Here is a 144,179-nt window from a genome sequence, read left to right on the forward strand (position 1 = left end):
AGCTGCCTACTGAGAGACTGAAAGAACCTTACACATCCTTATTAGGATTCTCTGTACTTGAAGAATTGACAATACCCCATAAGTACTGGCTGTTCCCTAGTCCTTCATTAGGAAACTCTGTAGCCAGAAGATAGAATTTTTATTTTACACTGACTAGTGATTTGCAGAGATTCTATTTTTTTGAGCTAATCTGAGACAATTTAAGATGAATTAACCCAAAGAAGAATTATTTCTTTGACAGCAGTTTGAAGAAGCTCTCCAAACACTGAAACATAAATTTACTACTGGTCAACTCTGACAATTTAAAACAATATATTTTGTTTTGTTACTCAATTTAAATTATTCCACAGGGTACAATTTATCAACCTTAAAATTCTTTAAAGCAAAATCAGTATTATCACTGCAGCCCAGCAATGTATTTTATCTTCTGTGGTAGCCTCTTCAAAGAAGCAGCAGTCATTAGGTCAAAACTGAAGGAGGAGATAGTCCTTCCTGGAACACATTTTACACTTAATCCGAAGAGATGCACAAAACTGTCGATGTATTCATACTGAATTACTGTGCTGGCAACTAATGCATTCATATAGTTTATAGTTTGTTATTCTTCTTTTCATTTTTAAGCTTCTTTTTATCTTAAGCCTTCTATGTTGTCTTTAGCTCCTGTCATCTTCCTAGGCCCCTCCAGTTACACATTTGAGATTTAGCAAGTGTGTAGAAAAGCCTAAACCCCTTAACAAATGGCTTCCATGGCATTAATGCATTAGGCACACTAATTTCTTTCTATTGGTTTACTTCTGTACTGACAGAAAGAAAACTGTTCTTTGCTCTTTACAGAGGTTACTCTATGTTGTCACAGTAAGTATGGCAACCTACACTGGCACTTTTCTGCCAGTTCCAACATATTAACAGAGTTTGCTGGTTAGCTGCTATTTTTCACTGGCAGTTATTACTGTGTAGCTGTTATTACGTCAAATAAAATACAGCACAGCTGGATTTGAAATTGTCCTGTAGGTGTAGTTGTCCTGCTGTACACGCCATGCATTTTTCTTTACAGAACACATTGTTCAGCAAATGATCAACATTGGTCCTTATTTGAGAAGTGCACCATCATTAAGGAAAATGATGGTCTCACGGTGGCGAATATTAAGAGGAGGAAATAAGAGCAGACCACACGTACTTGGAACAAATATGTTATTGGGTAGATGTTTATTCCCAAGCCCAAACAACACAGAAGAAATGTTTTCAGATTTCATCAAGAAAAGTGGAATCAACTTCTACTAAAAACAGACAAGATATTCAAACATCTTGAGCAGTAGCACTAATAATTCATGAAGATGCAGCTTTCAGCAGTATCCCATGCCTGTGAAGATACAGCATTCTCACAAACTGTTCATATGTGGCTTCTAATGTTTATACAAACATTTTAGACAATAATTGTATGGATTCATCTAGTTATCGTGATTCCCCTGACACTGTAGTGTTAAAGGTCAAGGATGGTGTTTCTAAGCATTCAGATTTTGAAGCACACTAAGAAGAAATTAAAATTCAGGGAAGAAGCAGGGGTGCATGATCTTCCTTTGAACTCAGACATGTGGAATTCAGTGATTAGAACCAAGTTAATATACTGAAGAATAAATTAAACAAGTTTATTTGCAAGTAGTTCAAATGATGTACATCTCCATCTAAAAAAAAAAAAAAATTCAAAGTTATATTTGCAGACTTCTTTACATTAAAGGAAAAGTATAGTAAAAATAGAATGCCAAGCAAAAGCATTGCTACTTTGCCAAAACCCAGCATGCCTCCATGATAATGTCAAATTACTTTTTCCTGCAAATTCTTCTTTATCCCTATTCTTTTCCAACATGTACTTCTAGCTAAGATAGAACAGTGCATTATTTAAGGACTAGAGGATCAAGGAAATACTTCAAGTTGACTAGCTGTTGCTAAAATAGGAACAGTTATAATAGAAAATAATCTTTTTTTCAAGTGTTTCCAGTATAGCACCTGTATTCCAAAACACATGGTTCATATATAGATAAGTGTTTGATTGCTTGCCTTCATGTCCTTGCCAGGAAATACTGGAAATTTATCTTTGACATGATAGAAAAGTACAGCTTTGTTGATATTAGCAATTTTTATTTAGTCTTGTTAGAAGACATTCTTAACCTACTAGGAAAAATAAAATGCCTCGTCAAAACTCACTAATTAAATTACAAGCAAGGTAAGAGTACATTGCATGACTTTATTCTACAACATTTCCAAGTTATTAACACTGCAGCATTTCCACTCAGTGTCAAACATCTACTTATTTTTGAATGAGGTCTTAGGCAAAATTGCCTTCCCGTTGTTTTGTGGGGAAAGTTATGTTGTCCTTTAGAGACTGACTCTCCTCCTTCCAAACCTGGCATCCTCAAGTTTACAAACCACAACTACATCTCTTCTCAGCCAAGAGTTAGTAACAATCCCATTCTGTTAATACCATCTATTTAGAACATCCCTGCATGTTCATCAATGAATTCGTGGATACAGGCATTGACTAAAGTGCTAAGTGAGGGTAGGCAAGCCAGAAGATGAACTTCACTGATCTGACTGCTGATCGTGGCCTCTGGGCTGCTGTGCCAGAGTTTGCATCTCCGAAGTAGCACACTAATCTTTCATTTGTCAGGGCTTTGAAGCATCTCTGACTACCATAAAATCAGTAAGCCTCGGAGGAAGAGGGAGTTTAAATTGAACCCAAGGAAGCCTTCAAGTGAGTTTTTGAAGCAGTTTAGAATTTATCAATAGGAACTTTTCTCTAGGAGATGCACTGCATCACTCTGGTCAGGGAGGCAGTTCAGGAAGTCAGAGGAACGCAGGTACAGAGAATAATCTTTCCAATTTTACTTCCGTGTAGAAATGCTTCCCTTATTTGTCCAGTAAAGTCTAAAAGCATTAGTACCCATACTACCTATTTTGAATGCTGAGAATAGTTTCATTTATATTTTCAACTAATCCATTTTGAATGAAAGGTAATTTCCAGGTGAAAATCTAATTGCTCACCAAAGGATAAGGTATCTGCCTATCAGGGATTAAATAACATGCATGCACATCCCACATGCAGCATTTCAGCAGATAAATGGATAATAAGATGTGGTTCAACAAAAGTAGTGCTTAACTCTGAGAATTAACCTTACAAGGCTTTGAAGAGAAGGAAGCATCTTCCAACAATAAATGAAATCCTGGATCTCTCTTTCCCTATTGTCAGGGAAAAGACTTTGAGGTGTTTTGGTTGGGTTATTTCCAAAGGAGCTGATATCAGCGTCCTTTAAGGAAAAGACTACTGGGCTCATCTAGTTCAACTTACAGCAGTTTCTGCCTTCATACTGCTGGCTGCAACATGCCCAGTCAAACCTCTGACAAGAAAATGGAAATTGGGTTCAAGCAAATGGACAACACAGAGCTAATCCTCAGATCAGTCTCACACTGCCCAAGTATTAGGGTGTATCAAGGGGCAGCCACAAACTTCCAACATCACCCACTGCAACGCACTAAGTCAGGCCACTGGCATCCCATCAATTCATCCCCTGGATAAGGTTTAAGAAGCCAGTTAAAAAAAAAAAAACAATGTAGAAAAATTGAGGGTTACTTCCAGCCTCCACTGAAATAGATAAAACTCTTACACAAAATCCTTACTTGATCTACCTATAGGCACCGTCATAATTATTTATGTTTTATGGTTGATTAAAAGTTCAATAGAAGAAAATTACTCTTGTCCTTAGAAATAATGACCATTTGAAAAGAGTAGGAGAATTTGGAAGTTTAGTAGATACATTTTGTCATGACAACACTTCAGTAAACAATCTGTAACTTTAAAATTAAAGGCTTTCATTTTAAAAAAGGTACCAGTTTTCAAGTAGCAAGATGATTAATTAACAGAACAGACTGAAAGCTACCAAGGAGTTATCCATATTCAGTAACCAAGGCATATACCATGATTGAGTCAAACATGTTACTCTGATCAACCCACACACATTCTGCATCTGTACAGAAATTCAGAATATTAGAGATTATTCACTACAGATATAATTGATGAATTTATGCCTTCCTGGATTTAAGATTTAATATTTTACTAAAGATTATATAAGTGGCTTCACTGCAGATACAGAAGACAAGGATGATCCTGGTGGGTCCCTTTCAACTCTGCTTATTCTGTGATTCTGTGTGAAGGTTTGTTTCTCTGGCTGTCTCAGGAGTGCAGGTCACCACCCTGCTCGCTGAGGGACAAGGCTCTCTTAACAGTTATAGCTAAAACAGCAGGAATTATAGATATGTGTATATATATATATATATATATATATATATATATATATGCTACCACTTCACAGTTCACAGACTGTTCCTGTCACCATTAGTCAGTATTTTTACAGTCAGTGAAGCTACTGGTATAGCAGCCTTCATAATTATCCATCTTACAGTATTAGAAACATGCCCTTGTATACACTAGAAAATACTTAAGCCAAAAAGAAAGCGGGGAATAACCTTGTTCTAGGACAGCAGAAAGCCTAATGTCCTTCATTTATAGGATGTTTTTCCAAGATCCAGCCATGGTTGAGAGATGATTGAGAAATTTTTCAAATGAGAAACAGAGTGGGTGTTGTGCGTCAACATCAGACATAAAACAGTTCAACAGCACATGCTCTATTCTTTTTTTTGACCATGTTGATGGTCCTCAGAAAAAGTGCACAATCATCATGCACCAACTTCAAGTGGACTAAATCAGATGCCATCTGATAGAAGACTCAACTAGTCTGCCTTGCTTTTCTGCACTTTCTCTTCAGGTAATACGATTTCTGGTACCATTTGGGTAGTAACTCCATAATTAAACTTTTTGATTTTTAAAGGTAAGTTACCTGTCAACTGTCTTTTGCAGATAGATTAAATGGGCTCCTTTAACATGAATATACTTTGTTAGGCTACTATGAATAATACCACACTAAAAATTACAGCAGGATATAGTTACATCAGAATTCAAGAAAATAATAATAACTTCTAAAGGAACTGACTATGATTGCCAGTATTCAAATAGAATCACAGAATCACGGAATAGTCTGAGTTGGAAGGGACCCACAAGGATCACCAAGTCAATTCAAGTGAATGGCCCATACTGGGATTAAACCCACAACCTTTGTGTTATCATCACTGTGCTCTACCCAATGGAGCTTTTGCTCTTATCTACTAAATATATTCATCTTCCAGACTTGCAACGAAATCACAATGTTAATACATGGACTGGTAATTCTTCTGACTACACAACAGTACCTTAATCTTTTATCAGCATTTATGCTGTTACAATTATATTCAAAACGTATTTTTGCTCATGACTAATGTCTAAGAATACTCTAACGATCGGAAAATCATATCCTAAAAATATACCAGATCTCTTCTTTCATTTTGAAGTAATAGATCTCTATAATCTTTTCAGATAATAATTTAACTATTATGTAACAACATATTTGCAACACAGTTCACCTTTATGAAGCAAACTATTCAGATTTTATTTTTCTTAATTATGTTTCTCTGGATCAAGACACATTTTAGAGGTTAGTAAGATTTTGGTCAAGCAAGTGAACTTCCTTGAGATCATCCTGAATGTTTGAATTTCTTGCCCTAAAGGAAGACAAATTAATATAATTAGGATATGTACTCCTTATGTAAAATTATTTATGTGATTTTGTATGTTCTCTTTAGGAAGACTAGTAACACTATTAAAAGGTTTCTTTTAAAGCTTATTTTATCATCTTCTAATACACAAGATCTTTTTTTTAGATAAAATTGACCTGAGCAAGCAGTATTTGCACCAATTGTCATGAATTGATGCTTTTAACAGTTATAGACAGCTATGGCCTTTAGCTTCAACCCCTGCTGGTTTGCAGATTTGAATGATGTCCTTCAATATTTCTCTGCTCTACTTTGTGACAGTAAGAAACTTACCAAGTATTAAAAAGCATCTTCCCTAATGTGAACAACCAATGGCAATTGCATAATCATTTTGACATTTGGAGAGTTGTTAACATGCTCACATTCTCTTTAGCATCTTGAACATGCTAATTATAAATTTCATTACTGAAGGCAAAAAAACCAAACCAGTAAGCTCAATGCTTGAATTCTGCTGCATCTTCTTCTTACTGCATGATCACATTAGGATGATGAATTTGAGATAAAATAACATACTGGCTTATACCTCTTGAGAGCACTACCCCGTTTAGGAAACATGATTCTTACTAAAAGTTACGTGAGACAAAGTCGGTGATAGTCACATAGCAAATGGCATGACAGTTCCCTGGTGCCAAAGGTGATGTGCATCCTTTGTCAACTGCACACTGAAACTCGTGATGCCTCAAGAAAAGATTGGTGAGGACTCGTGCACACCCCACCCCTCCACTCACAAAGCCTCTGGGCAGAAGCACAGACCCGAGTCTGGAATTCCCAGTGCGCTATAGCTCTGCTGCCAAAGATAAATCTTCTGTCTGGAACAGTGTTGCATTTTACCATATTCTACCAGAAACTCCTTATATGGGGCCTATTTTTCCCCTGGGTATCTGCCCTAAAGATTCTGTAACTAAGTGACACATGATTAAATCATTAGTTCATAACTTACGATGTTTCTTTTTGCAAACTTGGCAAAGGGCACGTTATCAGAGATGAAACTGGCAACTTTACCACATGCTACTAAAATTACCTTCAGGACAGCCATTTATTAAAAGTTCCATGCCAAAACCACTTACCTCCTATGTATGCATATGAGCCATATATTTATATAAACCTGACTTCTGTTTTACCACATAAAAATTTGATGAAAATGTATCTTTTCTAGATTAAAACAATTTTAGAAAGCTATAATACAACCAAGCTTTTTAAGCAAGAGACAGACATGCACAGAAATGTGCTGTTCCCACTGAGTCATCATCAGCCAAGTGAGGTAGGGTGGAGAGAAAACTGTGCAGAATCAGCTAATGTAAATCAATAAACAAGCCTTTATGCACAGAAGCCCTTCTATGGGTCTGAAATGGAAAGATCCTGTTAAGAAAAAGCAATCAAGCTCATCTCCAGGAACAGGAGGTTGGTGTTATTGTTTCCACTCTAGGCCTGAAGAAAAGCTTGCACAGATCTGGTGCACATAACCCCCAAATTTCTCTCACTGAGAACAGTCTTCTGCAAGAACAGTCCTTTAAACCAATAATCAGTACTCTATTAGAACAATATGAGCTTTTTAAGCACCATATTGACAACAATTTCATAATAAGCTATGTGTCCCCTTTAGAGGGGAGGCATAAATAAATAGCCAGGGCCAAGACAACATCTTATACTGTATCAAGTACAGGTTTTGTCTGGGGTAGAGTTAATTTTCATCACAGCAGTTAGTCTGGGGCTATGTTTCGGGTTTGTGCTGAACACAGCACTAGTGATGCAGCGGTGTTTCTGTTACTGCTAAGTAGCACTTACACAGAGTCAAGGCCTTTTCCAGTCCTTATCCCACCAGTGAGTAAGCTGGAGCTGTCAAAGGAGTTTGTAGGGGACACAGCTGGGACAGCTGATCCCAGCTGAGCCAAGGAATGTTCCATATAATGACCCATATGGCACCACACTCAGCATATAAAGTCAGGGCACCATTATGTGTGATGAAGCCCTGCTTTCCTGGGTTGGCTGAGCCCCTGCCTGCCCCTAGGAAGTTGTTGGAATTGAAAAAGAGGCCCGGTGGCTCTGGCAGGGGGAGAAAGTGCAGTCCAAAACCAATGTGGTTGATAAGAGCAAACTCCCTTTATTAGCAATCCAGAGGCACTTATATAGTGTACCAGCTTGTCAACTCTTAAGTGGCTTAAAGCTTATCAAAGCGAATTTCTGCTTCTACCTAATTGGACTTACATTGGCAAGCTTCTACAGTTATGTTATGATTAAAAGAAGTCAGAGTTCACCTCCCTTCTCTCCCGGTTAGCACATTTTATCAGTACAGCTGCATCGTTTCAAAACTCCCTCTTTGTTTCCCAGGCCTTTTCTCACACAGGCCTTTTGCTTGCAGGCCCACTGCCTGCACAGTTCTTCCATCGATCCCATAACTCTATCAATGGTCCATGCCCCTGATCCCTCAATAATTCTGCAACAGGAAGTGGCAAATTTATTCCTTGTTTTGCTTTGCTTACACGCACAGCTTTTGCTTTACCTGTTAGGCTGTTTTCATCTCAACCCACAAGTTTTCTCACTTCTTCCTACTGGAGAAGAGTGGGCCAGCAGTAATGGGACTGAGTTACTGTTTGGGGCTAAACCACAACACTTCATTAAACTGTATCCTACAAATCAGCTTCTCTGTTGCTGCATTCCAACACAGAAGGACTGAATCATGAGCTGCAGGGGGAAATTTTGTGTTCCCTTTGGTTTTAAAATCCAGCTTTACTACATAACCAGTATATAGAGCTGATTGTTATTTCTTCTTATCTGCTAATTGCCACAGATTGTGATGATCTATTTATATCTTCAAAACTACTCCTAAAATGCACTGCAAAATACTTGCCTGAGGATTTTGAGGCCAAAAGTGATCAATCATTTGGCACATATTGTATTTTTCTGCACAACCAAATTATATTTCTGTTTCTCATTTTAAAAAATCACTACAGTTCACAGAGAGAAAAAAATAAAAAAGGAACTATATGAGGAAATCTTTGTTTTTAAATCTAATATAAAAGGGAACAGTAACCAGCCTGCAGATTTAGAGTTATTTCCTCTGGATGTGGCAGGTATGCCCATTTTACATTGGCAGACTCATCTTTGAAGGGGCTATAGATGCCATTCTGAAGCAGCGCATTTCAAGCCTGCAAAAGAATAAAGCGTTATGACTTTCAAGAGTGGATGTCTATATTTAGCTGTGACTACTCCAGCTATGTTTGGAAGGTGAGAGCCCACCAGTAACACAGACCTAAGAAGTGTTTGTCCCACTGAGCTGTCCCAACGAGCCTCCACAGTGACTGCCCAGGGAGAGCACTGAGTCTGCTCCCGCAAGCAGCTCCCCTACCACCAGCGGGCAGCTCTACCTCACCCCTCTCCTGTGCTCCTACAAACCAGTCACAGGTTGTTCTCTGTGAAGCATTCATGACAAGACCTCATTCCTTCTGCTACAACTCACCTTTATGACTAGAGACAATCAACAGCACGGGCAGGTGCCCTTTCCTCCTAACCCCTATCCTGGTCACTGTGAGAATGCTGAAGACAAGGAAAGGATTAGTTACACAAATGGGATCACTTCTTGGTTGCTGCACTGTGCAAGTCTGAGAGAGTTTATGGCTTATGAAACAGAAGCAAACAAAAAAAACTCCACCCCAAATTTGCCACTGTGACCATTTATTTGGGTTTTTTTTCTTCATTTCTCCTTTCTAAGAACCTGCTTGTTGTCTTAATGTTTCCATCACTTTTAACTGAGGCTTTCAAATTTCTGCACTCACAGAAATGGCAAACACTTGACTTTGATTAGGAACATGGGGTTTGTAATTGTAATAGCACAAGTATCTACTTAAGTGACAATAGCTGAATCTATTCAGCTATATTGACAGGAGAAGGTCTGGTACCCTGCTTTACATACTTTCCTTTTCCCTTTTTTGCAGATGTAAGGTTATAACAGGCATTTTTAGAGCTTTTCAATGAGAGAGAAAATGAGGCCTGCAAACAGGTCAGCAGTTCAAAATGCAAATTATCTTCATGTTTTGCTTTAGGTGATAGACTGACATTGTTTCTAAAGTGGTCTAGTTCTTACTCTGGAGAAAACAGGATGTGTAAAAGGCAATAAATCACAACTCAAATGAGAATGAAGAGAACTATTTTAAGGATGCAAAAGACGCAGAACAGTGATGCATTTTTATTACTGAAACATTAATTAAAACTCTACTCTCATACCACAGGGCTGAAGAATTACCTGATGACTTTACATTCTCAGAAACAGTCCTAGAAGCTTAACCGCAAACATGAAAAAAGTGGACATTGGAGTTTCAAGCAATCTTTGTCCTAACTTCATAATATAAATGCTATCACAAAATATGTCTCTCTACTAATAGCTCTTCAAAACTTTAGGGTGATTAATGGTGTTACATTTCATGTTATTGTTGTCAAGATGTTACTGTACAGATTCTGAAAAAAAAAGATATCTAAAATGTCTGTATTATTTATTCTGAAAGCCAAGAGACTTTGCAAATGACAGGAGGAGATCTTTTCCCAGGAGCTGGTTTTGATAGCAGAAATCAGAGTCCTCCTCACTTCTTGTTCTGCACTCATTAGCACTGTCAAAAATTGTTGTAGATGAAAAGCCATATTATTCTGTTCCTCCTTCTTTGGGAGGCCAACGAATCTTAATATTTAGTGACATGATCCATCCTTCAAATCTAGTCAATTTTCTTGTGCTTCATAAAATTGGGGGGGAGGCGGGAATGGAGTGGGGTCTTACAACTTTATCATGCCCACTGCACTGTAATCTTATTCACCTCTCCTCCACAATTCAGCACTTTCTAGCATGCTTTGTCTACATAGGAGGAAAAAGTGCTTTGTTAAATCTATACAAGATTTGTTTATCTATAATTAACTTGGACAGAGTTTTCTATCTATACTGGATCTGGCTGGAACAGAATTAACTTTCTTCACAAAAGCCCATATGGTGCTGTGTTTTGAGTTTGTGGCTAAGACTGCATTGAGGACACAACGTTGTTGTGTCGGTTTCTGAACAATGAAGTGGACACAACAAAGCTGGGGGAAAAAAGGCATTTTATGAAGCACCAAGGATTTCTCTATTTCATACTCTCTTCACCTCCTTTCCCCAACAAGTAGGTTGGGAGTAAGAAAGAAGCTGAGTGAGGACACAGACAGGACAGGTGAGTCGAGTTGACCAGAGGGATGTTCCATCACATCCAGTGCTCAGAGCTCACTGCCCTCTCCCAGTGCTCCCAGCTTGAAACCAGGAAGAGCAAGAGCAAAAGTGTTCATGGATCAAGACCAAAACTTTTTAAGAACTGAAGGAAAATGGTAGGTTGGAGTGGAAAACAGTCAAATCACTCAGCCAACCTTGGAAGCCAAACTCCTTCACCTTCCTTCTTCTACCTCAAGTTTTTTTGGGTCATTTGTTTTGATTTGTTGTTCGGTTTTTTGGTTTTTTTTTCCTCCTTTAGTGTTCATCCATTTGCATTGCTAATAGAAGCAATTAACTGACAAAAATCAAGAATGCAAAATTGTCTCCAGTCAAAACTGAGATGACTGAGAATTATGCAGGTTATCATTTCTCTGTGGCACAGATTCTGCTTTTGCATACGTGTGCTTACTATTTACCAAGCTGTAGTTTTTACATAGTACAAGGTTTGTGAAGGACACTACATTACATCTTACCACACTAAGGATTTTTAAAGGATAAGGTATGAGGGAAAAAGCATTTGATTCAGAAAGAAAGAAGTTTGAATATTCTTGTCTGTGTGATGAGATGGCAGAGTCAGTCATCATCGTCAGGCTCTTCATAACAACACCAAGGTCATTCAGAAGGAAACAGTGCCATTTGAATCTGATCTGAACAATCCCAAATACAGTTAGAAACCATCTTAAAACTGCATTGAGACCAATAGCAAAGCTACTAACAGTGTGGAAAAGCTGGTTCACAGCCATCTGCCTAGTGTGTAGTTCGATAGATTCTTGGGGATAGTTAAGGAGAAAACTCCCTAGGTACTACAGAATCGATATATTAAACTCTAAACCAACTTACAGAATTTCTCAAAAATTGAATTGGAAGTCCACACAATGTATCAATTCATTCAATTCATCCAACCAAGCAAACTAATTCTGCCCTCCATTCACATGGGTTTTTTTCTTTATGACCTCAAGCAAACGACAATAATTTGTCTGAAAAAATTATTTATTCAATTCAACTTAAAAACATTATCTCCCTCATTCTCATTTGGGCTTTCTCACATCTGACTGCTGCCAGATGTTACAGATAGAAGCAGACAGAACATGCCATCTGCACTGCTGAATGTCTCAGACACGTCCTAACAAGCTGTTGGCTTCGTCTGAACATTAATGGCTGATGGCAGCATAGCAGGTGCAGTGGAGGACCAGTGGGAAATGTATTGAGAAGCCCAGAATGGGCTCAGAATTTAAGTGCTAGATGAAAGTTGGGAGTTACAAAAAACTCCAGACTATTCAGTACAGATTACAAGACATTAAGAACACAGCTTCAATTGTGACTTTCATTTCCAAATAATCCTACATGATGTTAAATTTTTAAACCAGAAAACCTTTGCCTATTGTATTTCGCAGAAGTAGGAAATTAGAAACATCATTACCAGGATATTTATAAACTGAAGTGCATGTTAATAGCTTGCTTGACATGCTGAAAAAAGGTCCAACAGCATCAATTGTGAGATAACAGGAGACAAATATGACTATATACACACTTGTGCAAGGATAGACATTCCTTAGCTGGTTTTAAAATACAAAGCTACTACAGATAAAGGGCATTCATTACACTTCTGTGCTATTTCTAAGCAAACTGTTCAGGTACAAGTTCACAAGACCCTACCCAATGTAAAACAAACAGCATTAACAGCATAAAATCAAAACTTGGGGGGGTTTTAATCACAGTGTATAAACAACTTTCTTCTATGAGGTTGTATCTAAAGTCGATAAGCATGGAAAGAACAACTCACCTTATTCTTGATGCATCAATGTTATTTTTTATTATTGCTATCCTTCAATCCCTCTGTAACTACTATCACTTGTTACTTTGGTTTTTAATAATTAACCTCCTCCCCAGGATTTGCACTGAATTGTTTCACCACAATACGTCAGAGAAAGAGATGAAAATTTCAGTTCCTCTAAAAAATCATCAAATATATTCCATAGCTCTCTGGAGAAATACATAGCTGCAGACTTTGCTCTGGGAGTTTTTTAGTGTAAGAAGTCCAATACGTACAGCAAATCATATCTGAACTCTGCTGACATATCACCAAAGCCTCTTTATGCCAGCATACCTGTATCTACGGTGAATGAAATGTCTTTAGAGAATGAGTAAATGAATAAAACCAATCCCTCTTATTACTCTTACATGTCTGAGATTAACTGAGACTGAGACTGACATATCTGAGACTATGAACTATGTGGGAAAATCCCAACTGTGTCATCTTATATGCAATGTTTTCATTTCTTTACCAGCAATTGAACCAAGACCTACTCATTTCACACAGAGAAAACTGTTTGTTTCTAAAGATCAATGCAAATAGTTTCCTTAAAAGGCTGAAGTCGCCATAACTCACTGTTCCCTGACCTTAGCAATTACCCAGCACAGCTATAAGAAAATAAGTTCACATCAGAGCCATAATTCTAAAGGTCTTTGTATGCCTACAAATCTTAATCAGAGAATGGGAAAGACATAGGTATAAAAAAAAGACAACACGCAAATGTGATGAACAAAGTGATGTGCCTGATCATTTTTGCTCATTAAAAATTTAATGACTCTACCATTGCCTCTCAGTCCCTAAATTAAGTCCAAGTTTCTCTCAACACACCAGATAAATTCTAATGCAGACTACAAACTTTGTGCTGCTCTCCTGAAAAAAACCAAAGTGCCAGTGATAGAGCACCCACAGAATCCCCCACTGCCACCACACAGGGCCAGGGGTCAGCAGCCAGCAACCAATGCCACCCCTGGGCACACTGCCAGCAGGGTCTCACATGATGAACAGTTGTACATGCATGCACACACTTCAGCTGCTACCACCAGCAACTTCAGACCAATCACTGAGATGTGTCACTGGTGGACTAATGAAATTACCTGGTTTGCTTGGCTGAAGGGAAGGTGACGATCACACCCAGCTCCATCTGTCCGAGTGCTTCATCAACCAACACGGCACCAAAATGCTGGGGGGGGTCTCTATTGAGTCAAACCCAGCGTTTTGAACAAGGGGGAAATAGATAATAAAACTCCATCACAACAGCTAAAAGGTTTGGAAGCCTTTCCTTGCTTTCCTCATTTTCGTATTTATTTTATTAAACCTTGACCGATACCTTAAATTCTATTCTATACTTCCTTGAATATCAAAAGTAATTAAGGACTTCCATTAAACAAACAAGTAGGATTAATTTTCCTGTCACAGAACATCCCAGATGTTCTCCAACTGGAACAGAGCAAACTTGTGGTGATGCCATGAAGATTTTTGCCTTTTCTTTTATACCCCTGTTATACCTTTTTACAACTTCTGTATTCCTAGTGCTTTTTGCCTACATTCTTGGACTTGTTTGTCAAGCTAAGAGACTAAACATTTTAGAAGCTTCGTAGTTAGGGATCAGTGTGCCTCAGACCCCAAGGTCCTCTCCAAAACACATCCTGTAAACCAAGATAGAACCATCCAGGAGAAGGTTCCTTGGGGAGGGGGGCTCACTCGAGCCTCTCATTGGGGAATCTTTGATAGATATGCTAATTAGTAAAACCTATAATGTTATACCCAATGTTGGGGGGGAAGAGGAGAGACATGGACACAGAGATAGACTCGGTGGGGTACATCTCGATGCATATGACCTGGACGTGTATACCTAAGGATCCTTAAATACCAAGGTAAAATCCCTTTTCCCCTTCTAGCCGTGTATGACTCCTGATTTTAAGACCAAGAAAAGGCATCAGTGGTTTGGGGTTTTTTGGTGTTTTTTCATTGGCTGGCGTTTTTTTTAAGTTTAAACTCCCTAAAGCTTTCAACTACTTTAAAATATCTCATTCAGTAACCTAAAGCTTTGGCTGCCTATATGCTTATCCATTTCTCAACATTTAATTGAACAGCACACACATTGAGAGGACAGATTGCTAATTCTTTAAATCACAGATAGATTTACTAATGCCAATAGCTCCATTAGAGTCAATGAAAGCATTTCTTTGAGGGAAGTTCATGGGTTTTGTTTACTTTTCTTTTAGGCAATTAAGGGCGAAACAAAGAGATTCATTAACTTCAAAATAGCTCCACTGAGTGTCAGGGATATGAAGTTGATCCATTGTTTAACATTACATTTTCTGACTCTTGCCTTTATTATCCTCTGAATAATTAAAACCCTTGAAAGTCTGTTCCATTAAACAACTAACTTTCACATCATTAGTTGCTTGGATAAGTGAAAGGCCAAATGTAATATGAGCTACAGGTAGTTTTGAAAAAATGTTCATTTCTTTATATTGACACTCACAAACTCTGTCAACAGAGATCTATACAGCTTATATTATTGAAATCCAGCATAAATAGTAGATCAGCAGCAAAACACCACTGCTATTAATTGTAACCTGATACTGAATTAAGGGATATTAAGCTCTTAAATTTTAAGATTTTTATGTAAATAACATTTGCTGTATTTCTTTCTGCATGCTCAAGTTATAGGATACTTTTAATTTAGCAGAAGTACAGATAATATTTTCCTCCAATGGAATCAATATTAAGGCAAGTATCAGTTATCATCTTTAGAAAAAGCTTGAGCCCAAATGAGCAAAGACAAAACAGGACCTGATTCCTACCAAGGAACAGGATCAAACAGGAACAGTATTATTCCTTCTTTCTTCCTTAGAAAATCTTACAGTCTATATATCATCATTAGTGAAGTGGAAAAAAAAAGGGTACCAAAATATCATCCCACACTTTCTTTAATCATATAAAAAAGTCATCACATAAGCATTATTCATTCAAAAACTGTCTCATTTTTAACAGCCTGGGGCTAAAGGGAGATACAGATGGAAGAAAGTTAACAGAACAATCTACAGAGAGGAACTTGTCATGAAAAGTACTGTTTCAAAGGAACTAAAAGATATGGGAAAAGCATTCTGCACTTGATCCACTGTTAAATATAGGCTGGAAGATAGCCATTTAAATGCATTTATTCCTATTTATATGCACATATATGCCTATTACTTCTGTAAATTTGTTTCCAAATCAAGCAGCTTTGTAGGACCATAGTTGCACTAAAAATGTGAGAAGGTTAAAGAAGTTTCCAGTGTGGCATTTTCCTCCCCCTGATTTACTTAAACAGTCCAAGTTATTGGATCTCTTTTTGCATGTTAGTTATGAACATTCTTCAACATAATTATCTTTATGGCTTTAAGAACTGTTGCAACATCTTTGAATATTTAACCAGTAGCAAAGATCTGGCTGTTGAGAACACAGCTGTGTGACATCTCCACTGTCATAGCAGCAATATGTATAGTACCAAATCACATCATCCTTCCAAGTTCCATGTGTCCAAATACAGCCAAGGAAAAACCTAAACTGAAGGAACCAATGTTCAAAAGAAATGTTGCTGAGTAAAATATTTCATATGTAATATACATTTCACTATTAGAAGTGAGATATAAATCCCCTACTGCTGTCAAAGACTATCACAAAATCACTGCCAATCCATGACAATGCTTATTGAAATCTCTGCTGTGCTACCAGCTCAGAGCTGAACATCTCATATCCTCTTTCATATCAAAAGTGACATTGTTGGAATAAAATCCTGATACTTCAGAGCGAGGTCAATCTACAAACCTCAACTATATACAGGTAGCATAATCTGCAATTATCTAGCCAGTGTCAAAATTCAGCCCTTTTGTTTAGAGACAAGATACTGGTCTGACTGGAAAGAACGATGTTTCAGGCAGTACAATTACGTATCCTAAAAACCGAAGTTAAAGAAGACCCCGTTAATGAGGAACACTTCACAGTATAATGTGCACTGGTTAAGAACAAGCATAAGCACAGAATGAGTTCCCTTCCCAGCTACTACCGACAGTTTCCTAAAAAGCTACACCCAAAAATACAAGCTGTGATCCTTCTGGGGAGATCCTGCTTCAGAAATCCTGATCCAAATCAGACACGAACTCATCAGTTGTCATTCTTCTTGGGTTTTGACCTCAAATTGCTGGCTGCTCTCTGAGAGCTCTTCTAAATGTCATTTCACTGACTCTAATAACTAGTTAGATAGACTACAATATATGCTCTGAAATAACAGTAAAACAAACTTATGGTGTTCATTGTTAGGTGCACAGGAGAAAAACTAAGCCTCTTTTCTGGCTTTTTTACTACTACACTGCATATCATAGCAGGATTGCTGGCATTAAAGGCCTGCTGATAATACCTGAAGCCTACAACAGCTTTTAATGTGCTCAACGCTGTTGAGTAAACCTATAGCAAAAAGATTCCTCACAGAGTTTTCTTCTTTTTTTGACCCCATAAATTAGCTGTGGTGTCACTTTTCTAACACCTGTCTGTTCTTACCACCTCGTACGTTATAAATAATCTCTCTCAGGCCAAACTGTTTCATGAGTGTATCTTTTTAAGTATGACTGCCTGATTTGAATGCAAATTTGAAACGCAAGCATGCACTTCAAAAGTCCATACTTTGACACAGAGAGCATCCCCCCCCAGACACTTTTCTTGCCATCCTAACTAACCCTTCCAGCTGCATGGAAGGAGCTGAATTGAACAGTGCATGTTAGAGCCAAGCAAAGAGCTGCTCAGCATGGTCTGCCTGAGCTGCACCCCAGACTATGTGAGCTGCACCCCAGACTATGCCAGTTGGAAAAATCAGAAACTTGCTGCCATCTGAATTTTAAGATTATATCTTGCTACTAAGCTCCCCTTGATAGACCAGGGCAGCTACAGTATACAGAGTGCCTTGAGGGCAGAATTCTCTCAAAAACATAAAATTCTTTTTACCCTTTTTTCTTTTTTTTTCCCCTTTTTTTTTTTTTTTTTTGCCAATGCACAATATGGCAGCTTCAAGCATATCACCCATTTGAATATTACACCACTGAGCAACACAAGATAGCATTCCCTTGCTGTGGCACTAAAATAAATTTGCTGAAGAAGGAAATAGCGGGAGATGAAATGCATGCTCCAGTTTCCAAGGAAAGCATGTTATTACCTAATACATGGTGAGGGGAGGAATAGTAAGGAAAATAAGGAAAAAAAGTACCCATTAGAAAGATCTTGTTCAAGTGGTGTCAGGGGAAGATCAGCAGGACTTGTAGTGATCTGCTGAGAAAATGCAGGTCATGCGAACTAAAACTGCCAAAGAGCAGCTTTCAGTGACATATCCAATTTCAGCGTTTACAATGCATGAACTATTAAATTCAACCAATATGACTCTTTGTGGCAGCCTTTTTCAGAGCTATATGCTGACTAACACTTTAATACAGAAGAGTATTTTGTTTACTTTGTGGTGTATATTTCTGAAGGAAAAGCACTAGCCTGTAGTACAGGCTGATTGAGACAGCGAGAAAATATCCAAACCCAAACTCTGTTTGTATCAAGATTCCTATTCACCAGCTATCTGCCCACCAACATGACTCCTCTTTGTGGTATTTTCTTTGACACACAGGGACATAGAGGGTATAATTTAAAACTAGTAAATTAAGATTGGCAGGAATTTTTGTCTCAACCAGATAGACAGTGCCATTAATAAGGGACCAAGTTTAGGGTTAAACATTTGTCTCAATAAATATTTACTTCTAGATTTAATGTATGCTGCTAATAATACAATGTTGTAATTATTTAAATATACCCCTTGTAGTGGTACAGGTTTGTCACAGGCTAAAGGGCTGGCCAAAAGCACTGCTCAAGTAAATGAGATTTTGACCATATCTGCCTGGCTCCAAGTGACCAGGTTAAGCCATTACGAACTGGAAAAACAAAAAGAGGAATAAACATCATGATTGGTAACTGCTGTCAGCATCACATTTCTGTAACATAGTTGGGGTGGGAATCCAGATGGGAAAAGAAACCCCAGAACAGTCACTAAGTGCCCTTACACACAGAAGCAGTCATCAGAGGGATCAGCTTGAGGGCCCTGCAGTCATTAAGGCCACTGACAATTTACACCAGCAATATAATCTTGAAAACCATTAGTTAAAACAACAGCTCCTCTGGGCTAACACCACAGACTGACTTCTGACACCCTGTAGAGAGCAGGGCCCTAGGTGAAACTGCTATGCAGTGGCCACAGCCATCAGCAAGGACTCATACATTAAGCTGTCAGGGTGAGCATCCTGTTCCCCTGGGTCTGTGGTGTCAGTCTAAACTGGACTGAAGAGAAATCACTACCCATCCACTGTCCCTGTCTCACTCAGTAAATATTTTTTCATGTTTTACAACCACCAAGTGGTGTAGGTCTGGTCTCCCAGCCCCTAAAACCAATCTCCTGTGACAAGTTCTCTTCAAAAAGCCATTAAAAGTTACTTTTAAGCGATATTTTGTCCTTAACTTCTTACTAGCAAGCTGCATTTAGATGGTAGACAGGAAAGAAACGGCAAAGAAGGGCTTGGAGCAGCAACAAACTACGATATTTTGTCCTAGTTCTTTTGTTTCCTGGTGTACCATTTGATGTGTCAGCAAGAATTGCAAGATGCTATTACAGTTGCACATTGTCACATCTGTCAAACCAGGTTACAGACCCACCAGCATTTACCACACTTGTGTCAACCATACAAAGTTAATTCCTGTGAAAACAATGGCATAAACACAACAGATTTCACCAACGTCCAGGTTTCTCTCTTGGAAGAAATGAGGTGCATGAGCAGAAGCCAAGAATCTGTAAGTAATTAGTAGTTCTAGATTTGCTGGGTTTGGGTTGGTTTTTAAGCAGCAATAGTTTTATTATTCACTTACTGGTTAACACATTAAGTGTGGTTTACTCAGAGGGTCAAATTGGTTTAAGTTTGGGTTCTGAGGGACAGTCTGCCTACCCACTTTTTTGGATGGAATTTTTTTCAATGACATCAGTACCTTATCTAAATCACCAGGCAATTATACAAACATTTGGGGCACCTTAGGAATGCAAGTGTGGGAAAGCACAGTTTTGAGTAGCACTTCATGAGAAAGAGTCCCTTCCAGATTTTAATGACATTTCTAATATTCTCATTATCCAAAATTTTATTTCAATGTTGGGTGCATGTATTTAAGTCCAAAAATGGACTAGAAAGGTCATTGTCATTGAGTCTGTTCAACTGTGGTGCTGAGAACTCCAAAATGCCCATAAAAAGTCACAGAGTTATCCCCGTCTTGTTCAGACAGCACATTTGTGAAACTGGCCCTTTATTTGGCACTCTGCACAAAGAAATAGAAATGCTTAACAAAACACAACTTTTTCAATGGACTGTTCAGTGACTCGTGTCAGGCTAAATTAGGTTTTAATTTTTAGGAGGAGGAAAACTAACTGCCATGAGATACGGATTGGGAAGAGCTACCAGGATCAGTACAAAACCGCCTCTCCACCATGCTACTCTTCAGGCTAATGGAATGCCATGCACCTCTTCCTAATCTTTGCTTCAGGAAATTCAGCAATTCTCCCATTGTGAGGCCAAGTGTCTGCCCCAAGCATCTTGCACCATGCTATTTTGTACTTGTCAATACTGAAACAACTCTTTTTACATCTTCTACTGGCCTAAATAAAACATCATGGTGCAGGGAATGCCCCAGGTCCTTTCAGTATATATTTGGTAGGTTTCCCACCTCTACTTCCTCTCTTCAGTGGGGTCTGGTTATTACCAGCAAGATGTTTTTTCCTCACTTCACAGTATGTGTCCTGTTGAACAAAGAGTTGTTGAACAATATAATTTTACCAAAACACCGGCTATGACACTAAGACTGACAGAACACCTAGAGTCTATCATTATCTAATCTAGCAGACTGATTTCCTTCTACTTCTACTTATCTTACTCTGGTAACCTTTAACTTTAACTTAAATACTTTAGAAGTTTCTTTTTCTTCCCAATTAGTGTATAAAAAATTCGTATTTTACATAATCATGTGTTTACTCTTATTGTCCCTCAGCTTGAATAAATAGTCAAGTGAATTCTTTTATTTTTTAGGATAAGACCAGAGTTATTTTTTTTAATCTCTTCAGAGTCCGAATGCAGAATAAATTTGTATGAGTTCTATTAAATACAAGCAGCAACTGTCAGTCTTCCCCATGGGGACAGACTAGAATTGAACATTCAACCTATGGCCAAAAGGATGGCAAGAAAAAAAGCAGCAACAGGTTATTAAGAAAGACTTATTCCATCAGGTTGGTCAATCTCCAGCCAAGCAAACCAGCCAAACTTGATCAAGAACTTAAACAGCAGTGGGAGGACCTCCAAAGCTGAGAGGGACAGAATCAGGTGCTTCAATGCAAACGAATGTTACCAAAGTTCCAAAGAAATCTGAGGCCAGTCTCTAAAAAAAGAGCTTACTTGGCAGACTGCTGGATTCCTGCTTCACACTGGAAACGTTGCATGTTCTCTCCAATTCTGCGAGAGTAGAAAAGACCAGAAAGTCCATCCTGTCCCGGGGTGACGTTCCGAAGCCGCTTTACTCCCGAGCCGCCGCTCGCTGCCCAAGGGCGCTGGGCCTTTGAGGCGGGCCCGGGGCCGGGCCGAGCGCGGGGCAGTTCAGCGGCCGGGCCCAGCGGCCCGGGGGCTCTGGGGCTGGCGAGGGAGCGCGCCGGGAGCGCTGGGCTGCTCCTTGGGTTTCTTTGTGTTCCGGATAGCTGGGAAAAGCTCCTGGTGCGTTCTTCTTGTTCTTTTTGCCTTTCCCTCCCCCTTGCCCCACTGCCTCCCTTCCCTCCTCGCCGGTCCGGGGAGCTTGCGGGGGTGGCCCCGGCTGGTCCGAGCCCGGGTGTCTGTTCCCTCCCCGGGAACTTTTTGTATTTTGAGGGGGGGTGGGGGGGTGGGTTTGTGGGTTTTTTTTGGTTTTTTGTTTTGTTTTGGTTTTTTTGGGTTTTTTTTCCTGTTCTACCCTGTTTTGTTTGTGTGTTAATAAACTGTTTTTTCCACATTCACTTGCTGTGACCCACTTGTCTCATTGGTGGAGGAAAAGGGGAGGCCCTTTTCCCTTCGGAGGGGACACTCATTCCGGAGTGTTTCCTCCTGAAGTGTTGTCTCCAAAACTGAGACAGATAAAAAGTTAGGAGAAGTGAGTAAAATAACTATAATTCATCCAAGAAACTGTTCTATGCCACCTGTTCTCTGCTATGCAAGCAGAGCAACACCAGCCCTTACTTGAAAGAGTATTTTTGGTACATGCTGAGCCCAGTGGAGTAACAACGTTAATACACGGTTACCATATTTAAAGCAGTCCATTTCAGACCCATTCACTTCAGACCCATTCATAAACACAAGGCAATTATATCGCCAGCTGCAATTTCCCCAAGGAACACAGGAGATCACCAAAATGGAATGCCTGGAGAAACTGACACTCATGCAAGTAAGACAACCTAATACATTAAAATATAGTTAATATCATTCATACCGTACAAAAAAACTATTTGAACAAAGCACCTAGATAATGGCATAACACATAAGTAGCATGCACAAGTTTTTCTCTTCCACCCCAGCCTGTTAGGCACACAAGCTACACACAATAAAAACAGCAAATAATAAGAAGTTGGGCTGGCTCTACTAAGATCTTCACTCTTAAAAACTTCCAGGAAGTGTTAGCAGCCAGCAAGCCCTGTCAAACCTGCTGACACTGAGCAAAGTGACATCAGTTTGTACAACAGCAATTTAAAATCTCATAAAGAGTCTTGTATGACAAAGTAGAATGCTCTAGCACTTTTGGCATTTGTCTACATAGACTGAAATATTCATGCAGATGGTCTTGACAAAGAAAGAGCACGCTGAACTATCTTGGAGATACTTGGACATTGATGCATTGATCGGGCAACACATAAAGTTAAATAACACCTCAGCGTTAAAATAATGCTGCTTCATCTAATGGCGCAGATGGAGATTCACGCTATTGCCACTTTAGGTGGGTGTGCAGTCACCCTAATGCAAGAACACACAAATCATTCACAGCCTATAATGCCTCTTGCTCAGCACAGCAGTGCTTGACACTCCCCGCTTTATGGGTACACAATAATCACATTTTGTACAGAACTGCTGGTGGTGTTGCTAACGAGGCTGCCTGTACTTAGCTTACAACTATTAGATTTAGAGCACAGAATTGAGAACAGCACCCACAAAAGCAGAACATGGAATTCACCCCACATTTTTATATTAAATCCATGCATGCAATTAGCTGAATATGCTAAAACCAAAAGAGCCTGGGGGCAGCAAAATATTTGCGTTTTTCCAAGTAAATTTGGTAATAAAAATTGTTGTTTCATTACACAAACGTTTTCTCTGCAACTGGAATGCATGGGCTTGAAAAAACTTAACCACAAAGTCTATGCTTTTTAGTGCACTTACAATTGAACTGCAAAAACAAACCAAACTTTACCCACTTCTGAAAGGTGTTACTAATTTCTCCTATGGGCTGCACATTGGCCTGTCCTCTGCTTGTACAATGAAACAATAGGATACTTCCTCTGTCCTATTAAGAAATGCTGTTTCTGATCATACTGCTGATGAAATAGGAGAATGCAAATTCCAGTGTGACCACATTTATGCTGTCTGCATAAATTCAGAAGACCCTAAAGCTGATTGTAATTGCAGAAGAAGAAAGAGCTGGTTTTTTCCCCTGCTTTTTAAAAGAAATATGTCTTGGGTTCAGAGATGAGGGGGTGGAGTTTTCAGTGTTATCTATTCAATTCTTAATTTACTTCAAATATACATTCACTTAGGACAGCTACAGGACATGCCTACAAATGAAAAAAATTCTTTACTGTATGTGAAAAGTAAACTTTGTCTTTGATTCACACCAACAATGAGAACTACCATGAAATTTCATTATAAGTGAAACTGACTTGTTTGTAAGAGCTAGAACACACATGAAAAAATGCCTTCTCAGTGGAAACTAAATATCAGCTGTATAAGTCTTAGAAGGAACTTGAAAGAACCATGATTTTGAAAACTCAGCTCCAAACTAAATCAAATCAAAATGCCAACCCACAAACAGAAAAAAAATTCTTTTTTTTTCTCCCCCCACACCAACACATATTTCTCAAAATACTTTTAACAGGCATATCCCTCCTCTAAATTATTTACCCATGCCTTTAAGCATTAGTAATAGAAAAGACTTGTATTGTTTCTTGAGGTTTCTCTGCTACGTATTTAGCATATTTTGGCAGAATCTTCTTTTTTTGTGTATACCCACTTGTCTTTAATTTAAAAAGTACACACACATTTTGTGTATTATTTCCCCTAAAACAGTCTCAGCCAGTCTGGATCCAGCCCTGCTACTGCTGATTCAGAAGCACAGCTATTCATGCCAAAGGCTAAAACAATTAGATATGAACCAGATGAAATATCAGCGCTTTCCATTTCCTAAACGATGTTGAAGTGTTTTCATATCTTTGTGTGTTTATAGCTGCAGGTGCCCTATGCCTTAGCTGTAATGTTCCCCTCTGCCACTCTGACTTGTAACCATGAACACAAGGAACAGATTATAACCTTGATAGTCTGATTATCTCTGTCGTGTTTCTCTGTGCTACTCTATAATTTTACCAGTGACATCTTAATGCTGACAATGGGATGCATTTCAGCTAAACTGTCTAAACATTAGTTGTTCCAGAGAGGAAAGAGTTCCCAAGCATCAGAGTGTGAGGAAGACAAATTATCAGATACTTACCAACACCAGGCACCAGGCAATGAAGGAACATCATGCACAGAGACCATGCAAAATAAACATTATTTTCACAGCCATAAGTTAGTTGAATTTCCTCAGTAAATGGAGATGTTCTTTCCAACTTTGAGCACAGCTGAAAAAATGGCCCCAATTTCTATTCATGCAAAATTCAGTGATGAGGCAAAAAATACGCCAAGTTTGCAAAAATTACAACAGAACAAAAAGAAAATAATCTCTGATGACAACAAAAGGCAAACTGAGGATGCTGTGTTTAGAAGTAGAGGAAGTCTTAGCAAGGTCAGTTAGTTTCCATCACAAATGCATGGAAGGGATTTTAGTTTCCTGAAAGCCCGGGTAAGGGAGGTGGATGTGCTCATGTCAAAAGAATTAAGCATGAGAAGTTAAGTCTCTCTTCAGACCCAGAAATTTGATTTTCACTTGCTAATCTATTATTTTCTGAGCATACCAAGTACTTTACTTCTTCAATGTCATTTGTAAAGCAAGGTTGCTGAGGAGACAAACACATGGAGCAGGTGTAAGGCTGAGCACATACCATGGATCCTTCAGCTTTATCTTTGGAAATTATTTCCGTATCCATTTCTCCCTGGAAATGATTTACTCATCCATTTCTGCCCTGGAAGCAGTGGATTTTATTTTCTAGTCAGCTAGCAGGGGATTGTGTGGTGGGTTTTCTGGTGCATGAATTACAGACTTGAAAAGGAAAATATTAATACTGCCAAGGAACACGTCAATATCAAGTAGCATCCAAGAAAATAAAAAGCTTTAGGAACTTAATGAATTTAGCATTGTTCCTTTTCTTGTCTGTAGCTGTTACAAAGAGGTGACATGAAGGAAACAGATTTTGAGAAACAAATTCTTTATAATTAAATTAAATATGAAGACATCAATGAAGGGGCATATAAAGATATTCAGAATTCTATTCTAATCATTACATCAATTGTTTTAAGTATTTTGGAAATGGTATGTCTACAGAAGGAAATTAAAAGCTACAGAATGCATACCTGGTGGGCATCCTTGCTGGAAAAACAGGGATATTTTCCTAGAGCTTCTTAGGAGCAACTCTTATATGCACTTCAATTAGAAGACTAAAAGACACCAGCATAAGACCAAAGGCAAAAAAATGGTGTCCAGTCTGCCGAAATAAGAAAAGTAGAAATGAGGTTGCCAGAGGAAGCTTATGTTAATATATGGAGGTATCACACAAACCTGCAGAGACAACAGAATTTGGAAACCCTTATTTTGACTTTTTTTTCAAACGGGAAAAAAATTTCTTTTATTCTTATCCCAAGAGAGAAACAGACCAGGAAAAAGATGAAATCAAGTAGTTGAGCACTGGGTATAAAGGTAAAAAATGAGTATTACTAAGTCTAAGTGAATGTTTAGTAAAACTAAAATGAGTTTTACTAAGTCTGAATTCATTAAGAAAATAAGTCTTTCCTAGAAGCATTCCATAATATTTCCAGATGTTAAGTGGCAAAAAAAATTCACTGCATCAGTCCAAGTTTGAAATAATATATGTTTGGCACTGTTGGTGAGGTAAATCATATGGCAACACTGTTGAATCACTTGATAATAGTTATTTGGAGAAGGACTGAGGGAACAAAGGGAAATGAGGAGTGGAATAGGTGCTTTGTGAAGCTCAACCTTAAAGAAAGTAGAACTTGATTTTGGATCACTGATCACTCAGGAAAAGGAGATAAAATAAAAACATCTATAGATCAAGATATTTTAAATCTAGTGGCATGTTTTGAGAAATGATCATTAAATCTCAAGTAGGAGATATGATTTATGTTATTTATATATATGATTTTTATATTCTAAAAGATTCTGAGGAAGCTATTATATAAGATGAATTTCATTGTTTACAAGGAAAATTTGCAACTGTACTAGAAATAAGATGCACTAGGATAGATTCGAAAAAAGGATTTTGGCATCATTTAGCCCACGTCACATCTGTTATAGATAGGTAATAAAACCGAAGCTCAGTCCCAGAAAGTAAGAGTCAGCAACATTTCTAATATCAGTATCAGCAAGTTCTAGGCTGCAGAAAGAAACCATACTGCAAGACATTCAGACATCAGCAGAAGAAAACCTTACCAAGAGGAAGCGGGATTCTCTAAGTCAATGAGGCTCAAACCTCTTCCAAGGGCTAGTTTTGTGTTTTTCCCAACAATTCTTTAATAAAAACATGCATGTGAAATGAAAGTGACTTTTTGATTTGCTTTCCTGGAAACAAAGAATCATGGCTTTTTAAACAGCAAAATAAATCAAAGCATGAATTTGAATATGAAAATTTGCATATGAAAAACTGATATTAAAGAAAAATACAATAATTAATCTTCCCTTTGTCACATAATGAATGAAAGAAGTAGGGGCTTTAGAATCAGGTCAGCAGTATGCTATTTATATAGCAACAGGAGGACACAAGGATGCAACATTGGTGGGCAAACAGAACAAGTGAAAACAAATCCAAGTTCTCTTCTGAACTCCTCATGAAACTCTTGTAGGTGTCCACCATGCTCTGAAGAACAGCAAAAATCAGAATGTCTGAAGGAGGAAGAAGCTTCCTCTTAGAAACCTTAGGAAAAAAAAATTCTTTTATGCAGCCTTTTATCTTAAGCTCAGACACCAAAGAAGGAAGCAAGAAATTAAAGAAATCCCACATTTTCTAGCTCTTCCTACAAAACAATCTCTTTCCAAAGGCAGAGTGACAAACTGAGATGTTAATTCAAGAAGACAATCTTCCAAGTACCTGAATCACCAGTGTAATACAAGAGTAATTCATCTGAGTTTGGTCACTCTTCAGTCTCTTGGAAGAGCAAACCAGCACTTCACTCAGAACATGTTTGACTGGCAGAAAAAGGTCTTGTGCAACAAGAACATTAAAATGCTATTAAAACATTCAAGACATGAATTTTACATGAGACATGTAAAAACCAGGAGCTTATAGAAGTGATTTATTTACAAAAATATCAAACCCCCCTTACTGTGAAAAGTTCTAACTTCATCTGAACTAAGGCAACTTTCTTATGTAGCACCACCTTGATCAACTACCCACATGGAAGAATTACAGTCCCAAGAGAGATTGTCAGGGTTGATTGCATTCAGTTCTCTGAGAAACTGAAGCAAACATGTAAAAGATATGCTAATTCTGAAGTATTAAATTTTTTCAGAAATAACCTATTCCTACACTTCTGGAGCCTCCATACCACTTTCTAATGCCCCCCCTGCTTCTGTGCTTTAGTATTTTCCTTACAGCCACTAATTAACACACCAAAGTGTAGCAAAATTGACAGGTAAATTATCCTTTAAGAGCATTTAAAATATTTTCCAGATAAACAGTTATATGAAAGTACGTTTAAGTGATGATTTTTTCTTTAGTAAGAAATACAAAAAGTGTTTCTAAACATCTACATTGCAAATTTGCATCCCATCTTGAGTTATCATTTTTAAAATTTCTTTCACGTAATGTACCTTTTAGAGTAACAGAAAGCTTCCTTTCCTCCTTCCTCATACGCTGCCTTCTAAAACCAGCAGGACCCAATATACCAACCCCTGCTTGCACCTGACAGGAACAGCTGAACCTCTATCAGCTCATTCTCTATCATCTTCTTTTTGGTGATTATTCATTCCTCTCTCCTCGTCATCTGGCACCAAAGGAAAACATGCAAGGTGTGCTAAGATCCTTCTTTACATAGTCAGGCTTTCACCTCTGTCAAACTAGTTTGTGTTTGTGCTAAAAGCATACACATAGAGCACGTACACCTATTTTTGTTTTGAAACCAAGATAAAAATAATAAATGCATATTTTTATGTTGTTAGATCTCCCAAGCTAACAACCGTCATGTTTCTGCAAGAAGGTAGTAACAGCAGACCAGTTTTTCTTTTAAACCTCTAAAATATGACAACAGCACAGAGCTGTTTCCCAATACTAAACTATTTGAAGTATAGCATGTGCAAAGCCTGTTTTGTTATTTGTATATTGCATACACCTCAAAAAGGCAAATAAGGCCAAGTTTTACCAAGATCTAAACAAAGCATGCTGGTTAGAAGAATTACTGAATAAAGTTGCAGTTAAAATTGAGGGAGCAATATCAAGTGCCTTTGACTTCAGCCATCCAATTTAAAATTAAATCTGAAAAGAAATAGAAAAATAAGGTAACTCCCACACATCATGGGCCCCTATATTCCCTCAAAACAGGACAGAAAAAATGCTAGTATCTAAAAACCAGAAGAACATCACTAAGCCATAGCCTCAGAGGCACTCTGTTACTCTTTGTAGCTGGAACTGCTATGTCAGACAGACATAAAATTGTAATAAACATCCATTTACCCATTGAGACACATTCATGAACCCTATTGGACAATAACACACTTCACACAGCCTTGCCAAGCACATCTCAAGGGAATTCTATTAACCAAACATCTGTTCAAGATCATGTCTTTCCAGTATTACTTTGTATGCTGCCTCTGATCTGCCCACAAAAGAGCACACAAACAAGTCAGTAGAAAGCCTGCAACACAGTAAGAGGTCTTTTTTTGTTTTGCTGCACCACGTGGAATGCAGTTTTAATTAAAAAGATTTGTTAAAGTGGTGTAATTAATTATAGGACCATTACATAGAACAGTTAGTTATTGATAGTAAAAGATTGCTACGTGTACCTAGCTGTGAGCCAAGCCACATGTCAAGGAGAAAATACCAAATTTAAGTCTCAAACTTTCCTTTTGAAGCTTCTTCCCTTTCTAAATATTGAAACAGAGAATAATGTGGAAAAAAGAAAGGACTTCCTAGTTAACAAAGCCCACAGACTAAAGCATCTCACTCTAAAAAGTGCTTTAGGATGTGTCCAATAATATTCCAGGAGAAGCCTCCAACCATTCTCATCTCTGCCATCTCAAAGGAATACAGATTTCATTTGGAGCACAATAGCTCCAGAGCATGAGCCTCACAGCAGTCACAGGCAAAATTCTCCTGAGAGGTGGTGGTTTGACTAGCCTCAGGTGAAGAGAACTGAGCCCAGCATTGCCACAGCTCCCGTCCATGCCTGAGCAAACCAGTTACTGAGTAAAAAAATACTGCAGTTATGACTCCAGGCTCCTACAGCTATATCCTATGATGTTCAAAAAGTTATTAAAAATTTCAATTCTTCCCCTTCAAGAGTTTATTTGCATGGGAGTATTTCCCCACAGCATTGCTGCCTTGCAGTCTAGAGGACTGGGTTGCATTGCAAACCATTGGCTGGGGTAAAAAGCCTTCACCAAGCTTCTCCACCAGAACAGAAGCAAACACGCAGGTGCCTCACTCAGAGGCACTGAGAAATCCCAGTTATTTAAACACATGGTTGTGTTTAAAGCAAGGCAATATACTGTGTCACAATATCCGTGTCACCCTCTCAAGATCTGATTCTTGACATTTACACTGAGTCCCATCTTCTTTGGGAAAGAATTTAGTATACACAAGGATTAATCATTTCTGTTCTCAAATCCCTCTCTGTGATCCAATACACACAACAGCTTTGCTACTCTGGCATGAGTAACTCAGAGTAACTAAAAACCCTCTAGCTCATGAATACACTGGACAACTGACCAAAACCTGTTCCCAGCTCCCTTCTTTCTCAGTTTCTTCCACACAATCACAGTTACAAGTTATACACAAAATTGCTCTATATAGGGCCCCTGACAGGACAGCAGCATTTTGCAATTCAGGCTGCAGCAATTCATAGCATTTGGCCTGCCTCTCAGCAAGGTGTAAAATATCTTACAAGCTACCTCTTTGGTTTCAACATGCTTTAGCCTAGCTCTCTTAATAGAAGAGGAAACAAACCAGCCCCCAAAAAATTACCCAAAGCATTGACATGAATTTCACTCCCCTGGGAAGCATGCCATACATCAAACTGCAGTCCTGCTCTGTACAGAAGTAGTTTCCATTGTTATGTTGCCTTTGTTCAAGAGTTGTTACTCTTTAAAATCTTGTTCAATTATTAAAATCTCAACTGCAAATATAGAGTAATCAGTGTGGGCACTTACCTTGGTAAAGCAGTAATAAAGGATATAAGATATGCCATGCAGATCTGCTCACAAAATTATTTCTAGCATAAGCAAACACCCAGTGATTAATTGTATACAGATTTTAGGTTTAATCAACATTGTGTTTTTGTCTTTCAGAGGCTGAAATGGTCTCAAATGGATAAGATTATGGCTCTGAATGATGCACAGCAAAGCTGGAGAAGATATTGCCAAAAACAGTCTACCTTGCAATATTCTTTATACCTCACCATGCCTTCCATCATCAGAAGACATAACTTCTAAGTTATGTCTAAGGGTTAGAAAAGAAAGTAACATACAATAACAAGGTATCCCAAATTTGAAAAACCTTATTTAATAAATGAACCAATGGTCTTTTCCCTCGTAGCTTTTGAGACTATAAAAAAACACCGAGAGTATTATAAAAACACAAGAAATTCCCAATTTGAAAATGTTTGAATTATGCTGCTTTAGAACTACAAAGATACTTTAAAATAAATCTTTAGAAAATTCTGAATATGAAGAGGAGTGCTCTTTTATACCACCCAAACAAGCTTTCTGGAAGACCAGAGAGCACATACAGTTACTGCTTCATTTTTTGACATTCTGCATTCGTTGTATATTACAGATCAAACATCGACTAGCTCCATAGTGCAGGGAATTAATCATTTGCATTTGTTTCTTAGATATTTTACTCACATCACTGTTTGGAGAGCCATAAAATAAAACAAGCTTCAAAATAAGCTGTTAGCAAGACAATCAGAAATTTTTCTTTTCCTCCTGCACACATGCCAGGTGATGTGGGGGTGTGTATGTCAGGAACTGTTATCAGCTCCCCAAAACCCTGACTGTATCCAGCATCCATTCATGCTTAGATAAAAGTTTGGATGAGATGCGAGTTTAGATATATTTAAGCCCTTAATGACCGATAAGAACCCTGCCTCAGCTATTTAATTTTTTTCAGATAAATTGCATAGATAATGGATAACATCTTGCAAGATTGTAACAACTGGTATAAAAACAACACACAGCCTCCCCAGCTACTGATCCAGCCAGGAGGGCACTGCTGTACCCCACATCTTGGTAGAAATGTAACTTGTTTTTATTCAGAAACAAAACTTCACCCACAACCACCTCATTTTTCCTGAGAAATGGAAAGGGGGGATATTAATCACTGTCATAGGTAATACACAGAGAAGCTAGGTGAGATAAAAGCTTTTGCCCACACACTTGTCCAGTTCTGACCACTGAGCGTTTGAGGTCATATTTCTAATTGTGCTATGAGTGTGGAAAAAACCCACACACTAACTGGGCTTTTCACGTGCTTTGTATGAGCTGTGTTTGGGACTCTGCAAAATTGTTTGATATGGAAATTAACTCAGAAGGTTTTGGTAAATCCTAACATAGCTTTTAAACAGACAACAACTTTAACATCTGTATGACACTTACAGCCATCGTAGTGAAGTTCTTACATCAAATTGTAAGAACTTTTACATGCAGCAGTGCACAATCACATAAAACCCCCAAGGTTTTGAGTTCTTGCCACACGAGTGCTTTGTGCCCAAGCCTGAACTTCATTCCTTCAGGTAATCTTACACAAGAGCTCACAGCACACGAGTTTGCTGATTATTGGCCCAGCAGTTCAGGTGAACAAGCCTGCCGTGTGCCAACGTGTTCAGCAGTCATCCCATAACACAGCACGGTGCTCAGAGGCAGACTCTGGTAAATCTTACTCCTGTAGCTTACAGTTGCCAAACCTGAATTCCCACACACTCCCTTGCTGCCTATCTACCAGAGAAGAGAACAAATGAAACTCATCACTCCAGACTGCCGCTTCCTCACATGAAGCCAGCTTAATTGATAATTTAAATAAACCTCCATACTTTGTAATGAAATACATGCATTTCTCCATTATGCCTTGAAGAGTAATTGACAACAGGAATCAAGTAGGAAGGCAAATGTTAACCACTCAATCAGGATTCTCCAGGGCTCACCAGTTAGCAACCATAGCCAGAATTACTCAAAAAAAGAAAAATATTATTGTAGTTAATGGGGGATTTTAATAGTCAAGCTGGATTTTCTTTTCATTTAAAATAAAAACAAAACCAATAATAGGGTTGTGCATACAAAAAAGTAAGCCACATCTTCAGAGACCTGAGTGCAGATAAGCACTCCTATAAAGGAGACACGGGAAAGGCTTTGGTAAGGATACTTCCCACCCAACCTGGTAAAATCATATCCCTTCTCTTGACACCCTTCAATTAAGCAAGGGATATTTTCTCTACCCTTCTCAGATCATGACAAACCAAATCAGGATTTGAAGGATTAAGGAAAACTATAAAAATTTACAGTATCAACATTCAATCCTGCTTATTGCTGGAAGAACCTGAAGTGCAAAAAGTCAGTCCCTTCTTTGATCCAAGTGTTTTATGCAGTAAAATTCTAAGTCAGTTGCATATGGCTTCTTTTCCCCACAGATTCAAGATATCTGGGTCTTCTATTTGCCCCAAAGAAATTTGCCTGGGAAACATGGTATCCAAGCCCTCACAAATTTTACCTACAGCAGAGCCAAACCTGTGCAATCTCAGACTTAACCACTAGACATAGCCCAGACATGGGCCCTAGGAATTCAAGTGCAGTGTCGTGCTACAGTGATGTATCCTGTTGCCTTATAAGATGATCTTAGAGATAAAGAAAAAGCTAACAAGATTTTACCAAAGACTTTTCTAGCTCCTTCATGGACTGCCCATTCCAAAACCAAAGAATTAAACTTTCAGAAGCGCTGGGATTGGCTTTAGATGTGTAATGTGTAAAGTACAATTTAGGAGGGAATGTGTCTGACCTCGGATTATCTTTTTGCGACTCAGACTTTCATTTAATGTCTGCTAAAACACGTTACATGTCTACCTTGTTGCATCTGCAACACTTCATAGGAGGTAAGGGAGTGTTTGAAGGCATGAGAAGTGTGACAATAAGTTACTGGCAGCTGCTCTTGTTCAAGGATGAAAACTATGCAGTCACTGACAAAACTCAAGGTACAGGAGTTAGCCCCCAGTGTGTGTGTCCACCTTTGGGTTTGTGGGTACACTTGGGTTAGGGATTTTTTTGAAAAATTGTAACATGTTTGCAAAGTCTGAATGGCTGCCTACATCTTTAGAACTGGTCTTGATTGTTACAGTTATAATTAACCACCAAATCACTCTTATAATTTCTAAATAATTTCTGCTATCTCAGGAAGAGGTGCCTGCCAGCTGATCTGTAGTATCCTACTGTTAAATGCATCAGGTCCCTTTCCCATTTGACACCCCCACTTCAAGTTCAAAGCAAGCTTCAAGTGTCAGAATCTCATTCCTGCAGAGAGATCCTCACAGGCACCCGGATCCAGCAATGGAGGCTGACAAAGTTATTTATGCACTTGCTCTTCCATGGAGCTCTTGCCAGTCATCACAGCTGTGCACATCAGGACTTGGCAGGCTTTAGGCCTACAATATCTTCAGGTAGGAACAGCAGTCAGAATCTAAAGTGCAGTCTCTTACCAAGACCCTATGCAAGGGAGAATTTTAAATTAAGTTTTGCTTATGCAAATCACTTACATCTTTCACAGACAGAATCTGACAATGAGCAAACACCGTAGGATGTAATGGCATTGAGTGAAGTACTTCATGGGGAGACTTGAATCAGGAGCCAGATAATGAAACAACTTCTGTCATAAGGCAGCTGATGATCTCTTTTGCAGTATTCCATGTACCTCTCAGCATGTAGAAAAATGCTTGAGGCTGCTTATCCTTGTAGCAATAAGTTAAAACATTTAGGGAATCTTGTTTCCAAGCAATTTCAATAAACAGTGACGTCTTTGATAGAAGTCAGTTTAACCTAAGTCCCACTTGCTATTTTGCAAATAGTGACAATTCAGAAGTTAAGCTTAGTAATAGATTTGATGGCCTTGATTAAAAAATAATTTTACTCAAACTAAGTTTCATGAAAACAACTATTCCTTGCTCCTGTCCAGTCCAGCTCTGAGAGACTGGAGGAGATTGATGGCTCAAAACATTTTGGGTACCTGTGTGGGGAAAAGGGGCAGGTCAGGCCTTGCCTTTGGTGAGCGGATACCCTGCTCCATACACACCACCCCACCAGAGCCCATATCCCAGCCCTGCAGTGGCTGCCAATCCCTGACACAGCAGAGGCAATGCTCCACACTCACCTCTGGAGCCCCTAACCCAGCTCCTGAGTGGCCAGATGACCAGAAATCCCACCTGGGGGAAGGGCCCAGGAAGGCCAAAGGGTACTTAAAGCAAAGCGTGAGGCAAGCACATATCTTGACCCTTCCTCCTCTTGGAATTTCTATCAGCTGAACACTGCTGGAACCAGGAGTGGTCACTATATTTGTTATTTTTTATTTATTTTCTGTCTTTCTTCTAATTCCCTCTTCTCAGAGTTTTGGATAGGCTTGGAGTTTGCTAAATTGAATGGGCTGAAGTTAATGCTTTCTGAAGTGTTTTATGTTGATTGAATGCCACTCTAAAACTTTGCTGAAGTTCTCTGATTTTCTCAAGTTTGCCAGTAAAGCTTTTGTTGTTTTTTTTTTGGTTGGTATTTCTCTCATGTGTCTAACTCAGAGGACATGAAAAGCTATAAGCCCTTTTAAGAGTCTCTTCAAGTGAGTTTTTGGGGTCCTTACACCAACATAATTAATGTAATTTCCAACAAATGTAATAAGAACTGTTTCAATTACCCTACTTTTCCATTATTCTCCATAATATCTTCTCTTTTTGAAAGACTAGACTGTCTTTTATTAATAAAGTGTTAAACTGGTAATGATGATGTGAAAAGTTAGGGGAAGAGGGGAGGAGCTGTCTACACAGGAAAAATTGTATCATACATTATTTACCCTTTTTCACTCAAACTCCAAAGAAAAGGGAAAGACAGAATTACTGACTTAATGTGAATTTCTAGATTGGACATGCAGATGAGTTATAAGGATTAAGGTCAAAGGATAGATAAAGGGCATAAATCTGCTCAATATTCATTAAGATGCAGATGTTTTATTTAAAGACACTCCTAATTCAGATCAACATTAATAGAAAAAAATCTGTTAAGACCAGCACTGTCAGATATCTACTGAAACAAGTTATTTCTGAATCTTTGCATGTGACTTAAGCTAGTGACACAAAAATGCAATTAGATAAGTAGATAGATTTCTTTTTGATGAAGTGCTTAAGTCCCATTTCAAGGTACTATGGAGGTGTGGAAAACATTCCATACTACTACAAGTACTATGTCAGTCCTTTATAGTCAAAGTTGCTTTTTTCCAAGAAAACCTCCTTACCTGACATAACCTATCAGCTAACAGGTAAATGTCCACATCCACCTATCCAGTTAAAGGTCTATGGGTACACTGCACCAGCAGCAGCACAAGCATATACTGTTCTGAGGTTAAAGTGTGTCTGGAAAACAACAGCAACACATGGAACTCAACCACTTGTTCCAGTGCTGTCCTGGTTATGCCAGGAGGCCTTTTTGACCATCAGGTATTAGAAGGCTTTTTTTTTTAATATTAAAGGAAAAACTTTGCTTGCATTTCTGCTATTTAAAGTGCTGCATGTATCTCTCTCCAAGCCATGAAGTACAGAGTATTTTATGCTATAAAATCTTCTCGCATATTGACTTATACAGGGTTTTAACATGCAGTGATCAGCATGCATTCCTTTGGAGGTTTTTTGTTCCATTTATTTAATGTAATCTTCTACATCAGTACTTTATTATGCACCCCATTTGTTTTTATTGCCATTCCAGAAAAAGTCACCATCAACTTTACTTACATAACTTTTTGTTCTGGACTTCTAGTTACAAAGAGGTCAATCCCATTTTATGGGCTAGGCATGTTTAGCAATGTTTTATTTTTACTGTGTCATCAAATAAATACAGATAATACAGAACACAGAATTGAGAAGGCATAAAGACCTCTAAAGGTAGGAACTGGGATAAAACTGTGAGAGATATTTTCACATCCTATTCTTGTTCAAACAAGAAATACTTAAAGATAAAACAATATGTGTGAGTGGCACCTCAAAAATATGCTATAGATTTAAATGTCTGTTCATATTTCTATAGTAAATCCTGCTTTGTGCAACTAAAGAGTTATCAAAGTTAATTTCCATCAATATGAAGTCTGGCACAACAGTCCGCAATTTAAGTGCATCTCCTCTTTTCTAATTTTGAAGAAGAGTTGATGCAAATTGTTCCAGACCTTTGCATTATTATGAGAAACTCATAAGCTTATTGCTTTTCTAACCAAAGAAAAAAAGCCAAATAACAAAGAACTGATGTAACCAGTTGAATTGTTCTTGCTTTTTATTTTCTAGGAGTAAAAGAAATCACCAAAACTTCTTAACAAAGGCCTACACAGACTATACTCCACAACTACAGTATCAAGAATGCAGAATCAAAAGGACACATCATTCAACACAATTTATAAATAAAAACATATAAATTTCCACAATGGCACCTCGTTCTTGGGCAAAGCTGCTTTTAATTTCAGCCTAGACAGTTTCAATATTAAGTCCATGATCACTCCATGTTAATAGCAGTTTTGTAATGGACAAGTCCTCTTACAGTAAGCCAGTTTTTATTGGTCTTTTGGTAAGGTCTGTAATAAGACTTCAGTCACAGCTTTGTGAAAAAATCCTCACTCCACTTTGGGTGCCCATAACATGGGAAAGCAGAGAGTCTGAGTCATCCTTTTACACACACCAGAAGAACAGATCCATGAAGAAACAGTTACTGAAAAATTCCTCAAAGCTCCTCCACAGTCACAGAATAGTCTGAGTTGGAAGGGATCCAGAAGGCTCCTCTAACTCTTAAGTGACTGTTCTAGACAGGGATCAATCCCACAATCTTGGCATTAATAGCACCATTCTCTAACTAACTCAGCTAATCTCAGGGTCAATCTCTCCTGCCTTGCCAAGAACTGAAGCAGACCTTAAACAGTATCCATCAGAACACCAGGTGCTTCAACGTTTAGGGATCAGCAGCTTGGAAACACACTTTAAAAAGCTTTCAAACATACATATTTACTGTGCTTCACTTTGCACAGTGGGGTGGACACTGGGTTCCCTTTGGGGTAAGCTAAATCACAGCACCCCTTATACTCCTGTCAAAGAGATAGCCAGCCCATGGAATCAGATTAAAATTAAACCAAAATAAACCAAAAGGACAAAAGGTGCATTGATATGCTTCATGCATGCATGTGAAGTCCTCAGCTCCTCCCAGTTCACTCTGTACATCTATTCCTGTTGGTTCACATCACTTCACACGGTCAGAGCAGCCACAGTCCAGCCAAACAGCCAAGAGGAGAAAACCCTGCCCTGTGTAGGAAACCTCATTCATTTGCTGGATGTGGCAGTCCCCATTTAAATCTAGCCAAAGCTTTACAAGATTGTCTGTGTTTTAATATACACACAGGAAGAGATTATGTTAACCACAGCAACCAGGCTATTGCAGCACAGTCCTCAGAGCCATTCACTCACATTCTCACTACATTGCCAACACTGTTATTTCACAGCTGAATCTGAGCACCTGACCCAGTTATCAGCAGAAAACATCTTAGAACAAATTCACAAAATGTACATTAAAAAAAAATGACAGACAGCCACTCAACTGTTCATCCAAATGGTCCTAAGGGGATCTGAATACAGCAATGCTGAATAACTGTATCCTGTAACTTGTCATCTGCAGAGCACATACAGAAGAGGAGTTGTGTCTGTTTGCCATGTAACAATCTTTAAAACTCGTTTTGAGAGAACAGTAAATTTTAATCCATCCCTTGTGTGCAAAGTAAAAAGGAAAACCCATTAAAAAAAGAAAAGAAAATTAGTAGACATGAACACAAACCAGGGAAAGAAGACTGATTTGTTTCGGATAAGAAATCCCTTCTCAATTCGAGCTGAAGCCTTTCAAAAGGGTCATGGAACACAGGGATAATCTTGTCAATAAAGTATACTCATGTTTCCTAGAAGCTTTTGTCACAAATCCTCATTAAAGGCTCCTAAAGAAACTAAGTTGTAATTAGATAGGAGAAGATCCCACTCTTCGTTTCCTATCTTTTGATCACTTATTAATGAAAAAAGTAAATTGCCCTTTCAAAGCAGTTGCTAAGTCAGTCCTTGAAATATATATGGTTCTTCACTGTTCAGTGCACTCAAGTGATCAAGATGGGCAGGAAGGAAGATGATGCATGAAGAGAAAGGACAGTAGGGTATAGAGTTTATAGTTTAAGAGCTGAGGATTACTGTGACAGGTTGAAGAGTACCTGAAGCAGATGAGTGAAGACAAAGATGAATGCAAAGATGTACACGGAGGGAATAAAATGGTTTCTGCCTCACAAAAACAAATTAAGGAGAGGGTTACCACTGAGGAAAAATACCAGAATTAACTCACTATTCAAAAGCAGACAAATAGAAGGTTTGAGATTATTAGGAAAGGAACAGTAAACCAAAAAGCATCAAGCTATTCATCCTAAAGACTATACAGACATTTATGAACTCATATTGCATTCAATTCTATTAATCCCATTTCAGAAAGATAGAAAAAGTAGAAAATATGCAGAATGTTGTGAGGATAATTGAAGATATGGGAAAATCTTCTTTAGAAGAGATTAAGTAGATTAGTTTGCTGTCTGGAAACTAGGGGAGAGAGAGGGAGCAGCAATCTACAAAACTGCACATAGCATAAAGAAGCTGAAGAGGAGATTTACTCTGTTCTACAGCAGGGCAAGGTGGAAGAACTAGGTATCTATCCCCCAGTAGAGTCATCATGAGCCAGTGTGTGCCCAGGTGGCCAAGAAGGCCAATGACATCCTGTTTTGTATCAAAAATGGTCTGGCCAGCAGAACCAAGGCAGCAATTGTCCTTCTGTATCCAGTACTCGAGGTGTGGCCTCACCAGTGACATGTCCAGTTCTGGGCCCCTCACTTCAAGAAAGGCATTGAGGTGCTGGAGCAAGGCCAGAGAAGAGCAACACAGCTGGTGAAGGGTGTAGAGGGTAAGTCCTGTGAGGAGCAGCTGAGCTTAAAGAGTGGTTTAGCCTGGAGAAAAGGAGGCTCCGGGGAAACCTTACTGCTCTCTACAACTCCCTGAGAGGAGGTCGTAGTAAAGCGGGGGTCAGCCTCTTCCTCCTGGTAACAAGCAACCGGACAAGAGGAAATGGCCTCAAGCTGCACCAGGGGAGGTTCAGTTGGACATCAGGAGGAATTTCTTCATGGAAAGGGTGGTTAAGCACTGGAATGGGCTGCCCAGAAAGTGAAGTCACCATCCCTGGAAGTGTTCAAGAAACAACTGGATGTTGCACTTAGTGCTATGGTTTAGTTTGACAAGGTGCTGTTTGATCAAAGGTTGGAGTCAATGATCTTGGAGGTCTTTTCCAATCCTAATGGTTCTATAAACTGGCCTGGAAACACTTTCACTTGGCCAGTTCTTGTGTAACACAGAATTCCACAGCCTGTGTAGTGTTCCAAGAGGGTTAGTGGAAGAGTTATTTTGCCTATTCAATTCAAACCTTCCATAAAACATTCACTAAAACTAATGTTAGCATAAGACTAATTTGATTACTGCAAATGTTCAGTTTAAGTTTTAGAAAAAAAAATGGAAACTGGTCATTGCCAGATATTTCAATATTTGCACTTGAAGAGTTCTTTATTTTCTACACATTGTAGTCTTTGTGCTCAAAACCACTGCCAGTCCCTGTCTGCTGCTCTCATGAGAGGCAGAAGGAAAAGTGTCAGCTTCAGTATCTCTCACCCACAGTCCCACTTCCCTGGGTATCAATTTCACTCTCCAGAGAACTATTCAACTTCCAGAGAAACCACCAAGACAAATACTTGAATTCCTAGAGATATATGCATCTGTTTCCTGGGTGATGCAAAATTTTACTTCATTTTGATCCTATGCCAGCTAAAAAGGGGTAGATGAAAATAGCCTAACAAAATTCAGAAAGCATTCTGCCCATCTCTATCAGCAACCTAAATGCTGAAACTAGTCAAACAGCTGTCTGAAGTAAGCCTGCAATTTTACATAAATGCTGGAGTAAATAAAAAAAATTGTAATAATAAAAACAACCAAGACAAAAAAAGACAAAAAACCACCAAAAAAAACCCCCAACAAAACAACAAAACAAGCAAACAAAAAAAGACCAAAAAACCCCACATGACACCAAACCAATAATCTGTCAGAGAATCAGCAACTGTTAGACAGTTTTCCTAGTAAAGGAAAGTCCTAGCCATGGGCTTCTTTGGAGTAGCTATGAATCAGTGTGCCATGTTAACAAACAGTTGGCTAATCAGGAGTCTGTACACCCATTAATCTCTAGATTACTGTAATACAGTTGCTGGGGTTTATTCTGGAGTTCTTGGGCACAATAATTTGTCTTTCTTCCGACCCAAAACCAAATGTTACTTGGTGGAGCTTTGAGCAATTATTTTGAAATAATGCATCAATTTATATAAAACATTGATCTCTTTCACAGTTTGGTTTTGTTTTTTTTTTTTACACTAATAGGAAGATACAGAAAAGATTAAAGATCAAGGACCATCCATTTAGTACAAAAGGACTCCCTCTTCAAAATCATTTTGACAAGGATTAGGAAAACATAAAAGCATTCCACACACTATTCTTGTTAAACTGAACTCCTCCTACAGCTCCTTAAGAAAGCAGAACAGAAAGGCATACCTTTTATCACAGGAAAAAATAATATATGAAGACCAAGCTCCAGCTTGACCTTTATCTTCCTAAGTGATAACTCTCAGAAGTGACCAAAAGGTTAACTAAACTCTAAAAAGGTCATCTGTCTTTAATCTGGCTATATAGATCCTTTTCTGATGTTCAATAATACATAGCTACTGTTCATTAAATATCACCCGTCCATTCCGTGTTTTCACCTTCTGTTTTCAGCAGCAGCTAAATTTCTGTTCTGTCATATTAAATAACTTGCAACTTTTTCCAGTCCAGCACATTCTCCAGGATAGGAAGTATTTTATGGTTATGTAAATAGATTCCCAACAGTTCTCCTTCTGTAACAATTCTGTAATGTCAGATATATACGTATTTGTTCTGATCACATTAGTGCCTTCTTTGCTCCACTATGTCTTTCATACTTTTGAGATATAACAGTCACCCCTTTTGCTCCTCACAAGTGATGCAGCTCAAATCATGTTCAGCTAAGTCTTATTTCAAAGCAATTATATAATCCAAAGTCATACCAGAAATTAAACACTGAACTTCAAATTCAGTATACAAAGTAATGTTATGCAGGATCAGGTTCTGCAGATGTCTAGAGAGTTCAGAATGAACTGTGAATAAGACATTATTTTTTCTTAAAAAATTGTATTGCAAATACATCCTGAAAGTTCACATGATCTTATTGAATGGCACAGGTTATTCTTGTCATTTTCTTCTCTTTCCTGTTTGCTATTTTGCAAGGACTGCTAGTTACAGTCTAGGGCCAATATTGCAGGGAATGAAGCTTAACACTTTTTTCATCCTTTCAAGAACAGCAGTATTCTGAAGGTCTAGTTCCTTCCACTCTTCATTAATCATAATCCAGCTGATCAAATATAAAAAAAAGTAGTGTTATCTTCTAGTTTTTCATCAGGTGTGTACTGAAACCCATGAAAAAGACTTTAGCACTCTTCTGGTTAGCTTTCATGTTTTCTGCACATCTCCCTTAATGTCAATCTGGAATATTCACTGTGAAGAACTCTTTTTTAAAAAAGTTTTATGTAATTTTTATCTTTGTAAACAGAGTTTTAGAAAATTATATAGCATAAAAAAGCTGTTTTAAAAATTAACCCTTCATACTACCACCATTAACCTAAGCAGAAGCAATGTATAAGGTCACTCAAAAAAATGCTGTTGCTGGATGGGTTTCTCCAGTCCTCCTTGCTCCTGGAATTAAAGAATGCAAGTGACCCACAGGCAGATACTACTTATTCTCTTCATTGATAGCAATACAGGAAGAAACAGAACGTACTTCCCCATCTAGACTAATAATTTTCTTCCAGCTCTCTCCTAGATATAATATATAATATAATTATTAAATTGTATTATAGTTGTAATTCATATTAGTAAATTATATAGTAGTAATATATAACTAATATAATCAGCCCTCTTATTATTATCTGCTCTTGGTTGGCAGTGCTGAGGTTGATAAGAAGGGCACCAGGGTAATTAAAAAGTCCTTAAGGTCTCTGGGTTGATTGGTTGATGGGGCAGGAGCATGGGTGGTGTTCTGCTCAATCCCTTCAGGAGCAGGGATGAATGATGAAAGGAACAGGAGAGCCCACATTATCAATGAACAGCTGAAGGGCTGGTGCCAACAATGGAATTTTTGTTTTTTGGATGATGGGGTAATTTTTTTGGCACCAGGCCTGCTAGAATCAGATGGGCTCCATCTATGAAGGGCAAAAGGATCTAGCCCATGAATTGGCAGGACTGATTGAGAGGGCTTTAAACTAGGTTTGAAGGGGGAAGAGGATGCAACTAGGCTCTCCAGAAACAAGCCCAAGGGTGGTAAGCCAGAGTTAGGGGTGAAGTCAGCAGCCCAGTTGAAGTGCATGTACACTAATGCACACAGCATGGGTAACAAACAAGAGGAGCTGGAAGCCATGGTACCGCAGCAAAGCTATGATGTAATCGCCATCACGGAAACGTGATGGCATGACTCACATAACTGGAGAGCTAAAACAGATGGCTACAAGCTCTTCAGAAGAGACAGGAGAGGGAGAAGAGGTGGAGGGATGGCTCTGTATATCAGGGAGGCTCTTGACACTATTGAACTTGAGGTCAGTGACGATAAGGTTGAGTGCCCACAGGTAAGAATCAGGGGGAAGGCCAACAAGGCCGACATCCTGGTGGGAGTCTGTTATAGACCCATGATTTGATCCCCAGCAGCCACAGGGTAGCAGGCAGGCCTGCCTGTCCTAGGGACTGACAGAACAGACACATGCAAGTCCATATTTCCTGGATGAAAAGCAAGTAATAGTTCTGTGGCTCCAGGCAAATTGAGGTTCAGTGTAATGAGGAAAGCTCATAACAGCACCTGGAAGTCAGTCCTCTCTACTGTTCTGAGTGCTGTACAATCCTTAGCATGGAACCTAATTTATTAAGCAGCATTTTAGTCTGATTTCTTCAGAGAACAGTTGAATAAACATGCTAAAGCATGTAACTCTTACATGCAAAGGGATGTAAATTCTTTCATATGACTTTTACCCAGGATCTGAATCACTAAGTACCACAGTTTATCTCTTGCGACACCAAAATCAACAAAACTGATAGATCCCAACATAGAAAAGGGTGAGGCTAAGCAAGCTGTAGGCTTCTGGGCAAGTCCGAAGAGGGTACCTGGTTAATCTTTGCAGCTGCATGTCAAGAGAAATGTTGGTTTGTGAATCAGCAGGTGCATGAACCTGCCTCACCACTCTTGCCTCTCCTTAGAGACACAGCTCTCATGTCAAAGATAATCTAGTCTTACGAGTCAAAGTGAAAGGAAGAATGGTTTGTCAAAAGCAAATGAGAATAGGAGAGATGAAAGGGATTCAAGAGCTCAGATTTAGATCCAAGTTTAATGTTGCTAAAAAACAGTAAGAAAGGATCAGAATAGACAGGGATAGCTTGTGAGTTTTATATCCGTTTCTTCCGCCTACGAAAATCAGTCTTAACAGTGAAACTACCAGGGTTTCACTTCAGTCATCCAAATCCAACATTTGCTCATTTATCCTGAAGCATCTGTAAAAAATGGGAAGAGGTTCAAGGGATGAAGAACATACCATGTGCTACAGGTCAGCATCTTAAGCCTTGGGTGCATTTGAAGCTAATCACCATCGGACAATTGCTTCGTAATGTATTATGAAATTAATTATCTGCAAACCCTGGGACTGAGCCCATTGGAAACATCACCCTGCAAGCAGGACCTACCAGCCCACCTGTACATATTTTGTTGTAAGAGGGCAAGGAATGAAGACCTTCAGTCTCGACATCTACCTTCATTTCTGCATGGTCAGTCCTCAAGCACTGATTTTTCAAAGAAATAAATCACTGGAGAGTGAGATGCCACATACCAGCCCACACAGCCATCAGTGTGGCATCCCCAAAATATAAATATAAAGTAGTCTCAACAATTAAGAGGGTGGATAAGGGCTGCAATGATTAAATCACTTCTTGAACCTTCCAATGGCATGCTTGTTTACCCACATCTGAGCTCACAAATGTAGTGGGGAAGATAAATTTTAAGCAAGAAGTGAAAATAGGGAAAACAGTTTTCTTCCCAGCATGATAAAAGGCATTTTCATGGAAAAAGACATACAAAGCAGTTTTATTGTATGCAACAACAATAACAAGGTGCTTTAAGGACAGCACTATGAAATGCAATTTCTTTCAAATTAGGTGAGGTTATTTTCATCAGAAAAGTTCAGAGGCCTTACCCTCTATGAATGGAAATCTGTAAGCAATTTAAAAGTAGTCTTTTTCTTAAGCAAAGAAAAACAAGATTTTTATGCATCAAAAGACACTAAACTGCCTACATAACAAAAAGTAAATGTTAAGTTTCTGTAACTTAAATTTCCAAGAATGCATCTTTGCTGTTGAAAGAAATTCCTCAAATCAAATTTCTTCTCCACATTAAAGGAAACAGACCAGGTTGAAACAAAATCTGGAATCAGACTGAGATTTGAGCTGAACAAAACTTGGAGGAGTGACTGTCTAATCCTTCTATGCTTCTTCCAAGACAAAAGGCTCATAGACTCAAACAGTATTGTATCAGAATGCAGGCAGATATCCTTTTGCAAGGTGACACATAAGCAGAAAAAAAAAAAAAATTAAATCCAGTAGGTTATCAGAATAAGAAAGTGCTGAGGTAGGAGAAATATTCCTCTCCCTCTACTCACATCCCTGAAATAAGTGTAGGGATCCCTCACAGTCCTGGTTACTAGCCCAAGGGCTTTCAGCCCTTTCTCAAGTTGAGCAGCCATCAGACAAACCTCTCTTAGGTCTTTAAACTCCCCTCCTGCAGCTGGGCTGGGCCAGCAGCTCGCTGCTGAAAGCAGCATCTCCACTTGCTGCATTTCTCATTAGCTGACTGCTTCACTTTGTCCACCAGAGCCTTCCTCCATCTGAGCACACTAGGAAAGGAGCAATTTCTCCCTCTTTCTTTGCCAGGGAAAGTAAAATATGTCCAAGAGTGCAGCAGCTCCCAGGACATCATATACAGTTTCCCTTCCCTGTGCAGCAACGACTTAATATCACATACATTTAATATTATAATCAGATTTGCCTGATCAGCAATATATCTGTCATGCACCCTGACTGGCACTACTCCAAACACTAAGCACCCAACCTATTCCCTGAAATTTCACCTGAACTCAATGCCAGTTTGCATAATTGTCTAAATCAGAACCTTTCTTTCGTGTGTAATGAAGAAATGAAAAAATAGACACTGGTATCCTCTTTTCAGTAAGCATTCCCTGTCAGTTGACTGGAGAGGTCTGCTGTTCAGGAATTCCAGTTTTTGCAAGGTCTACGTACTCTATAAAGACTCTGCAGAGGTTATTCCACAAAGCAGAACCTGTCAGGAGCCACACTGCCTGTAGACATCACTTTGTACATATCAGTTGAAAGACCTCAAAGAGGTCAGTAAAAAGAGCCAGCACAGTGTACTGCCCTGCAAAGACACTAGTTCAGGTCCCAGAAGTAAAACAGCAACCACAGCACCTGTTTGCATCTATCTCGGGGGGCAAGGAGGAAAACTCCTTACTGAGGGCAGGGTTTCATTCTGGAGACACCCGAGCTAGGCTCAAGGACCGCTGCACTGAGTTAGAGTGGACGTGCACTGTCTTCCCTTTTGATTTTAGCCCTCTAAAGCACACCCTGACCACAACAGCTGGGTTTTGTGAGGTTATAGAATCATTGAGCTGCTGAACATGGAAATATTCCTTTTTAATTACTCGTATTTTATTTGAAAGTGTGAGTGAAGCTACTACACCTCTGCTGGGAGCAAGGATTCACTTTCATAATGAAGATATGCAACCTATTTCTTTCTCATTTCCATGAGGATTTTCATGCAGTTTTCAAAAGTGTTAGTCCAAGGAAAACTTTTTAAAAAATAATTTCCTTGACTAAAAGCAAAAGACAAACCAAGTAATTCCAAGATATGAGATCTTACCAGAAACTCATACTTTTCACTAAGCTCCCTCTCTCTTCCCACTGCCAGAAATTTGTCAGTTACAGGTAAGAAAATTTATTGTTCATACTGGTGTTCTTGTCACTTTTTTCATTGCAGAAGAACAGCTAGCAGCAGAGAAAAGAAATAGCACCTAAAAATGAAAGTAGAACATATGCCTGAACTTCAATATACCACCTTGTGTCCAGTTTCCCAGAAATTAATGTCTTGATCTCAAGATCCCTTCAAAAAACTTTAAATATCCAAGATTTCAGCTATTGCTGCAATCTAAAAACTTCATTAAAACTTCACTTGCTATTGCAAAACTTGAATTCTAGAAGCAGTTGCAAGATAATGATCATGGCAAAGGGTATAACTAAGTTCATTACATATTTCCAAGACAAATTCAGTTCTCTCAGTGAATTTGGATTAAGATATATGACCTCATGAAGCTGATAATCTATTGAAAAATTTGAATACAGAGAAAGAGGGGAAGGAAATGAGCGTGTTAGAAATAGGACAATGAACTATACAGTCATAAAAGCGCTTCAAATTATGCCATCGTTTGTTTCTACCACACTGAGAGTTGGTTGCTTTACTTGGTCAACTATAAAGATGCTCTAGATCAGTGGCTCCCAAAGTGGAGGGTATGCACCCCAGGGACTGTGCAAGAAAATCCAGTGGTGTGCAGAGAAAAACTTTGTACACTTAATAAATAAAATAAAAGTATTTTTAAAAATAGGATTGTTTCTTCTTTACCTTATCTTTTTCCCTATTTCTGTGTATGTTTTATGATGCCCATAATATTTTAGCAGAGTAGTGCATGTGTATAATTTATAATACATACATTTTTTCCCTGTTACAGACATGCAATCAAAAAAGTTTGAGGAGCTGCTCTAAATAGTTCATCCAACCAAGAGTAACAATCTTAACATCTGTAAAGTATTTATTCTATTCTCAAACATCCAGAACTACCACAATTTTCTGTTCCATCTCCAAGCTGTTCCAAACCACAAACAATTCAATAATAGTACCATTTAAACACATCTAGCTATAGCACAACCAAATCCTAGCACATGTTCAGTCTTCTCATTGTTTCTCTATAACCTCTGAACTGAGATAATCCATTTTCAAGTACTTGAGGAAAATGACGGTTTCTGTTATAGTCCTCAAACTGGTTAGATCAAGGCAGTGGCTTTCCATGGATATTGAATGAAAAAGGGGGATATTTCTAAAGCTTATACGCAACCATCATCACTCTACCACGGCAGAGCAAGTTTCTTAAATTGTTAGATTTCAGCCTGTCTTTAGCTGAGGCAAATCTCTTACTGCTTCATCCTTTAAAAAAAATAAAAAAGCTTTTATCAATATACATAGAGAACTTCAAGATTCTGAAAATACTACCTCCAAAGCAGTTATTTTCTGCTCAGCTTTATTTCATCATTTATTATGCCTTTACTTTTAGTATTTTTAGAGCCATACCAATAAGCGGAGAACAGAGGATGGCTTCTGTCAACCAAAAAAAAAAAAATCCCAGTGCTGGGGTTCAATATTTGGTACTGCTTTAAAGGGAAATGCATCCACAGTAACACTCCAAAACACCGTCCTACGGTGCTCCAAGCCTACACCAGCCCTTTGATCGACGCATCTTCATGGGGTTTTGGTGGTTTTTTGGGATGTTGTTCAGGGTTTTTAAGCCTTTTGTAAGGGCAGAGAGCCTTTGCAGTGCATGAGCACATGGCACTGGCCGTGCCACACACAGCTGACCCAGCCTCCGCAGCAGGGGAAGCTCTAGCCCAGATGTCACCTGGTTAGCCCAGATTTCTTCGTAATAGCTAGTCTAAACCTACCCTCTTTCACTTTAAAGCCACTCCCCCTTGTCAGGACACAACATGCCCTTGTCAAAAATCCATCTCCACATCACTTGCAGCCCCTTCAGGTACCGGAAGGTCTCCCCAGAGCCTTCTCTTCTCCAGGCTGAAAAGTTCCATCTCTCTCAGTCTGTCATGGATGGAGGAAAAAACCTCCACCTAAACAAGGGCTTATAGGACAAAGGGAAATGGCCTCCAGTTGCTCCAGGAGAGGTTTAGATTGGGTATTAGGAAAGAGTTCTTCACTGAAATGGTGGTCAGGCATTTGAACAGTCTGCCCAGGGAAGTGGTGGAATCATCATCCCTGGAAGGGCTCAGAAATGTGTATATGTGACATTTGGGGGCATGTGGATTAGTGGTGGATGGCAGCTTTCCTGGAGGTCTCCTTTGCCTGTATTACTCAGCACCTGCTCACCTTTTGCTGTTTAAAAAGGAAAACAGAAGTTGATAAAGTGTCCCCAGGCAGTGTTCCTGTGCCACCCAAGTGTTCCTCTGTGACTGCAAAGATCCTTCAATAAATTGTCAAGAAATGATGTGGCTGTGTAAAGAGCTGTTTGTCCCTACATCTAATTTTAAATGGACATACATGCCACTATCTTTCAGCTCAGCCTACCATTTGGCCTTTCATGTTCTCCTTTAAGCCACTGGGAATTCAAAGCTATTTCAAAGCATAATTACAGCAATCTGCATATAAAAGGCTATGTGTCCTACAGAGGGTTCAGCTGCATTTAAAAATTTCCAACCTCTTCCATTGAAGAAAATACTAGGAGTTAATCCCACAACTAGGATTCAGTAAAGTTACTATATTTTTCACCTGATGTGAACAGTCTATGGATTCATAAAGCTACCAGAAAATTGTCTAAGCCACTGCACTAAGTCAGTCTGAGTACATAAAAAAATTGTAGCTGCTACAAGGGAGCTGTGACTTTAAAGCTTGCTGCAGGCTTGGGTTCTCAGCCAGGGTCCCTTGTAAAACCCAAAAATGAATGGTGTAACATTGCTTGGGCCTGACGGTATCATATCACACTACTATTTCACAAAATCAAGATACAGGAATTGTAGCCACAAATGCTATACATGCTGCATCACAGAAATCAGTTTTTTTAATAATGTTCCTTACACTGAACATGCAGAGTTAATCTCACGGAACGTATAAAAATGCTAAAAGTCGTTCGAGTGTTTTTGATTTACCGTACTCGGTTTATGTACTCATCTTAAAATCTCTCTGATAGTTAAAAATATTTATTATTTTAAATTTAAAGTTGGGCTGCAAAGGGTTGCAGGACTTGAGGAGCATGACGATAAATTAAAATTGAAATATCTGCAACATTAACCATGAGTGCTGGTAGTACCAATTTTCTGGGATTATTTTCCAGATGTGGTTTACCTACCACACAGCTTGTCCTTCTCCAACTCTCTAACTTTCCTATGTTTTTTGGGAATTAAATTTCTGGGATTATGTTTCAGAGGTGGTTTCCCTACCACATAGCTTTTTCTTCTCTGTAATTTTCCAGTCTCCTTCCCCATCCCTGCTACCGAACTGTCATCAAACTCTCCTTCGTGCCAGTCACTTTTCAGTTCTCCTTAGGATCACACTCCTTCATCACCTTCCTTTTTCTTCATAAGTTTGGACAGTCTGTAGAGATTGTTTTCAAAGGAGAGTAAAGGTGCTGGGAAAGCAGCTCCAGCAGAGCTGCCTTTTGCCCCCCCCCACTCCCTTCTGCAAAAGCAGCCAGCCATTCCACCCTCCCTAAGTCATACTGCAGACAAACGCATGCCTTTCTCTTTTTCTAGGAAGAGCCTGGTAATCAATGTTTGGCTGAGAAGAGCATCACAAAAAGTTAAAACCAATAATATGAATGATACCAAAGATTCAAGAACTTTCATCCTGGGTATTCAGAAGTGCAGAGATTTATGACTTTTCTATAAAGTTATATTATGAAGAGACTGGAACACAAGATTTCATTTTAAAAATGGAAACGATACCATAACAACTTAGAGAAATCAGTAAAAAAAGCAGGAACAGTACAACTAAAATTTCAGTATTTATAGCTGCTTAGAAATAAAGGGCATGTCTGTTAATCTTTACCAACTTTGGTTTTTGTTTTCTTTGAGAAAGATATTGAATTGATTTCTAAATTGTAAGAAAGATTTTTCAATACAGGTTCAGTTCTGATTAAATTTTTCTAGGCCAAACAGCAGTAGTGAAAATAATAACAATGCTGCTTTACTCATGAACAAACTTTAAAACATGCCTTTGATTGTAGGCAGTTCCAATGTGAGCATGTATTGATAAATAAGTGTAGTGGGTTGACCCTGGATGGATGCCAGGCACCCACAGGAGCCACTCCATCACTCCTCTCTGCAGCTGGTCAGGGGAGAAAAAGTATGTGAAGGGTTCATGGTTTGAGACAAGAACTGGGAGACATCACACACCAAATGTTGTCCCAGGCAAGACAGGCTCGAATTTGGAATATTAATTGAATCTGTTACTAACAAAATCAGAGCAGCATAATGAAAAGTAAACTCTTAAAAACACCTTCCCACTACCCTTCCCTCCTTCCCAGCTCTACCTCCTCCTCTGCAGCTGAGCAGAGAGAAGGGGGAGGGAGTTTAAGGTCATTTTATCACACGTTGTTTCTGCTTCTGCTCAAGGAGAGGAATCCTTCCTCTGCTCCAAAATAGGGTCTCTCCCACAGGAGACAATTCTCCATGAACTTCTCCAGCATCAGTCCAACCAACAGTTCTCTGTGAACTGCTCACACATTGGGCTCACTCTTCCACAGGGTGCAGTCCTTCAAGCACGGCCTTCTCCAGTGTGTGTCACAAGTCCTACCAAGAAACCTGCTCTAGCATGGGTTCCTCTCTCCAGGGGTCTGCAGGTCCTCGCCAAGACCCTGCTCCAGCATGGGTCATCATGGGTCTCCAGGGGCTGCAGGTGAATCTCTGCATCTCCGTGGATTTCCATGGGCTGCAGAAACACAGCTGCTTCACCATGGGCTGCATCATGAGGCTGCAGGGGAATCCCAGCTCTGGTGCCTGCAGCATGTCCTGCGCCTCCTCCACTGACCTGGGTGTCTGCAGAGTTGTTCCACTCGTGTGTTCTCACCCCGCTTTTCTCTGGCCACCATTACAACTGTGCAACAACTTTTTTTTTGCCCTTTCTTCTTAAATCTATTATCACAGAGGTGTTACCACAATTTCTAATTGGCCCAGCCTTGACCAGTGGCACAACCATCTTGTAGCCAGCTGGCATTGGCTCTGCCGGACATGGAGGAGGCTTCCAGCAGCTTCTCACAGAAGCCACCCCTGTAGGCCTCCCCTCCTCCCCCTACCCCACTACCAAAACCTGGCCACACTAACCCAATACAACATGTCTTACAAAAAATAAAATGCTGGCAAAATGATTACAAGTAGGAGGAGGGGATTTCTCAAAAGATTATGACAGGCACCATTCAGTCCTGATTAAAAGTGTTTTCTTGCTTGTTATTTGCAAATGCCATAATTTCCCTTTATTTTAGAATCCCGTATATTTTTTAAAAAATTAATAACTTCGGGCTTTTAGCATGGAGACATGGAAGCATATGGTAATCCCAGTCCCAAACACTAAAATGTTCCTGTCTGTGCCAACTCTTAATTACCAGCTCATTAACACTCAGGTGTCAATTGCTGATGGCAAAGGCAGTACTCAGTTGGCCTGGTTTCTGTCATGCACAATGTAATTAAATTGACCTCTGCAAAAGGAGCCCTGTAGTTGCCTGATACCACTTGGACACCCATTGCCGCACTAATCACAATCGTGTAATTTAGTGAATCACAGAGTGTAATGAGGGAAAGACTCTGGAGAGTACCAAATTGTACTTGCATATGTAATAATGACTTTAAGGACAATTAGGGAAATAGATGCTGCTCTGTTTTCTTCCAAGCTAATAATGAACTGCAGTAACTGCTTGAATTTCTGTTGTTGACTTAAAACTTTAGCTGCTATTTTCTATTTTAAAATAATGGTTAGAAGTAACTAAAATGTTAAAAAAAGACATTAAATTTTCTGCTGCTTTTGGTTGGGGTAGAGTTAGTTTTCTTCATAGTAGCTGGTATGGAGATGTGTTTTTGGATTTCTGCTGTGAACAGCATTGATAATTCAGGGACGTTTTTGTTATTGATGAGCAATGCTTACACAGAGATGGACAATGCTTACTGAGATGGACATGTCACTTCTATGGTAAGGGCTCCAACTTTGGCACCAGCACCTGCGTGTGATTTGACCTTGAGTATTGTGTCGAGTTTTAGCCACCACAATATATATAAGAAATATATAAAGCTTTGTCCTGGTTCTGGCCAGGACGAGGTTAATTTTTGCAGTAGCCAGGAGTGGCCATGGCTAGGACCCTAAGGTTATTCTATACTACCCCCACAGGGGGCAGGGAGGAGGAGGAAAAGGGTCCCTTTCAGTCGGGCCAGTGGTGAAATGAGCAGTCAGGGTAGACCCCGGTTCTGCGTGGTGAACAATCACATGTGAATCATTCACCTCTCTTCTAACTCTGGTATCATTGTTTCTGTTATGTTTGGTTTTATTCCATTGCTGTTTCCAGTCAACTGTTCTTATTTAAATCCATGATCTTTACCTTTTGTTCCTCCACTTCTTCTCTCCATCCCTCCACAGGAGAAGGGAAGGGGGAGTGGGGAGTTAGAGAGAAGCCTGTGGTTTGGAGTGTTTCAGTGGGAACACTACATTGGGGAATACCATTGTTAAACCACGACAAGCTATGAGAAAGTGTCCAAAGAAGGGCTATGAAGATGGTGAAGAGTCTAGAGGGGAAGCTATATGAAGAGCAGCTGAAGTCACTTGGCTTATTCAGCCTGGAGGAGAGGAGGCTGAGGAGACTGCAGAAGAGGGGACCTCATAGCTGTCTACAGCGTCCCCACAAGGGAAAGAGAAGGGGCAGGCACTGATGTCTTCTCTCTGGTGACCAGTGACAGGATGGTTGCAACCCACCTCTGAGGCAGGGCAACCAGGTTCCTTGTTAGAGGATCCCTTGGGTTGGATTAAAGCAAAATGATAAACAACAGATTTTATTAGAACAACTGCTTTGAAACTGTAACTGGGGAAAAAAAATGTAATGGATTGGAAAAGGGGTGTATAGCCATCCTGGGATGTATGGTCACCCTGAGGGAGGAAATTGTAAAGGGAAAATTAGGGAAAGAGAGGTAGCAGAAGAGATAGAGCGATATCCCTACCCGTGGCCCCAGCAATGCATGGGTGATCATTGTTTGTGGTTGCAGGTCCATTTGGGGTGGGGATCAATGTTCACATCAAAAACTGGGGGTTTTATAACCATGGTTCTTCCAGTAAGCAGCCCAATACCTCCTCTGGGAGCAGTTCTGGGCATGCATCTTCTTGGGAGATTCTGGAAGTCTGGCAGCATCAAGGGGATGGGGGGACTGTGTGTGTGTCTGTATGTCCAGGTGTGCCTGGACAAAGCTTCTGAACAAAGCTCCTGAGTACACTTCCTGAGTTTTGAGGCTGCACAGTGCTGGCTCATGGTTTAAGAGGGAGACCGACATGAAAACACTGCTACACTGCAGGGTCTGTTTCTTAATGATGGTTTGAAAAACAGCTTGTTTAAAGCAAAGTTTAGCCATGAGGTCCAAGCGGCTTACTACAAGAACACCAGGGAATGGCATGAAACTGTCAGGGGAGGTTTACGCTGTTTCTGCACCCAGAGGTGGTGGGGCCCTGGAAGAGGTTCCCCAGGGCAGTGGTCGCAGCATCAGGAGTTGACAGAGTTCAAGGGGTGTTTGGACAACATCCTCAGGCACATGGTGTGATTCTGGGGATGTCCTGTGCAGGGCCAGGAACTGGATTTAGATGATCCTTGTATGCCGCTTCCAACGCAGGATATTCTGTGATTCTGTGACCTGATTGATTTCTATGAACACAATTACTCAGTTCAGCCAAGATTTAAATAATGAAGTTTTCTCTGGCCAATATACACCTTCTGAACTCTTCAGAGAACTCTCTGCCTTAGGACTTAAGAAGATGAGGCTTTTCAGATTGAGTTTATTCTATTGAAGTTTTTGTGCCTAAATGAAGCCAACAACATTTGAAGTCTATGTAATCTTGACCTGCTTCTTGGCCAGGTAAGCAGCACTACCAGTCATTTCAGTGCTCCTTCAATTTCAGCTTTCCCTGATACAATTTTCTCTTTCCCTGTATTATTTAGCAGCTTAGTGCCATATCCTAATGGGGTCACCTAATGTTGATGTCTAAACTTGAATGGGATCAATCTAGGCTACGACATGCAACAATTCAAACTTGCAAAGTTCCAAAAGGTCAGACACACCTAAACTTAGGTATTTTGTCTTCATTAGTTCTGAAGGCTATGAGTCCCCAGACAGATCTCTGTTCTTCCGCAAGTACTGAAATTCCAGAATTGATACTTTGGTGATGAAAAGCTCAAATTGTCAAACTTTTTTCATCCCTGCTTACCTTCTGTCACCAGGATATCTTTCCTAGACATCTTTTATGAAGTACAACTGAATTTCAGTACCACACAGCCTGGGTTCCCACTTCTCATTGTTGGGCATTTTCCCTTGTGGTCCTTTTTTGGTTGTCTAAATCCTGCTACTGACTTTAATAATTACCTCCTTAGAAGTGGGTATCCTATGTGCTATTTTTTTATTAATACTGATAAATAAAAATCTGATGTCGACAGCCAAGTATGGGCAAGAAAGGTTATTTTGTCTTTGTACTGATATATTGCATGCATTTCATTAATCAGCAAATCACACAATATAAAGCAGAATTTTTGTGATACATGTGAGTAACTTTTTTATATATAGTACAGAATGCCAAGTGTATTTTTATGGGGAAATTGGATGGTGTCAATTTGTAACACATGCTGAAATGTAAAAATTCAAGACTCTGCTGCAAGTATTTTGCATATAATAAAAATCTGCATCTTAGATCTTTCTTTTACACTGATACCAGTGGGATATCTGAGTCCTGGGCTTGTGTATGATCGATTCAGTTGTCACGGTGAATGGTTAAAAAACCACCACCAAAGAGTGCAAGCCATCTGATGAATAGTTACTGAACTGGGAGAAGAACAAAGGGACTTTTTAGTAAGTAAAAACTTTAGTTCCCTGAGAGTGAAGTAAATAGATTTGTTGACAACTTTATGCAAAACACATAGAAGGAGCAAAATAATTTCTAGAGATGTTACAAATCTAAAGAATAGATGAAAGGATTTTGTGTGATGATGTGTTTATTAAAGATTGTGAATTCTGGAGAAGTGATCCATCTAACAAAGAGAAAGCAATGCTGTGCAGAGATTAGGAACAAAAGGGAAGGATCCTTCTTGAAGAACGGCAGGCCATCAAGGAAAGATACTTCCCAGTGAAGTGCTAACAGATGTAACAGATGAGACTCCATCAGTTGAAAGTTACACAATCTACAAACAAGAGGAATTCAACATTGTTTCATGCATAAGCTCCTACCTGCAAAACAGTGCTCAGCATGGACTGCATAAATACACAGCGAAGGGAGGCAGAAAAATTCACGGTACCCTCCCAGCAGACATCTGTAAATGTGTCTTGTGTTTGTTGAACAAAGGAAGCTTAATGCTGAAATAAAGATGATGGAAAGGCTGCATCCGTACTTGTAGGAGAAAGGAAGTCAGGCTCTTATTTAATGTACTAACTTGCTTTTGAGAAACATTGAATATTCCTGGCACCTTTTGACCTGTGGCTGCTCAGAAATTTTTTAAATCATTGTTTGGAGACAATGCCCCGGTGCCAGCCAGGGCAGGGTTAATTTTTGCAGTAGCCAGGGCTGGGGCATGGCCAGGACCCAGAGGTTACTCTATACTACCTAAAGTAATTTTCTGGGAACAGGGAAAGATCTTCCTTACAGTTTGGGGTAGCATGGGTACCCGTTGGGTATTGTCAGGCTCCACATGGTATAGTGGTGAGCATTTGCATGTGACTCTCTCACTCCCCTTGCACACTTTTTTTACTAATATTGTTGCTGTTACTGTTGATTTTCTTATTTCATTGTTTTTTCAAGTAAATTGTTCTTATCGCAACCTGTGATCTTTTCCTTTTGTGCCTCCAGATGTCCTCTCCACCCTGCTGCAGGGCGAGAGGGAGAGGGAGGGCCAGGTGAGAGGGAGAGGGAATGAGCAGCGCATGGTTTGGAGTGGTTTCAGTGAGAACACTAAATTGGAGAATACCACCCCTAAACCATGACAGCCATGAAGTAGTTTTTGGTAAAAATTACTTTCAACAGCTGATTTCTTTTTGTCTGTGAGTTGTGATGGAGCCAATCTTCAGCCTGAGTACAGACCAAGGGACAGTGCTCCCCAGGTCATTCAAAGAAAAGTAACCAAACAGAGGCTCCATGCTGAAGCCCCAGTGAGGTGAGCTCACTGTGCTAAGAAGCAGACAGTGTTATCTCCCAAGCAGCAGAGCTAGCTGCAACCTTCTGAAAGCCCAAACTTTTGCTTATTGTTGTAGCTACTGTATGACATAAGCAGACATAAACAAACCTCACAGAAATGCCTGATGTTTAAAAGTGTTTTCCATTCAGTTTCTGAGAGGCAATACACAATACCGATGCAGACAGAAGTACTGAGATACGTACACAGAACTTGCCCCATATTCCTCGAATTACATTTTTTAGTTATTTATTCACCACCTGTACTGTCCATACCACTCTGTTTCTACTTTGTTTTGCCTTCTTCCCTTAAGGAAGCAAGCCCTAATTTTTGTCTGTGTATGTTTATCCTCTCCAACGCGGACTACCACACTTTCTGATCATGACAGCTGCTGGTGATTTAACATACAAATGGCAGCTAGAAATCAGCAGGCCACAGGGTGTCATTTTTTATGCTATTTTATCTTTGATTCTGCCCAGTTTGAGGGCAATAAAGAGAAGGATGGTACTGATATAATTCAAGGTGATAAGCAGACCCTTCTGACTTGAATGGGCTTCTTGTGATCGTCCATATTATTTAAGGGTTCAAAGCCGACTGAGGTTTTGATCTTTTAGGAAAGACATTTTCTCCCAATTTAGCTCCTGTGTATTGAAAAAATGTAGGCAGAATACAACAGGGTGTTAAAATACAAGATCAATCCAGAGAGGTATTCTCATCAGCAACAAGACAGAACAGTCTCTGTTGCTCTCTGCTTTCCTGTTTGAAAGCCCTAAGGGAACACACATCCTGGGAATAGGGTGGGAGAAGAGAGAGATTTTTACTTCTAATAATATAGTGTGGAAGCAGTGTAGTCTGGATGGCTGATGACAACTGACAAACTTCTGGTATAATCAGCTTATCTCAAGAATGCAGAGTTATTAATTCAGATATCTTTTTATATTAGCTCATTTCTTCTTCCCTAAGCTGTGAGCTCTGTGCTATGACTTTGAAAGGGACAACCCCATACCTCACTTTTTAATTCAGTTTGCATTCATTGATTATTTATGTTTATTCATTCAACTATAAAATTGTAGTTCTGCGTAAATATTTGGTATTTTGATTAATGAGTCAGTTTGCCCTCTTTACAATGGACCTGTCAGGGCAAGATGTTGAATTGTAGTAGGCTAAGAACTTACTTTTATGCTCTTTGGTTTGTTTAGATGAAACTGGAATTGAAGTAGGACTTTACCTGCATGCCAACAAGTGCACAAAACTCTTCAAATGAATTTTTTTCATAAGTCTCTCATTGTTTTACTTGTTCAAGGTACTTGGTCAGGCCAATTTAAGTGTCTCAGAGGGTGGTGAAATTGGGGAAAGAGGGAGAGAGAGACCTACTATAGGTCTGCAAGGTTTTTCTTTGTAAGAGTGAGCCAAGACCAAGAAAATAAAACAAACACCTTGAGTAACATTAGTGACAACATACACACAGGAAATGTTCTTGTCTGATTTATTTGAAAGAACTGTTGTTTTTCAATCTAAATACTCTAGTATTTCATAATGACATAACATCAAAGAAATAAAATTGTAAGAACAAAACTGCATCTCAAAATGGAATATTCTTTCTCCACCGTGTTTGGAATCTCTCTTTTACAATGGAGGCATATAGTGCCTGCTTTATTACAGTCTCTCAGAACAGGTTAGGTCAACCTGTATTGGTACTGGCATTCAAAGTGCTGATCCTGCAGCAAGGCAAAAGGATTGGGAACTTCCTCAGGGTGCATGGGGGATGGGGGCTCACCAGGGGTGGCAGGACAAGGTCTATCCCACTCTCCCAAGCAGAGAGCAGGTGGACACAGCCCCAGACTTGGCCACTGAGCACCTCCCTGGGGACCAGACTGGGCCAAGGAAGGGCTGAAACACTTGCCCATGGGTAGATGTCAGCATCAGGCCTGGTGAGGAGAACCACGGCAAGTGGCAGCCTCGGGAAGTCTGAGGCCATCAAAGTAGTCCATGGGAATCTGAGGGGTGGGCAAATCCTCTTTTTTCTGCCAGCAGTTCTGTAAGCCACATTCTTACTTTTTGTCTTTGTATCTTTGCAGTTTATGATGCTGGTGTGCAGGCACTTATTCCAGGGAAACAGCAAAGTATTTTTTCCCAACTCTACTGGTATGGTAATTTTGTTGTCATCAACAGGATGATTCAGGAAAGACCTTTATTCAGTTTTCAACATCTGCCTAGTAAATACCAGGTAAGTCCCTCCCAGCAATGTATTCTCTTAGTGTAGGATTTTTAGACTGCCCTTACCACGATTATGTCCAAATACTTTCTGGTAAGACATTCATCTACATGACCAGCATGTCAGGGGTTGTTTGTTCTCTTGATCTCTCCCTTTGGCAGGAGAGAAAGCTCTCTGATGTACACCTACAGCCACTCTCTGTGTCATCTACAAACACCTACTGAGCAAAACTTTTTATGCAGTACTGAACAGTCACTGAAGAGCAAGCAAATTAGCCTGTATTTAATCAGTGGTAAGCCATGGGAGGTGGCAAATGTGCCTAGCTCCTGCACCAAGAGATGTTTAAATGCTCTTGTAGACTGCAACAAGGAAAAGGAGATAACCCTCCATCTTGCTGTTTAGAAATTCTTCTAAGCTGGATGTGCATGCAGAAATTATGTGAGGTGGAAAGAACTGAATACAGATTTCTCACATGCTGATAAAATATTCCAAAAGTCATGCCATATGCCCAGGAAATCTTAGGTATCTAGTCTTTAACATCTTAACAAACAACTAAACAGGTTCCTATTTTTAGGTGTTTGCAGAAAACATGTTGTGAACAGAAAACTACCAGACAAAGAAATGCTGATAGAGGCCCTTTTTATGCCATATGATTGTAGTATTTGCTCATAGTCTTGGCTGCTGAGGACAAATTCTTCTTTAATATGATGGGATCTAAACCCAATTTCCTTTTCCCAACCCTCCCTAATCATCAAATCCAAAAGGATTTAGGCTCTGAGTGGAAAGATGAAGAGCTCTTCATTTTTCTCTTTGAAGCTGGCCTGTTTTGAAAAGAATAATTATATATTCTTTTGACAGAGAGACCAAGGGCACCAAATTGCATATTGCTCTCTAGACTGCTAGTTAGCTCATTAACCTGGATGTGGGAGAGCTCAGTATGGTAGCACCCATGTGATTTTACATTATTTTTTTGCATAATCACTGTTGTGGTACTTTATTTCTCTTATTATTTTGATTTAGGAACTAGGTTCTGTTCCCACCTCTACAGTAAACTACAGTGTGAAGTTCCTCAGTTATGCTCCAGGAAAATAAGGATAGAGATGCAGGCATCTGTCTTAACACTGGAGTATATTTTGGTTACTACTAAAGGATATAAAAGCGCACAGAACAGCAGTCAATAAATCTAGCTTTAAAAATCTATCTTAAAAAATTTATCAATAAATATCTATCTTTAAAATAAATATTTTTTCAATTTCCATAGATTTTCCAGTGCTGACAGTTATATTTGGCATGAGAACATAAGATTTTTGGGTTTGTCTTTTTTTCTTTTTCCTCTGAAGCTTTAGATCTGTGAATATTAGCAATGTGTTCAGTAAAGCTTTAGATTTAACCCTGTGAATGAAGAATTAAACACCTAAAAAGTTTGCATGCAAATAGTGATTTCCAGTTTACTCCAGATAGAAAGGAAACAGGAAAGCAATTTCCCCAGTTCAGTAAGTCAGCGTGCAGGCTTCAAATACTTTCTGTTATGCATTTCATGTCCTTATTCCTGAGCAGTGGTAGGTCTGGAAATTATTCATACAAAAACAAAAAGCTACTTGATTTTGCCTCATTCATTTCCTAATTAAGGGGTACTTCTTAGATCAGACTTACTAAATAGAACAAAATTTTATTTCTTTAATAATAAAATTAAATTAATTCCCTGTGTTGTAAAATGGGAAGTGACAACAGGAATCAAAGTAGCGAAATTAAACCCAGGATTCTTAATCACAGTTTCTATATGATAAAGACTAATTGAACTCCATCTATAATTATAAAGCAAAATTTAAGTTAGAATGGTAAGTGTATTACTTAACTATTCATAGTGACAGGAGCCCTCAAAAGTAGCTGCCATAAATGGCCAAAAGCACAATGAAGTTTCATCCTTGAAAAAGCAGAGTTTGAAGCAGAATACATAATAATACATCTGGAAGTCTGTCTGTTAAATTTTCACAGTAGGATGAGGAATGTTCCAGAATGTTTGATTTTGGGGCCTTGGGGCTGGCTCTGGACCAGTGCAACCAAGGGTGACTCTGTCCTACGGGGGGTGTGGGGAGAGGCTCCCTGGCTTGTGGAATGACCCTGGTACCCTGCACTGAGCCTGATCCTGACCCCTATCCATGGGCCAACGGCCTGGCTCAGCCTCCCCTTATCCCTGTCCCCAAGGAGGTGCTGGATGCCAGGACTGCCCCCCTTCCATCCCCTGGAAATAGGTGGAAGGAAAATACGATACCTTACATCTATACCTCAGCCATTTTATTTCAATGTAGCTGTGATTGATCCAATGTAAATGTGTAATTGGAGTGCCAAGAAGCAGATTTATTTTTTGTTTTGGGGGTTTTGTTTGCTTGTTTGCTTAATTTTTAACAGATCGTTTCAAGCAGCTCAGTGAGGTTTAATGATATTATTACAAGGTATATTGCATTTTTCCCCTAGATTATATTAATTACCTATCTTTTACTTCCAGCACACTGTCTCTCTTCTCTTTCTTTGTTGACAGCTAGAATATAAATCAAACAGAGCCTCTCTCAAAAACTGAATGGCTGTGAGCTCCAAGGGCATCATTTAGCCTCATCTTCAGGGGGTTGAGCAGGAAAATATTTGCTTGCATTCATTTTTTTTTTTTCAGATAGCATACACCATAACAAATATATTGCTCTCGTGGTGAAATCTTTCTCCTTTTGTGATATTTATGAACAAAACACTGTTTAAGTACCAATTAATGCCGTCTGTAAAACTAGGAAGAGCAGAGAACCTTCTCTCCCTTTCTCTCTGCCTCTCTTTTTCTTCTTCACATAGAAACAGTGCCACACCACTGCTTTTCCAGCAGCATCCCATAATGTTTCAGCTCTCAATTATTCTGATACCTGTTTAGAAAAGCTGTAGTGATGGGGATGGAATTACTAGGCAATTTTGACATCAGGCTTCATTTAGGTCTTTTTGCCATGTTATTCTCAACAAGTGGGAATACCCTCCCTCCACTGAGGTGAACGTACAAACCATTCGGAGGACTGCTTTTATACTCCAAGTATTTTAGACCAGAAAAGATGATAGAAAACATCTTTCAGTCTAGGTCTGAAAGGAGACAATGTTCTTAGGATCTGTTTGTTACCTTCCAGAGCAAAACTTTCTGAAACATTCATAAAGATGAGGTTCATATTTTCTTTGTTTGTTTTCCTCACATTTTCAACCAACAGCTAGGGCAGTGTAAGAATATTCTGCTCCAATGAATTTTTGGTTGTCTGAACTTCTGCATAATAAAAAAACTGAATCTATCTTTTCAGGACTGCATTTCTGTCTTTATCTTAATAGAAAACCTGAACATTTATATCACTTAGCTTCTTGTTTTATTTTGTTTTGAGATAAAATGATCAGAAATGTCTATTTTACACTGACACATCTGTGTCCAAACTTTCAAATTTCAAAACTGGATTGTGCAGCTTTTTAAAAACAAAGCTAGTAAAGTTTCCCTTTTTCTGATGTCAAATAATTTTATCGCAGGATACTCTTGCTTAAAAATGCATAAAGAAAGAAACAAAAACTTCCTTTCACTCTCCTTCAGATCACTGCAACTTGGGCCACTGCCTTTAATGGAATTAGGCTCTGATGCATATAAAATACAGCTCAGTTTTGCAACCTGAGTGTTTGGATCCAAGACTTCTAAAACTTAAGGTTGCTTTGGTTACATTCCTTTTATCATGTAGCTGTAAGGCTTTGTTACACAATACATTGCTCTCCAGTGTTAGTGCAAATCAAAGATGAGTTATCCAAAATATGCTACTAGGTTGAGCATCAGATGAACTTTAATCTTTGAAGTGCATGTATTTGAAAGCATTCTCTTCTCTCAAATGTTTGACTTAACTGTTTTTTTCCATATTGTATAACATAGATTAGTATTTCAGTATATATTCACCTATTGTCTAAGTCTCTCTTCAGCAGGAATGGTAAACATTGAACCCCGTTTGCAATTTTTGATATCTTCTGCTTGCCTAAAGTGGTTAACATCCAGAGGACACCTTATTCAGTGCTGATGCAGTGAACAAGAAAGCTTTAGCACAGCATCTTTCATCTTGACTCAGCAAAATTTCCAGCAGTTGCATTTATACAGTTTTTTGACAGGATGCTTCCTAAGTGAAGTGTTTGCCTTCTGGAAAACTACACCCACAGAGATTTGATTTTTTTTTATGTCTGTCAATATCATGAACTTTATTAACAAATTCAAATTCAAAAACAATTTCAGTTCAAGAAATCTGTCCAAGTTAGTTCTTGCTTATTTCTTACATATGAGGATATCTACAAAAACACAGATGCTCAACAATGGATTGTAATGGCTGTGTATATTTGTTTATATATATATGTATCCATTTCTTAGAGACAAAAGAAAATGAAGGAGCTCTTTAAGAAGAATTTGATCTCTGATGTAGGGATCAGAGCAAAGGATTTAAGTCACAGTTTCAGAATTTGTCATAGCACAATATTATAATAAAGTCCTACTGGCTGCCTTTTACATGACTGCAAAGAGAATAGAATAAACAACTTTCTATCCTTTATAGACATCTGATGCCAATTTCTTGCAATCAAATTGCAATAACTAAATGTGTATCAAAGATTCTTATTTTGGCCCCTACACCTTTGTACAGGTTTTAATCCACAAGTCCAAATGCCGTAAAACTCAAGACTTGAACATGGAACAGTGGCAGGAGATGATCGGCTTTCTCCAGGTAAGACATACAAATATTTAACAGCCTTGCAAAATTGCAATTGCAATTTATCAGCCTAGGAAGACTATCTATTTTTCCACCCTTTACCCTGAGGAATGATATTACCTTAAAAAAGAATGAAAAAAAACCCTTTCTATAAACAGGTAACATTTTGGAAGTAAAAAAATGAGTAGTATGCTTGCCTGCGGGTGTAACACATGAAAAAGGGGCTGAATTTAATTCTTGAATGCAAAACTCCATTCTACACTAAGGAACAAGTCTAGTTTTGTAGTACCCTACATGTGTTTCTACCGTTCTGTTTACATTTACTGATGGGAGCTGTAAGAAAAATCCCATGGCAACCTCCCAGAATTTGAACTATAGTTACACACACACACACACGCACACACACACACTCATAGGTATCTCCCCTACTACTGTACAGAGGCTATAATGAAGGAATCTTTACGAATTGTATTTATCTGTGCATTTTAATCTCACCTAATCTGGCAACAACACTAAGGAAAAATCACTACACCTTGCTCCAGTAATTTAAGAATATGTCCATGGAAATACCTTCCCTCAATAGGTATGTTAGCAAAAACTCGCTTTAAAAATTTGGAATTTTATTTCAAGTAGTGAAATGTTTTAGTATTTCTAAGTTTTGGAAGAATCCATCCAGAAGAAACTGAAGTCTGATTTTGAAGAATTTGAATAGGCAAGCTGCTTAGAAATCCATTGCTAAATATCTCAATCAGGAATTGGGAAAAAAAAAAGATTCCCTGATTCCATATTGTTATCTTTTATAAGACACTGTCTTCTCTGCTTGAACACTAATTTGCTCCAAAGACAGTTCTTCTCACAGGCAGCTTGTTCTATTATGCTCGTAAATTGTAAATTTAAACATTAAATATTGCTTCAAAGAACTAATTGAAGGATAGAACATTCTTATCCCTACAGCTGTGTACAGATTAACTCCTGCAAAGCTTATCATGCCCCACTAGGAACACTGCAGAACAACAGGACTGAGAGCCTTCTCTGTGCTTTTCCTCTGAGGCAAGTTTAAGTACACATATATCATCCCTTACAGGTGTTTCTGGAACTGTCCTTGAAAACCTTTAATGAAGGAGATTTCAAAATCTTCCTTATCTCAGTTTTATGGGTATCAATCTTTCCCTTTAATATCCAACCTAAATACTTCCTGATTACTTCAGTCCACTGTTGGGTCCAATATGCAAATGAGAGTCCTTTGACATTTGCATCACATGTGCTCAGAGGAAGAGGCAAACACACAAGGTGATGTTTGAAGGCATTTACACACCTGTCCATGCAGACAGGCACCCAGTAGCACGACGGAACACATGGGAGATGCTGAACAGGGCAATTTCAATGGCAGGTGGCCAGATGCCCACTAAAACAAACAAACAGGACAATTTGAGCCTCTGTACTGCCCAATTTGCCCTTCTCTTGGGACAGCAGCTGTGTACTGGGTTTTAATGTGTCCCAAAGCTCGTGCCAGCATATGTTAGCATACCAAAATTCACAGTGAGCAAGGGAAATCAGCAAAAGCTACAGCTTTATCTCAAGAGCTCAGGCTGTAGTACTTCAAATCTTCCTTTCACTTGACAGTTCTGCATCCTGCCATGACTCCCTCTAGGACTCTCCCAGTGAACTCAGAAGGATTTCTGTACATATATGGACCAATGCCAATGGTATTTAACATTTAATAAAAATAAAAAAAGATGAAAAATCTGTATGTATATCACACTTGATGGAAAGAGTTCAGTTTTGGAAATGAATGACAGGACATGATATAGTTAATAATTTTTTCAGAAAAAAATGGCATGCAAAATGTAAAGGGAGCTTCATTAAATAGAAACACTTTGGCTGTTCATTAAATAGAAAATAAAACCATTTCCTTTTCCTCGCAAAGACCGAAAACAACCATAATTTGCAATATATGTCTATATTGAAAAGTTACTTAGAAACAAATTAAAAACAGGTTTAAGAATGGCAAGGACTTTCTTGCTTTAAAAGCAGAAATAAGAATCTAATAATCTCCTTTAGATGAAATATTTGTCACAAATTCCATTACTTCATAAAATAAATGAAGCCTGTGGGCAACTAAAAGGTTTGCTACCTACAGCAGGAGGAACATTTCACCATTGTGTTTGCTCAAATCAATAGCTATTGAAGTTGTTTGGGGGATTTTTGGATTGGGTTTTGTGTAACATACATTTTTAAAAAGATCTCATAAACCAATTTGTCGTTATAGAAATGTGCTAGATGTGCACATTAAAGTGGTTTAATGAGCATATTTTTTTTGTTTGGAATATTAAATTAACAATTTCAGGGCCTAGTCTACTAGGTTTAAAAGAACCTGTGGAATTTGATCAGGAATGTTGGATTCCCTGTATATATTTGGATCTACAGCAGGATGGTTTTCATACAAGTGATTTATATACTCCTATCTGACAGGAACTGTCATTATAGAGAACAAAAAAACCCAGAACCAACAAACAAAAAGAAGAAACACAAACTCTATTATGACATAGCAGTGGCTTCTCAGACATTCATCCCATGGTGGGGATAACAGAATTCCTATATAACGGCATGATCCAAATTCCACTGCAATCAATGAGACATTTTCTCTTGTTTTACTTAATACTGAATCACCAGTAGGAATTGGTTTAAATTTGGCTAGGCATTGGCTGATAACAAAGTGTGCTCTCATTTGTTCTCATTGTTTGATGTATTAAGGTACAGTGGGGGAAAAAATCACAGCACAAAAAAAAAAGAAAAAAAATTTTACTAGATTTTTACATTTAGTAAATGGTACTTAAACTCCATGGACATGAAAGTAGTTTTAAACTTTACCTTCGAAATTTTACTTTTTTCAATATTTCATAGAAAAGAAGTGCTCTAAGATACTGTTCCAGACCACAGAATTATTACAGAACATAAAGATTATATGCAAGGGCTTAATCCTTTTCCCAACAAAGATGGTGGCCAACACCATTTTAACTCCAATGGGAGAGGGGTCAGCTGAGAATGTGCCATGTTCCTAATCAGAAATCTCCTTTGTGATAAAAGAGTCTGGCATATACTTTGCCTTTGTAATTTGAATTCTATCAACAACTATTCCTAGCCACAAGAGAAATATTTTTAGGCAATATATTTGTATAGTTTCACAAAACTATGTCAAAGAGAGATGTGTGGGTGTTTGTGTGTGTGTGTATGTATGTATGTATACATATTTATGAGCTTGGGATGATTTTCTTAAAATACTTAACTTCACTTACATTATATCTTACATTGCAAAATGTACAGACACCCAGTGTTCTTTTTAACAACATATACAGGTGAATTTATAGAGCCTTATAAAAGATTTCGTGATTCCAAATTAAAAACCATAGAAACATAATCAAAATAATGGAGAGTGATTTATACCTCTGATAGTACATAACGCTCATTCGGGTAATACTGACAGCTGCATCTTTGGCATTGAAAATTCCTTACAACTTTTTAGACAAAATGTTGTTGCTTACAGCTTTTTTTTTTTTTAAACAAGAAAAACAGGATTGACCAAAATACGAATTTTGGGGAAGTACTATTAAAGGTTTATTTTATTTTTGTTTTTAGCAAGGATAGCTTAGGAACCCTGAATCATCTTCTCACTTTAGTGTATGGTGTAGACTGTATGAATCCATTTATAAATCAACTAAGTTGTACCACGTTTTTCGGAAAATTATATATAATATAATATATATATATATTATATTTATTTAGAAGCTTTGAAATAGTACAGTAAACACTTTGCAACACGGTGTATAAACTACAGAAATGTCTTTGATAATTTTGTGGGTCTTCAGATTAACAACATTTTTATGACCCACAGGTGAAAAGAACATGATCACAATCTCTCTTGTAAAGTTGGAATAGTTTGGGAAACACTTGATCACACAAAAATAATATAAAACAGTCAAGTTTAAAACAGTGATATTGCATTTATAATGCACATCTCTTTTATCTGTACGATTGGCTTTTTGTGGTGAATATAAACATCTAAAGGGCTCAGTGACATTTTGGAGAGAGAAAGATATATAGTGCTGTAAACAGGCACACACTGATCAGAGAGGCAAGGTCAGTTGCCTCTGAAGTTTCTACAGTTCTACACATTTCAACTCATTTCTCAGGCCTGCTGAGAGCAATTAGGTCCTATTGTTGGCCAGGATGTCTCCAACAGCACACAAATCCTTCAGTTACACAGAACTGGATGGCCAAGATAATGAAGTTGAAAGTTGATGCTTTTTGTTGGTCGACTTTCTTTTGTGCAAATCATGCTGCTTCAGGTAAGTCCTGTAGAAGTGACTAGCATATCCTTTTCCGTGCTGCAGGAAAGAAAGAAAGACACTTCTGAGAGGAACAAAAATGAAAAATCAGTCTCCAACAGTTCTTAGGTTTAGGATTTCTTAGAGGGTAGAGAAACAATCAAAACTTGTCACAAACTGTTGCTGAAAATTCCCTTTATAGCAAACAGTTTAATGTTGATTCACTTTTCAGAGAAAGCCTCTTTTTGAGGCTTGATACCCTGAATACCAAATTTCATAGGCTGTTTTATTATTCTGTCTAACATGCCATGGCAGATATTCCAATGTGCCTGTACAGAATCAGCATAAGGCAAATATTCAGACTTACAGGTTAAGTATTACTGGAATTTCACAGCCTAATTTTTCCCTAGTTCATCTCGTTATTTGAAGCAAGATCTAGAATTCCCCCAAAGATTCAGAAGCTGGTTTTCCTTCTCTTTCAAAGTGAACCATTATCCTCATTACCAAATGACCCTTTAGTCTAGTTTGACAGATGAAAAAATGGTGCATTAGTGCTACAATTCAAATTTCAGCATTTACTGTTAGGCTGAAAATTAACTCATGTTACACGGATGAAGAAGGTCAATGCATTAGCAAAGCCATATCCTAATCTACCAGCTGCAGTAGCTATATTTCCCCAAGACACTGGCTACTTTAACTGTAACTGGGAGCAAAAGTAACAAATGATTTGTACTATCATTCAGGAAGACCCCAGGTTAAATTCTGATCTCAGCCACGCATTAGAACAACGAACTAATTCTCTTGCTCAAGTATTATAATTAGCATCAGCACCATTATTACCTGGTAAAGCTTGTAGTGATAAAATCAGGTGTTACCTTAGCTCCAAATCAACTAAATCCCTACCTGAAATTCAGTCTGCTTCTCTGCATGAAGTTTTACAACTGAAACAAAAATCTTAACTTTTGAATGAATCTTTGAATCAAGCCATCCATGTACAGGTTGATGCTTGCATGTTGACACATGAACACATCCAGTCTCCGTTCCATTTAACATAAATATACACATTATCCATACTTATTTCATAGATATATTCACTAGTAAAGGTATGAAATCTAGCTACTGTATCACTGGGAAGTTAAGATTCCTTACAGGAAAATGTTACCGTGACTGTTGTATGTTTGTCTAAGCTAGCCAGTCTATGCTACAGGATGCACACAGGAAAATGTGAAAAACATGTCTGTATAAGCTATCTGTTCAACATACAGAAAACTGACAGCTGTGTTGTTAAAATTAAAACATCTAAAAGATGATGTTTTCAGTGTTTTCAATTCTGTAGCAAATTAGTAGCAGAATTAGAATTTTTAAAAGCTTCTGCAAAATGTTTTTTAAACATTGGGTTTAAGATTAATGAGATCAGAACCTTCATGATGTTTTGATGCAGTACATGATCATATTAATCGAGTTTCTAGATATCTTTTAAAGTATCTTTCTTAATATTACAAGAAACAATCATTCCAATAATAGTAGTAACGATAACAAGACTTATATTGGACCTTTAAAACTTTTTTCCCAAAGCTCAGTAATAATTTCAGTTCTCTTGTAAATATTTAAGCATAGTCATCTAGATTGGTGTCTGCCTCTGAGGAACTCATGCTGCACTACAGACACAGTAGGACTTTGCTGGGAGAAAGATAAACAGAGATGCAGCTGGGGCGATCCCTGCTTTTATGCAGCACCACTGCCCCATTCCTGTCTGACACAGTGCCTTGGGGCTGTTGATGTTGATTTACCATCTTTCAGGTAAAACAGAGATTGAGTTACTGGTTGTGTCTGGCATCTTGACATGTAAATTGATGCATTTTCAAATTTTTAATCTTCAGCGTTAATACGCTTATATTACAAAACAGTCAGGCCCTTTTATAGCCATAACTAAATATTATGCATTAGGTTGCAGAATTACTGCAACTCTCCCCACCTACAAAAATTTTTGTCCCAAATCTTAAAATATCCTCTGCCAACACATAAAAAAGCATTGGATTTTAAAGGCAACTTTCATCTTCCGTGTTTGTTTGGCTTTTTTCTGGTTTTGCACAGAAACTTATGTGCAAGCAAATCTCTCCATGTCTATACCAATTTCCGACTTTTTACAGATGGGGAATATAAACCAGAGAGGTTAAATGGAAAGGAGGATGGACTCAACTTAAAAAAGAGAGCAACAGAAGTTCTGACATCTGCTTTGAGTTCTGTGTGTGTGCATGCATGTGTGTTCATAAATAAACTTTTAAATAAGAAACAGTAAGCCTCTCTGTATCACAATTTCTCCATCTGTAAAATGGGAATAATATTGCTTACCTATCTCCTAGAGGTGCAGGAAGGTTTAAATCACTATTCTTTATAATCCACTTTGAGATCCAGAGATGGCAAGTGCTATAGAAATGGAAGTATCAGAGTCAGTGTAAGAGCTGGAACAAGAACACCATCATTTCTGGTGCCTAATATCTCCACTGAGATCACAGCTCTCTCTTTCATCCCTATTTTATCACCTGTTTCAAACTCTCAAACTAGTATGCAGGGAAGCTTCATGGCTGTGTGAGTATGGGTAGTCAAAAAAAGGCTTTATTAGTAAGCAATTTCATAATTCTGACAATGTAATTATACTAATTGTACATATATTCTAATATTATTTGAGGTGAACAAGATGATTAAAGATTGGCACGCATTGCAATTAAAATTCTTAGGGTACAGGATTTATGGTGTACTGACTATTGATCCTTCCCTAAACAACAAAGATTTTGAGTGTTACAGTAAGAGCACTTAATGCATAAAATTTATATGGAATAAAATACAATAAAATACAATAACAATAAAATAAAATAAGACCTGGCAAAAATATATTAAGATTCATTTGTTGCTCAATACACCCTAACAAGCCTCCCATCCACAGCAAGCTAGTTCTGTGTAGACTGATAAGAGAAGACATAAAAAGACATTAGTGGTAGTTGAACAGAAAAAGAAATTAAAAACACTAACATAAGAAACAGGAAGGAGAGAGTAAATTATGCAGTGATAATTCCTAGCTCATGGATCAGAAACGAACTGAAAATACTGTAAAGTTCTTGTTTCTTTAATAAATCTTCCTTTCACCCTGTTGCAAACCATCCTGTTGCATCCAAACTTGGTGTTGGATTACTACTTTATGAGTACAGGCAGGAGTATCTCCTCTTTTGGCAAAGCCTAGAAGGGATTGTCTGTGCTTGGAACACCTTCAAACTCTCACAATCAAATTTTGCTCCAGCTTAGCAGTGGTAGCTAATCTAACAGGGACAGAGGAAGGGCCCAGTGCTTCCCTCCACAGCTGGCAACACAAGCAGAAAAAGAAAACACATGCTATAACGTTTTATAACTATTGTCACTTTCCCTCTGGACTGTATTTAATAGCTCCATAAACACCTGCAGCATTACTTCTGCTCTTTACACAACTGCTGAGTCCCCCCCAGAAGTGCCAACAGCCTAAAGATCCAAAGGAACTGCTAGATGATAAAATTTCCAAAGAGTATCAAATACCAGGCATGCTGTTGCTGTTGCAGATATACTCCTGATCCCCCTCCACTTAGGAGAAAGATGACCTAAACGCTTTTCTTTTAAACCAAAAAACTTATGCAACAGAAGAACAAGGGTAAAGCCAGTATGTAAACTCTTATCTTGTTTCAGACCTAGGTTCTTTAAGTTCAGACAATATCCAAGCAATATTTGCCTTCACATAGGCTTTCACATATGGGCTTTTATGCAAGCACTCCACTCACTGTCTTCTCTTGCGGGTCCCCTGTACAAACTGCATGCCTCACCATGCCACCCAGATGGAGCATTCACCACAGAGCACAGCAAATGATGAAGGAACAGAGGAGGCTGTGACTTCCTGCATTTCACTCAGAAACAGCCCCGCTATTCTGGCCTCACTTGCAGTGAACAATAATTTTAAAAGGAGTTAATTACCTCATATGCATTACGGCAAGGTTGGTTTTAAATTTACATTGTTAATTTTGACTGTCCTTATATTTTGATGGTCTGCCTTACAGTCTACATGTTAACTTTAGTAGATGAAACATGGCTCTTCACTGTGTCCCAGTAGCTTCACCAGAGCCAGTAGTGGATAATGCTAGTGACCAACCAACCAGGCTGCAAATTCAGCACCCCTGCTCCAACTCAGCCCAAGCAAATAGAGACAGAGACCTAAGCAGTGGTAGAATATATTCTGTATGAAATAACCTGGCTGTTCCACTTAACTTGGAGCTCAAGTTCAGATATCAGCAACGATATTTTTTTGGAAAGAGGTCAACAAGTGAACGGGAGCTCCCTCACCCTTCGTAGTGGTGCATCCAGGTAAAGGGTGAGACACACGGCTGGGGCTGGGGCTGGGGGATGTAGGATGGGGATTACTCTGCTGCCACCCATGTTCTGTGGATAAAAAAGCATTCCAGTCACTGCAGGTGTCAATTCAGTATATTTTGCAATCCATAAAGTCTTTTTTTTCCTTTTAAAAATGATCTATTACTTACAGAAGTTTGCTAAAGCATTGCTAATAATCTTTTATGAATATTCCATTAATGGCATAATAAAAAGAGAGTGTCTTATCCAGTCCAATAAACTTTGGAACACAAACATAAAAATAGCACTTTACTCATATATCTTTTCCTCATGAGTTAGTTTAAGGGGAACATTTTTTCTTTTCTTTCAAGGCTCTAGTGAAGAGATTTTGTTCTTCAAGTCTATACATTCAGTAGAGAACTCTCGGATAAAACACCTTGCAGTCCAGATGCCCATGTTTCATTTTACACAATTAACGTGGGTTTTTAACTCTGCATTATAACAGATAGTTGGGGGAAAAGAAAAAAAAAAAAAAAAGGAAGACGGAGCATACTTACTTTTGTAATTGAAAATATTGATAAATAATTAAATAAGATAGACTCTCCTCTAATGTCAGTGAGTCTGTTGGCTTTGGTGATCACTGTTTGTGTGCTTTAGGAGTGTGACTGAAGAATCCTGAGGGCCACTTAAAGCTGTTAGGTGAGAATGAGACCATATTCTGCCTGTTGAATTCTGGCTTGTGACACGACAGGAGGCAGGAGAAGCTCATGCATGTGAACCTGTCAGTTGCCCCAGGGTAGAATTTGCCCCTAATAATGATATGGCATTCAGCATGGCTGAAATGTTCCTTCTGCCATCTGCAAAACCCAAAATAAAAATATTGTTTCTAAAATAAACCAACAGCATTTGGACTGATGGGTACAATTACCCAGATTTCATGTGAGACAAGAAAATCAATTGTGAGCACCAGGTCTTCAGGCTATGAATAAATTAAGAGTAGGCCAAAATGCAAAAGTTTGTATTGCTGTGCTGAAACTTTTCTGGAAACAGGCTTGATTTTAGCTAAATAAATAATCTCCACAAACCATTAAAATCTTTCCTTCCTTTGAGAGTATATCTTTACTTCTGGAACAAACATGATTATGCAAAAAACCCCTGTCTTTTATATAAAGAAAACTATATAACCACATATATTGTGCTTTTCTTCCTCCTTTCATTAAGTGCATACATTTCCATGTCTATATTCATTTAAATCAGTTCAAGAAAGAAGGATTCCCGACCATGCCAAAATTTGACAGTGCTGGATACTGCACTGACCATAATGCAGTAAACCTGACAAGCACTGTTACCTACTCCAGGAAAAAGGGGCAAGTGGTTTATCCTTTGCACTTAAGTACAAAACTGCCACTTTTCAAATGTGAACATCACGTTCTAGACCAACAAAAGATTATCATTATTTTTTGAAAAAAAGTATTGACCAAATTGCTGACTTACACATATTGCCACTTCTTTTAGCTTTTTTTTTGAGATTGGAAAATACATACTTAAAAGGTATTTAGGTATTTTTGATGTTTAGAACATGCAACTGTTTTCATATGGCAAGTGAGATGCCTGATACAAATGCTGACACATCATGACAGCCACTGAAATAATGTTTCTCTGGTACTATGGGAGCTCTGAGATTTATATGCCACCTGGACTTAGCAAATCCTCTAGAAAACAAAAAAAAAAAAAAAAAAAAAGCTTTTCAGTTCTTAAGAACAACTACCCAAGTCCCAATTCATTTAAGCAGTGACCTTAATCAACATGTGCTTTACATCAAGCACATGACTAAGAAGGATTGTCTTTTGAATCAAGCCCTGGATTTTGTCATCAATGTTCTGTTGCTCACAAGATACTTTTATGTGCATTTGATTTTCTGTTCTAAATGCAGAGAATTTTCTTTTCCACTCCCAGCAACAGCCCAGCAGCATAGCAGATGTCAGATTTGATTTATCTCTGGTTCTGATTATTTACTACCGAAACAATGCTTTTTAGTTACTACAACTCAGCACAGAAAGTACTAGGCTATATTCTATAATGTACTGTAAAATACTAAAAGACCATTTTTCCACAAGTTGCAATGGGAACAAAGCTTCTTTGTCTTTCTGTACTATTATAACCATATTATCTACCTGAAAACACTAAAGATAATACATGACATCACTATTAAAGTCACAGAACCATGGAATATTTAATTTTGCAAGAGTTCTTATAATTATGTACTGGGTTGACCTAATAAAAAACTCCCAAATTACTCCTGATGTATGTCAAACTTACAGCACAGAGCATATTCCCCAAGAATATTTCCAAATTCTCCATCAACAACTTATTTTAATTACATACATGATCTAGTGCCAAATTCACATTTTTTACAATTCACTATAAGCTAATGATTTTGGTATTATCCTTAGTAAAACCAATATTTTATTCCTTTATTATTTTATAAAAATTGCTTGTGTGTTTATATGCAACAGTAATTTCTTCTCCTCAATCTTCTTTTCTTTTTAGTCTATTTGTTTTTGTTCTTTTTTTTTTTTAATTCACCATCTTTATTGCATTCTTACAAAATCTGCAGTACACATTTCTTTAAGCTGACAAGCCTGAAAATGAACATTTCAGTTTGAGGGTTAACCAATGCAGAATACACTAAAGGCCAGCTACAGTGCGACTTAAAATTTTCAGTGCCCTGGGGAGAAGAGGAGGGATATGAACCATTCCTCCTAAATTGCTCATAAGTGCCTCAGTTCCCTATAGATTCAAGGGAGAAGCAGACATGTAGATCACCATTTGGTGGCCTTCAGATGTGTCTAAATTATTCATGCAGGATTTGGCCTGAAATAATTAAATTTACTTGTTCTTACATGAGGTAACATGCATTACAGTGTTGCATCAGCATCACACTAAATTCCTATCCAATTTATCTTTGCCATGATGTTTTTTCCAACACTCCTCTCTCCTAGCAGGGATTAGCTGGCATTAGGACCTGACAGATATGTTCCCACTCTTTTTCTGAATGTTTTATTTTCTGCTTCTAAAGCACACTGCTTGTCATGAGCAGCACACACTGATTTCAGGGAGGCTTTCCCAGTTTAGCAAGATAACAGGCGTTAAGTGTATCAAAGGCTTCTCACGAGACTTTGAAAACTTCTCTTTTTCAAAAATGCATATTGGCTTGTTTCTATCCATAAATGAAGCTTGCCCATCACCATTCTTTGTCACTTAAGACTACCAGAATGGAACGATTTATATCCACATTATTAAAATTTCTCAGCCATATCAAGCAATATACAGGGGCACAGCATGAGAACATATTCAATCTGCTTTCAGGAGTGGCACCACGCCCCAGACTTGTTAGGGAAAAAAGCTGGTTGACACAGGCTAAAGGCAGGCCAGAGAGTGTGAGAGTACAGACCATGACATTCCAGTGGTGGAAAGGATTCCATTTAGTTCATTAGAGTACCTTATAAAGAATAGTGGGAGCACAAAGCACACAGTCCTTTTATCTCAAGTAGAGCAGAAAAAAAGTTATTACTGCATCTCCTTTGTAAGGTAGAACTTTTTCAGATCTCAGTATCAATATGCACAGCTGTGTGCAGCTCCATTCAATTGTCATCTAAATTCCAATTGAGCATAGATGGATGTTAAATTAAAGCCCAAACAGTCAACTAAAAAAGTCACAAAGTGACAGAATTTTACTCTGACAAAAGATGAATTCACAATATCAGCATCTATAAAATTCCTTATGAATAAAGAAAGGTTGCGTTCAAGCAGTTTCATAATGGATCTTTTTCCAGGGCTGAATGCAGCCGAGATGCTGAAGGTGAAAAGATAAAGTCAGAAGACTCAGCTCACTTGCAAAAACAGGAGTCTGTCATTCCTGTACTTCTTAGGGGAATCTACTCTGCATCCTTTATTTTTCCTTTCTAATCCACATTACTTCTGATGACCTGTAAAAATTCCAAGTAAAATAACACCATTTACACATATGAAATAGGTTCATGGGTATGCAAGAAATGCAGATTTACTCTTGCAACTCATACAAGCATGAGATTTTCAGGCAGAATTTAGGAACCAAGTTCTGAAAATTTGCTTCTCCGTGTCCTCTGTATTTTTTGTTAGGTATTGAAGTTAAAAATTATATTTTAATTGTACCTCCTACTTCCTCTCCAAAAAGGTACCCAATACCTAATTTTTCACTTTTCTGACCTCGCCATACTGTATTTCTAAAACAAACATATTCACAGCTACTTCCCAGCAGCAGTAATCACACCACTAGCTCGGAAATGTGGATTCTCAGTGGTTAATGCACACAAATAGAGCTGTTTACAGGCTTGCCAGATAAACAGCAACACCGATCCCTACAGCGTGCTTGTCCAAACATGATAAACTGATGCACTTCCCTCTCCTACTGGCTATTTGTTGCATTCTTTAAATGGCTCTCCCTATTTTTCCTACTTAGGTCAAGGCAAGAAAAAGTAAGAAAAAGGAAAGGAAACTCTCTAAAATTAAAGCAGTGGAAATGACTGTGGAAAATCACAGTTATTGTGTACAGCAAAAGACCCAAAGCAAGTATAATTGCCTCTCCTCTGCAGGCCAAGGAGTTCCTTGGGCAGAGGCACGCAGAGAGGAAAGGACTTCGCTGTGCACGGACCCAAGAGCAGGCACACATTCAATTCTCCAGCTCCTGACTGTCACAATAAGGAGGCTTGTACATTGAAGAACACCATTTATTTATAATGAATAGAATTTGCCTATCAAAAATAAATAACTTTAGTGCCTTTGAAAATTTTAACTGCAAACATCTCCATGCTTCCTAGAGAGACTCATGACCCTAAGTGGCTAAATTACTTCTGTCATAGGATTTAAATTTATAGGACAAGACGTGTTTTGGAATTTTAAACCAGCGTAGCACAGTAATTTTAAAAATTACTGTAAAGTTTCAAGCAATCTTTCTGCTGGGTTTTTCGGTCTTCTTCGTACTCCACTGGTAGGAACACAGAAAACGGTGTCCCATAATTTAAAAAGAAAAATCTCCACAGATGGTATATGCACAGCACACATAAGCACTCTCAAAATTGACCTAAATGAATAAATATAGCACCAGCCTGAGCTTGCTAAGATACACAGGACTTCTATGCATTCCAGTCAGAACTGGCAAATACAGACTTTTACAGCTATTAGAGGAAAAGAAATAGTTGAAATACTGACTTAAAGTATCATTTTCTTTCAAATAAAAATTACTAATTTTTTTTAACTTTTTCAATTATTTTCTTGCACTGTAGCTGGGAAGAGCTCTAGAGTCATCTAAGATAGAAGATATTATGTAAACCTAAAGACGGGCACAATTTTTAATCAGTATTTTGTACAGTCCTGGGTACTGTTAATTCTGCCCAAGACCGCAGTTACAGAAACAGATTGAAGCAAATAGTATTTAAGAGCTATCACCTGTGCTTTAAAACTAAAAAAAAGAATGCTTATTTCCCTTTCTTATATTCACTACTTCCATAAAAATTGATTAAAATAATGTAATGTATAGGTTTTGTTGGGCTAAAGCCCAGTTATCTTTGCATATTTATAAATTCCTTTCTAATTTGGCTTTTACATTTCCTTTCTATTGCTGCAATAATGCCCTGTAAGTGTTCTTCCCCTTGAGCAGAAGCTGGAAGAAAAATACATTCCCAAGAAGAATACATTCCCAAGAAGAATGCAAACCAGTCGTGAATGTAAGATAAAAGTACCTTTCAGAAGTTGTGCAATAAACACTGAACAGTTGAATCATAAGAAGTGGTTTATTCAAGATCATAAAGAACCTACTATTATGCATAAAAATACATCACAGTCTTGCTCTCCCTCAATTATATTTTAATTAGCACACATTTAAGTTTTATTTCAGGTGTAGGAGGTTTATTGTAAGATTTATTTACCTAACAGAGATGATGTATCTGAAGTGGCAAACGAGGTATAAGCAAAAAAATCTCAGCATTTCAAATACAGCAAAAAAGGGAATGTTCTACTAGACTTAATAGAAAATAAAAGGTTTCCCATTAGGTTTCTTAGCATTATTGGATGACGGCCTTTCAACTCATTCTCCATTTCTGCTAAGAAATTTCGCATGTGCAAAGTAATTCTCATCTGTGCAGAAATCAGAGCTGTATCCTGTCCTAGGGATAAATCCCTGAATGTAAGTCAGGAGTTTCTCTGTGGCAGGATATCCACATAGTTTAACATTCTTTCTGAGCACAAAACTGTACTATTGACAAAGGAACAACTCTTTGAGTGTGCACATATAACTTGTTTATTCATGCCAATAAACATTTTGTTTCAGTATAAATTTTTTAAATCCAGCATTACAATGTTTTCTTCTTAGACCAAGAACTGTAATATGTACATGCAATTTATTGGTGCTAATTTCTTTGGTTTTACTTCTGTGCCTTTTCACTTCAAGTGAAAATTGAATTAAAAAATTGAATTAAATTGAATTAAAAAATATTAATGAAGGGATCAGACAGCTCACAAATTTATACCTGATTTGTATTAGAAATCACGTAGACTAATTTTAAAAGCAAAAATGCAGACAGGCCTCATTTTCAAAAATTATTCAAGTGTCCCATTCAAAATAGCCGTTATTGATGTTTACATAAATGGAATACTATTATGTCTATCACATCTGTGATAAAACTACCCAAATAATTTCCAGGAATGAGATGTAGTTAATCAAATAAAAAACTAAAGAAAGTTCTTCTTCTGTCATATTGAGTGTACCAAAGTGTAATTTCTTTCTCTTTTTTTTTTTTGAAAGTTGTTTCAAGACAGTAAAGACTTCTTGCTAAAAACATCTTTTCAAATATTTATGTTAAACATCAGCAGAAAGTGTTGTGTTACAAATCCTGGCATACAGAATTGGGCCTTTATGATCCTAACTAGATCAAAATACACAATAAATATTTACATGCACTTTTTTTAATCCTTTGAAAAATAATCAAAGGATTGTGAGGCACTTCTTGTCCTGGTGTAAATACATGAACGTTGTTCTCCTCTAGGTCATTTATTCCAATCTAATTCAGGGAGATGGATAATGACTGTAAGTTAAACTGTGCTTTGCGTTAGCTCTGTGGTAGATTATTTAAAATTAATTAATGGTCCAATTCTGAAACATTCAACAGTGAAAAGGGTTTTGAAAACTTTTTAATTTCTTTTGTAAACCAACTCGACTTGGATAGATCAAATTGAGCAGGTGACAAATACTCTGTAGAACGAAACCATCAGATTTCATGTGTGCTTTCACAGAAACACAGGGACTTGTGCTCGGACCAAATTGTGTTCAGACCTCCACGGTACCTCTGCTGCAGAGCGAGTCAGTGGTGATCCAGCCAAAGAAGCACAGGCATGGAATGAGGCCAAACTTACATTTAATTTCTTTGGATGATACTAACAAGTCTCATCCAAATCCCCTGACTCTGCAACCCAGAACTATGTGCATCTATCAAAGGGATGATGTTTAGAACACACAAATCAAAATGTCCAGAGAAAGGGATTTTTTTCCCCTTTCCAATTCACCTTGCTTAGACACCAGCTCTTTGGGTAAGAGATCAGCTTTTTTATCCTCTATGTCCTACCTAACATGATAAAATCCTGATTCATACATAAAATATGTTGATGGTGTTGGCAATAATTGCCGTGATAATGATACCTTTTCATCAGTGAGGATGAAAATGCTTGAGCGTGTGTAGAAAAGCTTGCAGAGCTAACTAGGGGGCTACTTTAGAACACAGTTATTATTCCAGAATGTCTCCTTGTGTAAACACTGTTATTTCATGCAGGAAATTGTGCCCTTATGTAGTTTATTTTAATCTGCTTTCAAAGTAGATTAAGCATTGCCAAAGTAATTTTTTTAGAGCAAAATAAGCATTTCTACATAGAAAGTTAAGGTTTTATGGCAGTTTTGTATATTGAAAATATCCTAACCTTTTAATAGGAAGAAAAATTATTCTATCACTAATGTCAGTATGAAACTTCAGGAAAGTTCTAAAGCATTACAAAATTATTACCCATCTAAAATGAACCAAAATTATATTTTAAAAAATGAAAGCTATTTCTTATCAATTATAGGGCAAAATACTCCTGAGGCAGATTTAATGGTGCTGTTTCCACTGCTACCAACTCAGGACCTGGTTCAAAGTATTAGAAATAGAGCAGAATCAGATTGATCAGGTATTCATTGTGATGACAGTCTCTGTTATATATCCTACAGAATATGGTCCAATGGAGTTTGAATCTTGGATTAGGGGTTTTGGTAACTACAGTAATATTATTTATAAAAATAATGGCTAATAAAACCAACATTGAATGAAAACTTAGCTAGAAATGGTTAGAATTAAAAACATAGGAATTCTCTAAAAGCTGCATTTTATTTTCCTCACCAGTGTTATTTCACTTATTTTATTGTCTCCAGGCAAGTTCAGAATCTCTTTCATGTTCTATGAACATTCAAGTCATTATGAAAATCTCTTAACTGTCTGCAGAAAGGCAGTGTTCAAACCACGTGGATGAATAACAAGTAGTAAGTATTAGTTACACAGTAAGAAGAATACGTGAGTTGGGAGAATCCTGGAGTCACTCTATGAGAAACTTATTTTCAAAAATCCTACAGTTTACTGATCCCATCACAATTTTATAACTTGTACTCATATTAATTACATAAAACTTGTATTAAAAAATATATTCTTCAAAATAAATATATAGCAATCTACTTACAGTATATTTTGCTCAGAATAATACGTAGAATATGCATGTTTATGTGGAAATTGGTGTATGAGTAAGTCCAATGGCTTAGACCAGCAAGGTGAAAATTTGATGATGGAACAAAAAGAAACTGTCAGGTATGAGGATTTGTGTACTTTTCTACATGACAATTTGTAATATAGCTGCTGTTTTCACTTCTGCAAGCAATGATCTAAACCTCCAACCACAAAGAACCAAATACCCAAATGCCCACTATATTAAGCCTTCAGTTTCAATCATGCTGCACAAGTTCAACAGGTTACTGCAATTTTTGTCAAATTGGTATCATTTTATCAAATGTGCATGATCTGATCAGTTCATGAGCCTGCTGCCCTTCAGTTGTTTTGCTGCCTTGCTGCTCTCCTGTCATTGAGCCCAGCAAACAAAAGCATGCAATTTACCTTCTCAGTTCTCATGCAGCCTCCTTTACTTCACACTCCTATAGCAGCCTGTCTACATTAATTAGTACTAAGCTTTTGATATGACTTTGCAGAGAGTTATTTTCAGTATTGTTGCTGTTATGCCATGTGTTTCTGTGGAATGAATAGACTGTCTGGAGGAACATAGTGACATGATCTGTGTAGGGGTTTTGTAGCACTTTTTTAGTGCATTTTCAATTCAATTCCTTTTTACAACCTGGTATTTTATTTCCTTCTTGCTGGCTTTGTACATTGTGGGAAACTTCTCAGGGAAATATTCCATGGTCTTTTTTTCTCAGAATGAATTCCAATTTCTCATGATAATATACATCACCTTCTTCATTTATCTTTTCTAAGGCTCTGCACTGAATGCACCCATTGGAACACAGTGCAGGAATCCCAGAGCAGACACACTCCCATGGCACCATGAAAGCTCGACGTAGAGCTACCAGTTATCCTTTGGAGCCACTGCCTAAGGGCACAGCTCCAGGGAGTGGGTTCCTCAGCTGTCCCGGTGTGCTGACGTGGCTCTGCAGCTCTGCATTCCAGAGCCAGGTACCTCGGAAGCAGACGAGGTTTGCCCACGCTTCACTGCTCATCAGGGGTATGTGCTACTCGAGACTCGAAGGACCCAAACCCCTTCATGTCATCTGCAAACATTTCCCCCTTTTTCTGGTCGCTGTTTCTAGAGAATTAATGGTTTTTTAACTCCATGGATTTCCGCATAGATGCTTGGGGAACTCTGTTTCTGCTGAAATGTTCCATTTATCCTTATGACTTTTTCCTCTTAGGCACAGAGTCTGGTAATGCTTTGCCCTATGACAACACTTGATTACTTTAGGAGCTTCTTCTACTACACAGAAGCTATGCTAAAGGGTTTTTTTTGACAGTTCAAATACACTCTATTGATTAATTCTCACTCACTCTATCAAAATTCTAATAGATTGACAATCTTTCTGTATTACTTTCCTGGTCAGATGCCAGCTACCTTGTTCCTAAAACCCCTAAATTACAAATGTATGTCCTATGCTGAGGCTCCTCACTGATCTCTAATTTACAAGGTTTTCTAGTACATGTTTAAGTGATAAACACAATTTCTGACACTCTTTCGTTACCAGCTCTTGTTAAAAGCTGAAAATTAAAGAAACACATAATCCACTGACTCCTTTCAACAACAATTTTAAAACAACATCCTCTTACATTTCTTACACAATTATTTAAAATGGTTACCCGGGATAGGTGCCTTCCTAGATACGCCTGTCTTTCTCTGTCCCTCCTCGGAAAAATACAAATGCAAAGAAACAGTTTAGAATCTCTGCCACATCCTTGTCCTCACTAACTGCAGCTCAAGACTCACTAATTCTCTCTCAGCTTACTACACCCGACATCTTAAAAGTTGTCTATATTGTTTGCATGCCTTTGGCTATTTACTCTAAGGCATCCCTCTTATGTTCGCTAATTACTACTCTAAAACTCACCTGCTAGAATTTATGAACTTTTCTGATCATTTGCTTTACAATCTTTCTTTTTTTTTAAGACACCTATTAAATTCAAATAGTTTTTGCATTCTGCAATACACTTTTTATTCTTTGCTATTCGTTTTTCATGTGGCCATTTTCATACACGCTTCAAATTTTTATACAATGTTTTTGCTTAATATGATGGTTCTGTTTCATACATTTTAATTACTTCTTTTAAAAAATCATTCTACTGACAAACTGATTTTGACATGGTCTTCCGTGTTAAGAAGTTGAATTTAATTTTATTTTTAATTGCAATTACCCACTGAATCAACTAAGGTTTCTTCCTAAATCAACTTCCTCTTATATATTTTTCTTGCCTTATTCATTTAATACATTATTAATAATAAATCATTTACTCATTTCTAGTGCTCACTTTGTTTTTGCTGTTCCTATTCTTTGCTATACAATTATAATGTAAAATACCAAAAAGAAAATACCAAATAAGGGAAAATAAACCAGAGGAGCATTACTCTTGTTTTGTAGAAATTTTAGCTTTGAGGTTCATGGAAGAAAAACAAAACTAAATCTGGATTTTCAAGAGTAGATTATATAATAACACTCATTTATATTGGTTACTTCTGATACATTACTTCCAATTGTTTATGCCCTTGTACCAGAAAAGTGTAAAATGTAGATCAATGTCTCTATGTAAAGACATTGTTCAACAAAACTACTTACACTTATGTAAAAAAAAAATTAAAATTCCTAAACGATCAATAAAATAAGTATGTATTACTATTTGAAATTAAACTCCCAGGCCTAGAACAAACCAGAACAGCACTATCGTTGAGGTGTCACCAGGTAACAATCATCATTGCAACATCCATACGGCACCAGAACTCCGTTGTGATTAGACCATCTAACGATGCTACCAAACTTGTTAAATTAAAGTTAATTTTTTAACTGAGGTGACAGTGATGAAATCAGTACTGCTAGATCATGGCTTAGTGCTAAACAATGTTTTGTAGAAATAAATGATGGAAGATCAGTTCAAGAAAGACTGAAAGTTGTTAGGCTGTACTGAAATTTCACACTGGTCTTTAGAATATTACTGGATGATTGACACATGACATTTTAGCCCACACAAAATAAGCTGATTGTCTCGGGACAGGTTTTGTAGGAATGGCTTTCACATATCACAAGTGGTAGTCAAATCTAAAGTTGTGACTAAAGTGAATCTAAAGAGTTGAAGTGGTAAAAAGACCTTTCCTGAATGAATGAAAATACCAGCACAGCCAGCTAAGAAGGGAGAACTGAGCTGTCTGTGCGGAGAATGATCTGTAGCAAAGATCTTCACATATCAGGACTGCCAGCACACCACCACTTAGAACAATTAAATGCTTTAGGAAAATAAATAAATGAATACCATTCAGAGAGATTTTTTTTCTTTTACCCTCAATCTGCTGGCCTAAAAGACGTCTGTTGCTTTAAAAAGGGTCGATATTGCAGTGTTAATGTCTTTGGATGATTTGGATCAGATAAACATCAAAAATTCTGGAAGTCAAGGAAATTACAGTCTCTAATAAAATACAGAACACAGCTAAATAGAATGAAAAGACGTATTAGATCAAAGTGCTACTCAAGGGTTCTACAGCTGGCTCAGACTCCAAAAGGAATTATGAAGGTCTCTTTGAGATCTATCACACCCTTTTATGCCACGTAACCAGTCAAAAGGTGACTAAAGAAGGAGGCAGGATTTTGGAATGAGACAGAAGGCACAGAGGAGCACTGACAAGAGTCAATACTATGTAGGCTGAAAGATGATCAGACTGCAGGCAAAAGGTTTTCTCTTCTTCCTTCCAAACTATGTAAATAGCTACTTCAAAATAATATAAATACTCTTCATTCACAAGATACTTCTCAATTATAAAAAGAAGCTCCTAGGACTGTTCTCTCAATTTAACTCTAGTTTTAGAAAACATTAGCCTGGCAACATCAATGTTTAAACCAGCTATCCAAGAAAATTTTGCAAATAAGCCAGCATCAGAAAACAAAATTGAGCAACTCCCCCACTAATATTAGCTGACACTTTTGTTGTTGACAATGATGTCACACTAAAAACAATGAAGATTTTGTCTTATTTAAAAAAGCACTGAACAATGCCTTCTTCACTGTTGCCTGAATCCAAGAGAAGCCATCTTTCTCCCCTGTTCCTAAAATTGTGCCTGTATGTTTCCTAGCATGAAAAGCAGAAAGAGCTAATTTTTATTCCCGCCAAGGGAACACTTCCACACAGCTTTTTGAATAGTACTTACTCAAATATGGTGGTTTGTAAGGCGCTCGTGTATTAGACAGCAGTCCATCGAACTCCTTCCTTTCCAGACTGTTGTGAAGGGCCTTCTCTTTGCCGAAGGTGGAGAAGGACCTTTCTGCCCCGGGCTGGGCTTCTGGTGTTTCAAACACTTCAGTGTCTGGAACGGAGTCCATGCCAGGTACGTGCAGATTGCTGCGGTAATCTGCAGCTTGGCGTCCATCGGATGGAACAAAGGAAGGCATCCAGCACCGATCTGAGTGGCCCAGTGCTTTACATTCCTCTGTGCAATTGGAGAAGAGATCCATGCCTGCAAGCATGAAAGAAAAAGAAACTACAGATATAAGCTTCAGCATCATGAACGGCTGCTGACAGATAAGAAAGATTATGCCAAGGAAAGAGAAGTGGAAAGAGAAATGCTGTAAGAACTTCATCCACTAGTTTCATCTCCTCAACAACAACACAACCAAAAATCTGGTTGTCCAGTCTTCAGAGGTGAAAGATGCCCTTTAAGTGCAACTAAATGCCAGAATGTCACACACACACAAAAATACCACAAGAAGAAGAGTATCGGTGGTTCTGTCTCACAAAATCTCTTGCAGATCTCACTGTTTAGAACCCATTCATACAAGGTTTGACTCTACTTGTAGATTGATGTCTGTGGTTCACTGGTTGAAAATCTTTGCTGAAGAACATGAAGGAATTGTTTCTACATAAATATATCTCTGACCAAAGAAATTAAATGTCTGGATTGAGGAATCACAGATTTCATTTACAAAATGAAACATTAATGAGTCCTTTAAAGGAATTATCTGTGCATACATTGGTATACAGATGGAGCCCATTGATATTAAAAGGAGATGTTACAAAGTAGGAATTGAGTTTTCAAGTGATCAGGAGAGCTTATTTAATCAATTGTTACATCACTCTTTTGGAGACAGCTTTCATTGCTACTGCAGCAGTCCTTACTATCATCAAGTGATCCAAGAAACAGGACAGAACCCTACAATAAAATACTGCAATTAGCAGTACAAAGGCACCCATAGTCCAGTGTGATGTGGCTGTGGATGCTATGAAAAAACTGTTAAAGCTTCCCCTATATAAGCAAACAATTGTCTGTGCCAACACGAAACTGTTTGCTTACAAATCCTTTAATGCTATTAAGATCTCGAATGACAAGCTATGCTGCTTTTGACCACTTTCAGATCAGCCTTCCAAAGGAATACTTTCTGGCTATGAGTCACTAAATCATTGGATTATACTTGTTTTGAGAAGAATGATGTATGAAATCACAGGGATAGAGTAAAATAAATACCAGCATCTCCAAATAGGTTTGTCCTGCTTTTGGGTGGGAGAGAGTTCATTTTCTTCCTAGTAGCTGGTACAGTGCTGTGTTTTGGATTTAATATGAGAATAACGTTGGTAACACATTAATGTTTTGGTAGTTGCTCAGTAGTGCTTACGCTAAATGAGGGACATTTCAGTGTCCCATGCTCTGCCACTGAGGAAATGCACAAGAAGCTGCGAGGGAGCACGGCCAGGACAGCTGCTGTGAGCTGGCCAAAGGGCTATTCCATACCACAGAGCATCATACCCACTATATAAACTGAAGAGCTAGCAGCGAGGGAGCAATCACTGCTCAGGGCTGGGCTGAGCATCGATCAGTGGCTGGTGAGCACGTGTAGTGTGCATCACTTCTCTGTCTTCAGTTTCATTCCTCTCTCTCCATTTTATTATTATTTCAATTATTAAACTATTCTTATCTCAGCCCACAAGTTTTACTTTTTTCTGATTCTCTTTCCCATCCCACTGGGCCTAGGGGAGTGAGCAAGCAACTGTGTGGGGGTTAGCTGCTGTTTGAGTTAAACCAATACAGTCTTCAACATCATACAGAAAAGCAGAACATTAAAAAAACCTCCTTTTCTTGTATTTATAAAGAGAACTGAGTGTCTTAGGTGTTATGTCAAAACTGAACTAAACCTGTTATAAACATTGCATTTACAAATATTTCATTAGAATTACAAAAAAAATGACACTACTCAGAAATAGGAAAAAAATTTTAAACAGCTGTAATATAGGACAAGAGGACACAAGCTACGCCAGAGGAGTTATGGGTTGGACATTAGGAGGAATTTCTTCACAGAAAGGGTGATTGGGTATCAGAATGGGCTGCCCAGGGCGATGGCGGAGTCACTGTCCCTGGAGGTGCTTAAGGAAAGACTGCATGTGGCACTCAGTGCCATTGTCTGGTTGACAAGCTGGTGTTAAGGCACAGGTTGGACTCAGTGATTTCAAAGGTCTTTTCCAACCTAGTTAATTCTGTGGTTCTGTAATAAGATTCACGTAATGTAGCTCATTTACCAGCCAACATTGTAAAGAACTGGATTAGCTTGATCTCCAATGTGAGGATTAGTATTAAGAATTCTACCACAGTTTTGAACTATAATTTGAATTATATTAATAATATTTATGTAATATCTCACACTACAAAAAACAATCTCTTCGGAAAGGAACAATGATTATGAGCTATCAACAAGTTCCTGAGTAAGAAAGGCAGTCATTTAGACAAAAAAGAACCCATGAGGAAATGAAAAATAAAAAGCTTTTTATCTCAGATTAATCTCACTTTATAATGACTTTTTAATTTTAAATTAAGCAATATACAATGCCAGGTCCAGTTTCGATTAGAAGCTTGTCTTGGTAATTGGCATGCAGAAATCTGAAAATAAATTTCTGATCAGTGAACTGTTGAAGAATGCAAATGTGAACTGCAGATATGCTTAAGGAATCAGATGAAGATCATCAGGCAAGGAGAAAAGTAGTACAAATATAAATTCTGTAGTGGTAGTAGCTATCAAAGACTGAAAAGAAATATTTAGATGCAGGCTTCCCAAAAAGAAATTAGTATCTAACAATGTCTATAAAACTGTGTGTGTGTATCTTATGTATTGAAATGTCTGAAGAAAAATATCTTTATGCAAGAAAAGACACATTTTATGAATCTAACTTTTGCCTTTCTGAAGATTTAAGGGACAATAAACACGACATGGTTATTTCAATTTGCAGACTTCTTGGCAAAGCTATATGTAAAAAACAAATAGCCCTACATTTAATAGGAAAATTATTACAGTTCCACTTTGCTGATAGTGTATCAGTGACCATATTCATTCAACCTTTCCTGAAAGACAGTAGGAGAGAGAAAAACTTAATGGTAAATATTAAATTATATTCTTTAGTCTCTGGGGAGGGAGAGATTAGAAAAATACTGTTTTAAGTATATGTATTCAAATATATACCCTTTTTTTTCCTTCATGGATCTTTATTTCACTTGGAAAATTACCCTCCATTTTACTATTTTGTTCTCACATCAGCTGCTAAACTGCAAAATGTCTCTATCCAAATATTTTTTTTTGTTCCCTTTTGAATACTGCTTGTCTACTGCAGTGCACTGAATAGCATTATATAACAGCTTATTATAAAAGAGATGTTATAGCCACTATAAATCAGTATTTTGAATAAACAAAGTAATGAATGTAGGGGATAAAAAATGTAAGCTTGTACTGCAAACTTTTTCCCTCTTCGAGATAAGAGCTTGCAAAAAGAAAAAAAATTATATACATCAGAATTTAAATATACACTGCAGGAACGCATAGCTAAATGTAAATGTTTGTTTAGAATGGGAACAAAATGTTCGGAGAGGCAAGGGTTAGGAATTGTTCCAGTTTGAATCAGTCACGACAGTCCCTAAGAGTTTAACAGGTGCAGAACCAAGCCCTTGGGTTTAGTATTTTGACAGAAAAGAAATTCAAATTAGCAGCCTATTTTCAAAATCCCTGGGCAGCCAGGCAATTTACACTGCCTGTAGTATGAATGCTGGCTATTCTTCCCCCACCTCTTTCCTGTGGGTCATAGCATGGAATTTTCTGGTTCCAATTGAAAAACATTTAACACGGGGCTGGGGAGGGGTAAAAGCTATTTGCTGTTTTCCAAGAAGGAAGGACACATCACAGTAAAGAAGTAAGATACTCAGCACAGAACTCCTTCATACCCCAAGATTCATGTTCTTGATTTACAATGAAATGTTCAGCAGTGTAACACTTCCATCTCATCTCCCTCATAAATCTGGTTATATATATGTACAGTCCTTCTGAACTGAACTATCCATCACAATTACAAGTCCACATTAAAGAAAAATGCTTTGTATTTTTCATTTAGTTATGCTGTTAGGCCTTGCATACAGATACACTGAGATTTTAAAGGTGACTCTGAATTATGAATTTCAGATGCCCTTTTTGGATGTAAATAGATAGTAGAGTGCATTGAAACTCTGACAGTGATAAGCATTGCACTATTCCAAATGCAGCATACATGTAACAATTCATGGCAAAGGCCACTAGATCGCTCCTATTTGTTCAAGTCTTATTACCAGGTGGGCCAGTGGGCAATATAAACTCTCCCACAACTCTGACTTTGCAGATTTTGAAGGAAAACAAACCCTTGCCCCTCCCTCAAAAGCTGCCAAAAACTAGAAAAGGTATTAATCAAGTTTGATGTCTGAATTGCCTGAACTCAGGTGCTTTGAATCAGATACTTGGCAGCACTGCATTTTGGAAGCATTTTCCCAATTTGCTTCCTTTCCATATTTCAAAAGGAGAAAAGCAAAATTTCTCTGTGAGTTTTGATTTGTTTGAAAGACTGCTTTGGTCAAAGCAAAAAATTACGCCTAAACCCATCTTTAAATAATGTGTCCTTTCTCAAATTAATTAAGGGAAAAGAACCATACACCAAGCCTTTAGGGCAACAAGTGAACACTTTCATATGTATTACTGAGTAAAAGATGCAATAAAAAATAAAAATACAAATTAAATACTTTGTTAAGTATTTTTTGCACTACCATTATTGGGATAGGTTTTTCCCCCAACATGTGTGATTTTTTCAGAGCCTTGCCTTTTACTTGTAACTAAATGACATTTCTGTTTCTTCTGTGAAGTTAGACATGAGATAGGTGTGATGTAGGGAACCAGGCCCCCTTTTCAAAGCTCCCTTCCCAGAAAATCTATCCATTTCATTAGACTGTCAATGAGCAAGTTACTCATTTCCCTATGATTCATTCATGTTTTGTATTGGTAAATAAGGATAATGACGTTAACCTACTTTGTAGTTATCTACTGAAGAACTGGACTTTATGAAACAGAGTTATTATCACACTTTCTTGCTAAATAATTGGTGTGCTGCCTTGGATAAAACTGACTTTATGTGCATCAGAACATGAATAAAGACTCAAATATCTTCAATACTCAGCTCTTCCAAATCTCAGCTTCAAAGCCCTACCTGGACCACTGAGATGTGAATAGTATTAATCATGCAGGCCAAGGAGGAAGAGGGGAAAAAAAAAAAAAAGAAATAGAAATAGCCCTTAGCATGAGTCAAAGGACTTTTCTAAGCCATTTTTATGTTCACTCTCACTTTATCTGAGACAGACTTCTTGCCCAAGTGATCTTCAAAACAGGATTTAGCTGTCAGTCTGCATAGTCTCAGAAGAAATACTGGTTTTCTCTGTCCCTTTATCACTAAAATTCTTCTTCTGACTTCTCGTATTCCTTTCCTTATGGACACTGAAATATTGCAGCTCTTCTGCAATAATGAACTCTCTTGGCGTTCACCTAATCTGTACTGAAAACGTGTGAGCCAATGTTTCACCCTGTGCCTTTATATTAGACCCTTATCAGTTCCCTTCATAAAGTCCGCTAGCAGAAACCTAATTTCAGGTTTCAGCCAGGCACCAATGTAAACTGTTCAAAAACAGGTCAAAAAAGCTGATACATTTTATAGGATATACATGGCAGTGCATCTACTTGGCTTCACATCTTAGGCGTTCCTTCCTGAAGTGCCTCTGAGACATCGTGCCAATTCCATGAGGAAAGGGTAATACTGTGAAGGACTCTGCTTGGGAAAGCCAAGTAGCTAGTGAGCAAACATATGAAATAAGTTGATGGCACAAGTCCAAATCTTGCAGGACAGGTGTCTAATCATACAATTTAAATGTACACACATGCAGAGTATTAATTGGCACCCAAGCTGGCAGTTTCACAAGGGAGGCCAAGAATTTAATCAACCATGGGAAATAAAGTAACCTCATGCTTGACAATCACTCCAACAGAACATGGCTGAAATACAGTGTGTTAATAAGAGGTAGAAGCGTGGTGTGAGTTGTGTTTGTTCTATAGCAAGTAGCAGCTTTTCTCTCAGCAATTTTCAAAGAGGAGCACAAGTCATTAGAACACAGGGTTTGAGAAACCCTTACTCTGTTTGCCAAAAACCTCCTGCACTTCTCCACCTTTGTAAAGTCATTTTTTCAAAAAGCTCAGATTACTATACCAGTCAATGAAATATCTGTTTGATCCACAAAAATTAGGGTCTTGAGCATCTCACTACCTGCCATTCCCTGCCAAAAGCAGATGACCATACTTTAGTACTTCATCAGTGTTAAGGTAGGTAAGAATGTGGATAATTACATGGCATTCTTGTGGTACTCTCTCAGGAAAAATATGAATCCCTTACACACATTTCAGCACATTTAAAACATGACTAAATCACTTTTAAGAAAACATTTTGTGAAAAGGTGAACTATGATCTAATTTCAAAACCCAGGAAAATATTTCATTATATGTAGAACAGCATAGTTCAGAATTTTCACTAAATAATTGTGCAAAATAAAGCTATGGCAGTGTGATGGATTTTCATCCAACATGTTTTTCTTCCCAGTTAATAACTGACCTCGACACCCAGTTTGGATAGCAATGGACCACTACAGAAGAGCTACTCGTGTGCCACAGGATTGTTCACTAGTGACAGAAGTCATGTGCAGAACAGTAAAAAGATGTTTTGCCAGCAGAACCTGCTGCTGACTAAAACTGGTAGGGAAGGAGTTTTGTCTGTCAATGTGAATTACCTACTAAATATTTTTAGATGCTTTTGAAAACAGATATGATGCTGCATAGTATCAGGTAATATCTTGGAAAAAAAAAACCCAGCCCAAACTGCTGCCATGTTATCAATCAGTGTGTTTTCCTTCAGTAATTTAGAAATAATTGATTATACAGCATCAGAATGACCAAAAAGAACTGAGAAGACATTCCCTCCATATTTCCTCTAGCAATTTGAGATCAAACAAGATTTATGCTCCTTTTTTTCACCATAAAATTCATCACCAAAAGCTAATAGCAAGAATGAAGTTCTTATGTCAAAATATCTTGTCATCACTGAGGTAAAAGGGCACATTCTTTGCATCAAGACTGCATGATTCAGCCCAAAACTTACAGGAAAATTATGTAATATGTATGTAGGATATTAAAGTCGTTTCTACAGAGATTTGTATTGAAGTATTTATTTGGGACTATCATTAAAAGAATAGTGCATGCAAATAAAATCTCATATCTCAGCACCAATCTATGAAATTGGTGTATTCTGAGTTTTTAGTTCAAACTACTAATTGTGAGTAGACCAAGCCTAATTGTCAGCTTTCATTATGTACTATGTGATCACCATTGAAGATACAGTTCACAAATCATATCAGATTCTTATATATTTTCAAATAATTTAAGAATCTGATGAGATGTGTGAAATTCTGAGTATTCTTTCATTTCAAACTATTAATTGTGAGTAGACCAAGCCTAATTGTCTTCATTACTTCCTATGTCATCACCATTGAAGACACAGAAGTTCACAAATCCCATCAGATTCCTAAATGATTTAAAATTATTTAGAAGTACAGAATAGTTTTTTCCCCACTATTTGATAAAATAGAAATGAAGAATTTACCCCACTAAGGATCAATGCCAAGTATGACAAGTATTCATAGTCTACTTTTAAAATGGAGGGAAAGAAAGAACAGAGGCACAACAATAACAGCACAGAATGCATCTAAAAGAAAATAGCTTTCAGTTGATGTGCAGCTATATGATTATATTCCCACCATCAGTCAAATCCAGCCCCTTCTGCAGATGTTTATTCTTTTCTCTCCTGTTTGGATATTATGGTTCATTATGTTGAGGGACTAAGCTGATTGAAATGTTCATGGAGATGACTGCTGCAGTAGAATGCGTAAAAGAGAAAAAAAAAAAACAGGAATGCAGGGAGGGCAGGAGGAGAGGGAGCTTTTTATAACTCAGTAGCCCTGATTGCTGCATCAGAAACAGTGCGAAAGAAAGGCTGAGGGGAGACTAAATACATGGCTTTTTCAAACAATAATAAATCATATGCCATATATAGGCCAAAAATGAAAGAGGCTCTGTGTTCAGATGTAAACTTCTGGCAAGACCTGGTTTGTTGTCAGGTTCCCAGACACAAAATAGACACTCTGTTCACTTAGCATGAAGCCCTGCAAGAAGCAGAGAGCTCCAGAGACTCTTGGCTCTTCTCAAGTCTCATTAGGTCTGCATATTAATGACTTGCAGCAATAGAAAGAGGCCCTGTGGCAGCCTCCTCTTCCCCTGGTGCCTGGGTTTCCCATCATTAAGGGCACAGTGACTACAGCAGCAAGAAAACAGGGGACATTAACAGAGCAGGCGGGTGAGGCAGCACTGCCCTGACAGTACTGGGTACCCTGCCCCGGTATCTTCTAAGGTGGGGGTTGGGGAAAAAAAAGGGACACACTTGTAGCAAATCTTTATACATGACAGAGCACAAAGGAAATGAGGGGAAAGACAACACTGTATTGAACAAAGATGTACCAGACCTGTGGAGGCTGTAGTAGGAAAGAAAGCACAGCATTTGTAGCTAAAATGCAGTGTGAGGGTGAGCGTGAATTCTAATGCACAGGCTCTGAACAAATGTTCCTTTCAGAAGCAAACTGACAGTATGAGAACTAACACAGCAAGCCCTACATATGGGCATAACACTGCAATGTGTGTATCTTCCAAGTGATTCATAGTCTTTTAAAGCCTTTCTTTCCTCTATCAAGAAAATGTATTTAATAATACCTTATTAACATGGAGACCACTTGCACTATATGGTGCCTCAATTTGAATTAACAGACAATCCTCCAAAAATGCTAAGGTATTACACATTCAGAGCACCCAGTGTGTCTCCACTGATCCACGGAAAAAAAACTCTCACAGTCTGGCTGTCATTCAATCATTGGGTCCATTCTTTCCCTTGGGAACTCCCCCTTCACTTCCCATTGCCATGCCAGCTGAAGTGCCTACTAAACAAAATTGCTTAATGCTTTGAAATTCCCTAAATCTGCAGTAGGAAAAAATGTGCTATAAAATGTACCAACAACTCTGTCTTAATGTGCAGGAAGTTTTGCTACTGTGAATGATGCAGTATAACACATCCAATTCCCACCCCCAACCAAATGAATAAAATAAACTCTGCCCCATGACCAAAAGAGGTTCAAAATTGCCTCCTTGTCCAGGCAACTGTAGCAGCAAGCTGACTTAAACCCACACAATAAATATGCTCACCTTATTTACGCCTCTCTTGTATTATATTCCTATAAGTAACTGTTCCTTCTAGTCTCCCTACTTAAAGATCCACTATTTCCATTCTCTTATCAGACTTACCAGAGGATTGACCTCGATTAGTGGCATCATGATCACTGTCTCCTTGCTCACTGTCTCCATGACCACTGTCCTTAGAGCTTACTATGTCTGCTTCCTGGAATGCAGAACTAGACACAGAAACATCTTTACATTAGAATAAACATTAAAGAGGAACTCATAAAACATTCTTCCGCCATCACATGGCCAAACACGGTGCTGCATTCCCCCCACTCCTGCCTGCTGCAGGGCTTCCACAGAGGCGCCCCGCCCACCATAAACATAATGAGGAGTTTTCAGACCTTGGGAGCATGGCTGGAAGGCACAGCAAGGGTTATTAGTCCACCTGGGTTCCATGTACTCGGTAAAAGTAATTTGGTACCATTTACTTAAGCTGAATTTCAACTCAGTGAGACTGTTTTCTGGGACACCCTACAGAAGCATATTCATAAGTATTTGAAGCACGTTTTAGACTAATAGAAGCCGAGATTTTGTTCTCTTTTCAGTCAATTTTGAAACCAGTTTAGAAAAGCCATAATTCAAACTCATTTAGTGCATCTACATACGTTTGACTTTCCACTGCTTTACTACTCTGTTACATTGGCAGTAAACACATTTCTGCACCCCATTCAGACTTGCTAAAGCATGCATGAGGAAACCAAGGCTATGGAGCTCCTACCTGTTTACTCGTCGGGGTCTGTCAACTAGATAACTGAGCTCAGCACGCTGATGTTTTGTCTAGGAAAAAAGAAAATATTGGGAAGTATTTTAACTCTTGATATTTCTGTAACCAGCAGCAGAAAATACACAAGGGAGCAGCTCACCATATTCACTATAAATGGTAATGCTTAGCTGCAAGCAGGCCTACAAAATCTGTTTGTAGAATGTAAGGCGGAAAAAACAGCTCTTAGTCACACAGATGGGGAAGGCACGAGGGATTTTTTTCTGAAGTTTTTTGAGACAAGATTCTGACGTTTTCTCAGAGTGCACACTGTTGAGCATCACAAGAACTCCCACAAAATATTAGCATAACTATTTCTAGAGTTGTGGACTACTTAGATAGTACTGTTATAGTACCATTAGGAAAAAAAAATACATTGAGATACCCTCAAGTCATCAAAAAGGAAGCAGAAGCCAAGAGTTTTATAGACATTTTGAGGCAAAGTCAGTATTAAAAATCAGTATTAGAAATTTCACTACAAAACTTAATGCTTTGAACATACCATTCCCTTTGTCAGACTGGACAGTATTCAGGTTTCAGCATGTTAAGAGAGAATGTGAGGTTTTCACTAATGCACAGGCAGAGAGGTACTGAGAATATGTATGAGCTAACCCAGCACAAAATGATTAATGGGGGAGTAATATGGCATGGTATATGCTTTGATAAAAATTCTCTACACACCAGGTAACACAACATAAGCAACATTGCAGAACACCTTAAGTTTCAGCACATAATTTTACAGAAACTCTTTCTGGCTGCTTTTCTTTGCAAGTTTTGGGGTTATAAAGACCCGTGCAGATAGAGTAAAGTAAAGTATTAAACCCTAATTCACAAATTAATTAAAGCTCCTGCTAACTATAGTGATTGTGACAGTCCCAAATGGGGTTTCCCCTAAAGCCTTCCTTGCACATGCAAAGATTTCAGGAAGGAAAAAGACATCGGTTTTAAGTGTTGTTTCAGAACATCCTGTAATTACACCCCACGTCACTTCAGTCTTGTCAAGCGCAGAGATTCTGCAAAGAGCCGTAACCCCCCCCACCCCCCCCCCCCACCCCGCCCCATCTCTCAACCCACAGGCGATCCACTCACACCTAACGCTGCCCCGGGGGTATCTGCGCCCCGATGCTGCCCAGCCGGGGCCAGATTCCTTCAGAGGCACCGGAGTGGCGGGGGAGGAGGAGGGGGGCTCAGGGGGGACACGCTTGGCTGCAACAGCTGCTAAGCCCGAGCGGGAGGGAGCCAGCGGGGTGTGTGTGTCTGTGCCTACCTCGCAATCCCCTCTGAGACCCCCGCCTGTCGCTAAAGCCTCCCGAAGAGGAGAGGGCAAAAAGGAGAGAGACAGCAGACGGATTAAAGAGGAAAGAAGGAGGACTGGGAATGCAAAACGCCTTTCCCGCCGGGAGAGGAGGAGCGGGAGCTTGGAGAAGGATGTTTGGGGATGACTTGTGGATGAAGTCTCCGACTGCGGGGACTGGGGGGGGGGGGGGGGGGGCGGGGTGTGGGATGCCGGGGGGTGCCGGTCCTTACCTCGCTGGACAAAATGCTGCCGTTGGAGATGATGTCGGGCTGCTGGTCGGCGTAGCCGGTGACGATGGCCCCACAGGGGTTGTGCTCGGCGTCGGTGCTGCGAGAGGGGCTGCAGGGCTTGAGGAACATCAGGTCGGTCTTGGCGGACTCGGGGGTGAGGCAGACTTGGTAGCAGTAGTTCTGGTTGTGGTGGTGGGAGCCGAAGCTTCCCGACTCCTCCACCGGGACCTGCGCCGGGTTGCTCGGCACGTTGGAGCTCTGCACCAGCATGATGTCCGACTTGCTGAGCTTCTTCTTGCGGGCCCGCGCCTGCCGGCTGCAGCAGGGGCAGCAGCAGCAGCAGCCCAGGCAGCAGTCGCTGGCCAGGCAGGTGTAGATATTGAGCTTCTTCTCCTTCTGGCAACGCACGGCCAGGACGATCATGGCCAGCAGAAAGATGAAGGAGACGGAGCCCAGGGCGATGATGAGGATGAGGGTGAGGTCAAGCGAGTTATCCCCCCCGGAGCGGCTGGGGCGATGCTCGCCGGAGCCGCCGCCGCCGCCCCCCGCGCCCGTGCCCGCGGCCGGGCCGCCGCCGCCGCCGGACCGCTCGCCCGCGCCGTCCACCAGCACCACCTGGACGGCGGCGGTGGAGGAGAGCGGCGGCTGCCCGTGGTCGCGCACCTCGATGACCAGCTCGTAGGGGCGCTGCGGGTCGCGCTTGGCCGGCACCCTGCGGGCCGTCCGCAGCTCCCCGGAGCGCCAGTCCATGCGGAACAGCCCGGCCTCGTTGCCCCGCGCGATGCTGTAGGTGAGGCGGGCGTTCTCCCCGTCGTCGGCGTCCACCGCCGCCACCCGGCTCACCAGGTATCCCGGCTCGGCGCCGCGGGGCAGCGCCTCCCGCGCCGGGGTGCCATTGCGGCCGGGCAGGGGGCTGACGATGGCGGGGGCGTTGTCGTTCTGGTCCACCACTATGATGTGGACGGTGGCGTTGCCGGCCAGCGGCTGCGGCTCCTCGCCCGCGTCGCGGGCCTCTACCTGGAAGCTGAACTCCTTGAGCTGCTCGTAGTCGAAGGAGCGGAGAGCGTAGAGAAACCCGTTCTCGGAGTTGATGGAGACGTAGGTGAAGACGGACATGCCCTGGATCTGGGTCTCCAGGATGGAGTAGGCGAGGCGGGCGTTAGCACCCTGGTCGCGGTCGGTGGCGCTGACGGCGTAGATGTAGGCGCCGGGCACATTGTTCTCGCTCACGTACACCTGGTACACGGGCTGGCTGAAGCGCGGCGCGTTGTCGTTGACGTCGCTCACCCGCACCTGGATGGACTTGCTGGTGCTGAGCGGCGGCTCGCCGTGGTCCCGGGCCACCACGGTGAGCGTGTAAGCGTCGCCGCCCGGCTGCTCGCGGTCCAGCGGCCCCTCGGTGACAATAGTGTAGTAGTTCTTGAAAGAACTCTTGAGGCGGAAGGGCGCGTCGCCCTGCAGCAGCTCGCACTGCACCTGCCCGTTCTCCTCCGAGTCGCGGTCCGAGACGCTGAAAAGGGCCACCACGGTGCCCGGCGCCGCCGCCTCGCTCACCGCCTCCTTGACGGTGGAGAAGCTGATCTCGGGCGCGTTGTCGTTGGCGTCCAGCACCCGTACCAGCACCTTGCAGTGGGCCGGCACGGCGTTGGGTCCCAGGTCCTTGGCTTGGACGTACACCTGGTACACGCTGCTCTCCTCGTAGTCCAGCTCGCCGCTCACCTCCAGCCGCCCGGTGCGCGGCGCGATGCCGAAGAGCTCCCGGGCGCGGGCCGAGATGTGGCTGCTGAAGGAGTAGATGATCTCGCCGTTCTGCCCCTCGTCGGGGTCCGTGGCGTTGAGCTGCAGCACCAGGGTGCCCGGCGGCGAGTTCTCCGGCAGCGACACGGTGTAGACGGGCTGCTCGAAGGCGGGGACGTTGTCGTTGGAGTCCAGCACCCTGACGGTGAGCAGGGCGGTGCCGGTGCGCTGCTGGGGCTGCCCGCCGTCCACCGCCGTCAGCACGTAGCGGTGCACCGCCTGCTGCTCCCGGTCCAGCGGCTGGTCCAGCACCAGCTCGGCGAAGCGGTTCCCGTCCCCCTGCGTCTGCACGTCGAGCGAGAAGTAGCTATTGGGGGTGATCTCGTAGGTGCGCAGGGAGTTGGTGCCCACGTCGGGGTCGAAGGCGCTCTCCAGCGGGAAGCGGGTGCCCGGCGTGGCGCTCTCCGAGATCTCCACGGTGAGGTCGGGCTCCGGAAAGGAGGGCGGGTTGTCGTTGATGTCCAGCACCTCGATCTCCACCCGGAACAGCTCGAGGGGGTTCTCCAGGAAGACCTCCAGGTGCAGAAGGCAGGAGGGGCTCTGCTTGCAGATCTGCTCCCGGTCGATCTTCTCGTTCACGTAGAGTACCCCGGTTTCTAGGTTAAGCTCCAGGTAAGGGCTGCGGGAGTTGGGCGCCGTCTGGAAGCGCCGAGCGGAAAGTTTTGTAATGTCCAAGCCCAGGTCCTCGGCGATATTCCCCACGAACGTGCCATGCTCCTGCTCTTCCTGCACCGTGTAATGGAGCTGGCAAAAGGCCCCCTCCACCATCCAGAGCAAGGCAAAGAGGAATAGCACAATCATCTCCAAACGGGGAAAGAGATTCCCCCCTCCCCGACACCACCTCTGCCTCCTTTTCCAAAAAGCCACCACCACCTCCTCCTCCGAAAATACACACTACAGTGTGTGTGTATGCGTCTGTGTGTGTCTGTGTGCGCGCGCGCGCGTGTCCGCGCCTGCAAGCGTGTGGAGAGAGAGAGGGATCGGGGGAGGGGGGGGAGAGGTTGGTTTGAGGGGGTAGGGGGAGTGCTGAATACTATTTCTTCTGATTCATGTTAAGATTTTTTTTCTCCCCCATCTCCCTTCCTTTTTGTTACGGGTATTATTGTTTCACACGCTGACCAAATGAAGAAGACAGGCGTCCCCACTTCATCTGTGATCTTCGAAATATATGGCCAACTAAAATAGCTATTAGCCAGCTGTAGCTAGAGACACACAGTAGCCCTCTTTTATTTATTCCAAGAGTCTTGGCACTGCACCGCGGCAGCAGCAGCGGCGGCGGAGACAGCAGCAGCAGCAAATCCCAAGGAGGAAATTTTTGTATTTCAAGATTGTCCTCGGTTTTTCTTGCTGGTGGGAGTTGGAGGGTAGATGCTGCTGGAACAGCCGGTGGACATGCCCTCTTTGGATGCAAGAAAAAGGCAGAAAACCGCGAAATTAAAAAAAAAAAAAAATTACCCGCAAAAAGATTTCATATCATAAAAAAAAAAAAAAAAAAGGCAGAGAGCAGTTTTACTACCCAAAACTTTCATTCCCTGATGTCCCTGGGATTTCCTCTTTTTTTTTTTTATTTAAGGATTTTAGATTTTTCTCTCTTCTATTAAAGGTTTTTCATTTTCTTCTTTTATTGCTATTAGTATGTTCATCATCATCATCATTCTGCTTTTACGGCGGTGCCGATCGAGGTGGGGCTTTTTCTCCTCTCTTGCTGCTTTCGCGTTTAGCCCCTGTGTCTGTCTGTGCCGCTGCCGCTGCCGCCGCCACCGCTGCTGCTGCTGCTGCTGCTGGGCTCCCGTCCCGGCTCCGGTCCCGCCTCGGCTCCTCTGATCTCTGCCGGCAGTTTCTGAGCGGGCAGCGCTCGGCTGCGCTGTTTTTGCGCAGCGCCCGGCTCCTGCCAACCAATCGGCGGCCAGCACCGCCCCCGGGGGCGGCGTCCCATTGGCCGCGTCGCGCGTCAAGTGCGCTGCGTCACAGCCGAGCCGCGCGCGAGCGGGCTAGGCGGGCGGGCAGGGGGAGCGCGCGCCGGGCGCCTGAGCGCGCGGTTCCCGCGGAGCGTCGGGGGATCCTTGCCCCGTTCCCCGAGTCCTTGCCCGCTCCCCGAGTCCTTGCCCGCTCCCCGCGCGAGGCGATGGCCCCCCCGCCACGGCCGCTGGATCGGGAGATCGCCGCCCGTCCCTGGCGCGCGCACCCACACGCACCCGGGTAAACGTCAACAGCCCCGCTCCTTGGAGAGGGGAGTTTCCACCCAGCCGCCACCAACTTTCCTTTCCAGTAACGCTTTTAGAAAAAGCATAAACAAAGGGGAAACTTGGGATTATTATTGTTGTTCCTTCCCCCTTTCCCCGCCCCACGGGCTGCCGTAGCTAATTGGTGTGTTCCACAGTGGAGAGAGTACAACTTTCCGTCATTCATCCGTGCAGTGTTTCCAGCTCCGGCCAATTGAAAGTATCACGAGCCTGAGCCAGTATTTTCCTATTTCCATTCTGGAATTTCCACTAGTGTAACAGGAGACCGTCACATACGATGGAAGAGGAAAAACGAGGAATACTGTCTGTCACTGGGTAGTCGGGGGGGTGGGGAGGCATCCCCTGGAGGGGGGTCTATCAGGGAGGAGCAGAGGAATCCAAGGGAAACGCTCTGGTACCGGCTGTCGATGCTGGTTGAGAGATCCACGCCCGTAAGGCTACCAAATGAATAAAATAAGAGTAAAAAGAATGAAATACTTGTAATTCTTGTGGTTATGTCTGTTTTGTTTTGTTTTCCCCCGAAATGTTACTGTTTTTGAAGAAGCAGCACGAAGCAGGGACGTGCAGGTCCTGCTCAAACCCCATCTCTTAATTCATCAGTCAGCAGCGGCTCCGTCCACACATCTCAATGAACTAAAGATGCGTTTTTCCTGCGGAAACGCAGGAATCCACATTAGGATGGCGAGGCCCTGGCACAGGTTGCCCAGAGAAGCGGTGGCTGCCCCATCCCTGGCAGTGTCCAAGGCCAGGCTGGACGGGGCTTGGAGGAACGCGGTCTAGTGGAAGATGTCTCTGCCCATGGCAGAGGGAATTGGAACCAGATACTCTTCAAGGTCCCTTCCAATCCCGACCATTCTGCGATGTCCAAGGCCGGGCTCCCCCCCAGGGCTCCACCGCCCGGAGCCGCGGGCGCGCCCCCGCCCCGCCCCTCCCCCGGCCCGGCCGCTCTCGCGGGCGGCGCGCGCCCCCCAGCGCCCACAGCGCCGCAGTGCGCCCGGCAGCGCCTCCGCCTCCGCCCCGCGGGGGACACAGCGCGGCTCCGCACCGCGCCGGGACCCGCGCCCGCCTGCCTCCCCTGGCCGCCTGCCTCCCCTGGCCGCCCTGCCTCCCCTGGCCGCCCTGCCTCCCCTGGCCGCACGGCCTCGCGCCTCCCGCAGCCCTCCCGTGGCCGGCTGTGTGGCTGCGGCAGGCGGTACTGCCTCGCCGCGGGAGGGGGGCACAGGGAAGCGGCAGCCGGCGCGGCGGGCGGGGAGATGGCCCTTCTCCCCCAAATCGAATCCTGTCCTCCCCTTCAGAGTGGCCCCCTACCCACTACTGGGCTCCGTGACAGCGCGGGGCACAGTCGGCGGGGCGATTCCGGTGGGTGTTTTCCAGAAAAATTGAAAAATTTCTTCAGAATCCCCCGGCTACTCCCGCTGCCCGTTGGATGTGGACGGGGACCTCGCTGCTTTCCCCTTCCATGCAGAAGCGCCGCCGCTCTCCTGCCCGTCCGCTGCCGCCAGCTCCAGGCGCGGACAGCGGAGATCGTGCCTCTCCTGCCTGGGGGACCGGTGGATGCCCACAGGGAAGCGGCCGCTGCCCGGCACTGAACGCGAACCGGGGCAGCCCGGCTCTAGCCCTTCTCTCCCCGCCGCCGGAGCCCCCGGAACGGCCACCTCTCCTGCCTTCGAGGAACGCGGGCGGCCCGGGCGCAGCGGGCGAAACCCGGGAGACCGAGCCCGCCCGTGTCCGTGTCCGTGCCCGTGCCCGTGTCCGTGCTCGCCTCCGCGGGCCGGAGGAAGCCCCGGAGGTACGGGGTGGGGGAGACACATCCCCGCGCTCGGGGCGCTCCCCACGGGCGCTCGAGGCGCGACACCCACGCGAGGCTTCTGCAGAGATGGCGTGATCCGGGGGGCAGCAGCCACGCGGGATCATACACATATTTATATCCATACACGTGTATAGGCGCGGGGGCAGCCGCCTCCCACCCTCCCCGCGGCGCCCGGCGGGGGCGCGCAGCCCGGGGATCCGATCTGCCCCCGCGATTCCAAGCGCAGCCGGGTCTCCATTTTGGGTCTCCGAGCAGTGCCTGGGAAGCGGCAGGGATCCGCGGCCGCCCTCCCGCTAATGCCGAGTGACAAATCGCACTTAGGCGATACATGAACGAGAAAATGATTTATGGATTTTCACGACGGTCTGAGCCGGTGAAGGCGACATGAATTATCCATCCTAATGTGCAATATATCATTTTCTAATAACACTGGGTTGGCCCTAATGCTGTGCGCTGCTCCTTTCGATAGCAGGTATCGATTCGGCACAGTCCGAGCGCTGGCTTTCCACCGGACACGTACCTCCTGCAGCACCAGCTGAGATCTGTGTATTTACCTCTTCCTAAAGCCCAGGGCTATGGACAGACCCCTGACACTGTGGCCTTTAGGTTTTCCATCTGTCATGATTTAATTTGGCAATTCCTTTGCCGAATGAAGACTAATCTTTCATATCACTGCATTTCACTCTGTGCTGTGATTTGGAGATGGAAAGAGAGGATGTCAGGTTTATAAATCCTCCGTGCTGACAGGGATGGCACCTGGGTAAGTACAACCTTTCCCCCCTGCCAAAACCCTCCTTGGCACCCCAAGTACAACGGGGCACTTTCTAACAAGGAGAACAGATGCTAAATGCTCCTGCTCACACAGAACTTCCTTGGCACCTCCATTTACCAAATTTCACAGATTATTTTAAAGATAAAATTTTTGCATTTAACTCATACACAGTAGGAGAGTGAATCATCAACACACAAAACTGAATGCATGTGCAAAAGAGGGGGAAGAGCTGCCAGCTCTGGAGGGTGCTCAGTCCCAGGTCCAGCCTGTGCTAGTGCCCCAAGGCCAGGGCATCCCCTCTCCCCCATACAAGTTCCTTTGCCCTTCATCACAGAGTTGCACTGAAGTCATAGTGACATAAGCTATGAACAATCCCAATTATTTATCTAGATGGCTCCAAGTCTAAAATATGAGTTTCACATAAATAAGATGAACAAATCCTGGCCTTCCATGAAACAGTATAAAACAGAGATGGGGAAGATGGAGGTAAAGGATTAATACATTCACTTGGGCTTTGGGGTTAGATAAGTGATTACTGGGGAAGAGATGAGGAAATGCTTCATTTCTCATTAGCTAAATGTAGTGTTTCCATTTCTCAGACACAAAAGGAGTCACACGAGTAAGGAAACATCCAAATACTGTGCTCTAGAATAAACAATCACTATCCTAACGCACACAATCATATTTTAGGGTGTAGAAAGCTAATCCCTATTGTTTAGTTGAGTCACCAAAATTATCTTCTGGTTCTATTTTAGGTATCAGTCTTAGTTTCAGTCTGAGGAACATTGTCGCCTCTTTACTGTCTGGATGTTAAAAGCACATTGAGAATTGGCTTCCCTTGTCCCTCAAAGCTCCTAGATTGTCATTCCTTGTTGTAATATTAATTATTTCAGTTAAAAAAAAAATAACAGAACCCACCCAGGTTCTCCATCAAGAAAATAACAGCTCATGGTGCAGGAAAGATTACTGGAATCAATGATGGGATTAGGATTGTAAATAAGAAGCAAAAGATATCATGGTTAGAAAAAGCCTGCTGCCTAAGAGGAAGATGTACATGTATTACTGATGGGGCCATAGGACGAAATCCTGCTTCAAAGCTAAGTCGATACAGAACAATTTCACAAATGAACTAAGAGGCCCGATTAAGGTTATTTGTATCAGAGGGGAAGGTTCACTGCCACCACTCCCTCAATGGATTTCTCTCTTAATTGCCAGAGAGGAGACAAAACAGGAAGGCTAGACAATTTGGCTAATCAATAAAAAAAGTCTGTCTTCACGTTTGCCTGAGGAGCACTCCGTATGTCAGATCGATGTGGAAGCCACCAAAGTTCTTGCAGAGGTCACCAGTGATTAAGACATTTTCTGATGGCTTTTAAACAACCCGGGAGACAAGCATCTGCCACAAGTTTGAAGATGTAAGCAGAACTAGAGATACGATGTTAATCATCCCTTTCACACTTATGGGAGTCCTCCTGGTGATAAAAACATCTCGTTGTATTTATGACCTTAGACGGCTGTTTTAATAAGCGACGATAAAATATGACTTCATTACATGCTCTGTACTCCACCAGTGATCAGATATGATGGAGCGTCTCCAGAAGGTGCCAGGAGCCTAGAACAGAATTACAGTGAATGCATCCTGTAGGAGTTTCTTAAGGCCAACTTCTGCCTCCTTTTCTTCACCCCCAGACATTCAATGCACATTTCAGGGAGACTACTCAAGCAGCAAGAAGCTGTTCAGTGTGAAACAGTAGACTGGTACAGTCTACTGCTATTATCCCACCTTCTCCAGCTTTCAGAGTCTATCATAATGTTTATCAAAAAAAAGAAAAAAGAAAATCCCTTGTGATTTTAGCTGATTCAAGTCTGCATTGAAATAAATAGAAGAAAACTATTTTTTCCACAGTTAAGCTCTGAACATTTTCTATCAGTCAGGCCTTTTACAGTGTCCAGATCAGAGCAGCCAAGGTCCTGGTCACTTCAAAACAGTTGTTTCCGTATGTGCGGCTTTACACTAACATTTGGCCTGATTCCTATAAGCTTGTCTCATGTCCCATTACTATTAATGTAACAATTAGTCACAAATCTGACAATCTTTAAGTTCACTTTTATTGTCGTGCTGCAGATACATTATAAACAAGTGAAAATGACTTTATACAAGGTGATCAGTCAAAAATACTGATTTTATCTGTTTACTTGGAGACAAGAGGTGACATCTAACATCACAGAAGATATTTCTTAACAAAGGATTCTTCAGTAAGGCAAATTACTTATCATCTAGCTAGAATTTTCAGGAAGATAGTTTACTCCATAGAAAGAAGCCTGATACTGAATCAGATGAAAAGCAAAATATGATCACAGTGATCTGGACAGGCATCATTAAGACACTATTTTTTCTATAAATTTATGTTTTTTATGGTATGGATCAATCAGCTGCACCCATTTCTTTGAACTTCATCAAAATACAGTTGACCTGTATCTGAATTCAACCAGTGCTGCTAAGCTTGAATGATTACCAGAGCAAATGAGGGCAAAACTACAGTGGAAAACTCCACTGTTTGAGACTCTGTTAAGCTTCTTATAATACACTCAAAGCCATAGGTAGATGTAGTTGCTCATGATAAAGAAAATTGCAGTGTTGATTTTCTTTTCAACAGCAAGTTCAAACCTTGAACTAAGGCACCATTTGTTTTCAGGTTCAGCTTGAAAGCAGTAGTTCAAATATAAAACTTCTATTCTTAGACATAATACTCTATGTCTAGTGCTTGACAGAATAAATGCAAAAAAGCCCTAAACTCTAGATTGTTTGCCCAGAAGAATTTGCATTCTTGGGCCTCAGTGTTCCATGTATATATAATTTCCAGCATAGTTCTATCATCTGAGTCATCGTGCCAACTACGCAGCAGATAACAATAGCACCAACTAGGAAGGAAAATGAAAAAGATGGCAAAAGAGATGTTATAATTATGCCATCACTTAGGAAGAGTGCGCACATCTGTATTTTTTTTTACCTATTCTAGGTGGAGCTACTTTCACTACCAGTATTCAAGACTGTATTTTTTGAGTCTTCCCTTGGTAAGATCCTGTGCTCAGGTGCTTGCTTTTTCTCCTAAAACTGCATCTGTCTAGGGAAAATTTTTCCGTAGTCTTACCCACCTCAGTTTCAGTATTGAGGAGGTTCCAGTTGGAAAGCAGTTTAGTCACTTATGAGGCAATGATCACATTTTTTTTTGTCTGTGCTAAAAAAATTGCAATATTCAATTCAAAATCTTACCACCTCCACATTTTGGAATAGTGACTTTAGCAGATGGAGGTCTCAGGAGTACTTGTTGCCGCTCTCAGGAAGATATACCAAAGGGATTAAGTCCTCGGAACTTCTTCCACAGAAGCTGTTCCTTGAAACTCTTCCTCACTCTCAGAAATTTATAAGTTGGTCTTTGAAAAGTCTGTGCTAGACACCTCCTCTCACAACTGCTTAGTGGCTGGACTGCATGACAGAAACTGTGCAAGTTCATATGTTCCATGCAATTCCTATGGAGGATGAACAGAGTTTTTCTCAGAATAATTATTTTCAGGGTTCTTCAGGCCCCTCTGTAGACCTGAATGTAGATCTGAAGCATGTGCACACTTATCCATACACTTGCTACTCTGAATGGTGGTAAGGAAGCAGGAGAAAGTGGAAAAGGAAAAGCATCTGTATAGAACAACATCGAATAGCAGAAAAAGGTGGTCACAATTACTAAAGGATAGGGAAATGGCTATAAAAGTATAACTGCAGCAAAACAAATGGTAGGAAAGAAAAATTAAAAAAAAAAAAAAAACACCCCAAAACATTTAGACTTAAAGGCAAAACCAGTCAGGCTATAACCACAAAGCTAAATTCCCTATCAGGCTTTTCAGAAGCTTCCTAAGTTCCTGGAGCCTAACAACAAAACTTGGTTCCCTTTCGCCTTTTATTAGCAGGCTTTACATATGCATATGGAAAAGCTCCTGACTGTGAGCTGTTCTCAATTAGGTGAAGTAGGAGTATGTGCTGTAGATTTCAGTGGTCCACACTCTATTCATTATGCAAGTTGGGGCCTGGTGTTGCTACAATTACAGTTTTTCAATTAAAACTCACACCAGAAGATTGTTTCCCTCACCAGAAGTTGGTGCAGCAGTGGGATCTCCAGAGGCTGAGCCAGCCCTGCTGCTGCTACCTCACGGAACTGCAAGGTTGCTCTGATCAGCAGGATCTCACAGCTACAGGGCACAGGGACAATACACCTCACTCAGCAAAACTATGGAAACATGATTAGCAAAGTATGCGAGTTGCATAAGCAGACTTAAGAAATGTTGGATTTCAAAGTTCCTGATGTTGTTGCTTCTAGTGAGCCTGTAAATCGTGGTGATCTGTTACTAAAAGATCCATCTCTGCTGCCTGTCAGTCCTGCAGTTTGTGTGTTGGAATGAGGCACTCAAAAGGTACCCCATTTTTATTCCGGGACAAGATGTTTCCCAAGAAAGCTTTTGTTGTTTGATCAGAGCACACCATGAGCAGTGCTGGTGATGCTGAATCCGAGCTGGTCCATACCTGCAGCACTTTGGCTTCTGTTACAGTATACAGTGCAGAAGGAGGGGAAGGAAAGATCCTGTAGCTAAGGATGTTGAATACCCTGTGGTATTGTGTGTTAACACATGTAACATATGCCCCGGTTTCGTGGTTTGAAGAAAGGCTGTAACAGTGTTGCCAAATGTATTTTGTCATGAATGGATGAATACTTGCGAAGCACTTGGGTGTGGTGAGAAGAGCTCCGGAGGTGATTATGATTTTAGAGGAAGTGGAGGGTTGGCACAATATGCTCTGAAGAAGTCTGCAGCCACATGTGACTGTCTCCTCACATGCCCACAACAAGCTGCTGAATCACACCTGCTTCCTTAATGCTGGTGTTTTCTCATTTTGCAAGCTTTACTATGCAAATCTTTTTGAAGTAACACAAGCATAATACAATCATATGCATATGCTTACATGTAATTACATGAACCTTGATGCTGAGCTTGGAGAGAAATGATAGTTCTGCAAGATGTGCAAGTGGGGGGAGAGGCGAATGTAGCCGCAACCAAGTTCAGCAGGAGCAATGGCCAATACAAACCCGATCCTCCCTCTAGCGAGAGTCTTTTAATTCAGTGCGCTTCTAAGCTCTCCGGAGAGGCTGATCCACTCAGCCACTCGCGACAGCAAAATGTTACCCCCATGACTGGCAGGGTCACCCTGCTCAGCACAGAGCTGGATGGCCTCCGTGGCTGCTCCTCCCGACTGCCAAGGACCGGTGCAGGGCACGGCTGCCGCGGGGAGAGAGAGCGTCATTCCCCAATAGCAGCCCTTTGCGCTCACGGAAAGCTGCGAGCTGCAGCAGCTGCTGCTTAAGAACGAATGGTCCGGCAAATCCTGCAGCTGTGGGAGGGAGCAGCTGGATTGCAAACAAGCCATGTAATGTCCACGCAAAAAGAGGAGCTGTGTCTATTACAAATAAAAGTAGCCATGCAGCGTGCTGGCGTGCAGTAATCTGCACTGCTGTGCAGTCATGAGGGGAGTGTCTGTCTCCAGAAGGCAGAGAGCTGACTTAAAGAAGTGATCGATTGGGAAAAATATCACATGGGCGCTGTGAAAACTCTGTGTGAGCTAAACACGAAAGTAAAGAGATTTGCAGGAAAGGGAGGGAAAAGGAAGTGAAGACAGGAAGGACTCAAGTTGTGGGAAGTGTTAAATAGAGGAATGAGCCATGTAAATGTGATTTAGGGTAGAGTGGGAAGATGTCAGAAATGTTGTAGGAAGGCTTGGATTTTCTTAGCTCTGAAAAGCATTTGAGACTTTTCTGGCTTTCAGTGCTTCTCATAGATTTCCCTGTAATTGGGGGAAACTTGGTGAAAGTGGATCATTGCTTTCTGTAAAAGGCAGTGTCAAGAGCAGAGTGGGAATATTTTGGAAGAACTTACTGCTATTACTGGTTGTGCTCTACTACTGGCTTTAACTGGAAAAGGTTCTGCTAGAAGAGTGTATTAGGAAGTTGTCTGCAGCTTTCCCTTGCTGCTGTAATGCTGAGCCATAGGGATATGGGAAGCACTTGTGTCCCACAGTTTCCACCATTCTGTAGTTTCTAAGAATCTGGAGCTGATCAGGAAATGAGGTTATAACATTCAGTTTTCTGGAAAGAAAGGATATAGACATTTGACCCTTTGCCGTATTTTGCTCAGTACAGAAAGGAACAGAAGCACAATTAGGAAGGAAGAAATAGCCTTTATGACATGACCAAAGTGCTGATAAATAGCTTCAGAAATGCAGTTCTTATTGCAAGCCAAGACAGAAAATCCAAATAATAGTTGCATGTATTGATTTAACAATGTAACTGTAGGCTTACAGGACAGTATTGAAGAATATTAATGGAAAATCCTTGACCAGAATTCAGAAAATTATAGCATCATCAGAAGTCCTTTATCTACAGAACTGTAATATATAAAATTGTAAATTTTAATGTCCTGTTTTAGAATTTTCAGCTGGTAATAAACAACCACCTTGTGTTGTGGTCTCTGTGGGAAGAGGGAGAATAATACTAGATTGGCACTCTAATCTGAGAAATCACAAAAAATGGGGCTAGGAAAAAAAATGTATCTAACTGTATTTTTTTTTTCCTGCAAAAATGAGCTTTCTGGGTAATAAAGTGATACTGCAAATTTCTAGAGGTGATTGCTGTAATAAAACGGTTTCCAGAGCTTATGTGCTTTTAGGGAATGGCAGAAATTGTTGTTTGATGGAGTACCAACATTAGAAGACAGGACTGTGCTCTTGTTTTGCTAGTGGTGGTGACTTGGAAGAACTGCTTTCCTTTTCCATGCCCAGTCATTATATGTGTGTAATGGGCATAATATTTCTCCCCTATGAAAAAAGTGAGTTAGGGCCATGAGACAGAAGATTCCATACAGGAATTGGATTTCATCATGGCACATGAGCCTAATCTGAGAAGGTTTCTCTTTAAACCTGCCTACTGAAATGAGATAGAAGCAGAAATGTATGCTTTGGGCATCCTAACAGCAGAAATTTGGGAGATTTTTGTAGTAACTTGGTGTGGTTTGGCAGTATGAAAATGCAGTGTTAGAGCATTCTAGAGCTGCATCAAAAATGCTGTGGCCATGCCAAAATGCAGCCTGGTATATTTGGCTTATTCAAATGTCTTCAGAATACAGAGAGAAGTTGATTTTGTAGTGGCAGTTGTACTGCTTGTCCCCTGTATGCTGGATTGTAGCTGTCATATGCCTTGAGGTGGAAGATGTCAGTAGATGTTCCATATTGCTTGATTTGTCTAATCTGCTCGGACGGGGACTGTCTGATAATCTGGAACCTGACGCAGCTTGTCCAGTTTGTTATTGCTGGGTGATGAGATAGCATGTCTCTGATCTATCTATTCATGTATAGAAGATGCTAATCATATCTTAGCAATCTAAGAAGCCTAGCATAAATTTATTAAAATACTTGTGAAATTAGAATTGAGGTTTCCTTTGTACCATTTGGTTGCCAAGTGTGGCATTAGGCAATAATAGCTTTCAATCTGTGAGAATGGTAAAAAAAAAATGTATGAAGTGGTTTAACCTTTTTGGCTATGAAAGCATTGTGACTTTGGCATCTGTTCTAGTCCCACTTAAATTACTGGAGTTTTTGACACAGTTTTTTGTTTGTTTTTTTGGGTTTTTTTATCTTGGGCTGTTATGAGCTTCTGCTTGTAGCCATGGCTTTGTTTGTCCTACAAATCGGTGTGTGTTTGTCAGCCAGCTGACAACCGTTCTTTGATCATATTCTTTTGGGTTTTGTTTTTCTTTTTTCTCTTACAGGGACAATAAAAATGTATTTTCTCTGGAATTCAATGCAAAACAATAGAAGCCTTGCCTGAAATTAGGAATGATCAGTACCTAACCAGCATAAATTTTAGTTAAAATGTTCTGGAATCATGTTCCTTGTTTTTATAATTTGATGCTATATTCATTTTTCGGCCTTGCTCTACAGTATAGGTACATGACCACACACACATGTGTACAAGTGGGAATAAAACTCTTAGTTACAAAAGTCTGGTCTTGCATTTTATGAACATTTGAAATGATGATAAAAAGCCGGTAGGTAATTGGGACATGGACAAAAGGCAGAACCGGGACTCTGGAACCAGAAATACAGAGAGCATTTTCTAGAAAGAAAAAGTGTGTCCCACTCTCACCCCAATTTTTGGCAAATAATTTTTATTTCATCATGGAACTTGTTTCAGGGATAAAATAGTTATTTTCACTGTGAATAATGATAAATCTGAGAATTGGAAACAACTTGTATGCCTTCTGTCTTCATTTCACTTCCTCAGACCAAATTAATTTGATTATATTGTGGAGCAAAATGCTGGAAATGTCCTTTTCTAAAATATATGGAAAGTAAAATAAATAGCAAGTAAGCATGTGTTCCTTTTTACTGTATTTTTATGGAGGTTATAACCGGAGTTATTTTCTTCCAGATTTAATCTGAGTTCTTATAAGCAGTTACTCTTATGGAGTCAGTATGGACCAAATCCAAAGCTGTTCAAGTAAAATAGCGAGATTTCCAGTGATTTCAGTGTTCTTTTGATCAGGCCCTTAATCTTTTAGAAAATGTTAAGCTTAAAAGGACTATTGTGTGGATGGTGCCAATGGAATTCTCTTTTGTGCCTGAAGGAGAAGAAGGTGGAGATTTACTAAGTGGTTGTCTGTAAGCATTGTTTTACTTCATTGTCATTCTGTTCCCTTTCCAGCTGTTTTTGTACACAAAAGGTTAAAGTAAATCCCTTTTAAAAGGTTCACTATTGTGTTAAGGTACTTAAAGTTTAATGTCTCTGTGTCAAAGAGCTTTTATGAAAGTAGATTTGTCCAGGCATATCCTGTAATAAACAACTGGAAACTGCAGGTGTTGGCCTGTGGTGGCTATATAGCAAGAATACCATTTAACTAGCTGGCTTTATATCATGATTAATTTCCCCCTTGGTTTGTTTTTGGTTTTTGGCTTTTTTTTGGTTGTTGTTTTTCAATTTTATTAATTCACTTATTTATTTTTTTGATCTGAATATTTATGTCCTATCTTGGTCAAATGGTCTTAAATAGTCTTTTGGTTTGTAGACAGCAGAAAACTCCTCATCTTGGATTGATGCTGGGAGGGCTGTATGAAAGCAGATTACATCTCTGCATGGTATTCACTGATTAAGTGTTTGAAGAGCAAAGTTTCTCATCTTTAAAACAATTTCCTTTAGTACAAAATGTACAGGAAAATGAGTATTTCTAGATTAGGCAAAAGAAAAAGCTGCCACAGAGGTAATAGGCATCATTTATATGTGGGCCAGAAGTTTAATTAGGATTTAGCAAAACAGAAAACTAGAGCTTTAGCCCATCTGATACAAACCAGAAGTGAAAGCCCGTAAACAGTTTGGGACCAGGAGGAAATGTAAGGTTTCTACAAACTGGAAAGGGAAATACAGTGAATAGTTTCAGTAGTAATAATGAAGATGGGGAAAAATTGCAGAAAAATAACATAAAAGAATAAAGAAATAGAAGTTTCCAAAAGTCTCAGAGGGAAAATTAGGTAAGGAAAGTTCTAGCAAATAAGAAATAGAATATGAACTAGTAATTCCTTCACTACATTTATAGTCCTGTGAATGAACACGCAAAACCAAAATCCATATTTTGGATGTGATGATGCTGAACAGTAATGATCTGTAATGGCAAGAGTCACCATCAGAGTTCTCAGATGACAATAGAAGGCTTTAGAAAATAATTTTAAGTGTATGACTCAATCGGTAATTCTTAGAGAATTATTATCACTGACAGTCCAGGAGCAGATTAATTGAGTGGACATGCAGAAATAGAGTTATCATCTCCCCAATTTAGCTGCACTTACCTAAAGTACAGCTTGATTCTTCCAGATGAAATGGGGCTGGGTCAGTTGGGGTGGAAATGAGTGGAGTGAGTCAGCCCTTGGGCAGAGACGCAAAGCTGGATTCAGTGTTTTGAGCAATGGAAACACCATTTCCACATGCCACCAGTGCTTGCTGGGGTGACAACAAGAAAGGTTTACCAGAGGCATGGCACTGCCAGTAGTACCATGGACATGGTGCTGACCAAGGACTCAGAGGAAGCTGGTTCACCTCAGGACCTCACTGTCTCTCAGAACTCCCCTGTGACTACTCCCCACAGGCCTTCCATCAAAAGGAAGATTTTAATTGCTTTGAGGAACAAGGAGAAAAATAAAGATGGAAATGAGAAATGCAAGTGCTTACAGATGCTTGCAGGTATTCACTGTAAGTGCCTTTGTTCAAAAACTCCTCAACGCTGTTTGAGTCTGAAGGAGGAAAAAATTTGCTTCTGAGGCATTTAAAACTAATTTTGTTCTCATTTGTGTGAGAAGATACATTGTGATACTTATGAAACTATGTCATTTTAATTGTGTATGTTAGAATATGTTTAGCATACAGGATAGTCTAGATTTAGTCCTTGGAAGTTTTATTTTATTGCTCTGTGTATTTCACCTGTACTTCCAATCTGTAAGACACGCACATTATGAAGCTGCAAGCAGTCTCACTGCATTTCTCTGCTGTGTTACCTCTGTTTCTTCTGAAGAGGCCTGCCTTAAGAAGCCATGCTTTCTATGCCCATAGACTCATTAGCCCAAACTGCTAATAGATGCCAACTAACATTAATTACAGTGTCAGTGTGTGGTTCACATTAAGAACAGCAGGATTACTTTTAGAACCAGAGTGGATGCAGTCTGTTGCAGCAGTGTGAGCAGGTAGCAGGTCTTCCCTAGTAGGGGTCATCTACAAATAAAATTTCTCAGACCAGAACCATGCAGACTTGCGCATTTTGAAGTTAATCAGTGCTCACATGGTGCTTCTCCTCCCATCATCAAGCTTTTAACAGAAAAGAGTGCAGGGAAAACCCATGCACAGGCATCATTTAAGTTTGTGTCGGGTTTACCCTGTGCGACCTATGGACTGCTGCTTTTATTTGTATCCATAGTGGGAGAAGACTGCAAGAGACAGTAGCAATGCCCTTCTGCCTTTCTCCTAGCATAATTCAGATGGGATTATGGGAGTGCTTGGGTGAGTTCACTGCCCTGAGCACATGAGGAGCTGGGATCCCTTGTCTTTTCTCTCCCCTTCTGTTTTACTGATGTCCTTCTAAGGCATTTTCTTTTTCCTTCCAGCTTTCCAAATGTGATTGTGCCATCGTTTTATTATGTAGAGAGGTGACTTCAGACTTACATGGTTTGTGTTTTCCTCTCTTTGCTGGCTTGACAGGTTATATGGAACCTGCTTGTCCACACGAACACTTAAATCAAGTGCCCTATGTTAGCCAGTGGGGAATGGTCCTTGGAGCCCTCTACCACAGACTTCCAGGTGCTAGACCAGACTAATACATGTCTCAGATTTGATGACTCCAAGTATTTTAATTACATGGATATATGCTGTAGGATCAAATTCTTCAGAGAATTTCATACTTAAAATCAATTGATTCAGACAATTATTTTCATTAATAAAAAAATCTAAAATACTTGTTTGAAACTGACTGAAATGAAGTTTAGTTCTGGTTTTCATAGTCCCTGCAGTTATGTGAAATAGTGGAGTTCAGCTTAATTGACCGTGCAAAATGTGTTTGCACGTTGCTAATTTCAAAATCCAAGGCTTAATGTTAAAGTTAGAATTTGAATGACATAAATAGACAAGTACAAATTTTTTATAGACACTAAACTTTTCACTTGCTATGATGCTAATGCTTAGATACCTTATTTAATGATAGTTAATACAGTGATACTGATTTTGTCCCTGCTGTGTTCATTATTAACCCCAGAAGGCAATGGAAATTTTATTAGACTCAGTACTGGATATTAATACTGTGCCTGACTATGTTGTGAAAAAAATGAAGAAGGAGCCTGCAAATATTTGTAAGTTAATTGCCTGACTTGGAAACCACTAATGTACATGAATAACATTTACTCATGGAGATTGTCTCAGTGAATTCAAAATCTGTCCAATGAGTAGTTGTCAAATAAGGCCATAAATCACAACTTTACGGAAAGTTTAAGAAATGTTAATGAGACAGCACCCTCAAGGTATTATGGAAACTTAAGAAGTTTTCATGAACAGCATTTTAAAGTCATATATAATTAAATAAAGGAACCGGTCAATGTTTAAAATAAACAACCAGAAGTTGAACTTAGTTTGCCTATATTAAAAATAATAGATCTGGAGCGGCCATCAGCTCATGGTAGCTATTTATATTCTACCTGAAAACAACAGCCACCCATATCCGTGTTCCTTCAAACCTGGTACACCGTACTCCGTGGCTGAGTATGGGTTTTCATTTATTTTTGTGGCTGGCCAGTGTTGCAGAAGAATCAGTGGACGGGCAACCACCTGAGCCATGAATGAGCCTGGCACTCTGCTTTCACATGGGAAGCAACATGGGGACAAATGTTCATGGGGCCTGTCTTATGGCTAAGTGAAAATGCTGTGATGGTCCACCAGGGTTTCAGCTGTGCCTTGTTTACCTGAACAGTGAGTAGGGTAATGTCCCTACAGTGAGTAGGAGAAAATGACAAGCTGATGGCCAAACAAAATTCCTGTCTCAGGGAAGGTGATTTCTTATATCACTTGCATGTGGTTATCAGTCCCTGTCTTGGATGGTTAATTTGGGTGCATATTGCCGGGTGCAAAGAGTCTCCTCAAGCTCAGTGGAGAGTTTGGGAAGGCAATAGTCATGCCCAGGGGAATCTTCCAGGAGGGTGACTGTTCATTGGAGGATGCAGCTGCAATGCACATGGTGTCTTTGCATCAGCCTATGTACAGTTGCAGTCCTTTGTGGATCCTGGTGTACTGAAAGAGGTGCATTCCAGTGGCTTTAGGGAATAGGAGGGGATGAATGTTGTCCTTTGAGCCAAAATGTGGCATTAATTTCTCTCATGACCTGGGGTGGACCTCTCCAGCCCTATTCTGAATGCGCAAAGCCTTTCAGGTTCCAGGAGCTTCTGTGTGGCCAGCTAGGGAGGATGAGTTGAGATGTGCAGGCAGGACCACCAGTGCAGCAGCCTGGGGTGCCCAGCGGGGCTGCCCTGCTAGTGCTGAAGCCAAACGTGGGTGAGGCAGTGTGGTGGCAGGTTCTGTGAAGGCCTGTGTCCCACGGCATGATGTCACAGTGGGACACCCACAGCAGCAGCTCCTTCTCCACTCAGTGTCCCTGGACCACTGTCTCTGGAGAGGCACTGTGGTGTGCAGGAGCTGTCCTGCTGCCAGGAGGTGGAAGGAGGCTGTGGCAGAGCATTGGAGACACTGCTTGAGAAGCATTGAGGGGGAGGAGAGGAGCAGAGGGTTTTTGTAGCAGGAAAAGCACTTCTTCCCCAACTGTTGCAGTGCAGGGGGGCAGAGATGCAGAAGTACCTGCTCTATAACGCTGTGGAGCCAGAGGAGCTCCCAACCCTCAGGGAGCTCAGCACCATGGGTAAGGCCCCAGGGGTCCCTTGCAGGAGCACTGTCAGTGCCAGGATTACATGGAGATGAGCTGTGGAAAGCCCAAGGCTGGAGCCATAGGTGGGACCCTTCTGGAGGGTTCAGAAAGCCCTGCCTTGTTGTGCCTTGGAGCTTGAAGGTGGCTTTGGTAGCTTCTCCATCCTTAAGGAGAACAGAGCACTCAAGATTCATAGCTGCTTGTGGTAGAAGTGATGCCTAAAGGCCACTTGCTTTTTATACACTTTTCATATATTCATATGTCTATAGATTACTATTACACAGTTATATAGCTCCTAGTATTTTTCCCACCCTTTATCTTAGATTTTAGAGTAATAAACTAATCTTCTAACACATTCCTAAAATACTGTTTAGTCTTGTTTTCAAGAAGAGAACCTAGAAGTACATTTTGTTTTCCAATCAGAATCTGAGAAGACACAAGAAGTGGAGGAAAGAAGCCCTGGACCAACTCCAGTGGGGCAGTATCCGGGGAAAAATTACCTAACCAACTGCTCTTCTAATTGGACAAAGTTTGTTAGACATGATGATTTGTTAAACTTACAAAATTGTAGAAATCCGATGCTGGGTGTGACCATGACCATTGTGACACCTGGAGACTTCCAAATAAAGGCCTGCTTTTTATTTTACTATTTTAACACTCTTGCAAGGGTTTTTCTCTTTTGATATCAAGCAACAGAAGGGAACAACAAAAATCAGAGGGTCCACAAAAACTCACTAAGTTTCATTAGAAAGTTACAAGGTTGGCATGGAAATTTCTATGTTAGTCCCCAACTTACTACTATATAAGCACATGGATATAAATCCAGGCTTGGTAGGGGTACCTTTTCATAGAGAGATTTCTTGCTTTCTACACAAATTAGTTATCATGTGCAGTCTGTTCTTTCACACCTTTCAGGAAATGGGTTAGAGGGCTTTTGGGGGTCTTTGGTGGTTGTGATCTCCCCTATAGTCCATACCCACTTCTTGGCCTCATTCCTGTTCTTGAAGTGTACTGTGTTGTGCTTATGTCCAGGATCTAGAATAAGGATGTTTGTCCCAGAAAAGTGCTGCTCTACTTCCACATGGCCCTCTTCTCTAGCCCCCTTTAACAGTGTGTTAATACCAACAGTCCCTGGTTATTAACCGCAGTCATTGTTATTACCAACAACCCTTGGTTAGCTCCACAGCTATCCGGCTATGGGTGTTTTAAATATACACATTCACCCCATCTGGGAATCCAGAGTAGCCCAGGCCTCCAGGCACTGGCAGTGTCTAAAAGTGGAAATTCCCTTTGCAAAACTACAGCCTGCCCTTCCTCTCCAGGCCTGTCTTGGACACAGGGTGGGCTTTGAGCCTGGGGGCAGTCAAGAACACAGCTGGGCAGCCCCATCAGTGAGAGTGCTTATTCAGGGCAAGGGGGAGCATGAGAGCACTCCACTGTCACCTGCAGGGGTAGGGCATGGGGGATGGTGGCTTATGCTGACTTCAGAACATGGTATGGCTTTCATTTGCTTTCCAGAAATCTGCAAAGTCTGGTCTGGAATGTCTCGGTACATCTACAGACAGCTCCTGCAGAAGACGGTCAGTCTTGCCTCCTGCATGTGCCTCATCCTGCTCCTCTGAGGCTACGGAGCAGGACCCAAAGTGCCATCCCCAGGGCCATGCAAGTCATCCTCCTTACCTTTGGGCAGCCCTGCCAACTCTTCCTCTTGCTTGTTTTTGCAGGCAGTGGAGATTGGAGTTGGGACTTTTGCAGTTGTCCCAGTGCATGCCAGTGTGGAAGAGGGCAAGGTTTTGCCTGTTGAGAGACCTATGTTCATTCTGAGCAAGCCTCTGAGGATGTTTTACAACCTTGAGAGTGATGAGACCAAAATTCCTGGTAAGAACATGGGATCCTTTCCTTACATAGGCCTTGCATTTTGGCTTGGTGTCAACACCTCTGATATGACAAACAAAGACTCTTCCAACTTGCAGAGTGCTGAGTGTGGGCACAGGTGTGGTAGCCCGACACCCTGCCCCTCCCTGAGGAGCCAGCCTCATCTGCTCAGCTCCCCTGTGATCCAGCTGGTTGCTCACAGCAGGAGGCAAAGCTTTTCTTGGCTTTTCCTGTGTCCATTCTGGAGATGTGGCTGAAGCTGAAGCACTGTCTGGGCAATGTTTCCTGAGAGCTGGGCGCTGGTGTTCTCTAGTCTCTGAATTGGCTGAACTGTGATGGGACACTTACTTTGTGCTTGTTTTCTAGATGAGATACCTGTTGTTCAGCCAGACTTTGAGGAGATTGCTGCAGAGACCCACTTTCGCCATGAAATTGTGGAGCAGTGTGTACAGGAGACCTTGCTTTGCTTTGCTGGGGCCCTCCGAGACAACAAAGAGGTGGAATTCTCATTCAGGAGCATTGGTATCCTTGCTGTGCGAAAAAAAGTGGTCATCATGACCTTCTTTGACAGCTGTCTGCTGGAGCTGGATACAACAGGAAACATGCTGAAAGCCCTTCTTGGGGTGAGCTTGTCATTTCTGTGGGATTTCTCCTCATGGCTCTGTGGCAATGTGCTGTCAAAACTATCCAGCTGCCTTCTCTGGGCTGCTGTCACTTGCCTCACCACCCAGCCTAGGCACACTCCCAGTGAGCTAGTCCAAGTCTCGGGAATGCCTCAGCCCCTTTGAGGGAGGGGACTAATGACATCAAGAGAGAAGATAGTGTGAGGCAGCCTTTGTGTCTTTGAGCACCAAGGTGGTTTGCCGCCATTCTGAGCAACCAGCACATGTTCTAGATGTCTGCTGATGTACTGCTGTTCCTTTCCAGGACCCCAGCATGATGAGCATTGTTGCCTTTCCGGGCCAAAATGATTTTAGTCGGGTCAGTCAAGATGAGGTTGTCACACTGCCAAGGTGAGCAGGATGGCTGCTACAGCCCTCAGCTCCTTGAGTGTCTGCTCAGCCACCGTTTTGGGGATACCCTCCTGCTGAGGCTCCTTTCCAGCCAAACTTGGGCAAGAGCAGCCACTTCACAGGAGAGCTTCCCTCTCCACTGCTCACTCCTCCCTGGCTTGGAGATTGCAGATGAAGTGGCCGTTCTGCTTCCAATGTGCCCTGAGAGAGGCAAGAGGGTCCGTGCAGGCAGCAAGGACGGCATGTGCACTGTGTTCTCCAAGGACTAGGCAGTGGCCCCCAAAGATATGTGCCAGCAGCTTATAAGCATCAGCCTCCAATGAAGCCTGTCGCCCCAGCTTTACCCAGCTGGTGCCTTCTTGTTTCCAGTCTTGTAGTTGAGACCCCGCACCAGCCATTGGCCCCGCTGATTTCCCTGAAGCCCAGAAGAGAGTCGGCGCCTTGGGGCGGGGGTTCACGCAGAGGTATGTCCCAGCTGAGTGCTGGCAGGGGACTGTGGGTGCTCTTGCCCTCCCAAGGGCAAGAGGTCTGAGGTCACTGTGGGGTAACCTATTCTGGAAGAGGCTTTGCGCTGTGGGCAGCCCCTACAACCCAGTTTCCCCAGTGGCCCCCTGGGATTCCCCAGTACCTCCCAGTTCTTCCCACTGCTGGGTCCCTTCTCCCAGCAAGGTATAAGAGGGAGATGAGAAAAACCATGCCCTGGGGCAGTGGGTGCCTTGGTGGGAATTCAACTCTGGAGCAGATCCAGTGTGGAAAAAAGAAAGGGGCCTGCCTGGAACTGTGGCAAGGATTGTCAGTGAGCCTTGTGTGGCATGACTGCGCAGCTCTGCCACCCATGCTGTCCCACATGATCTCAAAGACTGTGTGCACTTCTCTTGCCTCCTGCTTGCAGTAAGTGTGCTGGATCCAGTGTTCCTGGCTCGGCGGAGGATTTCTCAGGCCAGTCAGCAGTCGATGGAAATTGATCAGGCTAGAGACAAGGAAGCTGGCCAAGGCGGGTGAGCCTTGTAGAGGAACAGTGTGGCTAAGGGCGTGCCCTCACTATCACCCTCATTATCAGGAGTGATAATGGGTGGTGCTTCCCTTATCTGGGGTGCATGTGCTGATGCCAAAGGGCCCTGGAGACATTGTCCTGCTGGACACGTGGTCCTCCTACTGAACTGCTGGGTGGTGCCAGAGGACAGGCTGTGATCCCACAGATACAAGCTCACACTCGGCTACCTTAAGGTCAGACTGCTGGCTGTCCTTTTTAGATACCTGCCCGTAATCCAAGAGAAGACCCAGGTGATGCTGAAGCACTTCACATCTCCAGTTCAGCCAGGGTTGAAGGTCTCTGCAGCTATTCCACAACCCTCAGAAGTGGTAGGTTCATCCCAGGGTTTTGCCAGTCCTGTGTCACGGCCTAGGCTCTGGGCTGGGGCAGGAGAGGCAGCAAGAACTGCCCATGGTCCCAGCCCTCCTGCCCTGCCCAAGCTCAAGGTGGCTAATGCTGCATGCGTGGTGTGTGCATGGCCTTCAGGGAGCGCACCCCCTCTGCACTGAAAGAGAAGAAAGAGAGCTCCAGCTGCTGATGGCATCCAAGCGCCATGAGGTGGAAGCAGAAGTGTGGCGCAAATACTTTGGCAGCCGAATGGTCACTGAGAAAGGACAGGTATGGCATGCACCTCACAGCCCCCAGGGAAAGGACATTTTGCCTTTCTGCTTGCTGGCAGGGGAGCAGGGAAGGTGTCCTAGCACAGCAGTAGTGCCATGGCTGGGAGTCGGACAGGGGTCTTCTGCCTGCCCGGTGCCCTGGCAGGAGGAACCATCCCTCAGGCCCCGGGCTGGAGCGTGCAGCTGGCTGTGGCATGGGCTGTTTGCTTTGTGCCCTCTCTGCGAGGGAGCAGCACCACTGCCTTGTGAGCGCTAAGCCAGGCCTGTGCAAGGCACACGCTTTGGCTGAAGCTTTGAGAGTAGCCCCAGCTATGGGCGGCAGCGCTTTAGGAGAGTCTCCTCTGCCTTTGCAGACCTCCTGCCCCTATGTGTTTGAGGATCCCTATCGCCCTTCCCATGTCCTGAGAAAGGCCTACGCCAAGAAGCTGAGGGAGATGGGGCAAAGCACGGCAAGGCAGAGCACCTCAGAGCAGCAAGCAGAGTTTCGGCTCTTGAAGAAAGTGCTGGAAGAGTAAGTGGGGTGGAACCAGGGCCCACAACAGGCCCTCTAGAGCAGCAGGATGGCACCACCAAGAACTACCCTCCTGAGCCGGGCTTTGGGGCATTGGGAGCCCTTCTGCCCGGCCACAGAACTGAGGCCCTTTTTTCTGTCTCCTTTAGCAAGGGTGTGCAGACAGCTCTGTTGGAGCACTGAGGGGAAGGCCCAGGGACTGCCAGCCCTGACAAGAAGCTGCCAGCAGCCCTGCGGAGACTATTGCCACAGCATTCATCCTTTTCAACAGGAGAGCTACCAGGAATGGGTGGCAGGGACAAGGACTGCTTTAGCTAAGGGCAGAGTGCCAAATAAAGGTTGCTGGTACTTGAGCCCCACTGGAGTGACCATGCTGATGCCTTCATTGCCTTTTTCTGCAGCCAAGGGGTAGGAGAGGCCTCTGCAGAGCGATGGACAAAGAGCAAATGGGCTGGAGGTACCTGGCCCTGCCAAGCAGTTCGTGACAGGCCATGGGACTGAAAAAGTGATGTCCCTTCCAGGATAAAGGGCATGGGGGCTGCAGAGCACAGCTTCTCTGCATCCAAACACCACTTTGTAGCGTTAACCAAAGGCCTGTGGCTGGTCACAGGACTGTCAGTGCAGATTTGATCTGGCGAAAGTAAACAGTGGGCTTGATGCTCCTTGAAGAGCTACACTTGCACGGAGAAATATGCTTCATTGAAGACGCTCCTTAGTTTAGTCTGTGGCTGACCCTCAGGAACCGCTCAGTGGCCTTCTTGGGAGAAGGCTTATTCACTTCAGAAAGAGAGAAACTTTTGAAAGTGTAAAAGTCCTTTTTTTGGCAAGGTAAACTCTACAGCATGATGAAGAAAGCCACAATATGGAAGAGTAAAAGAGCACTAGCAGCAGCATATGCAACTATGCCAGACCCTGTCAGACCCTGGGGTCTCCACTGGGACTGCTGTTGCTGAATATCATCTTCCTTAATGGCATAGCTAGTGGGATTGTCTGCAGCCTCAGCAAATTTGCAGATCTCATGGGAGCAGGACCCAGGCTGACAGTTTTGGAGGTAGATCTTCATTCTGTGTATTTTATTACAGGACTTATCCAGGCACTGAGCAGCCAGAAAACTTTTTTTGGCTGCCTCTCCATGTTCCCAGGCCTCCCAAACCACAATTTCCTAACTCTTCAGCTGGCTGGAAGCATATCCACAGTGGCTGGTCTATAGCCAGCAGTCTCTGGTGGCATTAGCAGCTGGCTTGACAGGGACAAAGATGACACAGGGTTCTGGGGGAAGGCTTAGGTGTTCGAAGTCACACTGTATTTTTATTGCAAACTTAGGTGATTAATTGGTTATGTGTGTTGTTTTTTGTTTTGTTTTTTTTTTTTTTAATTACCTGGGGCACTATTTCTGTTGAGGGGCTGAGGGGAGCAGGAGGTATTGGACAGAGGTGAACTGTTTCAGCAAACAGAAGCTCAGAAGAGAAGCAGGGGACCTGGGGAGGCGGGCGTGTGTTCCTAAACCGGCCCTGCCTCACAATTGGTGCGGAGGGGGCTCAGCCCCCAGGCAGGATGCACTGGCACCGGAGGGAGGCGGCTTCCTGCCCTTCCCTGTCCTTCCTTGCCCCCCGGGAGTGTGAGCCACCAGGGTGGGAAGAAGAAAGCCATGACTTGTAAAAGAGCACTAGCAACAGCAGCTCCTCAGACCCACCTTTCCTAGCTGAGGAGGCTTCAGTCAGACCAGATAACATTCATCTCTGCAGTGAAGGACCTCCATCATCCCTGTGGTCTTGTGTGCCAGTCACAGATGGTTTACGATAGTAGTGTGAAAGACTGACAGGTTTGTGTGCAGCTAAAGTGATGAACGAGGTGTAAGGGCTGGCCATTTGCCTGCTGCTGCCAGTAAGTGTGCTTTGTAGAGTTTTAAAGTGTAAAGCCATCCAGATTTGTCAGTTTTCTAAACCTTTTTAGCATAGTGCATCCAAATTCCTCAAGTGATATGTTGAAAATATGTATTAATTTTCAGCATAGAGGTGCAGCCAGAAAGAGCAGAGGAAATCTAGTGTGTTTAGGAAGGGTTTCACTCTTGTACCTTGAGAAAGAAATCTGTGGGAGTATAAGAGTGTCATAGACAGCTTTTGTTTGAAGACAGTGTGGATGGTTTAAAGTAACATAAAGTTCTGATGATTGACTGTCCTGTTAAGGGCAAGAGCTTCAGCACTGTGGTTTAAAACTCACACCTGCTCCCACAAAACTGAGGCAGGGCTTTAAAATGAAATGTGTGTTTAGCCAGAAGCCCAAGAAGGACTAATAGCCAGCAGAGAAGCTGGAATGCCTTGGGAAGGTACATCACTCATGTTGGTGGAAGTTAGTATAGCAGCTGCTGGTGAAACTGGTTTTGCTTTGATTAGCATTTTGCTTCTGATGATCAGCTCCTTGCTAGGGAGCAGATAGTCTCAGACCTTGACCTAGAAAATGTTGAACTGGCCTTTCAGAAGGGTGCATGCTCAGATGTCGTTCTGCTTTCAAACAGCTAATGTATAATTGGCATGCTTACATTATTGGCTGTTGTCTTTTCATGTCGAGTGACTGAATTATTGCCTGACAATGTTACATGCTCACATAGACAGAAGCCTTGTGCAATGAAAATGCAGGTATTCTTTCAAGATGTGGTTGCATTTAAAAAAAGTAGTCTGTTATCAATAGGACATGGAGCAGTAACACTTGCTCCTAAACATAGACAGTAATCTAACCAGAGCTGTAAAAACTGACTTCTTGAACATTTAGTGAAACTTCTAATCCTTCTGGGGAAATAATTGTGTGTTAATTAAGAGCAGGGATTCCACGAGGCTTATTAGCTGTCTAGCTGGATCTGAGAAGCAGAAGGTTGAGCAGAGTTTAACTAAAATTTAGAACTGTTAATTAGTCTGCTTTCTTCCCAGTCTCCTTTCTATTTTCCTGGTTTTGGTTTGTGTAGCGCACTTTGAATGACCCGTGAGAAGCTACTGCTACTGTGCTTCTGACATGATAGCTCCCAATTGTAAATGCTGTACTTTACTAGCTGTGAAAGAATAAAGCTTTAAAAGAGCTTGGCTGCCCTTAGCTACAAGCTGGCTTGTTATGGATGAAGAAATGACAGAAAGTGGAAAAAGCAGGCTGGCTAATCTTGTTAAATTGGCTGAGTAATGTTGCATTCACAATATGTGAACTCCATGCTGCAAGGCACAGATGCTTTAATAAACTTTAGATGACCTGTCTTACTTTAGCACTCTTTACAGGGTTCAGAAAATGTTTTATAGCTTCACGGAAACCTACAAATGAAACCGCCTCCCTTATAGACCTCTGTTTTGGGAGTTACAGATATGGGAATTTGTGAATGTGCGAAGGTTGTGCTTCACTGATGCGTGCCTGGGCAAGATAAGGGAGGGAAAGGTAAAACCTGAGACCTGTGGGTTTAGTAGGTTCAAAAGTTTGTTAAACAGCAATGTGAACTGTTTCCTGAATGTTTCACTTGGATATTATGATTCAGTTTACTTTTTGGTGGGGAGGGATGGGGGATGCTAGCAGGCAGTGCAAAACTTCCAGGGATTCTGATACGATATGAGGTGAACTGAGCAACACAGCTTCTATTTAAGATCAATAGCCCCTGTGCCCCACAGTGAAACAATTTTGAGCCCAATGAGTAGGAACGGTTTGAAGGTCTATTGTAAAAGAATTCTACTGGAATTCTATTTGTTAATTCGTTAATTAGGCTTGTCAGAGTCTGCTTTGTATTTCTTACAATGACTACCACTTCATTTTAGAGGTGTAGTTAAGCCCTTGAGCTAATTTGACTTCTGGCTTCAGTCCTCTTATATTTAATGCCTCACTTTTAGATGTTTTGTTGCTCTACTCATTGCAATGTTTATGTCCTCCTTTCAGTTTGTAGTTTGTCTCAACTAAGACATTTGCATTAATATAAATGCATTTGCCTAACACAGATGCACTTCAAAACAGAATATGCATCAGAATGACTAATCCTGGTAACTTAAATGGATTCACGCAAGTAAGGTGTGCCTGTATTTTAGTTCAGAAGTTTGGTGGGTGGGGGCCAAGTCGAAGTGTGGTGTAGATAGCCCTTGAGTTGTAAATATAAAGAGTACTTGGATCTGTAAAAATGTCCTAGTCATGCAGATTAGAGTGGTGGTGCTGTATGATTGCAGTCCTGTTGTTCCAAGCCTTTGAGGGTGAGGGGCTTTTTCCTCATATCTTTAGTTATTTCCCCACTCCTTTAAAATACATGTTTGGTCTTTATTAAGAGTGGCCTAAGAATATCTCTTAAATCTAAATTTGAGGAGTCCCTGAAACAATCAGGTGCCTGATCGTAAATGTGAGCGTATAGGTATTACTGTATCCTGCAGCCGTAGGGAGTTGAGGAGAGAGATCCAGCAGGCAGGAATTGTGCAGCAAGATTGATTTATTTAATTATTTTACAAATTCTTTTATAGACTTTTTTCTTCATAGTCTAATTGGACAAAGGATCAGCCACCCCCCGGGGTGATTGGCTAAAATCCTAAACATCCATTGTCAAAATATTTTTGTACTGTACCATAAACAAGGCTTTGAAAGGTCACAGGTGTTCATGGTTTATAGAACTCTGCTACTATCTTCGTGAGAGAGAAAAGTATCTCACGGGCTTAGAAAGAAGCAGGAAAATTCCTTGCTAACAGCATTTTTGTATCCACATATAGGTATGCATGAGTAAGAATCCCAAAAGCTCTGTTGCAGAGAGCACTTATTGTGTGATTCTTTTGGCAGTGTTTGAATTCTTCCACTACTAAATCTGGGGTTTGTTTCTTGCTACTACAGTAACTTTTCTGTCAAATACTCTGCACAGCATTCTGATCTGACAACACTTGGCAAGAGTTGCTTGCTTGGAACTATACTGCATACCTCTAGTTTAATTTTGAAGTTAAAAGTTTGTTTTATAAAGGGTGATCCTCAGTTGTATGCAGATCAGTCTCTTAAGCAGTGTTGTTTTGGACAACTAAATCCTCTAGACTTTAATAGAGGAAGAAAACTACCTTTCAAAAATATTAGTGGGCTTATAAATCCAAGCATCTTTTAGTGACTGTGATTTGGAGAATAAATCTGGATGGGAACAGTTCAGCTCTAAGGCACCTCACCTAGCCCTGTTTGCTTGACAAACATCTGTACATGTATGCCCTATTGCTTACTTTGCAGGATCTTTTTTTGCTAACTTCCTGTTCTGTTTTACCCTGTGAAAAACTGGCACTGAACTTTCTGACATTTATGATCTCAAGAGTCTCTCTGCATTGTTGGAATTGCTGGGGTATAATTTATTCCCATTTCCCAGTTACAGGCTCCTTTATACAAAGCGTAACTGCAGGCGAAGGTACTGCATTGTTTAGAACTGATGCAGTAAGAACAGAACATTGGTAGGGGCAATGCACACTGACAAAGGTAGTTTTAAGATTACAGCTGGGTCAACAAATAAAGCTACAATAAATTTTAATGTTTTGAAGACATGCCTTTATAGTGGTAACAGCTGAGCTGTAGATCTTGGCAAGAAGCAGCTGGTTAGTTTAAAAGATGGCAACAAAAGATTATTTCAGCACTGCAGGGGGAAAAAATGTTCTTTTTGAGAAAAATACTAATAATGTGAATGCATGGTATTGTAAGGCACCATTTAGAATGTGTACAGTTACTTACCAGAATGTAACAGAAGGAGATCCACAAGTACAGACCTGAATATGCAACAGATCTGTAAAATCTTTGGGGTAATCTTGAGAAAGACAAAGTAGGTCAGTGTCTTGTTGTTCTGTTATTTTGTAGCTCCCAACATTGCAGGGTAAGCTTGGCAGCACTCTTGGGTGATAGGTGATGTACTTAGTGAAGAGCTACAGAAAACCATGCACAAAAACACAGATGGAGATAGTGCTTCTGTAATCGTAGAATCATATTGTAGAATGGTTTGGGTTGGAAGGGAACTTAAAGATCTTGTAGTTCCAACCCCCTGCTGTGGGCAGGGACACCTTGCACTAGACCAGGTTTCTCAGAGCCCTATCCAACCTGGCCTTGAGCACTTCCAGGGCTGGGGCATCCACAGCTTTTCTGGGTAACCTGTTAAGGGCCTCACCACCCTCACAGTGAAGAATTTCTTCCTAATTAATCTAAACCAACCCTCGTTCATATTAAAGCCATTCCCTGTTGGGGAAGATGAAACAGGAAAGCCTTATAAATATGGTTGCCTGACAAAAGATTTTGGGAATATGAAAACTACAGGCGACATCGAAATGAAAGCCACTTTTGAAATACCAAGTCTTAGTTACTGAACAACTGGAAAACAATGGTATGGCCAACTGAAGGTAATCCCCTCTTGATTGAACAATACCCTCTGCTTGCAGGCAGGTCCAAGGGTCAGAGCAGACCCTACTAGCTCAGCAGAAGGGGTCCAAAGAGTAGTTTTTAGAAGTTAAGATGTAACACTCTATGGTAATATAAGAACTCTTATAGGCTGTATGTAAATGCTATAGGATTTGTATCTTGTATTAGATTGGTTAGTGACAATTAGAATATTCAGTACAGAAGATGATTTATTGTATTGTAACCAGGACTTCACCATTCCATTCCACTCTTACACACTCTTGACTCTCACTCTCTCTCTTACTCTTACACACTCTTACTCTCTCTTCACACACACTTCTTCACTCTCATTCCTCTCGCTCTCTCTCTCTCTCTTACCCGCTTACTCTCTTGCTCTCTTGGGCCTGCTCAGAGCTGCCAGCTGCAGCTCTAAGCAGTGCCCCTATACCCACGCCCTTTGCAATAAACCGCATGTTCCTAGATCTGCTTATAGAGATCTCCCGTCCCCGTCGCCGTCCGTCTCCGACCGTCTACGCCCTGTCCAGACTGAACCCACCAGAGTCCTTACAATTCCCCTTTGTCCTTCCACTACATACCCTTGTAAAAAGTCCCTCCAGCTCTCATAGGCCCTTTAGGTACTGGAAGGTGCTCTAAGATCTCCCCAGAGCCTTCTCTACTACAGGCTGAAAACCCACAACTCTCAGTCTGACTTCCATCGGAGAGGTGCCCCAGCCTTGTGAGCATCTTGCTGTTGCAAACTTCCGTTCTGCATTACTGCCTCCCATCTCCTTCTGTATGTGCTAGGGAAGAGTTTGTGGCTGTTTGGCTGCAGGTCCAGCTGCAGACTGTGCTTTGAATTGTCTAATTCTTTCTCAGTCTCCCTGATGTTCCACTGCCTTCTCACTGCCTCATGCAGCTCAGCCACATGCAGGTTCTCCACCTGGGCCCAACTTTGCAGGCAGGTTTGCTCCCTGTCCCTGTCCCAGCAAAAGGATCTCAGTGAGGTCTGTGCTGTAGCCTCTCTCCTCTACAGCTCTCTCTGGGTGCAGGCATTGGCCACAGGAAGGGTTCATGGTGCAGAATTCCCGCAGAATTTTTTCTACAGCTGCTCTGGGTGGGCTGGTCTGGAATTGGTGTTCCCCCTGCTCAAGGCACCCCTGTGCTCTGCCATCCCTGCTCTGGAGCAGTTCACCTCAGCAAGGGACTAAAGTCTGACTCAGCTCAAGGTTGAGCTTACTTCAGGGGTCTGGAAGGAACTGTATCAAAAGAACACTATAAAACCAAACTCTTCTAGCTTAAGGTGGGTAAAGAAACATGAGGCTTGCTCTCCACACCTCTCTTACCCACTTTAACTAACTGCAGTGGAAAAAACTGTACCTTCAAAGAGGGTATTAGCACAAGAATCTAGACCAACTGTGAGTGTCCTATTCAAAAACATGCCAAAGACACTGTGACCTTATTTCCGTAGCCCTGGTGTGTTATTAATTTTCTTGGGATTGTACCCTGTAATTCTCTCTGCTGAAGCAAGCTGAATTTCTGACTCTTTCCCAGCAAATTGAAAGTGCCCTTTCAGGATGTAAGGTAAGGACTGACCCTGTCTGCTTTTCAGGCAGAAAAGAGAAAGACAATAAGTTTCATGAGGTAGCTTTTGAGTTTGGATTGCAGTAGTACCCAAATGAAAACCCCATATTCATCTGAAGCGATGGCATCAGCTTTCTCAGTTTGGGACAAAACGGTGGTGGGCCCCTCTCTGTCACACAGGGAGTAATCATTACAGGTTTGGTATTCAGAATAACTTAGCCTGGGTGACCTAATACTTTTTTAACTCTTACAAGCTGAAGTCAAATGAATTACAAAACTGGAAATCCTGTTAAGCTGTTTGCTTTCTAAGGGTTAAATGGTTTAAAGGTTTTAGAAAAATCAGGAATTTGTGAAGTACAAGTCACCAGTGTTTTATACGGTAGTTAAAAAATGCTATATCTCTATCCTAGTTCAGATCAGATGACAGATACGTTTAGCCTTTGTGCCTTAATGCTACTGCATATGAATGTGTATATAATATTCAAGATATGTATTCAATAGAAATTGAATTTCAGTTAATATCTGCGTTAAAATCAAGGATTCGTGAGTGATAAATTGTTCACCTTTCTTTCCTGTCCTAGGAGATGTACGGAAGAGAGCCAGTGATGATATGTTGTCAAGGTAAAATGACTTTGCTCAGAAAAGGGGAATATTTGGAGTTCCTATTTCAATGAATAACATCACTGGAATGTTCACCCCATCAGGCAGCTCTGGAAAACAAGCTTTCAGAAGGTCATCAGCTTGCGCTTGTGACCTTGCTGCCATTTGTGTGGTAAGATCCCTCTTCATCGTAAACCTGAATGCGTTTATTAGGATTGCAACGAAGAGAAAGTCTGAAGAGAATATTAAAATAGTTGCTATTGTGCCAGGAAGAAATTGTTTCGGCAAGTAGTGGAGTCCACAGAGCTGTTGAAATGAAAGGTCATTTTCAGACTGTGGAAGAAAATAGGATATTCTTGTGAAAGAAAAGAGGAGAGATGTGTGTGTGGGGAAGTGAACATTGTTTCTGTTACCCTCACAAAGAATCAAAATGTTTAGAAGTTAATTTTTTTTTTTTTTTAACCTATAATGACCAAATACTGTGTTCAAGCAATCCTTCAGACAGACACAAGTGGGATTTTTTTAGCTGCAGTGAGTTTGGAGAAAGAGGCAGGATGAATGTAAATGCTCTTGTTTTATCTATCAAGTTGATATGAAGTTCACTAAGGCTATTTTTGACTGTGAGGGACTTCTTGAATTGAAGATGATAAGACACCCCACTTGCAGTCTGTTTGAGGACTAGAACTTAAAATTGCAGTGGAGAAAACAGATATAACTGTTATGCCCAATTTACTTTAATAGGACTGTGAAGTTGCAGAAGTCTGGTCTTTTGCAGTTGGTGGCAGAAAAAATCTCAAAGATATTCTTTTGAAAATATTAAGTTTCCAAGGAGGAAGTAAGGCTTGGTTCTCCTTTTGGTTTACTTATTTGTTCATATCTATTTATACTTCTAAGAGTGCAGGAAAAGTTTTTCAGGTAAAAATTGTTGATTATAAATTGATGCCTTTCAAGGGGGGAAAATAAATTAGTGCCCTCCTTTTTCCCCATATAGGTATGAGGTGTGCTTGCCCCTGGCAGGGGGTTTGGGACAAGACGATCTTTAAGGTCCCTTCCAACCCAAACCATCCAATGGTATCTGACAGAAGAAACCATGGTTCTAAAGAGAATATCTCACATATGTTTATTCTCCTAAAAAACCCTTTCAGACCTAATTTCTTGTAATCTGCTTTTGATCAGTGAGCAAGGGAGAAACCTGTCAAGGATCTAAATGAAAGCAAATTTCTTTCTCAACTTTGCAATAAACTGAATCCAAACTTCAAGTTCAACAAGAGAATGGCCAAATGCTGTTCTTGTGTATATCGCTTCTTTACACAACAACAATTTGAGCCGATTAGAAAAGTCTTCTTAAGCTTATTGGGGGGAGTGGGGGGGGGCTGTCCCTAAAAATGGTTCAAGATAGTGCAATTTGGCAGTTAGGCACCAAAATCTTCCTCTGAGAAATTTAGTGCTACACAGTGTTAGGGGATATGTTGACATCTGGTGCTGTAGATATATTCAAATTCAAAAGAACATGGACAGAAATCAACAATGAGACTGTTGGTTTCATTGCATTAATACCACCTGCAAGAAAAAAAAATCAGTGAAATCAAGATGGATGCCAGTTGAAGCACTTCACTTCTTAATTTATTCATCTGCAGGTGAAAAACCTGCCATTGCTTATATCAATTTCCTAGATGTAGTTCCCCTAGATACTCTCACAAAGGGATATACCAGAATCCTTGTAATCTTGTAACAGTTTACCTTCATGCTTGAGTCAGGTTTTATACTGGTAAGTGTGGGTGTTCGGGGTGAGAGAGACAAGGCTCGAGTTTCATGAACAGTGCTGGGAAGGGTGGGCTCTGAAGGTGCTTGCATTGCTTCCATGGATGTGGGTCAAGCAGAATTAGGCAGTCTCACCCATACTCTGTGGAACATCATCAGCAAGCTTCATTTTTTTCTTTGAAATGTAAATCATCAGTGTCTCAACCACTTGAATACTAAACCCAGCAGATCAGAGTGAGTGTAATACTGGATTCTCTTTAACTAACCTGTCTTCTGAAGAGTGCTGTTTTGTTTTATTTTCCTCACCACATGCTACTCTTTCTGCTGTATCTTGATTTATCCTTTCCAACCTTGTGTTGGTAAAACCTGACAGCCCTGAAAAAGCTTTATTTTGTTAGTAGGTTTTTGTGGGCACACTATACGTAAAGGTCACTCAAACACAGATTTGCTGTTCTGCATTTCAGCTTGACACTGTTGGTTCCAGATTTTTTATGTAAATGGTGTTAGGATAGTATATTTATTTCCAGCGAAAAGACAGCACAATCAATTTAAAAAAGCAAATGGTGCTGCACTAGATCACACACTTTCCTCGCTAAAAATAGCAAATCAAATGCTGGGAGTCGCTGAATGCTTTCAATCCTCACTCTAAGGTAAAATTACAAATTAGGAGTATTTCCTAATTTAGATTTCACAAACTACTACTTTCTGGGCTTAAGTCTTTTGTTATATGGTAAAACAGTTAAATCACAACCTTTTGGAAATATTGGCTGAATATTTCTGAAATTGGCAGTGTATTTTAGAAAAGAATTATAAGGTGAGATCACAGGAGCTCTTGTCTATTCCGTTTTTTCTTTCCCCCAGAGCTGCATATTTGTAACACCTGCTGAGCCAAACAGGATCTCTAGGTCCATAATAGCCTTTAAACTCTAACCTTTTGGTATATAAGAGAACCAACCTGCTAATCTAAAGACATTCTAGAATAAATAATGCTTTTTCTCCTGTGTATTAGCAGCAACCTTTATAGAGGTTGCATGCATACCTTCTCTTAAAGGTTATTATGCTAATTTAATTTTTAGATTATTTTCCTCATAATATAAACACATTTATTTTGTTTATTCTAAAAATACTGAAATGCTAACCACAGTATAAAAAGTGGAAAATACACTGCTTTCATCAGCTTCATTCTGTGTGCTAATGACAATAACAATGAATTTTAAATTACCCATGCCAACTATTTTGTCTGTATACTGCTAATAGGAAAAGACAGCGGAAGCAGGATTAGTATTGCCTTGGAAGTAAAAGAACTATAGGTGCTAGTGAGAAAGAAACATTACACAGACTGGTTTTTTTTTTTTCCCCCCTTAAATTAATATTATTTTCCTTTTATTAGGCTTTCGTTTTAAAAATGGGCTATGTTATCAGTAATGTGAATCTTAATTGAGTACTCTTTTGTCTGCCATGATAATTTTTAGCATGCCGTAATGTTGGCTATACTGTTCTGAAGGTTGTTCTGACCTCAAGTCTTAAGTAAAATAATTTCTGACGGAGGGCAAGATAACCTTCACATGTACCATAATTGTCCTTGGATTTCTATACATCTTACAACTCTCACTAGTGTAAGATTTTCTTTCCGTCTGTCATTTTCATGGGGTTCTGTGAAGTTACAACTTACAAAATTATTATTTTTTTTAAGTCTGTGAAAGAAAGCTCATGAAATGACTGCACAGGTCCAGACACACAGGCCTTTCTTGTTTGGCCCCTGTAGCCTCCATCCTGAGCAACTTGCCTGCCATTTTCTGTAGTAAAGCCTTTTTTGGAGCTACTCCTTAACTTATCCCTCTATATTATGGGTGAATTGGACCCTTGTGCAGCTCTGATGCTACACACCCTGTTCTCTTGAGGTCTTCCAAGAATTAAACAAGATATTGAATTTTCAGAATTAATTTTTCTTTTTCTTTGATTCTGAATATACTCTTAATATCACCTTTTCAGGAAACCCATGCAGTTTCTTTCCCATCTTGTGTTCATATATTAGTCTGAAACTTGCTTAACGATTCTAAGAAAAACAGTGAAGAGAAGCAAATCATAACATGGTGTTTGAACTGTGATGACAGACACAAATCCCCATGAATACTCACGTGAAGGAGCCTTAGTCCCTTTGCTATTTGATGTTTCTGTTTTGCTTTTTTCTTAATTGGACAGTGTGTTGCTTATGAAAAGATCAGCATGAGTACAAAGACTGGGTATTTATATGTATTTCACATACGTTTGGAATAAAAATCTTATTTAAAATGATGTCAAGAACTACAATAGCAAAATTGAGATCTGGAACTCTGATCATGCCAGTTAAAGAAAATATTGTTATCCTTAATTTTTCTTTTTTTTTTTTTTTTTAACCAACAGCACAATAGTGGCTCCTATTGATTTGTAGTCTGGTGCCAGACATTATTACTGCTAAAATATAGTCCATGTAAAAATCAATGCATGCATACTATAGTACATTAATTACTGTGTAGTTTTTGCTTCCCAACTAGGTGCATACTGATTCAATATTACGTCTTCACATGCTAAAGATCTAATGAGCCCTTCTTCTGTAATCCATTATATAGTATTACTGCAGATGTAGAACTGATTTGCTCGCAAACTTCAAACTTCATGGAAAGTTGTGCGATATTGTTGCCTTTCAGGTTTTGAAATTATTCAGCTTGCTCAAAGACAGTAAAATCCCAGAAAACAATCACTGTAGGATTAGATGACCAAGTAGAATGTACATGTGGCTGAAACGGGGAGATATGAAAATTTATCATTAAGAAAAATATATTGTTTGTATATTAAACTGTGCACATGCTTTCTCTGTATCCGTGCTCCATTATTAACACCATCAGAAAGGAGTAGACAGATATAAAATTTACAGGTTTAGTTTTAAGTGAATGTCCTGCTTTTACAGAATTCTCTTTGGAGAAATCATCTTGCGTTAATACTTGGCTTTTTACATAAATCTGTAATACTTTTGAAGCAGGTTGCAGTGTTTCAAATGGGCATAAAAAGCAGTTCATGAATGTACACAAACTGAAAACATGTATTACAGAAGCAAAATCTCTTCCTTTCCTGTAAATAGCTGCCTTCTCAAGAAGTCAGAAAATGTGTTGCTTAGGATTACAGCTGGAGTTAAAACAAGTAATCAAAGCATATTTCTCTTTTTCTGAAATAAATGGAGATGGAGGTGATTTTGACTTGGAAATAACTGCAACTTAAAAACACTCTCCTGCACAGACCCTAAACCTAATGTGTTTAAATCTTGTTGAGCACATTTTTTTCTGATGTGAGTGCTTTGAAGCTAAACTTATACATTTTAAATTTGTTTGACTTAACTTTATGGGCACCTAGCTCGCTCACACATTTTACTGTTACATGAAAATAGTTTGAATGATCCAGTACAGTACATAAAGTTTTGTGTGCGCTGATGTGATTATTCAAGAACTAGATATTGAAAATGTTTTGTGAAGCCTTATTAAAGGAAGAAGATACTTATTATGTTAAATTTGATGTAAAAATTTTAAGTAGAAAATGTGGATTTTAGCTTAAGGCGTTTCACAGCTGTGTTTTTTCTGGAATCTCAATATACAACCTGCCTGATGAGCTCAGTTTAATGTGGTGAAGGCACTCACTACGAAAATCTAACACCAAGTATTTCTGTTGCTGAGCTACTGCTATACCCCTTATGTTTTACCTTTCTGGTCCAACTAATCTTGCTGAGGGTATATTTGTAGTAGGTTTTGCTTGTGTCTTCCACTAACTGATGGCTTAAGGTTAATAGAAGAATGTTGGAGTTTTTAGGCTTTGGCTTTGGGTTTTGGGGTTTTTTTAAGTCCTGTCATAATTTTTATTATGCTCTGTTTTTTTGTCACCGGCTATAACTGAAGATCAGGAAGTTACTAATCAAGTCTTCATTAAGTTATCTTGTTTGGGGGTTTTTTGTACTAAGTTTAGAAAGAGTAGAGATGCAATTTCTAATGAGGAAGACTGACCTAGAATGACACTGAGTAAGACCTACGTACTGCATATGTGATTCATCAGCACATTATATTATTTTTCTTCTAGAGGTACCTGCACTTCTGCATTCATTCTCTCAAAGTCAGTGGCATGCTTAGTAATGGCTTTGGTGCAAGCAACTTGTTAACATCTTCCAAATAAAAAATAGTTGTCCTTTGAAACAGTTCCTACTTCTCAGAACTCATTTCATGACTGGGTGATGACCAGTTATGTCCCTAAATTAGCTGTGTGACTAATGTGTTGTCATATAATGTAGAAGTGGCAAATATTTTTTTTCAGCAGTAAAATTCAAATTACTTTCCCTGTATTTCAGTCCTTCCAAGCTATAAGGTAATTAGAATTAATTGGTAAAGAGCATGTTCTCTGCAAGGCTCTCTGGGCCTAAAATCTTTCAGTCCCTACTTGCTTACCAGGAAGTATTGTATGAACAGGTTTCTTCACACAAGGCCTTGAGCTTGGTCTTGGCAAAAAGGACAGGATCTTCATTCCCACTTCATAAGACTAGTCTGTCATTAAGTCACATAAAGAAGGAACATGTGCTTTCAAATTCTCTTGAAAAAATAAAAAGAGCAGGAATTACTGAAAGGCATCACATTAGTCCTTCCTTATTAGGCATGTAAGGAGATGAAACTGCTCTATGGAAAACAGTAAAGATGGGAAGAAGCTTTAAAGTACAGCTTTTAAAAAATATAATAATTTCTGGATTTTTCTTTTTAATCTATGGCTGATATCATCAAGTATATTCCTGTACAAAGAAGACTAGAAACTCACTTGAAATTTCCCAAGAACATTTTTACAGATAACATACCATGAAAGGCTGAATTTTGAGTTTTTAAAAATAAAATTAAAAAAAAAAAAAAGAAACCAAACATTTCAAGAGAGGTTTGCAGGTGAAATAATTTTTTATCCTTCACGTAATGGGAGCGATGTGGGAGGAGTTGTGATCATCTGAATTGTGATTTCTCTGCAGTGCAGTTGCATGTCCTCATAACTAGATCACAGATTTAGAATATAAAATTATACTTTAGTTATGCATATTTGAAAGCTGTTTAAGAGACTTGTTAGGCTCTAAATTGTTGTGGAGTTGTTTCAACAATAGTTCAGAATTAATTTGCAGAGTTTATGAAAGCTGAGGTTGACACAGAGACCATGACAACGGAGTGCAGATATCTGCAAATACCATAGTATAGGACATGTTTGGAAAGTTTATAATTTTGACAGTGGATTTAGAGTTTGAATCTACATTTTCCAGTGTTTTTCCATGGGTGTGTTTGTTCATCTCTACTTCAAATAAATACAGTCACTAAGTAGAGGTGAATTTATCCTAGGAGTAAGAATGAATTTCTGCTCTTTTTTCATCAATGGCAAATAGCAATTTTTTTTTTTTTTAAAGAAGAATGAATTTGAAGACATTTCTGTTATCTGATAAGAGTATAGTTTTGCGAATGGTACTAATCTTCCCAAAGGTTCAATATTTGTATTTTGAGTCCATGAAGACTCTTGATGCGTTTGGAAAGATGGCCCACGTTGATTGTCTTAAACTGAATAAAATTACATCCTCAGTGTTGTGTCTATCTCCTCCCTCTACCTTTCACTTACTGTACAAGTTTCAATTCAGTTGGAGGCTGCCAGAATATTTTGTAAGCTCCCTTTTAGGAAACAGTAGATATTGCTGTAGTGAACTGGGCTATTCCTTCTTGTTGAGCAAGGAAAATGTTAATCTGTGAAGAGAGATTTTTTAAAATGTGTATGATTTAAGTAAAACAGACATTGCCAAGCCATATTACAGGCATTCACAACTGTTTAATTCTTACTATCTTTGCTTTCTAATTCACCTGCTTTTCTTTTAAATTACAGTTCAAATATTTGGGGATTTGAACATGTAATTAGATTTCTCTCACAAGAGAAAAAGTGGATTATTTTTCTTGATGGTAGGTTCTCCATGGAATTATATTTTACATTCCATAACTAAACCAGGCCATTACATAACTGTACATATAATTTACTGTAAAATCTGAAATCTGCCAGATAACGCCAACATGCCCACAGCCTCTGCTGGCTTGGTCAGGCTGCATGGTCTGTGCAGTCACACCTGAGACAGCACTGGAGAAAATTACTACAAAAGGGAAAAAATATAAAAAAAGGTTTAACAAATCAGTGTGTAGGCTTTTGTAGTACCTTCCTTCTTCAACTTTTCCGAAATTCAAAATAATCCACTTATTTTTATCCCAAATCTTTTCTTCCCATGTGGTTTTTTATCTTTCCTCCTGACAAGACTTCTTTGATACCACTTGATTCACAGGGTTTTGGAACTGTATTTTTTATTTTGTCATTGTGGTCCATTTTGTTTACTGCATCAATGACTTCACTATTAATGAAATGGTGGGGCTGGGGGGGTAGTTCTTGAAGGAATTCTGGTTATTCCAACATGCATCTACACATATTGAAATAATAAAACATCTGGGAAGTTTCAGTTTTAACTGGCACTTCAGAATTTATTGATGTTTGTACTCTGTTACTTGCTTGAACGATGAAAGAACTGTTAATTTCTAAGGGGTTAGATCTTTTTGTGGTTAATTAAAACAGAACAATTGAGTTCAGTTGATATGAAATGGTTCAGTTTAGTTGGTGGTTTGAACAGCTCATTCAGGGTTTTATAGCCTGATACTTGAAGTTGTAAGAAAACAGCAAACAGAAATTGCCAGGTCAAAAAAGCATGCGGAAATAGAGGTAAAAATTCTGAAGTGCCAGATGTGAGCAAGTACTTCTCAATGCTCGGAGAAGTCGCTATAAGGAACGTGTTACAGAACCTTTTGTGTTTTATGAGTGCTGGGGTGAGGTTTATTTCTACTTCTTGGTTCTGATATTTACAAAATTTTATACTATTTCCTCACTTTTTTTTAGTTTTTTTACTGGTTCTGCCCCTCCCCTTCTGTTCTCATGGGTAACATGTTTATCTCTTGCTGTGTTTGCAAATAACTGCTCAGCAGGCAAATGCCTAATGCAAGAATGTTGCAGAAGTTCGGGCGGATGACTCAGGTCTCCACAGGAAAGCATTTTCTCCACTGTCACTGCTCAGTGACAACTGCTGGTCTGCTTTCAGGGAAGAATTACACTCTCCTGCATCATTGCCGGATGATGGAGGATTTGGTTTTAATGGGATTCTGTTGCTGTGTGAGAATGGTCATCTGTAACTCTTAGCATAAAAAGAAAATAAGGATTTCCTCAGCAGTTTTCTTACTAAAAAGGGGGGATGCTGCACAGTTTTCATTTCACGTTTTGAGAGATAAAACCTCAGGGGTCATGGAAATCTAAAAGAACAGCCTGTAGACGCGTAAGTTTTTTTGATCTCCCTATTGCACTGTTTTTGACTGAAGACAGAAGACTGAGTTGTGAGGGACAGAGCAGTAAACATTTTTTATACATCCTGCTGAGATTGAAGGATGCCTCTTTGATCACTTCAGAAGGAAAGAGTGATTGAGAGAGACTTTCCCATGTTGGGGTGGAATTGTCAAATCATGCATCCACATTTTGCTATAATGATTCCACTGGAACTTAAAGAGGGTAACGGAAGAGTAAATTAGCCTGTATTTATCTTGGATTTATGTATTTAACACACTAATATATACCTCAGAACATCACAGTCCTCTTATGCAGTATGTCTTGCTATGAATAATTAGTATTATCAATATCAGGATTTTGTTACTAATACAATCTTGTTGCATTTGGTCATTGAGACATAAAATATTTCCAAACTCATGTTATGATTGGATTTATCCCTGTTCTCGAATTGCAGGCTTTTTCCACTGGTGCCTGAGGCTTGCTGGGTTAAATGATGTCTGAGGAAAGCTTTAGCGTTCACTGCTTGACTGCTTCATGTGGAATTAAATGAGCTTTATGATACAGTATTATGGGTACTGATGAACAAAATAGAACTACAGTGTACAACACTGATTAAATTACTGTATTTTTCTTAAGCTAAATTTCTACATCATGATTTAGAAGTTGATTAATGTTAGTCATGCATGAAAGCCTGTCTGAATTAGATTCTCAGTGCTGCTATAGGTTATGCTTAGAGAATTCTGATACGTGTATAATCTTTGAGCTCATCTTCAGTAAGATATGATGCAAGTAAATGAATGCAGAAGAGGTTTGAATTCCACTTTTTTTCCCACTCTAAAACATTTAGGAAGGGTGCAAATATTGCCACTGTCAAAGTCATACATGTGTCATAAAATGTGCACTATCAATTGTCTTAAAGTGCCAGGTGTGGCTGGTTCGTACGGTTCAGGAGTTGCAGCAAGGATATTAAGATCATTCAGGTGTTGTATGTTCATGACGTTAATAAACACATGACAGCTTTTACTGTCTGAGGTTTCAAACCCCAGTGTGAAGAAGGGAGGGACGGTGCTAAGTGAGGCAGAAACTGGAAGGGGTTGAGCTCTTGCTTGTTTGGTTTGCTTATTTGTTACAACACTACTCAAGCATAACTTTCTTCATGACCTTTTAAATTATTTGGTACTTGATGATGTACTTCATTTGAGAGTGTGTCTTTAGCCTTGAGATTTAAAGTGGTCGTTGCAAAGGAATATTGATGTGCAGGCAGTTAATAGATTTTGATTCCGTGGAAGTGGTGTGGGGCAGCTCAGTCATTTGTTTTTTGGCACTGGCTGCATTGTGACACTCAAGTTTTACTGGATTAAAGCAGCTGAAACTTGTTACGTGTTGACTTCTATTTCCTTTTTTATGTTACTCCTACTGAACAACAGGTTTTAATTCTGTTAATGCATGGCACTACTGTATTTTGGATTTGTAAATCACTTTCTTGGATCTATAGAAAGCTTTTTTTTTTTTTGGTATCTTTTGTGGGTTGAGTCTGACTTTTAGACTTAACTTCAAATTTTCTTTGAATATACCTATGTAATTCTTATTATATCTTACTTGCATGTAATTTTTTTCAGACATTCCCAGTATTAGCATAGGTACAGATAGTTATGACCTGGCTAACTCAAGGAAAGGGATGAATATATGATAATTTACCTTTCAAAAAATTCTTCCATTCTTCTCTTAAAGCTGACACTAACAATTTCCTCTTTCAGGAAGGGTGCAGTATTCTTTCTGTGTAATTTTTTATTTTTTCTTAAGAAAAACTTTCCAATTCTATAGCTTATAGAGTTCCCATTGGTGTATTAACTAATACAGTAAGTACTGTTTCTTTTCAGTTGTAATGTCATTTCTGTAATGAGCAATGCAAATACTTTCCCATCTAATGGCTTTTTTTTTGAAGCTCACTTGAGAAAGATTTGTTGAGTGGAGGATCTGTTTGCAAAGTTCTATTTGAGACTGAAATTTCAGTAGAGTTATGGACTCCTGAATACAGAGACCTATTAGGAAAATGCTGGCAAATATATTGCAAATATAACTTCCTAGTAAAACGCTGAGAATATCCCACATGCTGCTGCACATTCTTGTTGTCATTTGTACAGATACAGTATACAAGGGGGAAATCTGTCACTGTAAGATTTCACTTCAGAGAAACTGCAATAACTAACCTTTTTCAGCACTTGGGAAGAAATTAAAATAGCAGTTAATTCATCTCCACTGTGTTAACAATTGAAACGCATAAAAAAATAAATCTCATTCAACTCTGAGGTGCCTAATTTTGACATTATAGTTTCAGACCATCACACGGAGGACAGCACAGGGCTTAATTTAATTGGATTGTGTTGGAAAAGGCTACTACAAGACACTCTGGAACAGATTTCCCAACAGCCTTAAACACAGCATAATTCCTTTCACAGAGTGGGCGGGAAATACCATCACTCCTGACATGATTGTGTTTTACACTTGGTTTGCGCATATGCAGGTGTTGACATAAGGTCCAGAGCAAAATAAAGGATGGTGGCTTGAAAAGTACTATGAAGAGAAATAAGATGCTCAGCATGGATCAGGTTAATGCACATTAGGAGTGTAGGACAGATAACTCCTTTGGCTGAATATGGAGTCTAGCTTGCTTTTTAACATAAGAAAGCACATCACTTTTCCAGTATTAGCTTAGTGTGCATGAGGAAAAAATGTAATCCACATGACAACTGATTTTTGTTACTGTTTTCTTTAAGGCAGAACATAAGAGCTCTGGACTCATACTGGCTCTCCAGTATAAATCAGATTAATCTTACTCTAATTGTTTTCTTTTTAATGTGCCTTTCTTGAGGTCGTCTGACTTTTGCTGTTTTAAAATCACTGATAGGGTGGTCTGCCTTCTATCTTGGTCTCTCAGTTTCTCTTCATGATAGAAACCTTAAACAAAACATAGCTATCTCTTTATTTGGCTGTTAAAATTCTGTTACTTTTGGAAATATAGTGTCTAAATATCAGAAATTTTGAGTGAAACTTTGAACTGGTTTGGTGCGGTTTTTAACTTTTTAATTAAAAAAATATCTTCATATATATATATATAAAACAGTAGGAAAGCAGTACTGTATAAACTGGGTTGCCACAACTACTAGGGGAAAAAAAAGTAGAGAAAAATATTAACTTTTTTCTTTGGGGGCTTCAAATTCAGATTACTTGCCAGTAAATGTCAATCAAGTCAGCCACAGCAGATTGCTGAGACTTTAAGCAAGCCATCCCAAGCTAGCTTCTTGGCGTACGAGAGTCTCAGCTCTGGTGATCACTTTAACTCACAACGCCCAACCAAAAAACCCCACCTTGCACAAACTCATATTTTATGTATGTCTTGCTGCCTCTGTGGTGGGAGGACCATGGACATGGTGCAATCAAAAGGCCTGGGACAAAATGAGGAGTAGGAAAAAAGCCCGAGTCAGAGTTTAGTATTCTGTTGGCTATAGTGCGATGCCTTTCAAACAGACCAAGGGAAAGAACAATCAAACAGCGAAAGAGACTTCAGATCACAAGTTCATTAATTATGAAAGCTAAAGAACAGATAGCACACACTTTAGTGAAGGTGCAATGATCAGTATACACCATTACGTGTGTACAATGCAAATTGCCTTGAACCCCGTGTGAGAAGTAGTGAGATGTTTTTGAAGAAAAATAATG

The 144,179-nt window shown here is 40.3% G+C and overlaps 2 protein-coding genes across 6 annotated transcripts; both read right to left on the reverse strand.

Annotated features, from left to right (window-relative positions):
* Positions 1–66,852: 66,852 nt before the first annotated feature.
* Positions 66,853–101,200, reverse strand: PCDH10 (protocadherin 10). Of its 5 annotated transcripts, none has more exons than XM_048303091.1 (7): positions 97,565–101,199; positions 95,996–96,054; positions 95,341–95,447; positions 85,779–86,108; positions 72,753–72,848; positions 70,746–70,820; positions 66,853–68,453 (listed from the first exon to the last, which is right to left on the reverse strand). In XM_048303091.1, exons 1-6 carry the CDS (start codon positions 100,160–100,162, stop codon positions 70,786–70,788), a joined length of 3,225 nt encoding a protein of 1,074 aa, XP_048159048.1. In that variant the 5' UTR covers positions 100,163–101,199; the 3' UTR covers positions 66,853–68,453; positions 70,746–70,785. The 5 variants fall into 5 exon arrangements, with proteins under 5 accessions (XP_048159048.1, XP_048159049.1, XP_048159050.1 ...); XM_048303092.1 differs by having other exon boundaries at positions 85,779–86,084; positions 97,565–101,196; XM_048303093.1 differs by lacking the exon at positions 72,753–72,848 and having other exon boundaries at positions 97,565–101,197.
* A 454-nt stretch (positions 101,201–101,654) lies between these two features.
* On the reverse strand, positions 101,655–103,495 carry LOC125325761 (ankyrin repeat domain-containing protein 63-like). The gene is made up of 2 exons (XM_048303096.1): positions 103,086–103,495; positions 101,655–102,041 (listed from the first exon to the last, which is right to left on the reverse strand). The coding sequence occupies exons 1-2, from the start codon at positions 103,413–103,415 to the stop codon at positions 101,913–101,915; spliced, it is 459 nt and encodes a 152-aa protein (XP_048159053.1). The 5' UTR covers positions 103,416–103,495; the 3' UTR covers positions 101,655–101,912.
* Positions 103,496–144,179: the final 40,684 nt, after the last annotated feature.

Source organism: Corvus hawaiiensis, chromosome 5, assembly GCF_020740725.1.
Source record: "Corvus hawaiiensis isolate bCorHaw1 chromosome 5, bCorHaw1.pri.cur, whole genome shotgun sequence".
Classification (NCBI taxonomy): Eukaryota; Metazoa; Chordata; class Aves; order Passeriformes; family Corvidae; genus Corvus; species Corvus hawaiiensis.

Bases quoted from the DNA above. Each gene is read 5' to 3' on its own strand.
- LOC125325761 (XM_048303096.1), bottom strand. From the start codon at position 103,415: ATGTGTCTCCCCCACCCCGTACCTCCGGGGCTTCCTCCGGCCCGCGGA. The intron at 102,042-103,085 runs GAGAGCGGCGGC...TTCATTTGGTAG, and splicing joins TGGCGGCAGCGGACGGGCAG to CCTTACGGGCGTGGATCTCT.
- PCDH10 (XM_048303091.1), bottom strand. From the start codon at position 100,162: ATGATTGTGCTATTCCTCTTTGCCTTGCTCTGGATGGTGGAGGGGGCC. The intron at 96,055-97,564 runs GTAAGGACCGGC...CTTTTTTCCTAG, and splicing joins GCAGCATTTTGTCCAGCGAG to ACAAAACATCAGCGTGCTGA. The intron at 70,821-72,752 runs GTGAGGGAGCTC...CCATTTCTATAG, and splicing joins TGGATGCACCACTACGAAGG to CACTTGCCATCTCTGGATCT.